Source organism: Saccostrea echinata, unplaced genomic scaffold (genome assembly GCF_033153115.1).
Source record: "Saccostrea echinata isolate AGI-Se365-2 ecotype Australia unplaced genomic scaffold, CSIRO_AGI_Sech_v1 ptg000015l, whole genome shotgun sequence".
Lineage (NCBI taxonomy): Eukaryota > Metazoa > Mollusca > Bivalvia > Ostreida > Ostreidae > Saccostrea > Saccostrea echinata.
In genome coordinates, this window is record NW_026889764.1 from 3,181,915 (window position 1) to 3,326,093 (window position 144,179).

General features: G+C 33.0%; 8 protein-coding genes, 2 long non-coding RNA genes and 1 pseudogene across 11 annotated transcripts; 7 read left to right on the forward strand and 4 right to left on the reverse strand.

Annotated features, from left to right (window-relative positions):
• Nucleotides 1-7,203: 7,203 nt before the first annotated feature.
• Nucleotides 7,204-9,775, reverse strand: LOC133187991 (uncharacterized). Its single transcript, XM_061323382.1, has 5 exons — nucleotides 9,524-9,775; nucleotides 9,272-9,448; nucleotides 8,290-8,495; nucleotides 7,963-8,194; nucleotides 7,204-7,640 (listed from the first exon to the last, which is right to left on the reverse strand). The coding sequence occupies exons 1-5, from the start codon at nucleotides 9,552-9,554 to the stop codon at nucleotides 7,204-7,206; spliced, it is 1,083 nt and encodes a 360-aa protein (XP_061179366.1). The 5' UTR covers nucleotides 9,555-9,775.
• A 9,262-nt stretch (nucleotides 9,776-19,037) lies between these two features.
• LOC133187992 (complement C1q-like protein 4) lies at nucleotides 19,038-32,676 on the reverse strand (annotated as a pseudogene).
• A 664-nt stretch (nucleotides 32,677-33,340) lies between these two features.
• Nucleotides 33,341-37,048, reverse strand: LOC133187400 (complement C1q tumor necrosis factor-related protein 4-like). The gene is made up of 5 exons (XM_061322757.1): nucleotides 36,796-37,048; nucleotides 36,288-36,464; nucleotides 35,273-35,478; nucleotides 33,982-34,210; nucleotides 33,341-33,783 (listed from the first exon to the last, which is right to left on the reverse strand). The coding sequence occupies exons 1-5, from the start codon at nucleotides 36,974-36,976 to the stop codon at nucleotides 33,341-33,343; spliced, it is 1,236 nt and encodes a 411-aa protein (XP_061178741.1). The 5' UTR covers nucleotides 36,977-37,048.
• Nucleotides 37,049-44,216: 7,168 nt separating this feature from the next.
• LOC133187402 (uncharacterized) lies at nucleotides 44,217-47,095 on the reverse strand. The gene is made up of 5 exons (XM_061322758.1): nucleotides 46,851-47,095; nucleotides 46,486-46,662; nucleotides 46,061-46,266; nucleotides 44,942-45,170; nucleotides 44,217-44,689 (listed from the first exon to the last, which is right to left on the reverse strand). The coding sequence occupies exons 1-5, from the start codon at nucleotides 46,879-46,881 to the stop codon at nucleotides 44,253-44,255; spliced, it is 1,080 nt and encodes a 359-aa protein (XP_061178742.1). The 5' UTR covers nucleotides 46,882-47,095; the 3' UTR covers nucleotides 44,217-44,252.
• Nucleotides 47,096-52,272: 5,177 nt separating this feature from the next.
• On the forward strand, nucleotides 52,273-60,247 carry LOC133187994 (uncharacterized). The gene is made up of 4 exons (XM_061323383.1): nucleotides 52,273-52,312; nucleotides 53,064-53,293; nucleotides 53,447-53,630; nucleotides 60,129-60,247. The coding sequence occupies exons 1-4, from the start codon at nucleotides 52,276-52,278 to the stop codon at nucleotides 60,245-60,247; spliced, it is 570 nt and encodes a 189-aa protein (XP_061179367.1). The 5' UTR covers nucleotides 52,273-52,275.
• Nucleotides 60,248-71,693: 11,446 nt separating this feature from the next.
• On the forward strand, nucleotides 71,694-75,668 carry LOC133187995 (uncharacterized). The gene is made up of 6 exons (XM_061323384.1): nucleotides 71,694-71,762; nucleotides 72,162-72,223; nucleotides 72,444-72,564; nucleotides 72,657-72,661; nucleotides 75,235-75,372; nucleotides 75,533-75,668. Exons 1-6 carry the CDS (start codon nucleotides 71,694-71,696, stop codon nucleotides 75,666-75,668), a joined length of 531 nt encoding a protein of 176 aa, XP_061179368.1.
• Nucleotides 75,669-91,202: 15,534 nt separating this feature from the next.
• LOC133187727 (uncharacterized) lies at nucleotides 91,203-117,456 on the forward strand. The gene is made up of 5 exons (XM_061323126.1): nucleotides 91,203-91,272; nucleotides 91,379-91,608; nucleotides 114,895-115,051; nucleotides 116,469-116,621; nucleotides 117,063-117,456. The coding sequence occupies exons 1-5, from the start codon at nucleotides 91,203-91,205 to the stop codon at nucleotides 117,164-117,166; spliced, it is 714 nt and encodes a 237-aa protein (XP_061179110.1). The 3' UTR covers nucleotides 117,167-117,456.
• On the forward strand, nucleotides 92,792-93,775 carry LOC133187724 (uncharacterized). Its single transcript, XR_009721234.1, has 2 exons — nucleotides 92,792-92,938; nucleotides 93,382-93,775. It is a non-coding gene; the product is annotated as an uncharacterized LOC133187724 (long non-coding RNA).
• On the forward strand, nucleotides 99,152-103,042 carry LOC133187725 (uncharacterized). 2 transcript variants are annotated; one of them, XR_009721236.1, is made up of 5 exons: nucleotides 99,152-99,192; nucleotides 100,396-100,498; nucleotides 100,625-100,766; nucleotides 101,003-101,109; nucleotides 102,957-103,042. It is a non-coding gene; the product is annotated as an uncharacterized LOC133187725 (long non-coding RNA). The 2 variants fall into 2 exon arrangements; XR_009721235.1 differs by having other exon boundaries at nucleotides 100,625-100,705.
• Nucleotides 104,678-110,147, forward strand: LOC133187726 (uncharacterized). The gene is made up of 5 exons (XM_061323125.1): nucleotides 104,678-105,362; nucleotides 105,469-105,680; nucleotides 105,825-105,978; nucleotides 106,494-106,649; nucleotides 106,889-110,147. The coding sequence occupies exons 1-5, from the start codon at nucleotides 105,317-105,319 to the stop codon at nucleotides 106,990-106,992; spliced, it is 672 nt and encodes a 223-aa protein (XP_061179109.1). The 5' UTR covers nucleotides 104,678-105,316; the 3' UTR covers nucleotides 106,993-110,147.
• Nucleotides 117,457-125,985: 8,529 nt separating the features above from the next.
• LOC133187942 (uncharacterized) lies at nucleotides 125,986-131,069 on the forward strand. Its single transcript, XM_061323338.1, has 6 exons — nucleotides 125,986-125,991; nucleotides 127,536-127,605; nucleotides 127,862-128,088; nucleotides 129,039-129,186; nucleotides 130,254-130,409; nucleotides 130,700-131,069. Exons 1-6 carry the CDS (start codon nucleotides 125,986-125,988, stop codon nucleotides 130,930-130,932), a joined length of 840 nt encoding a protein of 279 aa, XP_061179322.1. The 3' UTR covers nucleotides 130,933-131,069.
• The last annotated feature ends 13,110 nt before the right edge of the window (nucleotides 131,070-144,179 follow it).

A 144,179-nucleotide genomic window follows, 5' to 3' on the forward strand; every position in this document is an offset into this window, starting at 1 on the left:
AAAATTTTCACCCCCGAAAAACCATTGTCAACCTCGGCTGCGCCTCAATTGACAATGGTTTTCTTGGGGTGAAAATTTTGCACTCTACATTCAGTATTAATAAAATAACGAGTTTGTTATCTCGTTAAAACAAAATAGTGTTTTTGTTAGTAACATTTGTATGAGAAACTATGGAATGAGAATTACAAAATCGATTTTGAATTAATTATTATCATTCAAACTAATGATAAATGGTTGAAATTAAATTTTGCGCTGGGTTTAATTATGAAAAAGAATTATCTGTCTAGTTGTCAATAATCATATTTGTTAAGTAGAGCACATTAAAGCATTAGCTGCATAAGATTATCACTGTGGGAAAAAAATTATGAAGAAGAAATTTTTCTTGGACTTAAAAAAAACACTAATCAAATGTACAAAACAACGACCTCGCATGCTTCTATTTCTTAACCTCTTGATTATTGACACTACACACACATTTTATCAACTCGACTCCGTTTATTTCCAATTCTGGTATTCTTTACTAAGATGCCAGATGAAAAGAATAAGATTTTAATGCTAAAAATGATTGGACAGATGCTGAGAAAAAATGAGATTTAAAATTTTCATTTTTCATTCTTCGTTTGTTTCAATATATCTGGTCAAAATTTTAAAGAAGGGACACTTGACGATTGAAAAGTTAAAGTCATCACGTTAATCATTAAGCTTTGTTGTTAGATTACCATGGACATCTTTTTCTAAATATCCAAATATGAAACAGATGTGTCAGACTCTGTGGTATCTTTTATTTCAAGCTCACTGGGATATATCGACATAAGAATGGAAATAACTATTATTAATTGATAATACGTCGTCGATATATCTAAATGTTGAGTTGAAGGCCACAGCAAGAGATTTCTTTTTCTCATGTATAAGATTTTGGACAAGTTCTGCTTCATATGAATGCAAAAAAGGTCTGCTAGTAACGGGGTGCAATTGGTACCCATGGGAATTCCAACAGATTGTTGGAAGACCTGACCTCCAAAAACCACATAGATATTGTCAATCAGAAACTCAAGCATCTTTTAATATCAACTTAAGAGTGTTTGTGTGTACAATCAGAATGTTTTTTAACAAAATAATTTTGCAGATGACTAATGACAAGGTAAGTAAATCTACGAGTTCCATGTTTATTGAAAAAGCAGCTGTCAATGATGTCAAAAGCTTGGACTTTTCTTTATCGTTGGGAATCGTTGTATACAGAGCTGAAAAGTCGTAAGTTTTTATGCTATTGATTTTGGTAAAATTTTGTGACTTCAAATTTTCCAAAAGTTCCTTAGAATTTTTAAGTATCCACATCTGATTTACACCACTTCTCGAATATATTGTTGCACAGTACTTAAGTATCTCCTTCTCTACTGTTAATATTTTAGTGAGAAATAATGAAAGAGGCTTTGTAGAATATTTACTGGAACTGGCTATGTATCCTTGTTTATAAGGATTTTTACGAAGTTTCGGAATCCAATATAAATATGGTAATTCAAATTCATTTTGGTTGTTGGGAATATTAAAAATATTCAAAACTGACATATGATTTTGAAGAATTTCCTCCTTAGAAAGGAAGTTATGGGTATAAGTTGGATTGCCACTTGTAGAATTAAATCTCATCTCTTCTAAAATACAATTAAAATAAAGATAAATACACTGTAATTACAGACAAAGACAATGTTGTTACCTGCTTTGTCAGCTGGGACCAGTACATATTGATCGTGTAGTCAATCGAATTCTTTTTTTCACATCTGAATTATTAAACACGGGAGAATATATGGTTTTCATATTGTCCCTAAATCGCTTAATGCCAGATTTTAACATACATCTGATACATTTAATCCATTCTGACAAAGTGTCAATGTCTTCTTTTTCATGTCTGGCCCATCGCCTAGGTAATCTTCCACAGAATTCATAATATTATGAAATTATGATTCGAGCTGAAAGATCGCGGTTCCCTAAATTTTGGCCCTATTACAATAAGTGATTTAAGGTCCGCATTGTTAACTCATTAAAATATTGTAGCATATTTGCATAAAATTTGAGTGAAGAAATCACTGAAAACTGTTTTTCTCCCTTATCTTAAGATCAATAATTTTTTTTTTTTTTGTTTCAATTTAAAGCAGTTGATAAAGTCTTCAAACTGTATGAAAATTAAAAAAAATTAAATATACGAAGCATAGAAAAATAATGAATATTCCTTAATAAATTACAAAAATTAGGGGAAATTCGGGCTAACAAGTATATATTTTACTAAAATTATTCATCTCAGTTTGAAAGTGTTAACTGATAGAGTTTATGTGGTTTTATCTTTTAATGCCAAAAGATGAATAGATAATACTTTTAAATATTAATGGGCATAACATGATGGGCAACAGACATTTTTAATCATTAAATTCGAGGAACAACATGATGACCTGGGCATGACCTTTCCACTCGAGTAAGACGGTCGAATTATATTGTTTATATTTTTTATTTATGTAAGTTTAGATGAATGCAATTGTTCTGGATCCGGTTGCACGAATGTTAGTTAAATTTAACTGGCCGTTAACTTTGCGTTAACCCGACGTTAAATTTAACCGGTTGCACAAAAGTTACATTTGTAACTACAAGTTAAAGCTTAATTAATTTTCTGATTTAATTAACAGATTTAACTGAGGTTACCTAGGTACATTTAATATTTAATAAAGCATTAAAATCAAAATCGCGGACTTGTTATCATTTCAAAACTTGTTAAAGTGGAAGGAAGAACTTATACAAAGATAATAGAAATGTCTGATTTGAGCAACGTGCAAATTTTATCCCGATTTCGATTTAGGCAAGACTGTATTATACATGTATATATTGCGAATATATGTTGCGATATTATCTGCAAAAAACAACAAGACGAAATCATTCCATATGAGTGGATATATTTATACTTTTTTTGTATCCGATTATGCATACAATATATGCCATTATATTTTATCGAAATGATCGTCATTTTAAAAATATTTTAACGTCAGACAATTAACCGAAAAGTAGGTTAATCGTTCAATTCAAACTTAAGGCACGTAAAACAGGGCGGGGGGGGGGGGGGTGTTCCTCTCCCACTTTTGAGAGATTTATTTTTTATTATTTTCAATTTCCCCTCCCAAAAACCAATGCCTCGTGTTAGAGCTTTTAATACAGAATACTTACTTTGTAATTGCATTGTTTATACTTTCAATGTAAAAATTCATATTTCAAGTAACTATCTTTAATAATACATTTAATATATTTTACTAATGTAAAATTAATATTTATAGTAAATAACCTTAGCAAATTTAAAACATTTATGAATTGACGTAATTTTGATTATGACGTCAGAAATTTTCCACCATAGGTAAGGCAAATGCGCGTGTAGACCGATTTTAACAGAGAGTTAACTATAAGACATCAATTAAATGTGAGTTAGCTAATTTATTTTTAATAGACTTTCGATCAACACTTTTTTAACTGACAGTTATGTAACTCGTCGTTAAAATTTTAACAGCTAGTTACAACACTAACTGGAAGTTAATTTAACTTACGTTCGTGCAACCGGATCCTGAACGAGACACGTCTTGGAAAGCGATTGTCCTGAATTTGTCCATGCATTGTTTTTAAAACAGTTCAAAGTTGAAAACTACCACTGCAACAAAGTGCAATTTTTTAGGTTTGGGGAAAAAAATGCTCATTATTTCTGAAATAGCACCCAGGTTTTTTCAATCCTTGGAAAGTGATGAAGGAAAACTTTTGCGTTCGGATCTTTTAATTAAAAAAATTTAAATGCATCTTATATTTTCCATATATATATATATATATATATATATATATATATATATATATATATATATATATATATATATATATATATATATATATATATATATATATATATATATATTTGTTTATTTCTCTTTCCTAACATATTAAGATACATTCTAATTGTAGACTTTCATGAAATCATTTGAGTATCATATGTGGCGAATCATATGTGGATCACATGAAAACGCATATGTAAAGCATATGGAGCAATATACATATGATACACAAATGAAAGGTTTGCATATGAGAATCATATGCATACTTTGAGGATGATCATATGAGAATCATATGAAACAGATCTGTTTATTTATTTGTCCTTGTTATAAACAGGTAAAATTCATTTCATTTTAATTCAATGAGATAAAAAAATATTTTATTCAATGTTAATCAGTTAACACTTGAATAATTTTATATCATATATAATTCTTGTCAATTTGTTTTTATATTCACTTTATATTAGTTAACTCCAACTTATTATATTAACAGTGTTGTCAACGAGTGCCCGGTTAACCGGTTAATCATCGAACGATGCGAGTATCGGTTAGTAACTACTACTCGGCTACTCGGATAGACATTTATATAGTAAATCAGTTGGAAAAAAAATGTAATTTTGTTTATAAATGTCCCCAATTTTATTTACCACTAGATCTATTTAAAGTAAGACCTAGCGTTTTGCCAATACGATTCATTTGTTTTGAATAGTTTTTCACAGTTTATATAACTGATGGATTTGATTGCCAAGGTGTATGTATACAAGTTTTTGAAGACGGGGGTAATTATAATTACCTCAAATAAACCTGTGTGAGCTAGTCTGCAATACAACATTTAAGACGATACCGCCACATTGAAATATTTTAAAAGAATCCGTGAGGTGTTATTTACGTAAAATGGAATTAACATATAGGTGGAACAACAAATATGCTAAACCACTGCAGACTGAAATTTAACTCTGAATCCAGCGATATATGAAGGACGTCCGCAAAACAGAAAAATATTATGGGGTGTTTGAGAACAAATTAGTGTGTGCTTGTAATTATAAATAAAATTCACATGCAGTGCATTTCTGTTTTACAAATGATAAGATAAATATAGAAATTGTAATGACTATGATGACGTTACATATTTTATATTTTATGTAATCATTCACGCCACATATTATGTAATCAATGTTTACTTATCAATCATATTCATAATTCGGCTTCATTTTGTTGTGATTTTTTGAGACAGATAATAGTAGCAAATTAATAATTTTATGGATTTCTTTACCAATTATTACGTAATTAATTACAATTATTTTCAATAATTAAAGTCACATTAGTGGCAAAGTGCAACATACCTAAGTGTTTTGTCGTTTATTAAAATGGAGAGTGAAGGCGGGTTCTTGAAATGCTGCGATATAACAATAACTGTGAGTTGGGTCCGTGACAGTAAACAGAAATGTTAGAGAATTAGAAGTTTCATAAATGAGCTATTTTATTAAAAGGAATTCGCATTGGCAATTGTACATAAAATGTACAGTTACAAATATGTGTATATATATCAAGGATATTTAGAGGTCTAAAGAAAAACATCCGAGTAATCGGTTACTCGATCGGAAAAGTAAGCGAGTAACCGATTACTAAAAATCGTCCGATTTGAGAACACTTAATATTAAGCTTTTGAAAAAAAAATTATACATTATAAATTATATATTATATTTTTGTATTTCTCATTAAAATAATAAAAAAAATTAAGATTATAGCTTAACATACTGAACGGGGGGATATTTCAAATCCTCCTAATTTGGGTAAATAAATATGTAGAAGTTTCGTTTGGTATCACATACCATCTTAATTTTCTCCAATGCACCATTACCTTTATTTTGATATGGAAAAAACTTAAGTAGGCCTTATTTACTGAAGACACTTTTTAGGACATATACTAAGATTTTTTTTAAATTCAACCCATACCGCTGGTCCGTTTTTTTTAAAATCTCTAGCTTTATTTACATTTCAGTTGCATCTTTGGGATATCAATCTCAGTCATGTGACAACATCAGTTAATGACTTTTTGAATCTTTTGAAGATATTTCTCTAATTTTTGGTATTTTCACATCCAATTGTTGCAGATATGGATAATGTCTTAGGTACAAGTGTTATCAAGCAATACAAAATGAAACTATTTTTATTACCTAAGTAGCAAAAAATACAGGATGTTTACATATGTCTGAGGTCACAGTAGCCGTACTAACCTCTATAGGACTGATACAAATCCTGCAGAGAAGATATGGATCTGCAGGGCTGATACAGATATGAGTATGTAACACATCCCTTGCGGAGAGTTTATGTCTCCCAATTGATTCGATATGCAAGAGCATGTTCTACGTATGAACAATTTCTAAAAGCAGGCAAGCTATTGACGAAGAAGTTGATAATACAGGAATATCAGCAGTCTCGTTTAAAGTCAACATCTCACAAATTCTATAATCGATGCAATGACCTTGTTAGCAAAGACAATCTATCGTTAAGTCGAATGTTGACTGACGTTTTCATTCCAATAGATAGGTCACAATTCTCAAACTGAATTGTCTACATTTTTTTCCGTTTACCTGATCATGACAAGGAGCACACGGGGTGTTAGCCGATCGAGAGGAGTTGCTTACTTATTCTTGGCTCCTGATATCACCTCTGATATTTTGAAAGGTCCATGTCAATGGAACTTTTTCAGTTTGATTTTGTCAATACATTCATATTTCATTCAACATTAAAAAACAGTGTTTGTAAAAGCAACCCTCTGTTTGCACATATTCTCTGTAAAATTTGCTGTATTTTATTTAAAACTACTTTTATTTGCTATAATAAGCTAACTGAAGATCATTTTATTGCACTTGCAGAATTAGATGTAGCCTTTTTCTTATCACTCAGTATGTAATAAACATGATAATACACATCCTTTTCCATATCACACCATTTATATATAGCCATTGACCAGCATCAACCCTCCGGCCTGCTGATATTGGTGTCTCGGACTGATAAAGTGTGTGATATGGAAAAAGGGTATTATTATTCTTTCTGCATCTATGCACAGTCAGCATTTTTTCATCAGTATATATAATGATTTATATTGTTTTGTCACATACCTACACAATCATCTTTCTTGCTGACATCATTTAATTGAATCATCTAAGGTCTTGTCCAAAAAAACATTTTGTTATGAATCATAATACCAGTCATTTATTATAATACAGCACAAAATCAGACACTGAACAAATAACACATGGCGTACTGCATTCTTAATAAGTGTTTATTTTGAGTGTCGATTTAATCGCAAGGATACAAAAGAGAACTAGCAAAATAATTCAGAAAAACGCCTTTATCCTACAACAGGGTTGTGTCTTGCAATTGGTGATAAAAGGTAACCAGAAAAGGTACAATAAATATTATCACTGCCTCCATAAAGAAAGGACCCACGGTGTTGAATATCCAGATACACAGTATCTCCCACATCCAACTCGAGGGCAGCAGAGTTACTTCCAGAGCCATAACCTCCGGAAGTATGGGCATACAGAGAGTTGACGTAAATGTAGTTATGGTACAGCTCCACCCACTCTGCTTTGTCATTCTGCGTTAGGGCGTGGTAATGAAAGACATAGATACCGGCAACAGGGGCCGTGAACACCCCAGTGTTTGCGTTGAAGCTTAGTCCGTGATTGAGGAAAACCCTATCAAATATCATTTTCGAGGAATCTGAAGAAGCCTCATTATGGGTAAGACCGGCGGAGAAAGCTATTTCCTGCTGTGTTGCCTGACCTAATTGAAGGATGAGAAGCATTTTTGCATATATAATCTAGATCATAACTTTTCAAAATACTTTTAAAAAACACGTCAGTAGCACAAATCTGCCCTGTTTATTTCATTGTTTTTGTATATCTAATGTAGTTTTAACTTAAAGCACTGAATAGATTACTGTTTTAAATTTTTTTAAAGTTCTTGAAATTTTGTTGAAATAGGATGTAGATGAAAATCTTCCTAAATTTGAAAATACTTTGCAATATATAGATTGATTGAAAAAGAAACATTATATGGTGTAAAGACATTCTCAATTCCAATTCATGAAAGCAAAGAAAATTACCACTGTTTTTGTAAATAGTTGGTGACAAAAGCGCTCCGCAGAATGTCGTGTAAAATTCATCAGAGGCTCCATAAAGTCTGGTGTTCGTACCAGGCCTAGATTTGGTTTTTACCATGTCTCCTTTTTTAAGGTGGAGAATAGCCGTGTTGCCTGCGTCAGCGTAACATCCATCGGTATATCCGTAAGATGAGATTACGTTATGTTCATTGTGGAAAAGCTCCAGCCAGAATTTCTGTCCAAGAAAAAGATTAAGTGTTTTTTTTTAAATCGTTGGTGGTCATTCCAAATGCAATACTCTTTTAATAAAAGAATTTATAAAATGCTAACATTGTCCTCAAGAGCCAGTGCGTGGAAGTGAAACAAGTACGTTCCCTCAAAAGGGGCGGTAAATGTTCCGGTTGTTGTGTTGTAGGCACTGCCGATATTTGTAATGGCTTTGTCGTAAATCACCGTTGATCCATCATTGATATAAGCGTGTTTGGTCATGATAGCTGAGAATCCCACAGGACCATTGAAGTTCTCAACATCTAGTTCTAGAGCATTATGAGTGAAAGTCATATTCCATATTTAGAACGATCAAATAATATACAGAGGATATTCAATGTTTTGTAGTATATATAAGGAATTTATTTCACGATGGGACAGGATTGTTTTTGACATTTATCACAAAATCCTGGTTCATGAGTGAAATAAATTCCATATTCAACTACAAAAGATTGAATTTTGTGCTTATTACATTTTCTTTCATTTTCTACTTAACTCTGTCTTTTCGTACCAGTGCCATAGACTGTGGCGTCATAGTTTAGCGGTTGGAGAAGCTTTGGCAGTTTTAGTCTTTGTCAGAATGATTTATTTTCTCTATCTTATAATGGTCAGGAAATATTTTTTGCAATTTTGTTTTCGTGAAGGGAAGAAAATTCGAGAGTTTTGCCTCATTTCTGATATTTTCTCACACTGTGATAGAAAATCATTTTGATATCTTTTCACGCTGTAACAAGATATCATATTTATTCAATAAATGAATTACAGTATTTCACTGTTGAAAATATAATAATACGATTTATTTTAACTACATTTAAAATTTATAGTTGATGAATAAACAAGTGTAATCAATACAAAGTAATGTGTGCAAATGGAAATATCAAATATATAAAATGAATTGTTTCACAAACATTATCTTTAAAAATGGCAGTAAACACTAGTATCCAAATAGAAAGCTATATCATAGTTTAATTTCTACATGATTGTACATGTAATATAAAGTCCCAGATTTTAAATAAATTTTAATATTTTAAAAATTGGCACTAACCCAAATTGTCTGCAAACAAGAGTTCCCCAGTTAATGTGGTGTAAATCTGATCTATTTTTCCAAACAGTGCATGATTATAATTATCGTGGGCTTTCACGTACACCTTGTCACCGGTATTTAAATGTACTATTGCAGCATTTCCAGCGTCAGCATAATCATTTATAGTATGACCAAAGACTGCAAAAGAGAAATTTTGACGTATAGTTCTTTTCGATAAAAATTATTATTGTGTGCAGATTTGATGTAACTTACTTGATGCAATTAACTGATCATTCTTCATCATTTCAAGCCAAAGTTTAGAATCCTCTGTAGTGAGGCCATAGAATGTGAAAGCATAAAGACCGGGGGTCTGGCAGACAAAGGATCCCTCTGAATCAAAGCTTGCTCCGATCTCTGTTATCCTTTTATTATAGGGAATTTTTTCACCTTTCGACACATGGACATCTATTGTTTGTCCTTTTGTAAAGGCTATTGGAGCCTGGTTGTTTCCGACAGGACTTTGTGTTTGGATCACTGAAAGATGATATCTATTGTTATCAGAAGTAGCAAGTAAACAAAGGAATAAAGTATACGACAAAAATCTTGTATTGATGTATGTATTTTATATTTGAGATCCAATTTTAAATTCATGATATAAATTTTAACCTATTGCTAAAACAGATAATATACAAATCCACGTTGCAAACATCTTGCTTCCTGCAAAGTAAAACAGAATTAAAGTAATGTTGAAGACATTGTTTTATTTTAAAAAAGTGTGATAGCGAAAAGATCTTTGACATTTAAGAAATATATGTATGAAAGTTTTCATATTTTGTGAACATAAGAGGAATGCTCATTTTAATGATGTGAAGCTGATATTAAGGAACTTCGAAATCTGAGTATGAAGAGACTTTAAAATTGCCATAAGAAAAATTGACTCTCTTGCTTTGACTAAAAAAAATTAATGTAATGTGATTGTTAAATAGTATCACTTGGATATCAATAAAATGATCTCATATGTCATTTTATGATTGAAGTGATCTCTTCCAATATTCTTGTTTCTCAGCATTGATCATATGTTAAAATAAAAAATATGTCTGAATATTAAGGCCTTGAATATAGAAATTGCACTTACAACAGATAAAAAACAAACTGCTGCATCAAAATTGAAAAATAAAATAGTAGGATTTCACAATCCACATAATAATTTAATGAATTAGAGTCAATACTTACTGTTCAATTTGTCTTATGAGGAGTGACTCTTGATACTTGATAAGACCTGAGGTTATTTGTGTCATTTAAACAGATGTTTTGTATAGCTCTCCAAGGTGTGCATGGTAAATGTAATGAATTATCATTTCTACAAGTTTTACTTTATTTATTGTAATACACATAAAATTAGGTTAGACCAAAGCAAAACAAACGAATGCAATTATCTAATTTTGAATAGCCAAAATAAAAGCTTTATTTCTTCTCCTTAAAATATATGTTATATTTTTCTCCCTTGAGAGCCCCGGTTCTTTACCTATACCTCCTGTTGGATGCCTTTTAACGTTCTACTATAGATTATAGAGATATTATCCATTACTTTGAGCTTTTGTTATACATGGAATCAAACAAACGATTCGAACGAACACTTAAGCCTTTATGAATTTTATATAGTTTATATGGTAAACAAGGATATCTACAATTTCGTTTGGAGTCAACATTTCGTAAATTCTACGGTCGAAAATATGACCTTGTTTGCAAATACAATCTGTTAGGTCGAATGTTGACTGATCAATCTCTTTCAAAAAATTAGTAGGTCATGATTTTCTTACTGTATTGTCTTCGTAATTCTCCGTTTACCCAATCATGACAAAAAGCACAGGATAAGTGTGACCGGCCAACAGGAGATGCTCACTACTCCATGGCACCTAATCCTACCTCTGATGTTTTTAGAGATTTATATTGTTTCAATGGACTTTTGCTTGTTGTTCGTTATCTTCATATTTCAAGAAAAGCTTCTGGAGCTGTTGGAATGACAAACATTGCCGTCTGATATAATAGAAAGCTTTATGTTTATTGGCTATAGTTTCATAGATAATGTTACGTGTCTCACACACTTCGAGAATTTTGTAGAACATTGCTGCCATGAAGTTTAGAATAGATATGGATAGGTTAAATTGTCCATGTTTATCTCGATTCCAAACAAGGTGCATTCATACATTGTGCTCCAGCCATAAAAGTTAATGTAGTTCATAATCCCAGAGCTAGACTAGCCATAGTCTCATTGAGTGACAGTTACCTTCAAACTAAGCTTAAGAAATGTTGCAAACCATGCATCAATATAATACTGACCCGTAATATTAGTTGATATGGATCTGTATATTACTATTGTCAATGGATTCGAAAGACAATTCATTGGTCAATTATACTGTTGTTTCTTTTAATGGTTATACTTTATTTTTGACTTTTGCATTTCAATTGTTTTGTACCATTTATTCTTAATTTCATATTTGTGATGTTTTACTTATATAATAATTTGATTAACGTATTTATTTTTTGCAAATACCTCATTTTATCATCATGTTATCAATGTTTCATATTTAATCAAAGTAATATTGCAAATCTAAAAAGATGTATATATATGCATATTCAACTGATTAGTGTACTTTCGAAGACTTTAGATAACTAAAGTAAGAATTTAAGGTTATCTTTAATAAATTAACGGATGCAAACTTTTTTTAAAATGACGTTTTCACAACCAAATACTTTACATTTCAAATGACTGCCATAAGAAAAACTAATGAGTCGGAAGGATATTGGAAACGATCCTGGTAAATTATAATATTTACATTTGCTGTTTTTTTTTTAACTAAACCAACTATTAAATTGACTTGAATGCCATTTTCTTGATTACTCACGCCCGATACACGAATAACCCTTCACGCTTCTATAAGTTTAACATGAGCGATCACGATCGATAACACAAGTGCATGATTGTTCACGCAAAATGGTAAAAGATATTTAGGAATGTACATTTTCGAAACGAAATGAAAATTATTAATTGAGATTGCTAGGGCGCTTCATGAAATATGCCTAGATGACAAATCTGACAAGTCCTAAAGACCATGATATAACCTAACTTAAATCAAACATCTTACGGAGGCTGCACTAATTCTATTTTCTGAAAGAATGTTTCAAAAATGAAATCCTTATAATCTGTATTAATTTACTTTTTAAAAAATTGATCCCATATTTTGGCTCCATCTTACCCTGAGGGGCATAATTTGAACAAATTGAATCAACACTAACTGTTTGCATACATTTATCACTAGTCAAGGCCCTGTTCATGACAACAAATTTTAAAGCATTTGATATTTTGGATACTTGAAGTAAACATCTAAAAACTCAAAATGTAAAAAGTATTTTGGATATTTAAAATTTGAATGTTTGAATCAAAATTCTTAATTTCAAAAACTCTAAAACGTTTGAAAGTTGAAATTAAGAAGTTTGATAAATGGTACTGAATTTTATATTGTTAAGCGTAAGCTTTCTGAACAAACGGTAGATTAAAAACTCAAAAGTTAAAAAATACAAAAATCGATTTTGGAAATTTGAATTTTGAATATTTAAGGTAACAATCTAAAAAATAAAATAAAAATTTAAAACCTGTTTGGAAATTCGAAAATTAAGATTTTTGAACTAAAATATTAAATTTCAATATACGAAATCAGTTTGCGTTTTTGAAATTTAGAAATTTGAACTAATATATTTAAATTCTAAAACTTTTAATAATTTTAGAAATTTGAATTGTTAAGTGTTACACGGGCCGTCCCAGAATCAACATTCTACAAGCCGATGAGAAAATTTCCAAAGTGGAGGAAAAAATCGTCGACTTTAAAAAAAACAATCCTATCCCTTCGAAGGATTGTGACCGTTCACGGCAGCTCGGTTGGTAGAGCGCTCGCTCCGTAATCGGGAGGTCGTGAGTTCGAGTCTCGGCCGCGACTGACCTAAGTCGATAAAAAATGGTAGCAACTATTCCTTCGCCATGCGCTCGGCACTTTGAAGTAAAAGTTACGGGTCCTTCGGATGAGACCTTAAAACACCGAGGCCCCGTGTAACGGCAGGCGTTGGCACGATAAAGATCCCTTACTGCTCAATAGCCCTGAGTGCCGAGTAAAGGTCAAAATTTGAAGCCCTTCACAGGTATATGGTGATGTCTCTATATAAGTGAAAAATTCTCCAATGGGACGTAATACAACATACAATCAATCAATCGAAGGATTGTGCAAATGTCATTTTCCAACAATGAAAACTATGATTGATTGATTGATTGTATTTTGTTTAACGTCCCTCTCGAGAATTTTTCACTCATATGGAGACGCCACCATTTGCCGGTGGAGAGCTGCAAATTTTGTCCTATACTCGGCACTTACGGCCATTGAGCGGTGAGGGATCTTTTTCATGCCAGCACCTACTGCGACAAGGGACCTCGGTTTATACGATCTCATCCGAAGGACCGGTCTCCACGTCCCACAGTGGGATTCAAACCCGCGACGTATGGATCAACTCCTTACTTCGCGACTCTAGAGCAGACGCTCTAACCACTCCGCCACGCGAGCGACTGAAAACTATGGAGATAACAAACAGTATTCAAGCTCAAAAGTCCATTAAACAATACAAATTTGGAGCAGAGCAAACACGGATCTCTAAAACATCAGAAGTGGAATCAGGTGCCAAAAGCTTCCGCTGCCGACCAGTCACACCCGCCGTGTGCTCCTTGTCATGATCGGGAAATAAGGAAAAAAATCCGACGACAATTCAGTGTGTAAATAATGGCCTAACAAACGTCAGTCAGCATTTGACTTAATGATAAATCGTATTTGCTGACAAGGTCATTGTATGGACTATTGAACTTACGGAATGACGACTTTAAACGAGACTGCTGATATTCTGTTTCATCAACTTGTTTGTCAATTACTTACCTCGTTTAAAAATTGTTCATACGTAAAGCATGCTCTTGCGTATCGAATCCACTGAGAGATATAAACCCCGTATGAAGGTGATGAAGGTATATTGTTGCATAAGTAAGGGAAGCTGACGGATGAAAAGTTGAAGTCATCACGTTAATCATAAAGCTTTGTTCTTAGGTTACCATTAACGTCTTTTTCTAGTAAAATATCCAAATATGAAACAGATGTGTCAGACTCTGAGGTATCTTTTATTTTCAAGCTCACCAGGATATATCGTATCGACATAAGAATGGAAATAATCATTGTTAATTGACAATACGTCTTCGATATTTCTAAATGTCGATTTGAAGGCCACAGCAAGTGTTTTCGTCTTTTCATGTATAAGATTTTGAACCTATTCTGCTTCATATGAATACAAAAATAGGTCTGCTAATAACAGGGCGCAATTGGTACCCATGGAAATTTCATGATTGTATGAAGACCTGGTCTTCAAAAACCTACATAGATATTGTCAATCAGAAACTCGAACATCTTTTTAATATCAACTTCAGAGTATGTGTACAATCAATGTTTTTTAACAAAATAATTTTTCAAATGACCAATGACAAGGTAAGTAAATTTACAAGTTCCATTTTTATTGAAAAAAAAAACAGCTGTCAATGATATCAAAAGGCCTGGACTTTAATTTATCGTGGGGAATGGTTGTATATAAAGTTGAAAAGTTTTACGTCTTAAAGTTTTTATGTTGTTAATTTTGGTAAATTTTGTGTTTTCAAATTTTCCAAAAGTACCTTGGAATTTTTAAGCATCTCATTTACACCACTTCTCGAATATATTGTTGCGCAGTCCTCCTGAAGTTTCTCCGTCACTACTGTTAATATCTTAGTGAGGAGTAAAGAAAGAGGCTTGGTAGAACATTTACTGGAAACCGCTATGTATGTTTGTTTGTAAGGATACTTATATTAATTCATATACGGTCAATGAATGCACTCATACCTGTTGTGGAACAAGTCAAAATTTCAAAGATTCAAATTAAATCAAAGTATGAAGGTAAATTAAAATAATGTAGATATATAAAAGTAAATCCAAGTAGCTTAAGATAAGAACAAGGTACAGTTTTATTACAAATATGTACTGTATAATTCTGAAATATGAAAGTGATGAAAGAAATTAAAACTATATACCTGCTTTCTAAATCGATATAGTTGAAATTCTTTGTACTAAGTTCAAAGAAATCGTTTTTCTCATACGACTTCCTTAATGCTAATTGTGACGTTATGAACTGGTGCATTTTCCAGTATTTTCTAAAAATGTTGCAGAAGACATTAACTCAGGGAACTTTTCTTTCAGATAATTTAGACCACACGCATCGCCCACAAATATTTTGGGAAGTGTGATTCTTCAAAGAATTTTACACAACAAGTGCTGATAAGAGAACTTAATTCAAATTTTTCATCTACGTCAACACTCCCCCATTTTCAAAGAAAAAAAAACAACCAACAACCTCTAGAACAATCCCTGAACTGTAAGTAATTCGTTCGAAAACATTCGTTATAGATTGCTAGAATATATCCGTTTGCGACAACCAGTGAACCTCACTTCTAAAGGGACATTCTGTAACTAGACTAGCCTAGTTAAGGCAACATCTGCCCCTGAAAATAGAAAAAATAGCCCACATCCTATTCATCAACAAATTGCATTTCCATCTTAACATCAGCAATCACCATTCAAGGGTGTTCAGCAGAGAGTTTGAAGAAAGCATTAGAGACATATTTGTCTTTGATGGAAGCATAGCGAAACAACTTGCGATGGCATTAACTTAATTTAGATGAAATAAAGAAATAACGAACATTATTCGAGCTCATAGTCCATTTAAACAATACAAATCGGAATCAGAGCAAAGACGGATCTCCAAAAGCATTAGAGGCGAGAGTAGCATCCCCTGTATACCGGTCGCATCCGTCCTGTGTTTCTTGTCATGATCGGGTAAACGGGAAAATCCGTAGAAATTTCAGTGTGAAAATAATGACCTAACAATTAGTATGAAAAACGTCAGTCTGCATTTGACCTAATGATAGATTGTATTTGCAGCTAATGTCATTGTATCGACCATAGAACTTGCAAAATGATGACTTAAAACGAGACTGTTGAAATCCTTGTTTTATTAACTTGTTGGTTAATAGCTTACCTCTTTTTAAAACTTGATCATAAGTAGAGCATGCTCTTGCGTATCTTATCAACTCTGGGAGTCATAAATTCCACATGCAGGTACTAAGGGTATATTGCTACATAAGAAAGGGAACTTGACGATAGAAAAGTTGAATTCATCACGTTTTTCATAAAGTTTTGTTGTCTGGTTACCATTAACGCCTTTTTCTACTAAAATAACCAATATGAAACAGATGTGTCAGTCTCTGTGGTATCTTTTATTTCAAGCTCACTCTGATGCATTGAGTTGACGTACGAATGGAAGAAAATATTGTTAATTGATAATACGTTGTTGATATATCTAAATGTCGATTTAAAGGCCACAACAAGTGTTTTCCTCTTCTCATGTAAAAGGTAAAGATAACGAACAGTGATCGATCTAAAAAAAAAAAAATCCTCAAACAAGACAAATATGTAAAGAGGGCATAAAACACGAACCCCTAGAAATTCCTGAGGTGTTAATGTTATTGGTTTTGGTAAAATTTGTGGTTTCAAATTTTCTAAAAATTCCTTGGAATTTTTAAGTATCCACATCTGATTTACACCAATTCTCGAGTATAGTTGTTCAATACTCCTAAAGTTTCTCCTTCATTTCTGTTTTAATATTTTAGTGAGGAGTAAAGAAAGAGGCTTTGTAGAACATTTACTAGGACCTGCTTTGTATCTCTGTTTGTAAGGATTTTTATGAAGCTTGTCATTATCTTTATAAATTTACATGTGCCGGTACAATTTTCTTCGAGCAAAATTGAGCATAATTAACATGACTCTTCTCTTATGCATCCTGCTATCTTTTAGTAACCAGGGATCTATGTACTAAAACCACTGATGTAACCTATTTTCTATTCATAATATTACATTTACTATGTTGCATAAATGTTAATAAGTAAAAATTTAGGTTAGTTTACTATCTTTTAACACATCATTTTCATGCCCCCGTAATCGAAGATTTGGGGGGATATAGTTTTTGCCCTGTCCGTCCGTCTGTCTGTCTCTCTGTCTGTCTGTCTGTTTGTCCGCAAAAACTTTAACCTTGCCCATAACTTTTGATTGGTTGGAGCTATGGCTTTCATATTTCACATGTGTATTCCATGTGACAAGATCTCTCTTTGGGTACCAAAAATTTGACCTTTTGACCTTGACCTTGGAGTTTGACCCACTTTTGCAATTTTTTTTTCAGACTTTTAACTAGGCCAAAACTTTTGAATAGTTGATGCTAAGGCTTTCAAACTTCACATGAGTACACCTTGTGACAAGACCTTTCTTTGGATACCAACAACTTTGACCCTTTGACCTTGACCTAGGAGTTTGACCTACCTTCAAAAAACTTTAACCTTGGCCAAAACTTTTGAACAATAGGTGCTAGGGCTTTCATACTTCACATGTGTAATTCTTTTGACAAGAACTTCCTTTCAATACAAAGAAACTTTGACACTTTAACCCTGACTTTGGAGTTTGACCTACTTTGAAAAAAACTTTAACATTGGCCATAACTTTTGAACGGTTGGTGTTAGGCTTTCATACTTCACATTTGTAATCCTTGTGACAAGACCTTACTTTGGATACCAACAAATTTGACCATTTGACCTTGTCCTTTGAGTTTGACCTACTTTTGCAAAACTTAAACCTTGGCCATAACTTTTGAATAGTTGGTGCTAGGGATTTCATACTTCACATATGTAATTGTTGTGATAACACCTTCCTTTTTGCACGAACAACTTTGACCCTTTGACCTTGACCTTGGAGTTTGACCTACTTTTAGAAAACTCTAACCTTGGCCAAAACTTTTGAACGGTTGTTGCTAGGGCTTTCATACTTCACATATGTAACCCTTGTGACAAGACCTTACTTTGGATACCAACAACTTTGTCCCTTTGACTTTGGAATTTTACCTACTTTTGAAAGACTTTAACTTTGGATATAACTTTTGAACGGTTGCTGCTAGGGCTTTCATATTTCACATGTGTATTTCTTGTGAGAAGGCCTTTCCTTGGGCACCATTAATTTTGATCATTTGAATTTGACCTTGATGTTTGACTTACTTTTGAAAAACTTTAACCTTTTCCATATCTAGTCAGTGGTTGCTGCTAGGGTTTTCATATTTCACAGGTATATTCCTTGACACAAGACCTTACTTTCGGTACCAACATATTTGATTTGCATTTGAGAAAGATTTACCTTTGTTATGAGTTGCCATACGGGGGCATCAGTGTTTCACAAACACATCTTGTGTTCAAGTTGCATATCTATTCATTATAATATATTATACTGACTGACTTATGGGTTGATTCTCTAAGTTACATTGTATCCAGTCATCATATCATTATCTTAATATACAGACTGAACAATGAGCTTATAAGTTACTTAATCTGTTTTATATGTATTTATGTGCAATCATAATTGTTATATGTCATGCCCCATGAGGCCTTAATTTGGAAATGACCTCTATTCTATTCTTATAAAGCAATATAAAAAAAAAACATGTGCACATACGGAATATGTATAGTCATCGACAAGAAACACTCTTTCAAAATGCATTTCAACTTTAAGTTTTATTTGGAATTCAGTTATGACCTTAAGGGCTAAAGAAGAAAAAATGAAGGCAAACAAAATATCATCATTTATCCTATAACAGGGTTTTGACTTAAAATTGGTGACAATAAATAACCAGAAAAGGTACTGTAAACGTTATTTCTGCCTCCATTTAGAAATGAACTATGGTGTTGAATATCAAGGTACACAGTATCCCCGGCATCCAAAATAATAACAGCGGAGTTACTTCCGGTGCCATAACCTCCTGAAGTATGAGCAAATAAAGAATTGACGTAAATGTAGTTATGGTAGAGCTCAACCCACTCTCTTTTTCCTTTTTGGGTCAGGGCATGGTAATGAAATGCATAGATTCCGGCTACAGGGGCTGTAAAAACTCCGGTGTTTGTGTTATAGCTTTGTCCATGATTGAGAAAAACCCTATCAAAAATTATCTTGGAGGAATCAGTTGTAGCCTCGTTATGGGTTAAACCGACGGAGAAAGCTATTTCCTGTTGTGTGCCATAACCTAGGTTAAAGGATGATAAAAATGTCATTATAACCCAGATCAGAACAATAATAAATAAATAAAAAATAAATAATAGATAAAAAAAGATATCAGTGTATATATTTTTTCTAAAAAGAATTAGCAACTCTGATTTCTTTTATTGTAAAAATAATTCTATGTCCTGCAAACATCAATCTAAAAGAATATCAAAGAGAGATATAACAGCTACACTTTACACTGTCATGTTTTTAGTTGTGTCTTAAAGGTGCTTAGACACAGATTTGAAGTTAATATTTACTCAAATTTTCTGTATAATTTCATGACTTATATGTTGCGATAGCATTTCATACAAAAATTTGATAAAAATCTTATTTTATCTGGAAGTTATTGAAACTTCGAATTTCTGGAGGCGTTTGATAGACACATCCTTGCACTTTCATAAATTTTATCTTTATCCTTATTACTCTAGAAAAGTAGCAATTTTGTTGTTTATTAATGAAAAATATTAAAACTATAATGCAGAAATTTCAGAGTAGAAATGTAGGAAGCAAAATCCTCTCACCAGTATTGTCAGTCCATGCTCAATCGTGTGTTCAGAGTTTAACAATTGAACACACCCGGTGAAACGTATACATTAACAACAACAGAGCTCGTGCCCTATTTACAAAAACAGTTTACGTTTCAAGGGTGTATTCAATTTGTTAAACTCTGTTCACAACTACACAACACTGAGCACGGGCTGACAATACTTAAGTGAGTGGGTTTTGCTTTCGCACATTTACTCTGAATTTTCTGGATTATAGATGTAATATTATTCATTAGTACACAACAAAATTGCTACTTTTCTTAAGTTAAAGATAAAGTTAAAAATTGTGAAAGTGCAAGGATGTGTTAATCAAACGCCTCCCGAAATTCGTAGTTTCAATCATTTCCAGATTAAATAAGTTTTTAATTTTATTTTCGTGTGAAATGCTATAGCAACATATAAGTTGTAATATTATACAGAAAATTTGAGAAAATATAAATTCAAATCTGCAGTGTCTAAGCACCTTTAACTTCAAATGTAGTTGTTTCAATTTTAAAAAGAACTGTTTACTTTTCTGTTATAACTTTTCTTGAAATTGGATGAGTATTAAAATTATCATTAAAATAGATCTTATAGTTGCTCGGAATTGATAGATTGAACAGAAAATAATGTGCATAGACATGTTCAATCCCGAAGCCGTCAGATTAAACATTTTGCACAGGAAATTACAACCTTCATGGACAGTTGGTGACAAAAGTGCTCCGCAGAAAGTTGTGTAATATTGAGTAGAAGTTCCAAACAGTGTTGCATTTGTTCCAGGCCTAGATTTGATTTTGACAAGGTCTCCTTTTCTTAGGTGGAGAATTGCTGTGTTGCCTGCATCTTTTGGTGAAGGAACAGTTGCCACCTTTTTTCATCGACTTAGGTAAGTCGCGGCCGTGATTCGAACACACTACCTTCCGATCACAGAGTGAACGCTCTACCGACTGAGCAATCTTGAAGGTCTCTTAAATTCGATAACAGTGATATAAAATTTAGAAATAGTAAATAGAAAGAAAAAGTCTTCGATTTTCTATAGTAAAAGCTGTGATACTAAAATGAACTAAAGTTAACTAAAGGAAAATGAAATATAGTAATAGTTAACTATAGTAAACAATATTTAACTATAATACTATTGTATCTTTTTTCTTTTTGCTAGAGATGCAACAGACTCTCAAGTCCTTAATGTTATAAATTGATCTTGTGATTTTTAGGCAGTATCACTCTGATAATAATAAATGGGCCAGGACCAATATGCCATTTGATAAACAAATCTATTCCAATGTTCGTGGTATTTTGTCCGCCTAAATAATCGATAAAATGTAAAATAAAATATTCATGAATATCACAGCTTGAATATTAAACCTTCTCTGTAAAAAGAAGCGAAGCAATATGTTTTTTTTTTCAAATTAGAAAAAAAAGAATACACAGATATATAGACTACGTCACTAGGTCTGCAGTCAGCACTTACCGTTGACTTTCTCTGCGGAGGATTGACTGTTTACATATGATCAGACACGATATTATTATGACACTTAAGAACAGAAATGGATGACTGGATTGGTATATATTTTTGAACCTATTTCGTTTATAAATGATACATAATAATAACTATTAGGAAATTGTTAACTTTCTATGATGTTCAAAATTCTACCTTTTTGCAACCATCCTTATTAATTTATACAACATTTTGTCATTTTAAATCTCAGAATGGTGAAGCTTCGAATGAAAAATTAAAAACTATGCGCTTAAACTTATTCATTTTACTTGTATAACATGATTTAAGTTGTTATTTTCAAGATTTTTATAAAAGTTAGTTTGTGTAATCTGTTCCTTAAACATCGTTTTTTTTAATTCCCCCATTTCAGGCATTCGATTTTAAAGAAATCGCAAGATACTGGTTTTCCTCTCATTGAAAGCTGTATATATACTGAAAGGGAAAAGAAACGCAGGGTAAACTTTTTAGTAAAATGAGGTTATATTTTAGACGTATTTTTCAGTATTCCTATCTAACATTAAATTTCATCTCTAATAAGCATGTAACCAAAATCTCATTTGATTTTCTCCAATAATTCATGAGTTATTGGAACTCATATGACGGTACCCCCCAAAAGTGAAAATTGAAAATTCTCATTATCTCACACATCTCCCTCGCGCATCTGCCACAGCCTTGATTCTCCCATGCAAGGAGTTCATCAGTGTGTTTATCTTTCTATAGTCTGTCCAACAACCGGAACGTCACCACTTTTTGCAAGATATCTCATAATAATTTTAGGCATTCGATTTTAAAGAAATCGCAAGATACTGGTTTTTTCCTCATTGAAAACTGTATATATACTGAAAGGAAAAAGAAACGCAGGGTAAACTTTTTAGTGAAATAAGGTTATATTTTTCAGACGTATTTTTCAGTATTCCTATCTAACATTAATTTTCATCTCTAGTAAGCATGTAACCAAAATCTCATTTGATTTTCCCCAATAATTCATGAGTTATTGAAACTCATATGACGGTACCCCCCAAAAGTGAAAGTTCTCATTATCTCACACGTCTCCCTCTCGCATCTACCACAGCCTTGATTCTCCCATGCAAGGAGTTAATCAGTGTGTTTATCCTTCTATAGATAGTTTTCAGTAGGCCCAAATTAGCAAAAGTTATTTCCCGTTGGCCGCCATATTGGAGGTCAACATGCTCATATTCCCTCTTTATTCAACCAACTTTAACTTTTTATACTGGCCATTGTGGAGTAGGAAGCATTGTTTTTCTGAAAAATATACATTTGTTAAAGCCTCCTTTATTTCATCATTTTTATTCTATAAAGATCCCCAAATATTTCTGCTACACCCTCTTAGATTTGGTAAGACAAAGAGGAATAATTACCAGACTGACCACCAAGATGGCGGCCAAGGGAAATAACTCGGAGAGAAAATACGTCATATGAAAACTATCTATAGTCTGTCCAACAACCGGAACGTCACCACTTTTTGCAAGATATCTCAAAATAAATAAATAAATATCTTGGCCTTCAACCTAGGTCTGATCGGTAGATTGATTTTTTTTTCCAAACTTTCTGCTTTTATTCGAACCCTCGAGGTAAACCAGTGTATAAACACGGCGGAAAATCCAAAGTCTTCGGGGATTTAACATTGCCAAAATGGCTGCCACTTCGGAAGGGTATCCGTCATTAATTTTTATTCTTCGGAATTTTCCGTAGCCTTCCGTCAGTGACGTCATTGACGTTTCAACGCTGCGCACGTTGGCTCTATTTACGCATGCGTTACAAAAATAACGTGGTTTTGCCGTTCACATAGGCCTTGACCATTTAATTTTTAAAGAAAATAACCAACTATCACAGCAGAATTTGCAAAATGCCACGGCAGAAAAAGAACAGACAAGTTGTAAAATCAGGTATAAGCATGAAAACAGAGGTATTTGTTGACAACTTTGAGCTATGCAGCTATGTTTGCAACCATGGACCTACGGTGCTATATTCTGGAAGTCCATATAAATTCCTAGAACAAGTATTTGTGTAGAAAAAAATTGACTTTACCTTGTGTGTGTTACATTATCTTGCTAATTTTGTTATAAGGTTTATCCCCCTTAGATATTGATTTTTTACATATACTTGGTTTGAGAATGCGCAAGGCGCCAGTTGTAATTTCCGTTCTGAAATACAGAGCCCTATACAAAAACGTGCTCCTCGACTTACTATCATTTATCAGTGTATTGGATCTCTGCATATATATAGAAAACATAACATGGTGTCAGAAGTCTCGTAAAAATGGATCTTACAGGCATCCCAACGCCATGCTTAGACTGGACATCGACAAATTTAGTCGATAGCTGGAAAAAGTTTCAACAGCACGTGCAACTCATCTTCGACGGTCCCTTGAAGGAGAAAGACGAGACGTCAGGATAAGTTATTTACTTATTTGGGTAGGCGACAAGGCTCGCGATGTGTATAATACTTGGAATTTGACGAACGACGAACAGAGGAAGCTAGATACGAACTACAAAAGTTTTAAGGCATACGTTCAGCCTAAGCTTAACCCAGTGTTTAGCAGATTTAAGTTTAATAATGAAGTTCAAGGTCAACAATCTATTGAACAATTCGTCACCAGACTTCGTCTGTTAGCTAAAGACTGTCAGTATAACGATACAGACAGAAATGATCCGCGATAGGATTGTGTTTGGGACAAATTCTGCCAAGATTAGTGAGAAACTTATTAATGAAGGGAAAAAGTTGTCTCTGGATAAAGCCATCCAAATTGCCCAAAACTATGAATACTCGCAGGAGCAGCTTAAGTCAATGGGTACCACATCAGAGGAAGTTCACGCTGTTACATCTAGGCCAGGAAATCGCGATTCCCACAGGACGTCCAAGACCGAACATAGCACCAGCCAATCTGTATGAAGACCATATAGTGACACAAGCACAAGCCATGCGTCAAGTAAACCCGTACATGTATGTCCGAACTGTGGATACAAGCATAACAAAAAGGAAAGGTGCCCTGCGTATGGGAAAACCTGCAAGCTTTGCAATAAACGAAACCATTTCGCCAAAGTTTGCCGTAGCAAGAAAGTTCATGAAGTTCGTGAGCCAACTGGAGCAGAATATCCTTTACACAGCTCTAATGACAATTTTACTTATGTGTTTGTTGATAGTATCAGTGTAGTTTATGCTCTTAACAAATCTGATGTTTTGTATGAACAAAACCAAGCATTTACACATGTCACATTAGGTCCAAATAATGTACCAGTCAAATGTAAGCTTGACACTGGCTCACAAGTTGATGTGATACCAATTTCTACTTATAAACAACTGGATATTGATGATCAATTGAGTCCATCATCTGATTTGTCGGGTTATGCAGGGTTCCCCGTTAGAATACTAGGTTCTTGTAAAGTAGCTCTTAAGGTTGGGGACAAGATATTTCACACTCAATTTCATGTTGTTGACCCTGACGGTAAGCAAGCCCCACCTATCCTTGGACTTTCTTCATGTATGAACATGGGACTTGTTAGATTTGTTAATTCGGTGACAGTAAACTCGACTAAAACAGACTCCACTGCAGACAGTGTACTAGACAGGGAGACTGTTTTGACACAGTTTAAGGATATCTTTGAAGGTTAGAGTTATTTCCAGGGGAATGTACTATCCATATAGATTCTGATGCTATACCTGCTGTCCACTCTCCTCGTAGAATACCACAAGCTTTGGGTGACAGGGTAAAAATTGAGTTAGACCGGATGGAGAAGTTACAGGTCATCACTAAGGTCGATACCCCCACATGTTGGATAAACTCCATGGTTGTTGTGGAGAAGCCATCTGGAGCTCTACGAATCTGTCTTGACCCTAGAGATTTGAATAAGGTCATTCATCGACCCCATTACCCCCTTAAAACTCTGTGATATTTTACCTGAGCTATCTGGTGCACGTTATTTCACCAAACTTGACGCACGATCAGGTTATTGGACAATTAAGTTTGACGACGATTCTAGCTACCTTACCACTCTCAATAGCCCCTACGGTAGGTTTCGCTTCCTCAGGTAACCCTTTGGCCTTAAATCTGCGCAGGATGAATTTCAGCGCAAGATTGACTACTGTTATGCAGACCTCAAAGGTGTTGTTGCTATAGTCGACGACATTCTTGTGTACGGTAAGACCCGTGCTGAACATGATAGAAACTTGAAAGCTGCTCTACAGCGTACAAGAGAAATGGGTATCAACCTCAATGATGAGAAGCTCGACGTAGGTCAGTCGCAGGTCGAATACTTTGGTCACTTGCTTTCTGCAGATGGAATCAAGTCATATCCAAAAAAGGTCTCTGCGGTTAAAGACATGAAACCACCTGAAAATCGTAACGAACTTGAAACAGTGCTGGGTATGGTAAACTACCTATCCAAATTTGCACCAAACTTGGCTGATATTCTAGCCCCATGCGACAATTGTTATTAAAAAGGTCTGAATTTGTTTGGGGCCCAGCCCAAGAAGAGTCTTTTACTAGGGTCAAGGACATAATAACAAGGTCACCAAGACCAGTATTGGCTTATTTTGATCCTAGCAAAGATACTGTATTGCAAGTCGACGCCTCCAAAATTGGTCTTGGAGCTACTCTCTTACAAGAAGGCAAGCCTGTTTCTTATGCCTCTAAATCACTTACCCCATCAGGTATTAACTATGCACAAATAGAAAAGGAAATGTTAGTCATTCTGTTAGGGTGTAAGCATTTTCATCATTACATATATGGGCGTGAAGTGTGCGTTCAAACAGACCACAAGCCATTAGTATCTATTATGCAGAAGTCTATACTTACTGCCCCTGTCCGCTTACAGCGCATGATTCTGCAATTGCAGAGATACAACCTTAAGCTTGTTCATGTTCCACGCCTAGGGAAACAGATCCCTGTAACAGATACACTTTCTAGGAAGTACTTACCTTATACAATGCCAGAGCTCTCCAAGGGCATTGAGGCTCAAGTACATTTGGTTCATGAAAACATACAGGTCAGTGATCGTCGTCTAGAACAGATTAGGTTGTCTGCAGAATCAGACCCCCAGTTTCAAACCTTAACCAAATATATTTTGGAAGGATGGCCAGATTCGCGCAGGGATGGCCCGAACCCCATTAACGAATACTGGGACTTCCGCGATGAATTGTAGTAGAGAATGTGCTCATTATGAAAGGTTTTAGAATTGTCATTCCCCGTGACCTCAGGACTGAGCTCTTAAAAATATTACATGTGGGACATACTGGTGTTAAAAAAAACCTGAGAAGGGCTCGTGACATAGTTTTCTGGCCAGGACTTACGAAAGACATTACAGACCTAATATTGAAGTGTAATGTTTGTTTAGAATTTAGGAATTCCAACTCTAAGGAACCTTTGCAGTCTCATGAAATTCCTTCATACCCCTGACAAACAATTGCCTCAGATCTCTTTCTTTGGGATGACAAGGACTATGTTCTATTTGTTTACTATTACAGTAGGTATTTTGAAGTCAGACTAACCAATACTCATAGTTCCACCATCATCTCGAAATGCAAAGAAGTCTCTGCAAGACATGGTATACCTGAAAAATTTATTTCAGACAATCGTCCACAATATTCAAGTTATGAATTTGCTGATTTTTCTAAGGAGTGGAATTTTCAGCATGTCACTTCAAGCCCAAGATACCCTAGATCTAACGGTCTCGCTGAAAGGACAGTACAAACCATAAAGGGCATTCTTACCAAGTGTAAGACTGACCGACAAGACATTAATTTGGCCCTTCTGACATACAGGACTACTCCTTTGGACTTAGGGCTTTCCCCATCACAACTATTAATGTCCAGAAGACTTAGGTCTAACACCCCTATTGTTCAGGAAAGTCTCAAACCCTTTCATCATGACACAGATAAGATAAGGGTAAAGCTACAAGTCAGTCATGACAAATCAAAGTTCTACCATAACAGATCAGCTCACCCTCTTAGACCTCTCAATGCTGGTGATTCAGTTCGGGTTCAGCTGAATGATAAAAAATGGTCCCCAACCTTTATAATGCAACCACATAGGAACAGATCTTATTTGGTCAAAACACCTGCTGGTTCTATGTATAGGCGCAACAGTAGAATTCTCCTTAAAACAAATGAGGCTCCCCAGCCAGAAGAGCTTGCTCTTCCCCAGTATGATGACATGAGCCTTTGCCAGACAATACCCAAATTTTGAATTCTGGTAATGATGTGCATCCTGGAGAAAATCCTGATACAGGTAACTCGTCTAAGCCTCCAGAGCAATCCAAACCATATGTAACTAGGTCTGGTAGAGTTGTAAAACAAAAAATTATTTCCTCTATGTAATCAAATTATCAATCAATTGTTATCTTAATGATCAAATCAGTCAACACTAATTGCATATGTATGTTAAAAAAAACAAACAAACAAAAACAAACAAAAAAAACAACAAAAAAAAACCCATTGTTGATATGTTCATTGTGAATCAGAACATTGTTTACAGCCTTGGACACTTATGATTTCAAATTGAATCTGTTTAATGCAGTATGATGATTTATACATGTATTAAGTGAATTTGATTTCTTTGTTAAAAGGGGAGATGTTACATTATTTTGCTAATTTTGTTAATATGTTGATGGTGTGACCGTTAGGGCGAGCGCAGATACTTTTATAAACTGTATTGAGACCCATCTCTTCAAACCGCAAATGATATTGTACGTCTAGACTCTGACGTCACAGGTCGCGTCGTTTGTAAGTTGCATTACCAAACCAAAGCCTGAACGTTTTATATACTATTTATCGGCAATATATCAATTAAATCAAGACCAGTTTATTTTTTGTTGAACTTTTGTTGTCATTCTCGCGAGAACGTAGCTTAAACAAGCAATGCATTGTGGGTCCAAAGTTACTGCGGAAAAAATTCTATTGAATGAATGTGCAGTAGTCCGAATTTTCTCTTCGCCCAGGCGTTGTCATTAGAGCTCGCAGTGACGAGCGGCGATCGCTATAAGGGTTATCCCCTTAGATATTGATTTTTTACATATACTTGGTTTGAGAATGCGCAAGGCGCCAGTTGTAATTTCCGTTCTGAAATACAGAGACCTATACAAAAACGTGCTCCTCGACTTGTTATCATTTATCAGTGTATTGGATCTTTGCATATATATAGAAAGCATAACATTGTGAGCATACCTCGGTAGTTAATCCAACACAGAGGACAGGACATTAAGCCTGTATACTTCGAATCTCGGTATCACCAAACAGTCGCACACACATAGGCCTATAACGTTCACCCTTGTTATATCCACTATATTTCACCTCAGCCATAACTTAAACACTGTAATTTAATTGCATTCCATATTCAGAGCACTCTACACACACAAAAAACTCCATAGTTGGTAAAATATAACAGGCAACAGTTTTGAAAGTTCTAGCTGTTGTGTTGACTGTCGTCTGCTCAAAAATGACGTCAAGAAACGACCTTGCCCTTTAACCAATTATTTTCTAACATAAAAAGAAAGTCAGCATTGTGTTTTTAATTTTATCGTTTTTTTCCTGAGTAGTTCTATAATGTCAAATCAGTTCATTAAACAATGTTAATCTGTTAACATATTAAAACTGGACTATATATGTTGTCTATAATGTAGGTCACTGGTATTTTGTCGTCTACAGGGACTTGCGTGAACCATGCGTTTTGGCATATTATCATAATACTTGAAACACTTCTTCATTGAACATTTGTAAAGCAGTAAACAACAAAACAACATTAAAAAAACTTACCTGTCTGAACAAGGGATGATGTAAATTTTTGCATCTACATCCGGCCTAATGTGAATGATGAGTGAGTGCGTCCATAAGCTGTTCTGTACTATATTCGGACTATTGACTCATTTTTCACGATAAAACTCGCTAAAATATTTTTGAATATTATGTGTTTCTCATATTTTTACTAAAAACACGTTGAACTAATTTCTTTCATTTTAAATACATTTTTTTTAATTTTTTCATTTGGAAAGAACGACTACTCCCTTGATAAACTGGTTCCCCGCCCCGTAATCTAGACGATGATGGACGAGTATACCATGTTAAATCCCCGTAGACTTTGAATTTGCCGCCGTGTGTATACACTGGTTGACCCTGAGGGTTCGTATAAAAGCAGAAAGTTTGAAAAAAAATCAATCTACCGATCAGACCTAGGTTGAAGGCCAAGATAATTATTTATTTTGAGATATCTTGCAAAAAGTGGTGACGTTCCGGTTGTGGTACAGATTATAATAGGGACATTATTCAAAACTTCCGACAAGGCAGCCCTAAGTTGATTGAGACCAGCTTGGGCATTTTGAACCCTATCGTCCACGTAGTCCCAAAGATGTTAGATGTGGAAAAGATGGACTTTACGGAAACCAGTCAAGTGAATGAATGTGATAGTTTTCGAAAAAGTCGATAAACCCTGGCAGCATTGAAAAGGGGGTTAACAAGCCGAAAAAAAAGGCAAACGACGCAATCGTGCGCGAGTGAGAGGAACACCAACGTAAAGTTGACGAGCTCACAAACCAAAATCGCGCCATCAATTTCCTTCAGTTTTGGGGTGAATGTAACGACTATCATAGCCTACTGTAATAATAGCAGTTTTAGGGTAATGTGATGGTGATTATACAGGTGGTAGGATGAAAAGCCCGCTCTTGGCATGGCGCTGTTATGCGTCAACGTCATCGTTACGGTTGGTTGGAAACCTTTCTAGGCCCTCTTTGACGACGGATAAGACGTTCTATAGTGGAAATATTCACAACAAACTGCACAGAAACCCGGTGTTGCCTTTGTCCTTACGTAGAGAATGTAATAACCAGACCCCATTGAACTTCCGTCAACCGTACCATGATTGCAAGAATTGCACATCGTCTGTAAATACCGAAAAAAGATGTGTATAACTCAAGTGCAGCAAGTGGTACTAAGAGATGTGTTGAAAAACATGTTCTCATCAATAAGCACGTGTTTTTGGCTTTTTACCACTTTCCCTACGAGATGTCATACATTTCACGGTTGAGTAATTCTGAACACTGATTTTAATGCACAGTAACCAAGATATCCCTTTGACCAGTTTTCATAATTTTCGGTTAAGCAGTACAAAAAAATTTCCATATTATGTTACCCTGCGTTTCTTTTTTCTTTCAGTATATATACCCGAAAGTACAAAGTAAAGGCAAAGCACAGCAAAACGATTACAATATCTCATGCTTTTGGCACAATCAGCAAAGTGTTTTATCTCTTCATTTCTTTGTTTTCTTCAACATTTGAAAGCCTTTCTTGAAATACAATAATTTTATCAAGATATATTTTGTTACTTTGAGAATAAATATCCTTTACCAATCTATTGCAATCTGAACGCAGATCTCGAGGCATCTGATAAATTAATTAAATTAAAGAAATCATGTCGTCATGGTCAACCAATGTTTTGTGTGGAAGGAAAACAAAGGTGACTTAGGGAACCCCAGTTTCCTCAAAACGGTGCCCCCTGTGTATATTCCAGCTCCTTCCAATTTGATTTTAATAAAAGGTTACAGACATACACACTGTATTTGTGATGAAATGCAGTTATATACATAAGAACACCAGAAATATTAAAAATCAAAATGACATCTTGATATTATGTTTATCTGGTACATTCTATAAATCTTGTTTGTTGATTTTTAGAAGTTGAAGTTTCGGGCAGTTGGACACACCCTACCAAAAAATACTATAGTAAACTATAGTTAACTATAGTTTACTATAGTTAACTATAGTTTCAAAGTAAAAACTTTGGAACTTTGATTTACTATAGTAAAAATTTTGGAACTTTGATTTACTATAGTAAAAACTTTGAAACTTTGATTTACTATAGTGAAAACTATGAAACCTTGATTAACTATGGTGAAAACGTAAGAACTTTGATTTACTATAGTAAAAACTTTGAAACTTTGATTAAGTATGGTGAAAACTTTGGAATTTTGATTTACTATAGTAAAAACTTTGGAACTTTGATTTACTATAGTGAAAACTTAAGAACTTTGATTTATTATTGTAAAAACTTTGGAACTTTGATTAACTATAGTGAAAACTTAAGAACTTTGATTTATTATTGTAAAAACTTTGGAACTTTGATTAACTATGGTGAAAACTTTGGAACTTTGATTTACTATGGTAAAAACTTTGGAACTTTGATTTACTATAGTGAAAACTTTGGAACTTTGATTAGCTATGGTGAAAACTTTGGAACTTTGATTAACTATAGTGAAAACTTTGGAACTTTGATTTACTATAATTAACTATAGTAAACTATAGTTTACTATAGTATTTTTTTTGTTAGGGTTAATTGCATCGGCTAATTGACAGATGACTTGTTTGTATCGTACCCTGCTAGTCTTTTCTATTCTACCTGCTTTGGATGCGTCTTATTATACAGTGACCTCCAATGTTTCTTTCTGTATCACTTATTAAGCTTTTATACATTGTTATATGATTTATAAGGTGTTTAATTGATCGTTTTACATCCCGTTAGAGAATTTCTCTCTCATGTAAAGACATTACCAGCTTAGGGCGAAGTACCACATCTCTTGATTAATGCGTGGCGCTTTGGGGAGGCATTTTATCCTGCAAACGTTTTAAATGACCAAAAATATTTGTTTCTCTGGAAGATCCTTTGTACTTCAAATTCCGGCTGCTTATCCAAAGAACTATATAAACGTCTTAAATTGATGTGGCGCCAGAAAAGCGAATAAAACCAAATCTCCTGATTAGATCCTGAACGCATAAATTCCTATAGAAACACTGTATTTCCAACATTCAGATCAAGAACGGCAGAGTTACAGTGTTACAGAGCCATAAGCGCCTGGGCATAAAGGGAATTGACGTAAATGTAGTTATGTTAGAGCTCCACCCATTCTGCTTTGTCTTGTTAGGTCAGGCCGTGGTAATGAAAGGCAAATATACCTGCTACAGTGGCCGTGAAATCTCCATAGTTCGTGTTATGATTTAGTCTATGATCGAGAAAGACTCTATCAAAGCTCCAACAAAGATGATCTTGGATCGAGGATCTTGCTTGGAGGAATCAGATGAAACCTAGTTATTAGATAGTCCGACGGAGAAAGCTATTTCCTACTGTGTGTCAAAGCCTAGGTTGAAGGATGAAAACATTTCGATACATTAATTTTAGATCAAAATATTTTCACAAATTGTTTGATATTCAAATCATATTGATCACCTGAAGGGTACATAATCGTTTTCCTATATAGTTCAGCTTTGAATAAACAAATCAAAGAAGACTGCATTAAAATTTAACTTGGGAAAAATAATAATATTCGGCAAACAAAATAAAAGTCCAAATTGATTACCTATTTACTTTGTTCACATCTAAAAAAAAAAAATATTTGACTTCGGAAAACTCTATGACCTGGCAAAATTGATTCAGAAAAGACATCTCTTTTATAAAATTTAACTTTCAGCCGTAGGGTATGTTGGTTCATTAAACTCGAAAAATAAGCGACTTATTCTAGGTTTGTCACTGCGCTATACTTATGAAGGAACACCAATGCAACTTCATTTTGTTTAGTATGAAACTATTTCTGGGCTTAGGCATCATGGTTTCATGGCTAAAAATCAGACAGCTGTTAGTTTTTAGTTAACCTTGATCGTTGTGAAAACTGTTGTTGACCAGTAATTTGTAATTAAACATGTAAACACAATTTGTAGCAAAGGTTAAGTTCACTGTATGACTTTAAAGCCCTAAATAAACATTAAAAAGACACGTTGCTTGTGAATACAAAGTAAACACAATTAAGAAACAAAGTTTAATTTATGTTTATCCAACAACAGGGTGAGTACTAGAAATTGGCGATAGGAGATAACCAGAAAATGTACTGTAGACTTCATCTCCACCTCCGTAAAGGTAGGTATCATGATGCTTAATATCAAGGTACACTGTATCCCCGGCAACCAATTCCAGAACGGCCGAGTTACTTCCGGGTCCATAACTTCCTGAGGTATGGGAATACAGAGAGTTGACGTAGATGTAGTTATGATAAAGCTCCATCCACACTTCCTGTCCTTTCTGGCCCAGTGCGTGGTAGTGGAAGGCATAGATACCGCCGACTGAGGCAGTGAAGGTACCTGTATTGATGTTGAAATTCTGACCAAGGTTGATGAAAACTCGGTCAAAAACTACCCTGGGACCATTGGTTGAGTCTTCGTTATGGGTAAGACCAACGGAGAAAGCAATTTCCTGTTGATTGCCGTGGCCTGCACCTGAAAACACCAGACATGTTAAAAAAAATGCTTAGACGCTTCATATATTTCATTCGTAGTAAAATTACAGTTCGTTATCAATTCATTTGCATAACAATGTCCCTTGATATGTCTTGGAAAAAAGATATAACAATTACAATGACAAAAGTACTAATTTTGTAGATATTATATTCGATTTTCACACATCATTTAACGTACCACTCCCATGAACAGTTGGCGACAAAAGTGCTCCGCAGAATGTGGTATAGTATTCATCAGAGTCTCCATAGAGCTTTACATCGGTCCCCGGCCTGGCCTTGACATTGATAGTGTCTCCTTTCTTGAGGTGAAGGACGACCGAGTTTCCAGCGTCGGCATACGATCCTACTGTGTATCCATAAGAGGCTACAACGTATTGACCGTTGTGGAACAACTCAAGCCAGGCTTCCTGCAAAACAAAATAGTTATTTTTTTTTTCTTATAGAATATCTATTTTATGAGGGTCTTCGGCTCAGGTGAGCTAAGAACTACTAAAAGTCTAGAGAATATAAGCGTTCAATATTTTGGTGTTTTATTGAACACTGGGTTCGAATACGAATACGAGTGTGTCCCAAAACGTTCAATATTGAACACCCTGACGTAAACAAAACATATCGTCTGGTCAATCGTTTAAATGCAATATTTATGATAGGCAGTGGCAGCTAGGTTAGATGTGTCTATTTTCACACAAAATTGAAATTAATGATTAATAATTTAGTACTCATAAAACTCAATACAAAAAACCTAAATAAGCAAATCATAATGCTTCGTAGAGTCATTGTAATGATGTGATGTTGAACACTCACAAGACAGACGTTGATATTGCACAGTTTTTATTTAAATACCGATACTGAAAAAAATCTCACACTATTTTTGATTTAAATAATTAGTATAAATTAATGCAAAATTGTTTTAGCTATATAATGAAGGAGTATTGTATTTATATCTGTGAATACAGGCAATCGTTGGCTGTACAAATGCACTCGCAAGCTCGTGCATTTGTATAGCCACCTCGTGCCAATATTCATCAGTATAAATTTAATAACCCTATAGCATTCAAGATACACACGTTACGTTAAATCCATTATTAAATTTCAATTGCAAAAAGGAGTTGAATGATCTGTTTTTAGAAATATCAAGTCAAATCAACGTTTGTGATGTCATCACTTTGGTTATTTTACAGATTATTGTTTCCATTTTAAGAAAAATCAAGTCAATATGATTTTTTCAGAATCTTTAAATAGAGGAACATGTCGATATTCTATTATATATTTGAACATTTGATCAAGTTAAAAACTGTTAGAGAGCTGGCAACAATAAAGAAAGATAATATTGCTGAATAAATCACGAATCCTTTTCAACGCACTATATGTGTGTAACCTCAAAACAAAGAATTTTCCTTCCTGGGCTTTGTTTTAAAATATTAGTAAAGAATGTTACTCTTGAAGGAAAAATAATTTGGAGTAATGACCTCATCAGAGTGAGAGAGTGAGTGGAAATGGAACAGGTACGCTCCTTCAACAGGTGCTGTGAAGGTCCCAGTGGCAGGGTCATAGGCGTTACCCATGTTAGTTATGGCTTTGTCGTAAATGACTGCAGATCCGTCACTGATAGAGGCGTTCATTGTCATGACTCCAGAGAATCCAATGGCACCGTAGGAGTTAACAGCGTCCAGTTCTAGAATATAAACCCACTGCAGTATTCATACCCAATGTATGATCTCGTAGAACAACCCAATGTACGAATTAAACTATCAGACATATTAAATATGTACATAGTATCTATGTATATACTATATATGTATACATATGAATATTAAGAGAATATTTCATGTTTTGTACTGGGACAGGACTTTATTTCATTAGTGGTTTTCTTTTAAATGTATGTTCAAGAGTGTCGAGTAAAAATTATCAAACTCTATCTCTATCACGAATGAAATGAATTGCATATTCAGCTACAAACATTAAAATTTCTGTTTATTTTATTTTATTTTTTTTTTTGGTTTCTGTTTGCCCTGTCTGTTCCTAAAGCAGTGTCGTACATTGTGAACAGCTATTAGACATCATAGCTAAGCCATTGTGAGGTTGAAAAATTGTCAAAATTGTAAAAAAAAAAAAAAAAAAAAAAAAAAAAAAAAAAGACAATGAACGGGATATAAACGAGAAAACAAATTCTTGTTTGCATCGCATTTAAGACGCATTAAAGACTATGCATTATTTTTTCGTCAAATTCCTGAAATGGCAATGAACTACTTAACACTTCTTTTTTTCGTCAAATTTCTGAAATGGCAATGAACTTCTAAACACTTCTTTTTTGATATGCCGTCTTTACAAATGCTTTTTTGGTAAAATAATGTTAATCGTGTTATATAAGCAAATGAGTTTGATTGTCCCGTGAACAAGAGAGTTCCTATACTAATTGATCACCTATCGTGCAATTAATAAGATCCAGATATTACTTGTTTTGCTTTTAAAAATGGGACATACCAACATTATCTGCATACAGGAGTTCTCCAGTGAATGTTGTGTAAATCTGATCTCCTTGACCATATAGTGTTTGATCATAGTCATCATGAGCCTTTAAGTAAACTTTGTCGCCAACGTTTAAATGTAAGATGGCGGCATTTCCTGCATCGGCATAATCAGCATATGTATAACCATAAACTGCAAATGAAAGACATTCATAACATCTCTGAATAACAGTAAAAACAATTTTATTGTTCCTAACTTCAGTTAAAATTAAAAACTATAAACTGAGGAAAACATAGCCCGTTTGAGTAAAGTGAAATAGATGAAAATAATAAACAGTGATCGTGATCAATATCAAAACAAACAAACAAACGAAAGAAAACAAAATATAACCCTACAAACAATATTAATCTATAAACAGGGCCTAAAGAATGGATCTCTGGAAATTCCAGAAGTGGGATTTAATATGATATTGCTTCTGCACACAGTTTCAGCATTTATTCTTTTTTTTTTTTTTATATCTTACTCGATGCAATCAATTCATCATTTTTCATCATTTCAAGCCAGAGCTCCCAGTTCTGTTCAGTGAGACCATAAAATGTGAAAGCATACAGCCCGGGTGTTTGGCAAATAAACGATCCGTTGACACCAAAATTGGCTCCGATTTCTGTGATTCTCTTGTTGAAGGGGATGATTTCACCTTTCATTAAGTGGAGATTTGTTGTTTGACCCTTTGTAAAGGCTGTAGGAGTCTGGAAGGTACCGGGATCCTGGCTCTGTACCACTGTAACATCCAAGTTAGCAAACAATACCAATCAAAAGCATATGATAGAGGACTATCAACAGATGTAAAGCAGATTATTTTCTTTATCGACTTTTGTGTTATTAAGACTCTGAGAGAGAATAAAACTTATAGATAACTGTTTCTTTAAGAGATAGTTACCGGTTGGTACCATAATAAGTAATAAGTTAATCCACCTCGCAATCATCCTGTTTCCTAGAAAGAACAAAACAAGTGAAAAGCGAGTTAAACGTCAGTGATGAACGTACAATTTGTACATTTGTACGGCAAGATATACGCTGATAAGAGTAAGTATATTTACTTGAGCATTGAGAGCAAATTTTGAAAAGAAGTTCAAGAACTACGCGGACTTGTTGCATAGAAAAATATTTGACGACATAAACAAGAAAAATGTCATACATAATATAAAGGAATCTTTACTTTTATGGTCCTCAAAATTCTATATCAATATGTTGTCAATTGAGATCAATTTTGGGCGATTTAACAGGACATATCACGAAGTCACGGTGCAGTAAAATCTTCGACGTCACGGGCATAACAATAATGTGAGATTTCATTTTCTCGCATAATCACCGGTGTAAGATTGACTTGTCCGGTGTGAGACAGCAGTGTGAGATTTTTCTGTCTTACACTGTGTATTACTACGCCGCGAACGATAACGTAAACATTCCGTCTTTATATAAAGAAATTGTAACAATGTTAAAAAATATTACATATACTTAAAATGTTGTCATTTAACTTATTAAGATAAACTTATTTTCATTCAAAATATTGTCGTATTTTCACTTTTTAAATGGCACTATTTTTAGATCGCGGAAGGATTCTTCTTGAATGAATGTGTACGCTATCGGATGGATAAGTTTTTTATTCCCAGTTTTTATCTATCTAATTAATTTACATGGACTGAAATTCATTTTATCAGTTTACACTATGTGTAAACCATTTTCAGGTACGCTCTCTCTGATGGTGTATTTAGAATTTTAATTAGATGGAAAATTAAAAGAATATATTTTTAGCCCTATCATGGCGATGTCATTGACAGGCCGTTATTTTGGATAAAATAATGCGAGAAAAATAATCATTCATTACTCACTCGTGTGGGAATAGTGAAATTCCACCTCGGGGCCAAGATTCACGATCTAGGACTCGGCAAAGCCTCGTCCTAGACCGTGAATCTTGTCCCCTTGGTGGAATTTCACTATCCCACACTCGTAGTAATGAATGATTCTATTATTCTCAACATTTTCCTTCAGTTTGGTAGTGTGTAGTTTGGGGTACCTTATCCACTCAGCATAAACATCCATATACCATTTCTGGTCAAGCTTAAAATGTATAGATATAGTATAGTATATTCTTTCTTGTTTTAAACCCCAAAACTGCCGAGATTTCTGAAATGTTGTGTGACGTTGGTCACTCTCAATCACGTTATTAACAGTTCAAATAAAGTTTTCTTCGCTGATCTTCCTCCCGTCCCCTCTCGGATTACCTTTTACTGAGGTCTAACCGTTTAAAATTCCACTTTACCATATGTCGGGAATACCCCTGTTTACAACATGTTTCATCAAACATACTTTGGTTCTATGTTGGCGTTATCTCGAACATTACATATTGAAATATTATTGTCAAATAATATGTTTTATGTCATCATTGTATCAAACAATTTATTTTTAATCTAGTATCTATTTTTGGAACTCGGTTTTTATAGTTATTTTTAGCCTAAGGGTCCATTATGTAGCTATTTATAAATTATTGGTTCTCGTACCCAATTGATATCCAATGAAATTTCAGCATAATGATCACGTGGGATGTCACTTTTGTTTTACCCTGTATTGAGAAGGATGTTTTTATGTACACAAGCAGATTAATTGTTTGTAAAGTTAAAGTCTGGCCGTGAACTTAAGATACATTGAGAAGTAATGTAAGCGGGAGGATTTGTTCTTGACAAAATTGCGGTATCACAAAAAAGTAAGTGTACGGATTAACGCACATTAGATATTTTACTTATGGGATAATATTTTTGCGGTTGTTTTCATAGGAATCTCATCGGAGAAAAATCACTATATTTCGTTTTTACTTCAAATACATGTATTACTTCAAAAAATCTAAATACATAAAGACAGAACAATAAAAAGATACCTTTGAGAATATTATGGAATAATATAGCAAATTAGAAAATAAATGAGTTAAATTTTGGTTCCGCACGTTTTTTTTCAAAATTTTAATCGTGCTGCGTACACCTCCATCAGCGATTTCAAAACAGCAATAATTTTAGAAAAAATTAATTAAAATCCAAAATTTTTACCAAATTTATTTGAATCTTTAAGAAATATGTTTCTTTGAATTTTTTTTTTTTGACGTCTGCAAGAGTAAATAATAGTAGAGTCAGTGTAATTTTTGAACGGTCCTCGTATGTTATGTAGTATTATCTATAAACCAAATATAGAGGATTAGTTAACCACAAAGATAACTTTTTTTTATCTGTTTTATGTACGCATGAAAAAAACGAAATTTTATTTTTTTTTTAAATATATCAATGTAGATAATAACAGATGAATAATTTGACTTAATTCCATCTTCTCCTTTTTATATTCATCAATCCCCAACTTTTATATACATTTATATTCATATTTTTGCGACGCGTAATTCCTACCACTCTGTAATTCTTACACTGCAGACCCATGTAATGTCAAGTTGATGAACTGTAATCATGACGTTAAGTTCAATTTAGCAATACAAATTGAGGGCAAAGAAAACTGAAAACTGTTTGGATCATGTTCCATGGAGGAATAAGTATACCCTTTTGTACGGTCACATCCTCTTTGATTCCCTTGTCATGATCGCATAAACGAATTAATCTATAGACAACTCAATGTAAAAAATATACATTTCCCAAAAATTTGTATTTAAAACGTCAGTAATTATTCTATTTAATGACAGATTGTTTTTGCAAGCAAGATCAATGTATGGATCAAAGTATTTTGTCTGCTGAAACTTGTATCATCAACTTATTTGTCAGTAGCCGGCATCGTTTCAGAAATCGTTCTACGTCGAATATCCTCATGTGTTTGAAATCAACTCGGATATATAAACACCAAAGTGATGTGATAAATGGATATTGCTACATAAATAAGGGAAGTTGATGACAGAAAAATTGAAGTCATTACGTTAATAAGTATAGTAAAGAGCATGTCTTCTTAATCTTTATATTTCTTAATGGTCATAAAACATTAAATTAATTATATCATCTTCATATAAACCTTCAGATATAAATTTTGGTACGTTTGCATTTATTCCCTATATACAATATTTTCAATTTTCTTGACAACTATAAGACTAGTGCATTCAAAAAGTGTGTCAGTCTTATCAGCGTTCGAAATTGAATTCCCTTGTTATATCTTAATGTGAATAGACGTGTCGTATGATTGAACATCAAATCTTTAAAATAGTGATCTCAAATTGACAGATTTTTTATTATACTTTAAAAAAAAAATAAATATATGGTTTCCATGCTTTTTTGCGAGTTTTTCTTCAATACAAGCTAGTAGTATGTTTTCTTTCTATAAATATTTGACAATATTTTTTTTTTAATGTTTCGTTCAATGAATGTCTACAGATCCATAGATATATATTTATGTCATAAACAAGATAAAATAGAAATAAAATAACTTCACTTTGATTATTTTTGCTAGATAACTGGTGTTTTATCCTGACCCTTTAACTCAGTGAAAAAAGAATATATTCCTAAAATTTGTACATTGATATAGACGATGTGGCGTTACTTACCCAAAGTACGTCTTCTCGTGAGTGTCTACTGAATTGATAAGACGTTATATAATTAAAACTGTGTCACCTTGCCTGTATCTATATAATTCTCTTACAGCATAAAAACTGTAAAGAGAAGGGGTGTGTAAACTTTGCTTTCATTTTTATTCAAAATGCTATGGGGAAAAATAAACACAATTACACATATTTCATATCTAGCAAAATATATTTTTTTTAAAGTAAAAATAATAAAGATCAATACCAGCACTTCCCTTTGAATTTGTATAGTGCTAGAATTTGATCCCTGAGATAGAATTTTCTTGTATTATTAGGTCAGACTAAATCGCTGTTATAGTCAATCACGGAGAGATAAAATGAAATGAATATATGTCATTATTAAGTATAATGGATAAAAACGGAATTTGTGTTTAATAATTTAGAATAAACATTTGCTCTCTAAACAATTAAACACTATCGAGTTATTTATTTTACTTAAAAAATCCCCCACTTTGAACCCCAAAGAAACAATGACCCATTCATTTATCAAACTTTGCAGTAATACAATAGCACCAATATATCCAATAGTGACCTAATACAATAGCCAAACCGAACAACCCTTTTATTCAAGAACTAGTGAGCATGAAGCTGGTGCTCATGTAATTTGAAGCCTTTTCATTCTACTGATCAGTCATGGAATTAGATTATTTTTTTACCCGAAGAAAAATGAAAAAGCTTCAAGAAGGAAGTATCAGAATTTTGACATATAGAGATTAGAATTTAGCATTACATATCAGATGATGATTTGTTGAGGAAACGTGATAGAAATTTTACTGACTTCCGGTCGAAAAATATTTCTAATACTGTCTAACAGAACAAACTATATATTGAACCTGAAAGCATTTCCAAATCAAAGATCAAAGATCAAAGATTTGCAAGAAAATTCGAGTCAAAATGTAGATGGACTGTCATTTTATTGAATTGATTAGGGAATTAGACTGAAACAGTGAGGGAATAGGGCTAACATTCGAATTATTTGAGAGAAATGTTGACAATGGAGACTGAAATACAGGATCGAGCAAGGAGAGATGTACTCTGAATTTGAATAAATTAATGTGAAAAATTTATAAGTGATATGCGTGATTCTAAATCTATCGAAATTCAAAACGAGAAACATTTCAGTTGAAATACTATTGGATACGTTTTAGATTTTCATATTGCGCAAAATCCAGAGAAATTATTATTTTTCGTAAACATTGGAAATGCATTTTTAACATGAATCAAATGGTGTAAAATATTTGGAGAAAGTATTGAGTATGTGTGTGTGTCTCTCTCTCTCACTCTGTGTGTGTGTGGGGGGGGGGGTGCATAGGAAATACATGCTTTAACAACTTGCCACTTTTTTTCATAACATATTGTAAGTTTCATGCACAGTTGGAAAGGATAGTATACAATTATGGACTCTTTCGATGGTGAATATGGTTTGTTATTCACCAGAAAAATATCAATCTTGACCGAGGCGAAGCCGAGGTCAATATTGATATTTTTCTGGTGAATAACAAACCATATTCACCATCGAAAGAGTCCATAATTGTTTTATTATATAGTCAGGGTTTAATAAATAAGACATTGAAGGCCGCCTAACGATTCCATTTTCATTAACGAACTTCTGTCGTAAAAACATAACAAATGTCCAGATCACAACCTATTACTTCCGTATTTTCTTTTCGTCGTGTGTAAGACATCGAAATGTTAAGAAAATAATCCTGTGATAGACTTGCGAGATAATTTTTCCTGCTCATATATGCAGCTAGCTCCGGCCGTTGCAACCATTGTTTACAACGTTGTTGAGGTATTGATTGTGACGTCACAATGACACTGCACGCGCACTGACCCTCCGGTGAATCCGACTTCAAATCCGGTGAATATGTAGTGTTATGAACTGTTTGCGTTTGTATAGATTGTATTGGGGATATTTATAGACTATATAATAATAATATTTATTACATTATCATTAGTGAAATACTGTGATTTATTTATTGAATAAAAGTGATATTCTGTCATAGTTTGAAAGGATATCAAAATGATATAAAAGGATATCAAAGTAAGTAAAAAATAATTTCTGGCCTGTCATAAGATAGAGATTGTAACTAAACTATCTTGATGGAGACTAAAACTGCCAATTTCTTCCCAATTATGTTGCTAAAATCCATGTTACAATGTTTTCAATCTCAAAATTGCTAAGCTATGACGTCTGAACTGCTCAACTATGACATCACAACCTATGACACTGTGCTAAGAAAAGACAGAGACAAAGGGAAACCATTGAAAATGTAATAAAGAGAAAATTCAGTGTTTTGTAGTTGGATATGGAATTTATTTCACTCGTAAAGCAGGATTTGTTGATATTTTCACTCGTGTTTTGCACTCGTGAAGATATCAAAAAATCCTGTTCCACTCGGGAAATAAATTTCATATCCAACTACAGTTATTGAATATCCTCTAAATATCCATCAGGTGGGCAGTTGGATTTTTATACCATATAAACAGAAATTTTAGCGAGGAATCAATTTTGGTATTTTAGCGTGGGTTTGAGATTGCTTAAATTAAATATCACTAACAATTTATTCCGCATCAGAGGTTACCGTTATCTTTGTATGCACCAAAAATGGCTAAAATTATTTCTCTCTAAAATAAAATACTATTTTTTAGGACAAATCGCTAAATTTGCATCTCTCTAAAAATTCCATTTATACGATATATCCATGAAACTAGTGATGATTAAATAGTAAACAATGCAAATTGTGAGCAAATCAAACACGGACATCTGAAAACAGAGGTTGGATCAGGTGCCATGGAGGAGTGAGCATCCCCTGTCGACCTGTCACACCTCCATGTGCCCATGATCATGATCGAGTAAACGAGGAATCCAAGACAATGCGTCTTAAAAATGATGGCCTATTTTTTTTTTTTTTTTTTTTTTTTTTTTTTTTTTGAAGACATTTCTCAACATTCGACCTAACGATTGATTGTATTTGCAATTATGGACATTGTATCGACCATAAATTTTACAATATGTTGACTTTAAAGGGTATCGTTGGTATCCTTGTATCATCAGCTCATCTGTTATTAGTTTTAAATTGTTCGTACGTAGAGCATGCTGTTGCGTATAGAATCAACTGGAAAGAAAGTAACACAGTTTTGTTAAACCTTGATTTCTTTAACATTTTTTGTATTTAAAAGTAGCGTAACAAACCTGTCAATAATAAAAAGTTTATCCATAGTTTGAGTTGCTATGTATAAACAAGTTAACATCGTTAATATAAATATTCATTCGGGAATTAGGTATATATATCACAATAATATAAAATAAAACACACTACATTTCATTTTTATTCGTAGTTGTATAACAAATGGGACGTCTATCCAACAACAGGGTGATGACTGGCAGTAGGCGACAAGAGGTAACCAGAAAAGGTACTGTAGACTTCATCTCCACCTCCATAAAGAAAAGAGTCATGATGCTGAATATCCAGGAAAACCGTGTCCCCGGCAACCAGTTCAAGAGTTGCAGAGTTACCTCCCGGTCCATAACTTCCGGAAGTGTGTCCATAGAGTGAGTTGATGTACTTATAGTTATGGTAAAGCTCTACCCAAGCTTCCTTTCCTTGTTGGGCCAATACGTGATAATGGAAGGCATAAATACCACTTATTGGAGCAGTAAAGACACCGGTGTTGACGTTGAAGCCTTGTCCAAAGTTGACGAAAACTCTGTCAAAAACCACTTTAGGACCATTTGTTGAAGCCTCGTTATGTGTCAGACCAACAGAGAAGGCTATTTCTTGTTGTCTGTTATGGCCTAATTGTTAAGACAATATTGTGTGACAAATAAAACAGAAAAAAGGATCTGTCACATTTACAGTGCAAAAACAGCGTTATTTGTATTTTCAAATAGTTATCTGTTCAGGCGTCAAATAAATATAGAAAATATCTTTTAAAAAGTGTATAAAAAGGCATAAAATGATAATTTTATCACATATTTCTGCTGATAATTTAAGGATGTATATAATGCCTTTGTGCCTAATAAAGACCAACATAATTTCAAACCCACCGCTTCCGTGAAGAGTTGGTGACAAAAGCGCTCCGCTGAATGTGGTGTAATATTCATCAGAGTCTCCATACAGTTTGACATCAGTTCCAGGCCTGGCCTTCACCTTGACAGTATCTCCTTTTTTAAGATGAAGTAAGACAGAATTACCAGCATCGGCGTAAGAACCTACAGTATATCCATAAGACGCTACTACGTATTGGTTGTTGTGGAAAAGTTCAAGCCACGCTTCCTGTTGAGCAATGCAGGAGTAAGTTACTATATTTCAAGTCATTAGTAACTCCCATACATAAAACAACACAAAAACTTTGTTATATCACACAAAAATACACCAACAGCAGCATTAGCATTAGAGCGTCTTTATTTCAGAGGTGAATGGACAATATTTATTTTTAATTACGGCCTTTATTTTTGGCAAGCTCTATTTTTGCATACTCTATGCCTTTGTGGCTATGCATTTATAATTTAAATAAATAGCAAGCGTATGATATGTGTAAATAATTTAAAATAGCAAATGTAGAGGCAGACGGTTAACAAAAGTGGTCATCTGAGGTCGGAGAGAACATACTGCCACTAAATTTCCCCTATTCTACAATGTAGTTTTCTTTGTTGGAGGGTTGGAGGATACAACATCGGTGTATGTTAACCTAGAACATTTCAAAATCTATTGATCCTCCCCTAATCAATAGCATAACGTTTACTAAAATGCCCGATCATTCACAAACATTGCAAACAACCAAATGCCGGTCTTGGAAGCCTAGTGATAATGCGCTCGCTTCTTGATCGGGGGCCTGGGTTTGATTCTCGTCCCAGCAACAGTCAAACTTATGACATATAACATAGGGAATGACTGTTTCTTTACAAAACGCCCGGCTTAAGCATTAAAGATCACAGTTCTTTTGGATATGACCTTAACAACGATGGTCTGGTGTCTGGTTGGCACAATAAAGAATCCTTGCTGTTCAAATGCTGTTGGAACACAGTAAAGGTCTAAGCACTTTACCGGTATTTGAACTCGTCTCATATGAGTGAAAGATTTTTGCAAGGGACGTAAAACAATAATCAATCAATCAATTTAAGTATCTCTTTGTAAGGAAATACACTGTATCACACAGTGCTTACCTCGTCGGAATGGGACAATGCGTGAAAGTGGAAGACATAAGTTCCCTCAATAGGAGCAGTAAATGTTCCAGTGGTGGCGTCATACGCATTACCAACATTGGTTATGACTTTGTCATAAATTACAGCAGACCCATCACTGATAGAGGCGTTCACCGTCATAACTCCAGAAAACCCAACAGCAGCGTAGGCGTTAACAGCGTCCAGTTCTTCGAAAACACAAACAGTAGTATGAATAAAGCCTTATTCTATATATACAAGAACAAAAATATTGACAATGAATTGTGTTTAAGGGAGAAAATTAATGCGGTGAAGACAGTTGTAATATTATGGAAGAAATCAAGGCTATTTAATTAATAAAAACAAGTTTGTTTAACGGATAAAAGTTTGTACGTACTCTAATTACTTGATGAAGTAGATTTACCTACCAACATTATCTGCGTACAGAAGTTCTCCAGTAAATGTTGTGTAAATTTCGTCTCCCTGTCCATATAATGTTTGGTCGTAGTCGTCATGGGCCTTTAAGTAAACTTTGTCACCTGCATCTAAATGAACAATAGCGGCATTTCCCGCATCTGCATAATCAGCATATGTATAGCCATAAACTGAAAATAAAAATATTCAATCTCTTGAATTACAGGTACATTTATTTTTATATGCCCCTTAATCTAAGAAAATATTCTTACTTAGAGGAATATCAAATATAGAAATCATATTTGTAAGATAAAAAGTGCCAAATGGTGATGAGAAATGTTTATATGAAAAAGGTAAATACATGTACAGAAAATCTTACTGGATGCAATCAATTGGTCGTTTTTATACATTTCCACCCAGAGTTCCCAATCCTGTTCAGTGAGACCATAGTATGTGAAAGCATAGAGCCCAGGAGTTTGGCAAATAAAGGTTCCATTGATGCCAAAGTTGGCTCCAATCTCTGTGATTCTTTTGTCGAAAGGAAGGATTTCACCCTTCGTTAAGTGGAGATTTGTTGTCTGACCTTTTGTAAAGGCTGTAGGAGTTTGGACACTTCCGGGATCCTGACCCTGAACCACTAAAATAACAATGTCTTGTGAATTTGCATAGCCGTTTTGTAAACAAATATTCGTCATTCACTGTAATTTTTGTCGCTCTGCATTCATATATTAATTTGTAAAAAGACACTGTAGATTCCCCTTATACAGAAAATCTAAAATCGAGTAATTTCGCTAGAAGCACCACTCGTTTTTATGTTTATATTGCAGAAATTACATATTTAAACTTTTGATCAAAAATCAACTCGCAAGTTTATATTCTTGCGATTTGACGTCAGCGAATTATCTGTGATAATAAGTACTGTACTCATATAAAACAATAAATCTAAGGTATCAAAACGGATTATCAGTGAGAAAGATACTAGGAAAAGTAATTACATGTATCAGATGGATATCGTATTGTTAATATGAGGTACTTACCGACCGTCCCTACCACAAGTAAGAGGCCTATCCACGCTGAGAACATCTTGTTAACTGTAGAGAACACAATTTGCTTCCCAAAGATGTGGAATATTAGTATAAGAGGAATAACATGATTCAAATCATATCCAAATGTTTATCCAAATGTGGATATTATTAGACTTATGATAAATATTTTTACAAGGTTAAAAGAACTTCTACGAAAATATCAATTTTATTAAATGAATAAATGATAATATTTCATTGTTGAGATTATAGAAATTAATCTAAGCTAGCTTCTATAAAACAAACACCAACTTAGCTTCTTAGCTTAGCTTGAATGGCAGTCATTTCAATACATGTATTAAGAACCATTATCAGTTTCTTCTCAAATTTATCCGCAATAATTTTTATTTTATCATAATCATGTCATTTTATGAATTTTTTTATTTTGAAATTTAAATATCATGGAATCTTGACATTGTTCTACAAAAATGCTTGCATTTACACATTATTTTAATGTCCAACACAACGAAGACTTTAAACATTACCTTCACGACCTTCTCTAAATTGACTGCCCCTCTGACGGAGTATAAAACAAGATATGCAGTATCCTTGAACTCCGTATAGATAAGACCTCATGGAACTAAGTCATAATGACTGCACTTTTACTACCATTCCCTAAAATCAAAGGTATAAAAGCTCTGAAAGTAGGACAAAAGATATACAGATAAAAGTGTCTTCTCAAGTTATAATACCTGGTAACTCGCTATTAATAGACATTCAAAGTTCTAATTCTTATTACAAAGAAAAATATCTTGTAATCACGGGAATTCTTTTTTTCTTTCTAAAGGCACTGATTTAATGTTTTACTCTTTGTTCATTGTCATTGAAATTTAAAAAGAATGGTCCGAAGTATGAAATTTGTTGACCAACTGATTAAGGTCAAGATCTAGTAAATGAGTTTAGACTTTCTTCTTGGTGCTAGATTCATTATGACGTCATAATTGATTTATACTTAATTTTTCCCGTACTTTACGGCTTCAATAGAATTATGTAGAAACTAAAGCACTTACATGGAATTCAATTTGAAATCATGTCATATGTAACCCCGATACCCTTATTCAGTTTAATATCATTTTAAAGTAGAGATCAAGAAGATATGAAAAACCGTTTTCTGAGAGACTGTAGGCAAAATTGATACATTTCCTTTGTCTGAGATGGAAAAAACCTCCCATATTTATACCAGACTTTCTTCATTTTTCATTGAAAATGGGCAGTTTATAATATGTTTTTCCGATGAGTTTACCCCAAAATTATGTCTGGGTACACCTTATTTTACCAAGCTATATTCGTAAAGGATCATTCAAAGAATGTGTATCTCAAATTTGAGAAATCTGTGGGCACCTGTCATTCACTAGATCTTGACCTTAAGATGTATTTCTTATTAGGATAAATCATAAGAAATCAGGAAGTATGTACGGCTTTTAATAGCCTTCATTTGGACCTTTGTAAGGCGAGGTGATGGGGTACACGGACGGCGGCTCTTCTTGAGTCAGAAATGAATCTTTTGTCGTTCAAAAAGGTGACCAATCTCATTTATCCCATAAACCGTGAAAAGTGAGAGCAGGGCCACAATCACGGAGCCCTGGAAAAACCAGAGGTTATTTAAGAATTATCAAATGTTCTATGTATATATTATAGGGGTGCATGGAAAAATTATTTTACATTTTTTATTTCTGGAGACTAACAAAGTTACAATTAGTCAAATAAGTTAAAAGCATTCTATGAAGTGCAGTTTTAATTTTGTACAAATCATGTAACATGAAGCTACGTTGAGGCCCCAGCACTGGTTCAAAATATTACAGAACTATATTATTTTTATTTAAGAAAAGTTAAAGAATTCCTCTAGAGCATAAAGATTTAAATGAAATATATGGAGATAACGAACAGTATTCAAGCTCAAAAGTCCATTAAACAATACAAAATAGGAGCAGAGTAAACACGGACCTCCAAAACATCAGAGGTGGGATCAGGTGCCATGAAGGAGTAAGCATCCCCTGCCGACCGGTCACACCCGCCGTGTGCTCCTTGTCATGATCGGGAAATAACGGAAAAATCCATCGACAATTCAGAGTGTAAATAATGGCCTAACAATTAGTATGTCAGTCAGCATTTGACTCAACGATAAATTATATTTGCTGACAAGGTCATTGTATCGACCATAGAACTTACGAAATGATGACTTTAAACGAGACTGCTGATATTCTTGTTTCAACAACTAGTTTGTCAATAATTTACCTCGTTTTAGAAATTGTACATACGTAGAGCATGCTCTTGCGTATCGAATTAACTGAGAGATAAAAAAAAAAGTATGCAGGTGATGAAGGTATATTGCTGCATAAGTAAGGGAAGTTGACAATTGAAAAGTCAAAGTCATAAAGTTTATGATAAAGTTTTGTTGTTACGTTGCCATTAACGTCTTTTTCTAGTAAAATATCCAAATATGAAACAGATGTGTCAGACTCTGTGGTATCTTTTATCTCAAGCTCACCGGGATATATCATATCGACAAAAGAATGGAAATAACCATTGTTAATTGTCAATACGTCGTCGATATATCTAAATGTCGAGTTGAAGGCCACAGCAAGTGTTTTCTTCTTTCCATGTATAAGATTTTGGACAAATTCTGCTTCATATGAATACAAATAAAGGTCTGCTAATAACGGGGCGCAATTGGTACCCATGGGAATTAAATGTTAAATAATTTTCAAACACTCCCATATACGAGGGTTGTCCCAAAATTCCGTAAACTGAGTTCATATCTATTGCAGAAATCAACATATCTCAGTATAATTTTGTAGGTGTATAAAGTGTGTTTTAAGCTTATAAATTTCGAAGTTTTAACATCATTACTACCTTGTCCTACCATCCGGCGCAATCTTCGACGTCAAAAATACGTAAACGTCACCGGTACGAATTTTTGGAGGAAATACAATAATTATCAGAATCACATTTTCTACTTTAACGTAAAAATTTATGAAATAAATATGAAATATTATAATTGTTATGATGTACTTAACATTAAAATATACGCCAAAAAAGTTTAAATTGCATGCATCTATTGATAATTCATGAACATTTCCTGTATCTTCGAGGGATTTTTCTTTCGTCTTTCCTAATGGAGTTGCACTCTGTAGCTTTGACGACGATTTCTTTGTCGATTTCTTTCGGCTGGTCTCTTTCCTTGCTTCGTTTTCAACATATACCTTGGAAAACTGTTTATGTCATTCAAATAACATAAACTTCAATATATCAATGTGATTCAAACATTTGTGTCTTCTAATGCACCTCAACTGGGTGCTAAATTAAAGTTCCGAACTACATTTTATCATAATTCCATTGCGCCGCCTGTGTCAACGCGGCGTCACTTTTTTTAAACAGTCAAGTGTCTAACCAGTGCAAATAAACGTTATAAAATTCTTATTAATGAAGGCATATGCGTTGAAATTGGAATAAAGATACTTATTCATGTCATTTGAGAAACTATCATTTTTATCCCAGGAAATTTTGACAAGAAATTTCTTTTTTGCGAGATTTTACATTTTATATACCGATTTTTATAGCAAATTTTGAGATTGCGCCTCTTTACATCAGACATTGAATTATTTCATTTAAATAGCATAAATCTGTGTAATTACGCAATTTTTTACATTAAAAATATTAGTTGTTAGTAGTTTTAGTTATTTTGAAAGTTTCATTAATGTATGACACTGGGTTACCACAAAACGATGCTTGTCTACGGAATTTTGGGACAATCCTCGTAGGTAAGATTGAGGTTTGTTTGCGTAGTTATGCCTAAGGCTAGGATGAGATCAAAAGAACCTGTATCATGAATTTTTACATTACAAGGCAAAGGAATAGTACATCGAGTCATATTTGTGGCCATCGGCTCATTGATTAATTAATTTCATTTGGCATTCAATCTTACCATATACTCTTATTTTTTACTTTAAAAATTCCACATAAGTTCCAATCTTCTATTCTTTTTTGAAGAAATATCTATATAATTAAATGAAGTTTTCATTTATCAAAACACTCTTCTGACATGGCTATAATTATCTATGCATCATAAACATACGGAATTTCATACGAAATACGGAATTTCCCAATATGAGAACTAACGTAAAATCAGTGATGCGAAAGTTTTCTTTTCATTACAACTTAAAGGTCACTGCAATTTACGCATTATAAAGATTTGTTATGCTAACTTTAGGATTGTGAGTATACTTTCAGGGTTTGCCTTTGATAATTCATCCCACAATGAAGGGTATACGAGATTAATTCTAAATAAACATTGTTGTTACTTTTTTATGAATTAAGGTGAATTAACGACTAGGGATTGTTATCTTATAAAGATTAGACATAATTATACGCAAATTTATACGAGGTTCATCAGAAAAACGATTGTCTTTTATGTTCAGTGTTTTTGTTTTTTGTTCTGTCCTTAAGTAAAACATATGATGTGGAAATCCATTGAATTGATAGATACACGTTAGAATTATACCAGATGATGTCTGTAAAAAACGAAAAGATATAAGGGAAAGTGAAGCATTAGACTTTAAGATTTTTTTTGCAGGCACTGGTGAGTTTTTCAATTATTTGCATGATGAAGTATTTATGAAACCAGTCAAGTATTGAAATTGGAATGATGATGTACAATGTATATGGTTGCTGAATTGTAGAATGTACATGACGTCAACGTTTCGGATTACAAGTATTGTGCTTATGTCTGCGCTGGTGGAAAGTCAATACAATAAAACAAGTAACTATAGTAAACTAATATGCATTCGATTTCATAATTGCATTTTCTGAATACCATGATCTAACTGTTCTGAAATTCCATATTCTCTCTCTCTCTCTCTCTCTCTGATTTGCTGGGGTCTGTTTTACAAAAGAACCTAAGAGTAAGACTAAAAACCTAAGTAAATTGTAAAATTTTGCAAAATAAATTTTCTGTTTAAAATTGCTGGGGTAAAATTATCTTTCTATATTCCTTTAAAAAAGATAAAAATCGTTTTAAATTTAATGTAAATGAAATATGGAGATAACGAACAGTATTCAAGCTCAAAGTCCATTAAAACAATACAAATCGTGAGTAAAGCAAACACGGATCTCCAAAAACAGAGATGGGATCAGATGCCATGGGGAGTGAGCATCCCCTGCCGACCGGTCAGACCCGCCGTGTGCTCCTTGTAATGATCGGTAAATAACGGAAAAATCTGTCGAAAATTCAGTATGTAAATAGTGGTCTAACAATAAGTATGAAAAACGTCAGCATTAGACTTAATGATAGATTGTTTTTGCTGAGAAGGTCATTGTATCGACCATAGAACTTACGAAATCAGGACTAACGAGATTGCTGATATTCTTGTTTCATCAACTAATCATCAACTCATCATCAATAAGAAAGTTATCAGCAGAATTAAATTTTAGTCTTAGTCGTAAGTTCTTTTGTAAAACGGGCCCTGTATACTATTTCAATTCGTTCAAATTTTCTTCATGTTATTTTTCAGTATTTGTTTCGAAATTGACATGTGAATCAAATTCATTATACCACTCCGTTGACATAGGCTATAACTACTATCTTATCTGGAATGGAACATACTTGCCAGCTGTCAATAGAGGATGCAAGATGATGTTTGAACCAGAATTAGATAGTAAAATCTGTGTTGAAGTTATTGAGTTTAACATAGAGGAATGTGGCATGTGCGTTAACTACTATGATGAATGGTTCTTAGATAATGTGAGATATCAATTTACGATATAATAACCTATAAATAACATTAATTTTTCAGACGGAGTTTTCCCCAGCAATAATCCATATTAAATTTGTATTATGTTCTTTTATGAAATCAATTAATCTTTATATTATTGATATAAATTCGTTTTATTTAAGAGTTATGGATGTAAGGACACTCCCTCGAAGTATTGTCATAGTTTTGGAGAAATATATGTGGAACTATTAAATGGTAAAGTTGCTGACAAGACTCCGAAAAAAGGAACATCAAATGTTTTTCGTTTGAAAATATACGCTCAGAAAGACACTTTCTACAAGGACAAAGATAATCATATCAGTTCTAGTAAGTATAGATTCATTTTTCTATTGCTGTACATTTGTATTTGAACGTAAAACGCAAGCGCGGGGAATCGAATTTTTTCCACTTCTGACAGAACAATTTCAATAATATATATTATTATATTTTCAACATGGAAATACTGTGATTTATTCATTGAATAAAAGTGATATTCTCTCTTAGTGTGAAAGGATACCAAAGTGATATTCTGTCACAGTTTGAAAGGATAAGTAAGTAAATATAATTTCTGGGTTGTAATAAGATTGAGATAGTAATTAAACCATCTTGATAGGGACTAAAACTGCAAATTTCTTCCCAAATATGTTGCTAAAATCCATGTTACCATGTTTTCAATCTCACAACTGTTAAGCTATGACGTCTCAACTACTCAACTATGACCTATGTCACAACTGCTCAACTATAACCTATGTCACTGTGTTAAGAAAAGACAGAGGCAAAGGGAAAGTCAAAGAAAATGCAATAAAAAGAAAATTCAATGTTCATATGTTGGATATGGAATTTATTTCACTCGTGAGACAGAGGATTTTTCGATATTTTAACTCGGGCTTTGCACTCGTGAAAATATAGAAAAAAAATCCGGGCCCACTCGTGAAATAAATTCCATATCCAGCTACAAAACATAGAATATCTTCTATTTTTAGTTTCTACTGACAGTTAATTACAGGCTTCTAGCAGGAAGAAATACTATGCTCAAAATTCTGCAGTTAACTTTAGAGCATAAGTAGATATACACCTTTCCCCAATCCCCATTTTTGTAAAAAAAAAACTGAAAAATGATACCTGTTATACTATTTTATTATAGATATGGTACTTCGCGAGCTTTTATTCCATTTCCAATAAAGATAAAAGAAGCAAATATGAACATTTTACTGAAAAAAATTTCAGCACAGTTTATGTTAAATTAACTTTTAACACCTTATTTATAGGCCTAGTATTTAATACAAGACTGTATTTAGGGAAAAAAAACCTAATGACATGTATTGATTAAAGCACAAATTGTTAACAACTTTTGTTATATTTGAACAATACCATATTCATTAATTGACATGTAAGCAAGTTTATTATGAAATACAAATTTTACTTTGGGTTCGTTGCCATGATGCTCTCAGTGGCGAATATGCACATTTTACTGATAAATTTATTAGCACAACCTACTAATAGTCTTTCGATATATAAATATATTTTCAACTTACAGTTTTATAAATTGCTTTATCATTATTTCCATGCTCATTCACACCAAAGTTTTTTTTTTATTCATGAAGTGATAATCGCCTCGTTTTTCTTTTTAACATCGGGCTTGATGCCATATGATGTTCTAGAAATTTCCGTCAGGATTAAGATCGGTGAATTACGAAAACGATTTGCAGATTTTCCTTTTTAATCGGTTATAAAAACTTCTTTTTTATATCACTTAAATGAAGTTTTGATTGAATAATTCAGTGATGACGTTTTAAATAATAAATAATTGATTGCTTGTTGTCAGTTTCATTAAAATTGCAAGTAACGTAGATCAACCAACCGTTACCACCGCCGTACTCTCTTATTTGCTATTTCAGGGCTGTTTATCAAAAATGAAAGTAGACTTTTCATTTAATTTACGATAATTACTATGCGAGTGAAGTTAAATGTAGTTTACGGACAATACCCCATACCTAAGTGTAAGTATGAACTCAGGTGCAGGCGTTTCCGAGTTAATTTGCAACATAGATTAATTTATAAGTATAGCTGTTGCAATTAAAATTTAAGGAATTACTGTCTAGTTTGTTGACACGTATTGGATAATTTATCACACGTCTCCATCTGACTTTAATGCTCACTTGAATAATGAGGGCCCTGTTCTTCATCAGAGTTTTTCCTTAAAAATTCCTCTTTGAAAATTTGACATTGTGGCCCCATCCAATCCTGAGGGTCAGGATTTGAACAATCTTGAAACTACACTACCTGAGGATGCTTTCATATGAATATGACTTTTCATGCTTTGTGGCCAGAACCTACGTCTGGGGGTCATGATTTACACAAATTTAATAATTTAATAAAGCTTTTGCATAAGTGTAAACTTTTCTCCCTGTGGTTCTTAGTTAAGAATTTTTGATAGGTACCATTAAATTTTTGCTAAATAAATTCTTAATTATCTTTTCTTGAAAAAGGATTTGGCCCTTCATTTGAACAAAATTGAATTCCCTTTACCCAAGGATTTTTGTGAACATTTTTATTTAAAATTGTTCCAGTGGTTCTTGAGAAGTTGCGGACGGACGAACAGACAGGCGGGTTCCAGACAAATGAGTTTTCAGCTCAGTTGAGCTAAAAAGAACGTTTACAGTATTTTGAACCGAGCAGTGAGGATTGTGATTCGTATATCAGAATTAAAGGATAAATTTCTGACGACAAATGAACATTTTATTTTTGTGAAAACACAAAAGACCTCATTTTACGTAAAATTAGTAAGTCATAAAACTCTCAACTCGAATAAGATAAACAACAGAAAATGATAATGAAAAATTAGATAAGACCTTGAAAACAAAGTTGGTCTTTACAGGGTTATTGTAAGGTATATGTAGATCAGCAAATTTTGAATTGTTTCAAAAGGGATTTCGATTAATATATTTTGTTAAAGAGTATAATATCAGACAAAGGCTTTCTTTGACAATATGTTAATTTGATAATTGTTTGATAATTGAATCTACACAACATAGGGAAGCTTGCATATGAATACGAGCAGATGTGCCCCCTTCCCCTTGCTGATCTTGAGAAAATTTTAATTTTTTAAAAATATTTTGCATATATAAACTCATATATATCTTTGATCTCAAGGTTTGCCTCGTCCTAGCCATGAAGACTTAACTATCTTAACAAAACATGGGATGGCTACCTTAAAAAAATTCAATCGTTTGCTTCTTTCTCATCAAGGATATCTTTAAAACATTTTTTATATATTTTTGTGATAAAACATCTACCCTACATATTGCGATTTTGAATTTACACTATATTCAATATAACTGCAATTTTCGTACTGTGGCTCTGCTGTTACTTGAGAAAGAAATTCCGTATGTCCTAAAAAATATCCCCTTTTTAAGGCTTGTCCTAGCCAAGGAAGCCTTGTTTATAACAAAGTCTTAGGGATACATAAGTTAACTAATTTTAGGATTGCCATTCCTAAAAAGAAGATTATATATCTCTAGAATAACCACATTTCCTTGGAAAGTTCTATAAATGTTAAAAGTTAATTCCATTAATTAAAGTCATACAAGACAAAAACATAGAATTGAGATTATTTCATATCTAGTTATATTTTGTTTTATTATAAATACGCATAGGGCTCAACTGGAACGATATCATAAATGTGAAAAAGGAAAAAGGGTAAAATTTCAAGTTTTGTACCAAGATTTAGACTACTTATACTGTAAAAAAAACAATGTCAGGCAATGATATTGGTAACTACGAGGGTTGTCCCAGAAAAACGCGAACATTTTCAATATTTTTGTTTCACTAATATTATAAAGCTAAAAATTGGCATGCATTAAAATCAACTTTTTTTAAAAAAAATAAATCACAGAAATTTCGGTAAAATATCTCTACAAATAACATTTTTCTCTTTAGTAAACGAATCATTCAAAATAGCTGTCACATCAACACGCAACACCGACGCTCGCGGAGTTTTTGAATTTGTTCAGGAATTGCGCGTATTTACAAATTCGTTCGAAGCATACATTCGATACTGCATTTAACTTTTTTTAGTTACCGAGTTATCCATTTCACGCGCACTACAGTTTAGAATACATCAAGGAATAATTTTTTTTTAATAGACAATTTCCCAACCCCAATCATAAACCTAACTGCTCAAACACTTAGCGGTGGTTTCCACGTTTGACGTCCAACTCTATAACCTTTTCAGATTGTCGTCATTTTTGTTGGTCTACCAAACACGTCTTCCATCGGATAACTAATCCATTCATCTTTGAACCTCTTTTACTATGTATAAACCTGTAATCGATACATGTATCCATGTCGTTTCTTCGTTCCCAACTCTTTTTCCATATTAACAGTCAAGCCCCGCCCCACACAGTGCTGGGTGATAATTTGGTACTCCGCATTATCGCTCGTCGTCGCCGTTTTTGGCAATATCTTATTAATAGTGCTTGTGCATAGAACGTTATATTTTTATTATATATGATGTTAGAGCATTGATTTTTAACAAAGAGGTACTCCAGATCTTAACGTTTCTAAAGATATGATTTTTGGCACATTATATTTCCGTATAACCTGGTAATAAAGAAAACATTACTATCAATGTTATTTTTAAAAGTCAAGAGATTGCCATGCGCCGACCACCGATATATAACAACCTTTAAATGTTTTTTTATAAATGCAAATGGCATTGGAACCTTACTTTATTTAGCCAAAATGACAAAAATATCATTTCCCAGTCTTATGCCAAAAATAAATAATTTTGGTCTGGAAGTTCTTGAAATATTAAAAAAACTTCGCTTTTTTCTGGGACAACCCTAGTATAAGCCCAGGAAATATTTTTTCTCGACACTTGTACTGTGTTACTCATGTTTGTTTTGGTAACACTGTACGTTGTTAACAATTGTATCTTTGTAAATTGGGTCTTACTAAAACATGTTTATCTCCATTGTTCTAAGATATATCTTCCATTTAAGCTCTTACCTTTTTTTTATTTGATTTATTTTGCTTTGTTTTTTTTTGTTTTGTTTTGTTTTGTTTTTGTTTTTTTTTTTGTTGTTTTTTTTTTTTTTGTTTTTTTGTTTTTTGTTTTTTTGTTTCTTGCACGCCGAGTAAAAAGAAAATGATTCTTTATGAAATATAATTCCTTCATGATCGAGGGGCTTATTGAATTTGATGAATTTGTTTTATTTTCGAAGTTTTATTCTACTAGTTTTGTAATAAGAAATTTTCAAAAGTGTGGGGGAGGGGGGGTGGGGTGTTTAACTGAAAAACAAATCATCATTTAGAAACACATAAATATATTTCTCTTACACCATGCAAAGGGGTTTTAATCATAAAATATCCAAAGCAGGATTAATTGGATAAACAGCAAATCAATTGATTGGAGAAGCAGCAAATTATAAGAGAGAATTTAATTCCAGATTTCCTGATCATTTGCCTTGTTGCCGTAGTTGTTGTAATCATTGTGATTCACGTTGCATGCTTCTTCATTTGCCGAGGTAAAAGGTCCCAAGGGTTCGTGTTTCAAAATTCTGAGATTCCACATACACGCTTGGACGAAACATCTACTAATTTAGGTACATGAAATGCTTTCATTAATAAAGATTAAAAATTAAAATATATATATATATATATATATATATATATACGAGGGTTTTCCCAGAAAAACGCGAACATTTTCAATATTTTTTGTTTCACTAATAATATAAAGTTTAAAATTGGCATATACCATAATTAACATTTTTGAACACTGACGACGTCAAAACGTAGCTCGTGGCGTTTGTGAATTTATTATGGAATCGTGCTTCTGATTTAATTCGACTCTGTACTTAATTTTCTTTGAGTTACGAGATTATCCATATTAGATATTAGCGTTAAAAAAAGATCGTGCAATTAATACCCGTATTAGAAAATTTTCCAACCCCGTTCATAAACCTAACTGCTAGTATAGTTGAAAGGCTGTCGCCAAGTATGACGCTCAGCTCCTGACTTTTCAACTTGTCTTTATTTCTGTTGTTCTACTAAACACTTCTTCCATTAAATAACCAGTCAAACCTCGAACCTCTACAACTAGGTATAAATCTATGTTCGAGACGTATGTGTCGTTCCATCGTTAACATCTCTTTTCCCGTATGAACAAGAGCCATATCCCGCTCAGTAAAGTACTGCTTGATAGATAATTTGGTACTCCACATTATCGCCTGACATCACAATTTTTGACAATATCTAACTAAAAGTGTTTTGGCATTTAACGCCATATTTTTGTCATTTGTGATGCCAAATTAAAGAATTTTTACACCTGAATACTCCAGAAAATAGAGTTTCTACGAAGGTAATTTTTTAATATTATATTTCCGTATTGCTTGGTAATAAAGAAAACTTCATTGACAATTTCTAAAACTTAAAACATTGCCGTGCGCCTACCACCGATATTTGACACACTTTTAATTCTGTTGTTACATGAATATGACATTACAATATAAAAATATTTTGTCAAAATAACGAAAATATTACTTCCCAACAGAGTGCAAAAAATTATTAATTTTTGTTGAATAGTTTTTGAAATATTTAAAAAGTTCGCGTTTTGTGAGACAACCCTCGTATATATAGAATACAATTTACTTATTGTAAACTGAAGCAGATTAATTGCCCTTTTTGAATGACTAGATGGATTTTATAAAGTAGCGAGTTGTTGTTTATTTGTCGACTCAATCATAACAAATGGAAATTTAGGTAGATTTTCACTGAACATTTCATTTCGTTACATATGATATACTGTTTATTGTTTGATTTTAGATCCTCCACAAACAATTCTTAACCAGCCGCCTTGCAACACAAACAACGAGGAAATGACAACAGAAAACCAAGATACCGTTCCTATTGTATTACATGAATATGAAGTCTGCAATGCTTGAACTATTCCAAGTGCTAGTAAATGAGCCAGGTCACGATATGCGTAAAATGATTTTTTGTATAGATTCATTGTTTTATTTGAACATATTGTGTAAAATATACAATTGTATTAGGCAGCGGACATTGCCTGTATAAACCTTCTCAACAGACCATTGACCCATCTATGAATTGTTCAGATTTGTTTTGTGTACGTATGTTGCCACCACTATTGAAATAACGACCACTATTGAAATAATTATTTCAATAGTGGTCGTTATTTCAATAGTGGTTGCAACATACGTATCTTTTTTTCCATATTTTTAACTACTCTTCTAGTTATCAGCTATACGGTAGTTAGTATGTTAAGACACCTTCATTTGTAATGCTTCACTTAATCGGTATGACTTATTTGATATGTACTAGGAGACTACTTGTTCATGCATTCAATCCTGAGACGTTAATAAAGTGTTAAAAGTTTTTTTTTTCTTAATTTTATCCACGCTTTGCTTTTCCTTATTACAGTGCATTCACATCTTATTTGTACATGGTGGCTGTAACCCGATGAATAATATACAAGGTCCCCCGCATAACCCAGCAAGCATTTAATAAATCCTTAAAAGTTTTTTTGCCTAAAAAGGTTGACACGACAAAAATAGTCAAATTGCAAAGTCTTATTTGACAAAGTAATATATTTCAGAAAGAACACTATTACTGTTTTAGCACTGTTTGTTATAATATTAATATTGGATCGATAAGTGTCTATGATTTGCATACAATATGATTTCAACATAAAGAAGTGAAAGTTAACAAAATTGAAATAAGATTTTAAGTTGATTTTAGTACTATTATTATTATTATTACTGTATTTGTATACCTTTACTCCAAAGAGAGTCTTAATTTGATGAAGATATATGGCATTACTTTTATAGCTCTATGGCTGGGGTCTGCATTTCCCGCTCCAGTATAAGTGTGGATCCGGAGTGTCAATATAACTAATCTAACACTGTTCAAAGTTTTATTAGGAGAACCGTCAGGGTAGCTCAGTCATCGGTATATGGTGACGTCTCTATATGAGTGAAAAATTCTCGAATCGGACATAAAACAACAAACAATCAATCAATCTTATTAGGATAGGAAGACCCGATACCTAAGTTTTAAGCTCACCTGAGCCGAAGGTTCAAGTGAGCTTTTCTGATCACATTTTGTCCGACGTCCGTCTGTCTATCTGTAAACTTGTCACATTTTGACTTCTTCTCAAGAATCACTGAACCAATTTCAAAAACCAATCTTGTCACAAAGTATCCTTGAGTAAAAGGAATTTAAGTTATTTTTCGAATTAAAGGCCACGCCATCTTTCAAGGGGAGATATTTACGAATTAGTTAAAAAATAATGGGTTCTTTTAAAAATCTTCTACTCAAACCCCTGGGCCAGGAAATATTAAACTTATGTGAAAGCATCCACGGATAATGTAGATTCAAGTTTTTACAAATCATGACTCCCAGGGGTAGGGTGAGACTACAGTCGGCGATCAAATTTTTACATAGGAATACATAGGGAAAATCTTGATAACCTTCTTTTCAAGAACAGCAAGGCCTCGATTAGTCATATTTAAATGGAAGAATCATCAGGTATTGTTGAATCAAGTTTATTCAAATTATGAACCCCGGGGGTAGGGTGGGGCGACAATGGACGATCAAAGTTTTATATAGGAATACTTTTGAAAAAATCTTCAAAAATCTTCTCAAGATCTACAAAGCTAATATTGGACTTTTGCGAGAAGCACTGACTTTTACAATCGACGGCTTACTTGGACATTCAAACCTGCCTAATGTACGGAGGTACTGAATTGATAATAGACATAAAAACCTGAGTAGTGGTTATAGGTATGTTGTTAGGATCGCTTACATGATTAACTTGTATGCAATAAACGCAAGAGATAATGGGAGGCAGAATAACATAACTTAAAATACCTTATTTGTGAAGAGAGGGGATTGAGGGTAGCGTGGTTGCCGTTCCCTTTCCAGACAACGTAATATGTGCTTTGAAATGGCCCATTATTATAGTTTAATTAACTGTTAAGCTTAATATTTATATCGCAAAAGAGCTTCCGTATGTTGTCATAGTGTAAAAGTAAGCCGTCGATTGTAAAAGTCAGCTCTTCTCGCAAAAGTCCATTGGTAATATTTGTATGGAATCATCATCAGATAGTGTAGAAACAAGTTGTTCAAATCATTACCCCCGGGGTGGGATAGCGTCATAATGGACGATTTAAGTTTTACATAGGAATACACTGATTTTTTTTTCAAAACTCTTCTCAAGAACAACAAAGCTATGATTATATTTCATATATATAATATATATATAATATATCGTATTTATACAGAAGCACCCTCAGGTAGCATAGATTCAGGTTTGTTCAAATCATGACCCTCAGGAGTAGAGAGGGGCTAAAACAGGAGATTAAGGTTATAAGAAGAATATAAAAGATATGTCAAAAAAAAAATTGTTATCAAGAACAGCAAAGCCATTATTAGCCATGATATTAATTCAGAAGCATCCTAAGGTAGTGTAAATTCAATGTGTTCAAATCATGCCCCCTGGGGTAGGTGAAGACCACAATAGAAGATCAAACGTATAGGAAAAACTCTTTAAAAATCTAGTAAAGCCATGGTTAGTCAAAGAAATATGCAAGCATCCTCAGGTAGTGTAAAACTCAAGTCTGTTTATATCCCCAAGGACCACTTTTATAATAAAACTGTTTAATTCTGAACTGATTTTTGCTTTTTCCTAGCCAAAGTGCTCAGATGAGCGATATGTGGCCCATGGGCCTCTTGTTGTTAGGATGTGTGAGCAATCCCCTTGTCAATAAAATATATTTTAAACAATAGCTCTGTCTCCATATTCCTCTGTATTTGTAATCAGAAAAGAAGGGATAACTCCAGCCTTTACATCGGCTTGAACGTGATGGAATTACTCTTCTCAAAACAGGATTTTGCCAGGAACTTTAGTCAGCCAACATGGAAACAGGGAACCAAGATTCACCCTGGCACTAACTATAAAGGGTTTGTCAAAATTGGGGGGGGGGGGGTGATAATGACCTTGTAATTAGACAAAATGAAAGAATGTTCGTGTATATTGCTTTTTTATGGGTCATTGTGATAGTCATTATCACCCCCCATATTGCCAGGAACTTTAGTCGGCCAACATGGAAACAGGGAACCAAGATTCACCCTGGCACTAACTATAAAGGGTTTGTCAAAATTGGGGGGGGGGGTGATAATGACCTTGTAATTAGACAAAATGAAAGAATGTTCGTGTATATTGCTTTTTTATGGGTCATTGTGAAAGACCGACTGTAAATTCCAATTTATAGATTTGCTGGTCTATGGAGTGGAGCTATTGACTGTAAATCTAAATTCAGCGGAACAGAAAATGTTATTTTTTTGTTACGAAGATCTTTTCATTATTTTTCAGCAATTTGCAAACTTATTCATCTCCTTTTGAATTTGAATACGAATTCCAAGAAAGCGCCGTTTTATTAAATTTGATCTCCTCTAAGATGTAACCCCCTTTTTCAACAAACAAAATATTTCCAAATTGCGATTATCTATGAAAATAGCCGTTTCCTCGGAAAGTTGTATTTGCTTAATAAACAAATATACGTGCTACTGCCTTTAAATCAATGAAGTTTTAAATAAGCCAGTTGAACAGGCTTTGTTCCGAGTTCAGTTGTAATTTTGTGAATAACAAAATTTTACTTGCATAATTAAGGTTGTATAAATCTAATATAAAATCTATGTAGTTTGAATTTAGAACATAAATTTCATTTTTCTTTGTGATGGTGGTGGATGGGGAGGGGAAGGGGTGGTTGTTGTTTGCTTCTTTGTTCGCTTAACTTCTACTAATTTGATTAGAAGATAACCTTAAAACAAAAAGTGCATCCGTTTTAAAATGTTTCATTTTCAGAAAAAAGTAATGTAAAAAGAAAAAAAAGGTTTACATTTTCATCAAAAGTTAGGCATTTCATTTTTGATTTATTTTAATGATATGAGGATGTGTTTAATTACTGAAAATAGTATATAAATCTTTCTATGCACGGAATTATTAATATGAGTACACCATGTACATGAATATGCTTGTTGATGCATTAATGCAATTTACATTCTATTTAGACTCAAGAAAGTTAAGCAAGAAGTTTTAAAAAGTAAAACTTTAAAACCGTCAACTACAAAACATGTCTTACCTAAGCTGAGGTACATTTTTTTTTTATTTAAAGACCCATTTAAATGTCGGTAGAGTCTATAACATAACCCAGTCACGGTTTCCGGGAAAATTATTTCCGGTATGGTTTTCAAACGTACAATTTGCTTTAACACCGAACCCGATTGTATTTTTCGTGACATTGAGGCGGGAAATCCAAGTAAGGAAAAGTTCGAGGTATTGAATGCCGTTATCCTTTCATCTCAGCAACTGTATGAAATGGGTAAAGAAACAAGGTAAGAATGTTGTATGAAGATAATTATGATATAGTGAATATGCGGTATTCAAGAAATTCTCAACACCTGGATAAAGTTTTGTAAAGATATAATCACTGATAATACCCGGATTCAATGAGAGAGGATGCCAAATTTAGTCGAGTGTTAACAGTTGGTTTTTTTTTTTATTATTATTATTTTTTTCTTATCCATAGTGACAGTTGGAAAGATCTGTTCGATGGAAAATCAACATCACTATCTGGGTATGTGACATTTTCCACAAAATTGGACAAGTTGTTACAGGAGTATGATTATGCAACTTCCTCTAGGTTCCCTGTTTAAAAAGTTCCAAACAATTTGGAAAGGATGTTGGTAAGGTCTTGATGCGATATTTTATTTTTAAATGCAACTTTAGCAAAATAATTTCTTGAATCTTCTCATTATTGTAACCATTTTAAGCTCACCTGAACCATAGACTCATGGTGTCGGGTGGTTACATTTTGATTCCGTGTTTGACCTGCATGGTTACGACCTATTAAGTGGTTTTGACCTGCTCACAGGTAAGTACATGAGTAGCTGTATATTGATAACATAATAGCTTTTAAATTAATAATTAAAATATGCATTGTCGATAAAAAAAATCCTATGTAGACAAAAACAAAATGTGAAACTGTTGCAAGTGTTAATTAATTGCTTCAGAACAAAACCACTTGTGTTGAACATGGATTTATGTCGAAACCACGCGGGTCGAACAAGTAATAGGAAGGTAACCATCCCCATTCTAGGCTCACATGAGCTTTTGTGATTGAAATTTGTCCATTGTCTGTGTTGTTGGTGTGTTGGGTGTTGTAAACATTTAAAAACTTCTCAACTTATTCTCCAGAAAAGTTGAGAAGTTGAACTTAGAAACTTTTTTATGTATTTGTTCAAAGTAACCCCCCCCCCCTTTATCAGATTCACATTTGTTAATACCAATTTACACTGAAAATTCTTTTGCAATTACTGTAGACGTAGGAGAGATTGATAAATCCCATATCAGATTTGTGGACACACAGGAAAATGCTGAACCCCATATAGAATATGATGCTATCCCTTTCATTATTATGGGCAAAAAAATCTTGGAATGTCACCAGGGATATGACAGAGACAAACGAAACAACCAAAAGAAACAAAGCAAAGCAAGAGAAGATGTAAGTATGCATTATTTATTCTACTTCTAATAAACTAATAATGAGGCAAAGATGAGGACTGAGAAGGATAACCCACTGTCTAGGGTTTCACATTACATTTTATGAGAACTAGACCAGTTGGGCTACGGTATATCCATTCTCTGGGGAACAACATAACCCAGTCACTGTTTAACATAACCAAGTCACTGAGGAACATAACCCAGTCACTATACAACATAACCCAGTCACTGTTTAACATAACCCAGTCAATGTTCAACATAACCTAGTCACTGAACATCATAACCATGTAACTGAACAGCATAACCCAGTCACTGTTTAACATAACCCAGTCACTGAACAACGTAACCCAGTCACTGTTTAACATAACCCAGTCACTGTTTAACATAACCCAGTCACTGTTCAACATAACCCAGTCACTGAACAACATAACCCAGTCACTGTTTAACATAACCCAGTCACTGAACAACATAACCCAGTCACTGTTTAACATAACCCAGTCACTGTTTAACATAACCCAGTCACTGAGGAACATAACCCAGTCACTGTTTAACATAACCCAGTCACTGAACAACATAACCCAGTCACTGTTTAACATAACCCAGTCACTGTTCAACATAACCCAGTCACTGAACAACATAACCCAGTCACTGTTTAACATAACCCAGTCACTGTTTAACATAACCCAGTCACTGTTCAACATAACCCAGTCACTGTTTAACATAACCCAGTCACTGAACAACATAACCCAGTCACTGTTTAAAATAACCCAGTCACTGAGGAACATAACACAGTCACTGTTCAACATACTCCAGTCACTGTTCAACATACCCCAGTCACTGTTCAACATAACCCAGTCACTGTTTAACATAACCCAGTCACTGAACAACATAACCCAGTCACTGTTTAACATAACCCAGTCACTGTTCAACATAACCCAGTCACTGTTCAACATAACTAAGTCAGTCACTGAACAACATAACCCAGTCACTGAACAACATAACCCAGTCACTGAGGATCATAACCCAGTCACTGAACAACATAACCCAGTCACTGAACAACATAACCCAGTCACTGTTTAACATAACCCAGTCAATGAGGATCATAACCCAGTTACTGTTTAACATAACCCAGTCACTGAACCTTTATCTCAGATTAGCTCTTTTTTTTTTGTAGTCTGACCACACATATAGAAGAAAGCGTAGATTGATGCAGAACAGCAAAAAGAAAGCTTGTCCTGTTCGAATAAAGATTCGTCATGTTGTGAAGTTTTCAAGCTATTTAGTATGTATTAATTTGTATTATAGACTCACTAAAAATTGTATCAATAAATGTAATATGTAAATATATGTAAATGTGTTCAGTGTTTATGTGTTGATGTACGTTTTGCTGTATAATATTTTAAATGAATACAAGACACAATTTACTTTTATATAATTTAAAGCTTTCAAGTAAAGAAAACACACCTCATCATCAAAGGAAACTGGTTAAGAATCTTAAAGAAGACCTGAAAAATTCACAAGTAGAGAAAATTGAATATCATTTTTATGTACAGTTTCCTGATGTAAAAGATCATAGAAACCATCTGAAAGGAGAGGTAAATAAAGAAAATTATTAATGGTATTACTATTATTTATACTACACTGTCTTATGTCAAGACCTTAACTGATGCCTTACAATTAAACTACTTTTTATGGAATTAAAGATTATGGGGCATATTTTTAGCTCTACTGGTCAGGGACCAGAAGAGCTTATGCGATAGTAAGGTGTCCGTCGTCCGTCCGTCTGTCTGTAAACAATTTTTCAAATTGATACTCCTCCTACAGTTTTGGTCTGATTTCAGTATAACTTGGCACACAAGTAGACTTCACTAAAATACAAAATTTAGTGCATCGGTTTTTAATTTCGATGAACGATGTTGCAATGGTTACTAAAAATAGAAATTTCTGTGACATTCATTCAAAACGCTACTCCTCCTACAGCTTTGGTCTGATTACAATATAACTTGGCACACAAGTAGACTACACTATGATACATAATTTAGAGCATCGGTTTTTGATTTCAATGAACGGTGTTGCCATGGTTACTAAAAATAGAAATTTCTGTGAAATTCCTTTAAAATGCTACTCCTCCTACAGTTTGGGTCTGATTTTAATATAACTTTGCACACAAGTAGACTTCACTTTGATAAATAATTTAGTACATCGTTTTTTGATTTCGATGAACAGTGTTGCCATGGTTACTAAAAATAGAAATTTCTGTGAAATAACTTTTAATTAAAACACTACTCCTGCTACAGTTTTAGTCTGCTTTTAATATAATTTGGCGTACAAGAAGACTATACTGAGATACATAATTTAATGCATCGGTTTTTGATTTCGATGAACAGTGTTGCCATGGTTACTAAAAAAAGAAATTTCTGTGAAATCCCTTTAAAATGTTACTCCTCCTTTTGGTCTGATTTCAATCTAATTTGGCAAACAATTGGAATACACTACGATACATTATATGCATTTCGGTTTTTGATGTGGTTAATAAAAATAGAAATTTCTGTGAAATACTTTCAAAATGCTACTCCTCCTACAGTTTTCGTTTGATTTCAATATAACTTGGCACAGAAGTAGACTACATTAAGATAAATAATTCTATTTATTAATGCATGTTGCAAATCCAAGTGCTACTTTGTTATACGTACAGACCAGTAGAGCTACAGTCTCATCAGAGACTTCTGGTTATTTTAAATTTTATCCTTGCCAATAACTTTTCAACAATAATTGCTAGGGCTTTCATATTTCACATGTGTATTTCTTGGAGCAAGTCCTTTCTTGGGGTTCAAACAAATTAGACATCTTGGGATTTGACATGCTTTCTGAAAAATATTTACCCATCTTTAATCATGTTCATAACTTTCGCACAGTGGATTAGGTCCTAGGACTTTCATATTTTACATATGTATTCCATGTGACCAGACCTTTCTTTTGGTACCAAAGTTTTTTACATTCTCACCTTGACCTTGGAATTTTAGTCTACTTGTGAAAAACTTTAACCTTGACCATAACATATGAATTATTGGTGCTAGATCTTTCATATAGCATTTATCTTTTCCTTGCAGCAAAACATTTTTTCTGATACCAATATATTTTATCTGATGATCTTTACCTTGGAATTTTGACCTACTTTTGAAAAACTTTAACCTTGGCCAAAATTTTTGAATGGTTGCTGTTAAGACTTTCTTATTTCACATGTGCATTCCTTGTGACAAGGTATTCCTTGTGACAAGACCTTTCTTTGCATACAAACATTTTTGACCTTTCAACCTTCATCATTGTTTCACAATGCACATCTTGTTTGGTTTTATGTTCTACTGGTCAGAGACCAGAAGAGCTTATGCGTTAGTAAGGTGTCCGTCATCCATCCATCTGTCTTTCTAGTTGTCTGTCTGTCCCTCTGTCTGTAAACAATTTTCGAAAAGCTACTTCTCCTACAGGTTTGGTCTGATTTCAACATAACTTGGCACACAACTAGACTACATGAAGATACTTAACTCAGTGCATTAGACTCAGGTTTGATGAATGTTTTTGCTATAGTTACTAAAAATAGAAATTCCTGTGAAATTCCTTTAAAATGCTACTCTGGGGATAGTTTCGATCTGATATCAATATTACTTGGCTCACAAGTAGAATTCACTAGGATACATAATTCTGTTTGTCTTTTTTTTGTTTTATTTTGGTGAAGTGTAGCCATGGTTACTAAAAATAAAATTTCTGTGAAATACATTCAAAATGCTACTCCTCCTATATTTTTGCTATAATTTAAATGTAACTTAGCATGCAAATAGACTACTTTGAGATACACAATTGTCTTTATCAGTTTTTTTTTTTTGGCTTTTGATGATTGATGTTGCCATGGTTACTGACATCAAAATTTTGTATAAATCTTTTAAAAGGTCACTCTTCCTACAGTTTTAGTCTGATTGCAATAAATCTTGCCACAAAAATAGACTAAATCAAGGATCATTACTCTATTGCTGTTGCAAAGTTTCAAGTCCAAGTGCTACTTTTCTCTTTCTTTAAAAAAATTGTTATAAGTACAAACCAGTAGAGCTACAGTATCATCAGAAACTTATGTTGTTGTTTTTTTTAATTATTTGTGAATATTTTAAGAATAGCCTTTATACTTTTTTTTATAATTATACATATGTTAAACAGGCATCCAGTATCCTGATACGGAGACTAAAATACCGGTATTTGGGTACATAGCTATAAATTCCAGAAAATTATCTTTTATTTGTTCAATCTTTCAAATTATAATTATTAAAATTTTAAATTATAATTACAGGAAGTGTACAAAATGTTGAAAAGGGTAAAAGAAAGGCATTCTAGCATCCAAAATTGCTTGATATTATGTCAATAAAAAAATGAAAAAAGTGAAGTTATGTTTTTCAAGCATATTTTTCGGAAAAATTATGAATATTCATTTAAAATCATTGTAAAAATTGCTTGTAAAAATATCATGATATTATCGTGATATCTTGGGGGGAAATCGTGATATTTTGCGATACGAAATTTTTGGCGATACCCATCCCTACACCTGACCCATTAAATATTCCAATGAGCATTTCTGATGAAACAAATTCTTCTGGTGTCCATCATACTATCTTTAAACTATTTACATTATAAAAATAAAACATGTTATGATGTTTTAGGGTAACACATTAAATTGATATCCTGTGAACTGATGCAAAGCTGAGGTCATCAATGGTTTTCAAGGGATAACAATTTCACATGTTACCCTAGAAACTTATTATTAGCTCACCTGAGCTCAAGTGAGCTCTTCTGATCACCCGTTGTCCGTCTGTTAATTTTTCACATTTTCATCTTCTTCTCAAGAACCACTGGGCCTATTTTAACCAAAGTTGGTACAAAGCATCCTTTGGTGAAGGGGAAATTAAATTGTTAAAATAAGGGGCAAACCCCCTTACAATGGGAGATAATCAAGAAAAGGCAAAAATAGGGTGGGGTCATTAAAAAATCTTCTTCTTAAGAACCACTGGGCCAGAAAAGCTTAAACTCATGTGGAATCATGCTGGAGTAGTGTAGATTCTAAATTATTAAAATCATGAACCCCCTAGGATAGAGTGGGGCCACAATAGGAATCTAATTTTTACATTGAAATATATATGAAAAAATCCTTGGAGATCTCCTTTTCAAGAACCATTGGGCCAGATATGCTGAAATTTATGTGGAAGCATCCTGGAGTAGTGAAGATTACAAATTGTTAAAATCATACTCCTGGGGGTAGGGTGAGCCACAATAGGTATAACATTGGGGAAAGTCTGGTGAAGAACAGCAGGGCCAAAGTTACTCATGTGAGTGTTGTGGCCCATGGGCCTCTAGTTTTTTATAATGTAAATAGTTTAAAGATAGCATGATGGACACCAGGCAGTAATGATTTTCAAGGGATAACCTTAAAAATGTAAATATTTTCCTTTGTTATACCAAATCTATTTAGAATAAAGCATTTTAAAAAAAGAACCCACAGTAAACCGAATGGGCATACATTCTGCCCAATTTTGCACTGTTACCCTTCGTCATGCAATGTCATCATTGCTATGTAATGTTACGTGGAGGGCATACTTTACACATGCGGTAGGGTAACAGTACTTTTTAACAAATGTTTTTAAAACAATCAAATTTGACTTAATATAAAAGTATAACAATAAGGTTTGTCTATATTGTTCATGAAAAATTAACATTTTTTGTTTATAGACTGAACAGTCCATGAAACTGGTTAACATTTTGTGCGAATGGCCAGGATGGATCTTCCCATAAACAAGGGAACAGGAAACATACAAGGCTACAATATAGCAACTCTGGTAATTTTTAGTATCTGTTGCATGCATGGTTATCTAACAGCCCTGGGTTAAGAAATCAATTTAATTCTGTCTTATTTATCACTCAGTTTTACTGTTTATTTCACACAATCATATGGTGTAATCTGACTTTCTGATCAGTTTTCTGAATCCATATCAACACTTTCTGAAACTGACTCAATCTTCAGGTCAAGTTAGAGAAATTTATTAAGAATTGATGTTTAGATATATAAACAGCATGATATGTATATAAAAGCTCAACAATGAAGATAAGAGTTAAAAAGGGGATAGTATAGCCTGCTCTAAGTGATTAGTAATAGTTCTATAACACTACCAGTCCTGTTTATGGCAGAGAGATTTTCAGGAGAAAAAATTCCTATAATTATTTAAAAATTTTAACAGTTTGCAAAAGACATCAAAACAAAGCTGAAGGAAATATTGGAATTAGAAGAGGGTGATAAGAGGTAAATAATAAACATTGAAAGCAGCCTATTTACTTTTAAATTGTCTGCATTAAATTTATGGGCAATAAAATGAGATTCCATTCATTGGAAATTAAAGAAATTTTATGGTATGTCTTTCATAGTTTAACACTGTTTCATGCACTTTGCTTTACAAGATGTACTGTAACAAGTGGTTAAAATTAAATTAACTTGATCGAGTGTTATAATATTCCTTTTACAGGTGTTATGAACCACACTGGAGACATCTGCGATGGATTGACAGGAATGACTTGACTGACCATAATGTGATGAATAACTCTGTGAAAGGAATGGAAGAAAGAAATAAACTTTTTCATAAAGAGGTAACATCCATATGTACTCTCTCTAGATTTTAATGTATAACCATACAATGTATTTTACAAGGCTAGTCCTGCATATTCTTGCTCATGTGCAGGTGTTGTTATGGATACTGATTTATAACATGATTGTTTTCTTTTTTATTGAACATAGTCTTTCTCATGATATATATATATATATATATATATATATATATATATATATATATATATATATATATATATATATATATATATATATATATATATATATATATATATATATATATATATATATATATAAAGCACTAAAAATGACCAACGACACGAACAATAATAATTGTCAAATTTCCGGGACAACCTGTCCCTTCCTCAGGACAAAGAAAAAAGTTAAGAAGTCATAAAAACAAAGGAAATAGAGAAGCAAAAACAACTAGCACTACTACTAAACTACCAAACACTAAATGTTTACAATGTTACATGTTTAATTTTGAGTTTATAGACAGTTGTGAACAAAGAAATCCGGAGCGCTATGAATTGCGTCCGGTCTATCGGGTGTACTCTGGTGAAGTGTGATTTACATAATTGAACGAATTAATTATCGCTAATTAATTACGGCCAACAGTAAATCGTACATTGTCTTATTCTCTCAACATAGCGTAACTCTACATGATAAAAAGAAATTAAAGAAAGATAATATGGAAGGACAATTTTGAAATATGAATTTGGATATATTCTAAATTTGGAAATCGGAAAAAAGAAATAAACAAAAATGTGAGCTGTAAATATTTGGGTAGGTTGTTCCAGGATTACTAATACGAATTAACGGTAAAGTTTACACTATATAGAGAGAATGAACTTGTTTGTTACAATTCGGGATTGGGTCTAGTTCACGTTCATCCTGGTGAAGTCATTAAGTTTGTTAATACCATTAGGGCGGAATGACTTCAGCCTGTGCATCCAGAACTTTTCCTTGCCTTTTCTCTGCGCGTCTGTCCATCTTGGATTATGGTCAATAACCACTACTGTCATGTCCTCCCATTTGTGACCTTCAAGGTTGAAATGTTCCCCAACGGGTTCATTGAGTTTTTTGGTCCTAATGGTAGAACGGTGATTATTGACTCTCCTGCGGAGATCTCCTGTTTCACCAACATACTGTTTGGAGCAAACTTTGCAGCTGATGAGATAAATGCAGTTGTCTGTTTGACAGGACAAATTCCCTAGTATTTTGTAGCTGCGGCCTGTAACGGGGCTGTTAAAACTGTCTGTGTCAGAGCTGTACTTACAGAGAAGACATCTTCTGTCAGAGCAAGTTTTAAAGCCCCCGTTAGGTAATGGATTGTCCAATCTGGTTCTTACTACCATGTCCTTCAGGTTCCTCGGGCGCCTGTATGCAGCCAATGGGGGCTCCTTAAAGACCCCTGCCATTCGTTTATTTGAGTGGAGAATTGGTAGATTCTTTTGAAGGATACCGCTGAGGTTCTTAAGGACGGGATGGTATGTGGTTACCAGAGGGACCCTGCCGCTATTGTCTTTTTCCTTGTAGCGTAATAGGTTTTGCCTGTCATGTCCCGCCATCTCATCAATAGCAGTTTGTACGGTGCGGGCATTGTAGCCTCTCTTGCATAAGTGGGACTTAAGGAGACCGCTTTGTTCTTGATATAAGGCAGGGGATGAACAGATGCGCCGAATTCTGGTGGCTAGACCCTTAGGCACACCCTTAAATGTGTGTGGGGGATGACAGCTAGTTGGCATAAGATACAGATGGGAATCTGTGGGTTTCGTGTGGAGACTGAACTCGGTTTCACCATCAGTCAGGGTAGATGTAGTATCTAGGAATATGTTTTTCGAATTAGATACGTCTACTGTAAATTTGATAGACTGATGAAAGGTGTTGGCGAACGAAATGAATGCCTCGAGGCTCTCGCGACATTCCACCCACTTCATCTCTATATCGTCAATGAAACGCAACCAGCTAAGGGGCCTAAATGGTGCTTGAAGTAGCAAGTTGCGTTCCAGTCTGCCCATGAAAATATTGGCATAAGATGGTGCCATTTTCGTACCCATAGCAGTGCCATTAACCTGCAGGTAATGTTCTCCATTAAACATGAAGTTGTTATACTTGAGAACATGTTCAAGGAGCTTGGCAAGGGACTCGGTAGAAGGAATTTGTATGGATCTACTATCCCAGACTTCTCTACAGGCTTCGATACCCTCATCGTATGCCAGGTCGCCCTATAGTTAGCGCTATTGGACACCCCACGGAGAAAATTTCTGAATACATCGATTTACATCTCCGTCCACACGTAGAGAATTTGCCATCCTATCTCAAGGACACCACGGACTACATTAACAAGACGCCCTCTACTGGCCTTCCAGATCATACCCTTCTCGTGACTATGGACGTCACATCTTTGTACACCAATATTCCGCACGATGAGGGTATCGAAGCCTGTAGAGAAGTCTGGGATAATATTTCATTCACACATAATATTCCTCTTATAAAGATTATATAGGGCAGATACCAAAAGTTGTGAAAATTTTGTTTTGCTTGTAAATATCAAATAAAAGAAGCACACATTTTGCACCAAGTTAATTCCACTCCCCCTTTTCAACAAATTAAAGACAACTAAGTCATGTTCAGCATTCTTCATTGTACTTTTTTCTTTTTTAATAAAAAAAATTTGTCGATTTTAGTGGTCTCTTCAGTCCTCCAGGACATTACCTTAGTTTGAAAAACTGCAATAATGGAAAGCTTATGGCAACACTGGAAGATGAGTATGATATTTTTTTATTCATCCTTGTTGAAGAAAATGGAGAGGCATATTGTGTAATGTCAGTCAGGAGTTATTTTTGTAACTAAATTATTAACTTTTAAAGTAAACCATATGTCTCTTCATATCCATAATTTAATCATAATTCACATCTGATTTTTTCTTGATTTGATTGATCTCCATAGACAACTTTATTTTTAATTATTTTCATTCTCTTTTAGGACAGGACAGAGATTGAATGAAGGAATTAGATACTTTAAGGATGTATTGCTTGTAGAAGCAAGAATCATTATCGCTTCTGTTGTCAAGAACATAACATATAGAGAAGCTGAAGAACTTCTCTATCCATTGAAATAACAAATTTATGTTCTGGTTGATTGAGTTTGCAAATTTGTTATATTGGAATATTTCGATTGTGATAGCATTGCAAAAGATGTTCTACATCAATTGCTATATGACATGTTGAACAATATTTGTTTGCAGATTCTTTACAGTTATTATATATCACCATCTGATGAAATATTGTTATAATGTAAAATGGACTCTGTCAGGGCTGATCAATTGTACTTGGTTACTCTAGATGAACTCATAAACTCTGATAATTGTGATTTCATTCAAATCAAATCCACACCAGACCCAGACTGTTTTATCATTAATTCCTACTAGAAACATTAGTTTAAATGTAGGAAGAATTTGATAAAATTTGATGTATTTGACTTTGAAAATATATATTAAAGTTTTGTTTTTCTGACAAGTGAAATGAATTTCACATGCAGAATTCATACCATTGGATTTGGGTGTAATTTAAAAGGAACACTTGTGCAGCTATTCATTATTTCTTAAATAGTACCTGTAATACATTTGTATGGTCTTAATATTGTGTGGCCATTTTTTTTCCCTAGGATTAATTGATCTACGTTATTTTTATCTTTAAGTTCCTCAGTGACTAAACCCAATTTGTATAAAAATTGGGAGCAGAGCTCTAGAAAAAGGCTTAACATTAGTTTATGTTCCAAATAATGATTGTGTCAAAAAAATTATTTTCCTTACCACTTTTGTATATATGCCTTATATATTTGGAGACCAAATTATGCACATTAATTCATATTGAATGCTTGGGTTATGTTTCTCAGTGACTGGGTTATGTTCCTCAGTGACTGGGTTATGTTAAACAGAGACTAGGTAATGTTGTTCAGTGACTGGGTTATGTTAAACAGTGACATGGTTATGTTGTTCAGTGACTGGGTTATGTTAAACAGTGGCTGGGTTACGTTGTTCATTGACTGACTGGGTTATGTTGAACAGTGACTGGGTTATGTTGAACAGTGACTGGGTTATGTTAAACAGTGACTGGGTTATATTCATCAGTGACTGGGTTATGTTCCTCAGTGACTGGGTTATGTTGAACAGTGACTAGGTTATGTAGAACAGTGACTGGGTTATGTTAAACAGTGACTGGGTTATGTTGTTCAGTGACTGGGTTATGTTAAACAGTGACTGGGTTGATGTTCAGTGACTGGGTTATGTTAAACAGTGACTGGGTTACGTTGCTCAGTGACTGGGTTATGTTGTATGTGACCGGGTATGTGGAACAGTGACTGGGTTATGTTAAACAGTGACTGGCTTATGTTAAACAGTGACTGGGTTATGTAGAACAGTGACTGGGTTATATTAAACAGTGACTAGGTTATGTTAAACAGTGACTGGGTTATGTTGTAAAGTGACTGGGTTATGTTAAACAGTGACTGGGTTATGTTGTTCAGTGACTGGGTTATGTTAAACAGTGACTGGGTTATGTTAAACAGTGACTGGATTATGTTGTTTAGTGACTGGGTTATGTTAAAGAGTGATTGGGTTATGTTAAACAGTGACTGGGTTATGATAAACAGTGACTGGGTTATGTTGTTCAGTGACTTGGTTATGTTATTCAATGAGTGGGTTATGATGTACAGTGACTGGGTATGTTAAATAGTGAATGGGTTATGTTAAACAGTGACTGGGTTATGTTGTTCATTGACTGACTGGGTTATGTTGAACAGTGACTGGGTTATGTTGAACAGTGACTGGGTTATGTTAAACAGTGACTGGGTTATGTTGTTCAGTGACTGGGTTATGTTAAACAGTGACTGGGTTATGTTGTTCAGTGACTGGGTTATGTTAAACAGTGGCTGGGTTACGTTGCTCAGTGACTGGGTTATGTTGTATGTGACCGGGTATGTGGAACAGTGACTGGGTTATGTTAAACAGTGACTGGCTTATGTTAAACAGTGACTGGGTTATGTTGTTCAGTGACTGGGTTATATTAAACAGTGACTAGGTTATGTTAAACAGTGACTGGGTTATGTTGTAAAGTGACTGGGTTATGTTAAACAGTGACTGGGTTATGTTGTTCAGTGACTGGGTTATGTTAAACAGTGACTGGGTTATGTTAAACAGTGACTGGGTTATTTTGTTCATTGACTGACTGGGTTATGTTGAACAGTGACTGGGTTATGTTGAAGAGTGACTGGGTTATGTTAAACAGAGACTGGGTTATGTTAAACAGTGACTGGGTTATGTTGTTCATTGACTGACTGGGTTATGTTGAACAGTGACTGGGTTATGTTGAAGAGTGACTGGGTTATGTTAAACAGTGACTGGGTTATATTCATCAGTGACTGGGTTATGTTCCTCAGTGACTGGGTTATGTTGTTCAGTGACTGGGTTATGTTGAACAGTGACTGGGTTATGTTAAACAGTGACTGGGTTATGTTAAACAGTGACTGGGTTATGTTAAACAGTGACTGGGTTATGATAAACAGTGACTGGGTTATGTTGTTCAGTGACTTGGCTATGTTATTCAATGAGTGGGTTATGATGTACAGTGACTGGGTATGTTAAATAGTGAATGGGTTATGTTAAACAGTGACTGGGTTATGTTCCTCAGTGACTGGGTTATGTTGTTTAGTGACTGGGTTATGTTAAAGTGACTGGCTTATGTTGTTCAGTGAATGGGGTATGTTCCTCAGTGACTGGTATGTTCTTCAGTGGCTGGGTTATGTTAAACAGTGACTGGGTTATGTTGTTCAGTGACTGGGTTATGTTAAACAGTGACTGGGTTATGTTAAACAGTGACTGGGTTATGTTGTTTAGTGACTGGGTTATGTTAAACAGTGACTGGGTTATGTTGTTCAGTGACTGGGTTATGTTCCTCAGTGACTGGGTTATGTTAAACAGTGACTGGGTTATGTTCTTCAGTGACTGGGTTATGTTGTTGAGAGACTGGGTTATGTTGTTCTGTGACTGGGTTATGTTGAACAGTGACTGGGTTATGTTAAACAGTGACTGGGTTATGTTGTTTAGTGACTGGGTTATGTTAAACAGTGACTGGGTTATGTTGTTCAGTGACTGGGTTATGTTCCTCAGTGACTGGGTTATGTTAAACAGTGACTGGGTTATGTTCCTCAGTGACTGGGTTATGTTGTTCAGTGACTGGGTTATGCTGTTGAGAGACTGGGTTATGTTGTTCTGTGACTGGGTTATGTTGAACAGTGACTGGGTTATGTTAAACAGAGACTGGGTTATGTTGTTCTGTGACTGGGTTATGTTCCTCAGTGACTGGGTTATGTTGTTCAGTGACTGGGTTATGCTGTTGAGAGACTGGGTTATGTTGTTCTGTGACTGGGTTATGTTGAACAGTGACTGGGTTATGTTAAACAGAGACTGGGTTATGTTGTTCTGTGACTGGGTTATGTTGAACAGTGACTGGGTTATGTTCCTCAGTGACAGGGTTATGTTGTATAGTGACTGGTTTAAACAGTGACTGTGTTATGTTGCTCAGTGACTGGGTAATCTTCTTAAAAAACTAAGTTATGTTTCTCAGTGACAGAGTTATGTTGTACAGTGACTGGGTTATGTTTCTCTCTGGGTTATGTTGTTGAGAGACTGGGTTATGTTGCTCGGTGACTGGGTAATGATTTTCAATGACTGGGTTATGTTATTCAGGGACTGGGATTTGGTTCTCAGTAACTGGGTTATATTTTTCAGTGACTGGGTTATGCTGTTGAGAGACTGGGTTATTTTGAACTGTGACTGGGTTAGGTTTCCCATTGACTGGGTTTTGTTGTACAGTGACTGGGTTATGTTGTTCAGTGACTGGGTTATGTTGTTTCATTTATTAATAAGCTCGCAATTGAGAAAGAAAAAGAGAAAGAAAAGCTAGAACAGTGCAGTTTTGAGGGATTCACTTGTAACATATTGAAGTGATTGCCAAAAAAAAATTAAAATATAACAACCCATTTTTGCCAGAAAGTTTTATAGTCAGTAAGTTTTTAATCATCTTTTACAGTGTATTTCAAAGCTGTAAAATAGGATTTAAATAAATTTAGAAAACCATGAATATCTACTAAATTATGTGTGTTCATTATCTCACAGTTGAACAGTGAATTGGTTATGATTGATTGGGTATAGTATGTTGAACAGTGACTAGGTTAGGTTTTCCAGTGACTGAGTAAAGTTTCACAGTGACTAGCTTATGTTGTTCAAAGACTAGATTATATTGGTTTGTAACTGGGAAATTTTTTTCTGTGACCTAATGGCTATAAACCAGGGTCATATTAAAGAATCATCACTTCTTGTAAAACTGCAAGTCAACAAGTTAGGGATTTTTGTTTTTTCACTGTACGTGATTGTCTTTATGGGCGGGATTCCTTTTACCCTCGGAAGATTAGCGTAAGAAATAATTAGTAAGAAATTCAAGTCTTTTCTGCTGTGCATACACACATGCTAACTAGGTCACTAGTTCTACCAGTGGCTAACAGGCCATGAAAACGCAATCTATTAATTTATCATGTTATAACTATTAAATACCCTAACCTTCGTGAAAGTCATTCATTCGCCTGAATGTCCTAATATTAAGACTCCGATTATGGCTATTGATCGTATTATTTGCCACACACCATAGTGTTTACAAAACTATATTGCATCGGGATCGAGTATGCGTTATATTACAAAAAACCATACCGGAAATAATTTTCCCGAAAACCGTGACTGGGTTATGTTATAGACTCTACCTTAAATGTCATTCCAAGCAAGAAATGAAAGATTTTCTGATAGGAAATCGGAAGTAACTAAAAATCATATTCAATCTGCATAATTTTTGTACCTTAAATCGGTCATGCGTAACTTTGTTTACGATGCATCTCAGTGATCGCAGCCATTTTCTTTAAAGTACGAAGTAATGTCTGGACTTTGTCATGATATTATTTCACTACAATTATTCTTATAAGGTGGGTAATCTTTCGCAGCACAGTTAAGGCTGCAATAAGGAGGCGGGGCCTAATTTTTACGGGAAATGCTTACTATGACATCACACAAAAATATATATTCTTCAAATTACCACAGAATGAAATGATTTGCTATTTTAAACTGTTGGATAGCTTTAAACTACATCAATACTTACTATTGCATGTATTTTTGTTGTTGGTTAAATCCCACACAGCAATATATAAAGAATTCACTGATCGCAATGCACTTGTCAATGTGACGTCATATCGCAAACTTTGACGCAGATCGTATGCAGTGAGAAGCGGATCAAGTTATATTTTATACAATGAAAAATGTATTTTTTAATTAAATAAAGTATATTTGCAGATATATAAGAGGCCATTAACTTGGATGCGATGTCTATTTTATGATTTTATTCATATACTTCCATTGCATTTACTAGATAAGCGATACTGCCGTATATTTGTATGCAGATTCATTGAAGGGTAATAGAAGGGTCATAATAAATCGATATATTGCAAGGGCATACCCTCAATGAATTTTGACAAGCTTTTACGCATAAATTCAAGAGGTACCAAGATATTTGAAAAGTGCTGCGAACCTGATGAAATCTTGCAAACGAATTAATTATATCTATATTTTATGTACTTGACCAGCAAAATATTCAACATAAGGTCTAACAAACGTAATATTAGCAATTATATAGTAGAATCTACATAGGTTTGCAGCACTTTTCACAAACTACAAAGAGTGCTGAAAATAATTATTAATTAAACTTAGATTTTTAACGTGGTTATGCCCTTGCAATATTGGAATTTATAGATGACCTCAATACTGCAGGTAAATTTGCTATAAAATATTGATATAAATATATATAATTATCTCAAATCAGGAAGTTTGTTTATTTTCTTTTATTTAATTGTAATTAAAGATTTCCATGAAAAGGCATCTTTAAAACATGAACACTACACAATATCTCTCGAAAGTTTATGCTATCCATTTAGCTCTTTATAAAGATGGGAGAATTTTTAAGGATATATACTTAATTATATCTCCACGATACATTAAAAAAATGCATGAAACCACCTCTCTGAAAGGTCAATAAGTCTATAGAAACAAAATTTGGAAAACATAAACACTTTTCCTCAGTATCATGACTTCACAAATACTCTTGTATAATCAGCAAAAATACCTTAATTTAATTATTATTAGCATATTACGTGTATTGGTGTTCAGTGTATAGGATTGATACCACATAACTTTGCTTATTTATTAAAGTTTTTTTGTAGTGTATGTATGCGCGAATGCTTGGGATTTTTAGCTTTGTGTTAATGTTGCCTGTACTTGTGGATAGTAAGAACGATAAAACATGTAAGTTTTGAAATACTTTTTAAAACAAGTTATAGATAAATAAAGTCTAACCTATGTATTGCCTTCTTGCAATGTTTACCCTTTGTATACTTTATTTTCAGTGTACTTCTCGGATTCCTTATGTGAATCCTTATATTCCACTTATTATTCACTGGAAAAGAGTGACGAATATTACCTTATGTGGAACGGAACATTACTCCCTGTGTCCAAAGGGTGCAAGATAACTTTTCATCCAAAGGATTCACTACGTGTCTGCGTGGAAGTTGATGTATTCCACTTAGAAGACTGTAGTGTTCAAGTTAATTTTTATGGAAAATTAAAGAAGGCAACCAACATTTTGTTACATTATTGTTATATTATGTCTAAAAAAAATATTATTCGAAAAAGAAAGGACAATTATTCTTTGTGATCGATTTTTAAAATGTATTCCTGACCTAGTTCATTGATTTATTTTATCTGGTAGAGACTTATTTCTTTTTAGGAATATAAGTGCAGTAGAAAGCCTGAAAATTTTTGTGCATCTCATAATGAAGACATAGACATAGAACTATTAAGTAGAAGCACGAATCCTCTCTATGGATCCAATAATTTCCTGTTCAAAATCCATGCGCAGGAAGTTCCAATTTCTGTTCCAGATTGTAAGTACAAGATAAAACTAAATTTCTTTGTCATCTACTTTTTTCATCTAATATTTCTGTGAAATGCAAGTCCTTGATAGTGAAACCACTTGCAGGTGTGTTTTTTTTTCAGGACAAACTTGCATAATAGAAAAAATAAGATCATTCATTCGTGGAAATAATTATTATTATTATAATAATATAATGAATACTATTATTATAATAATATATTATAATAATTATTATTATTATAAGTTTTCTGACATAAAGTAAAATATGGTTATTTTAAGAAGAATTGCTGATGGTGATGTCGTAATTGTAGCCGTTAATGAATACTTTATTGTCTGTATAAACCAAAGATAAAATGAAGCAATTTCAAAATGTCCTTGGTATTTGCTATAATTATATTTTATTATCCTACTCTGAGCTGCATCAGACTGATTTAATTTTTTTTTTTACAATTGTAATATACAACGCCAGAGTTTGACACTTTGAAATGATAATTCAAATTTGCATCTCATTCTAAGAATTCGCATGAATTGTTGTAGCTCTGTAAAATTTAGTTTTTTTCTCAGAGCTCATAAAGCGTATTGAGAATCTGTTTTTTTTTCCTTTTAGATGTGTGGATTAATGTCGGCCTGATATTTCTAGTAGTCGTCAGTGTGGGCATATGTCTGACTTGTGTGGGTATGAGTCAGCGAGTAAGACAAGCAGGGATAGTTTCTCGGGGTTCTGAAATTCCACATACTCGTATGGTCGATTCAGACACTTCAGGTACTTTTCGGAGAATGAAGAATATATGAATTTACTGATCCATTTTAGTTGCTTATAGTAAAGGCTAATAAGATCGATATGGATAGAATTAAAATTCAAATGATTCTATGACCTTAGTTTGCTTGCTTTAGAATGATTGAGGGATCAATTCTAAAATTTTTGCTTTTTTGTTAGATCAACAGATAAACTCTGAACCAGTACCTTGGAGTCCTACAAACGAGGTAATAACAACAGAATTCACGATTCCGGATCCTTTTGTAGTGAATACAGAATAGAAGACGTCAAACGAACCTTATGAACACATTTTTACAAAACAGCTTGTGCTATATCTAAGATACACTTTAAGATATTTTTTATATCAAACAAAATAAGTTGATATTACAGGGATTTCAACGACCTCGTTTAAAAACAGCTTCGCAGCACAGTTAAGGCTACAAAAAGGGGGCGGAGCCTAATTTGTACGGGAAATGTTAACTATGACATCATACAAAACCAACAATTCTTAAAAATACTACAAAATGAAACAATTTGTTATTTTAAACTATAGGAAACCATCAAACTACATCTAAACTTACTATAACATGCTGTTTTTTCTTTAGTTAAATTCCACATAGCAAGGTATAAACAAGTCACTGATCGCGATGCACTTGTCGATGTGACGTCATTTCGTAAAACCTGACGCAGTTTGTATGCCCTGGGAGGCGGATCAAGAAATATTTTCACAACGAAAAATGTATTCTATAATTAAATAAAATATTATTTTAAGATATTTAAGAGGCCATTAACTTGGATGCAATGTTTTCTTCATGATTTTATTCATATTTATTCCGTATATTTCCTATTTAATTGATACTGCCGTATATCTGTATGCAAGTTCATCATAGGGTTATGTAAGGGTCTTAATAGATTGATCAAATGCAAGGGCATACACTCAATGGATAACAGTAAGCTTTTACATATAAACTCTAGAAGTATTAAGGTATCTGAAAATTGCTGCGATCCTGGTGACATCTTGAAAATGAATTAATTATATCTATATTTAATGCCATTGACCAGCAAAAAACACAGTAATGCGGTCATATAAATTTGATTTTAACAATGAAATAGTATAATCTATAGAGGATCGCAGCACTTTTCAGAGACTACAATGCGTGTTGAAAATATTTATACTATAAATTTAGAATTTTAACATGATTATGCCCTTGCACTAGTGAAATTTATAGGTGACCTCAATACTGCAAGTATATGTGCTATATCACGTGTCTGCCGCATCACGTGACAAGTCTAAATATAAAATCTTATCGTCCTCAATATGTAGTTATTAACCATAATTACATTTGTCGGATATCTAGAAAGTACTGAAAAGAATCGCCATCCTGATTAAGAATATATTTTCAATCACAAATATTGCCGATATTTCCATTGCGCACCTTAACTGTACTGCGTTTTCGCAAATTCTTCTGTCGTTATAATAACCTTGTTTGCAGATACAATTAACCTATCGTTGGGTCGGGGTTTTTTTTGTCTGGCATTTTTCATAAATTTGTTAGGTCATTTTCCTACGGAGCACTCCGTCTATCTAATCAATACATAGGGTGTGACCGGTCGACAGAGGATTCTTACTCCGTCTAGGCACCTGATCGCACCTCTGGAGTTTCCAGGGGTCCGTGGTTTTGCCCTGTTCATGATTCGCTTTATTTACTGGATTTATGAGATTGATCTATGTTAACCTTTAACACATTGAGCTATTTGTATTATATTTATATTTTAATTTCAACCTTCGAGTAGATTATTTGTTCATTATATAATGTCACTGAGTAATGTTTATATAATACCTTGATTAATGTTTGTATTGTATGAGGGCTGTACGAAAAGTTTACGGACAATGGCAATCTTTTTTTCGTAATCAAGCATTTCAAGATCAGTACTTTATCATATGTAAAAATGTTTTATTGTTGATGTGCAAAATTTTATTCCTTATTATTAAATGGAACTCATGTAACTTAGCTCTTAAAATCATATTTTGTCACCACGGAGCACTAGCTTTTAATAGCATTGTTACGTCAAAAACATAACGAGTTTATCAAAATTACTCTCCCTATACATTTCACACACAGTCTGACGCCATACCCACTTAATATAATTGTTTATGCGACTTGGCATGTAGTTTGCTAACAATTGTTTCAGTTTCATAAGTTTGTTTTTAGTGTTTTCATTTTTTTACTGAGTAACTATTTTCATTAGCTTTATGATAAACGTGATGACTTCAATTTTTCAATCGTCAGCTTCCCTCACTTATGTAGCAATATACCCTTATTACCTGTATATGAGCTTTTGTCTCCCAGTTGATTCGATACGCAAGAGCATGCTTGTGTGTAAACAATTTCTAAAACGAGGCAAGCTATTGACAAACAAGACGCTGAAACAAGAATATCAACAGCCTCGTCTGAAGTCATCATTTCGCAAGTTTTATGGTCAATACAATGACTTTGTCAGCAAATACAGCCTATCATTAAGTCAAATGCTGACTGACATTTTTCATGCTACCTCTTAGGCCATTATTTACACACTGAATTGTCTGCGGATTTGGTTGGTTTATTCCAATCATGACAAGGAGCACACGGCGGGTGTGACCGGTCAGCAGGGGATGCTCATTCCTCCATAGCACCTGATCCCACCTCTGATGTTTTTGGAGGTCCTTGTTTGCTCTGCTCCCAATTTGTATTTTTTGGGTGGACTTTGAGCTTGAATACTGTTCGTTATCTCACTATTTGATTTTTACCACCGAACATGTATCTCTGCTGGTGGACAGTCTGTCTTCGAGGATACTTGTCATTCGGTACTTATTCAATCATGAAAAGTACAAAGCATAATGAAAAGATATTGGCAGACGCTTCGTCCAGTATAAAAAACCGTCACTCTTTTGAGTCTAAAAGGGACACAGATTCTAAGAATTCAATCGGTGTCCCTCGGATTATCCTCAAGGATATTAAACATATATCATATGTGCAATCCTTGGATTCACAGTTTTGGTATAGAACCAACAGTTCATACTAAAATTGAAGGAAAGTAAAGTTTGTACTAAAGATATATTTGAACGATTTCTTTTCCGATCCCATGTGCTCTATTTACAAAATGTTCTGTCAAAAGCTGTAAAACCTGTGATGTTTTGATTACAAGCTCTTACTAGTAATCTTACTGGACAGAGCTTCTATAACAAAAGTGGGAAAATCTGAATTGCAAATCTTCTTATGTTGTCTTCGGAATAGAATGTAACCTTTGTGGGCTTAATTATTTTGGTGAAACCAAGGGTTCACTTAATAAAAGAAGATCGAGGAATAGATTTCAAATTAACAACGGGGGCCAGCAGCTTCTATATAAGTATTTTAATTTACCTGGCCCCAGGATCATGAAGCATCTTAAGCTTAAGACAAAATTTTTATGTTGTGCTAAAATATTGTAGAAGTCAAGCAGACCAAACTTAAACTAATTTTCAGTACTGCTTTACAAAAGTGTTTTTTATCTGCAAATTTAGAGATTAATTCAATAATTATTAAACATTTTAAAGGCAATAGGAAATTTGACTTAAGCCTAAGCCTATTTCATGATCCGGGGCCTAATCATTCTATCTTGTCAATGAAAGTTAGAATTCTAGAAAAGATTTTACCATCATGCTAATAGTCCATCACTGAGTACACCTTTCCGTAAACAACGAGAAGAATCTTGGATTAGAAAACTAGGCACGGCCTTTCCACATGGTAGCAATGACAATGTCGATAGTGTTGGGAATCTTTCAAGCCCACAGTGTAGCAATGTGAATGTGATGGGACTTTCTAACAGTACACAGAGACGTCAACGCAGTCATGGACATGGACCGGTCTTACAATAAACTTACCATACACGACGTCTCCTTTTATTCACTACCACCTTTTGTAAGTAAAAAGTTTGACCTTCATTACATTTGCACCGAACCTTACTTTGTCTCTTTGATAGTTTTATATAATTCATATCTTCATATTTCACGTAAACGTCAAGGAAAGTCCATATTTGGATTCTTGACACAAGAATACAGGTTCGGATCTCTGATAATACATATTGCAAATCATAGGCTCTTTAAACTGCCAAGTTTCGCGGAAGAAAATACCGCTCAAACACCCGTTCAATATACCAACAGAGGAATAAATTATTTCATGGCAACCCTAGCAAAAATTTGATCGCTAATAAACTATACTAAGCTACAGATTACTATTGTACAGATACTTTAATACTTTGATACCTTGATTTACTATAATACTATAATACTTTGATTTACTCTCTCTCTCTCTCTCTCTCTCTCTCTCTCTCTCTCTCTCTCTCTATATATATATATATATATATATATATATATATATATATATATATATATATTGAACCAATGATTATTACATGCTCAGTCCTTTATACAGTGAATATAGCTCATAGGATATCGTTTTCACATCCATGGTTGTGACGTCACAATAGTTTTTGCGTGAATTTGATCAAGTACTTTTATAAACATCTACTTTAGTTAGTTTTATGGCTAAATTATTTATAAGCATATTGAATAATAGATTGTTGCATTAGAACAAAGAATATAACATAATTACAGATGTACAATTTGGATTCAAGCCATGTGTAAGTACCAATGATGCAATATTTGTTCTACAGATGCTAGTAAACAAATATTTAAGGAATAAAAGAAAACTTTATTGTTGTTTCGTGGATTATCAAAAAGTCTTCGATTATATCAATAAACTTAACTTTTGGCTTAAAATTAGTTCACTGGGTATTCCAGGGAAATTATTTTATATTATCAAGTCTTTATATGATAATATCAAGGCATGTGTAAAATATAATGGTTTACTTACAAAGTATTTAAAATTACGTCTGGCGTGTTACAAGAAGAAATTTTATTACATTGTTATTTTCTATGCATTTGAATGACTTTGAACATCACTTCACTTTATCACACATAATTGTCCATCAATCGAGCTTCAGATAATAAATATATTTTTGGTGATGAATGCAGATGATACTATTTTGATATCTGATTCTGCTTATGGTTTACAAAGAATGTTGAATGCATTATAAACATACACCATGGAGTGGATTTTAACTATAAATCATAAAAAAAAATATTTATTTTTCGCAATAGTCGTAAAATCCTTGAAAATTAACGTTGGATTTACAACGGCTGCATTGTAGAAGTTGTTAATCAATTTAATTATCTTGGAATGTTGTTCAATTATAATGGTAAATTTGAAGAAACACAGAAACATTTTTTATGTCAGGGTAAAAATGCTATGTATGGTGTAATTAGTAAAACCGGGGATTTGCATTTTAACGTAGAAACACAATTAGCAGTATTCAATACCAATACTAAAAGTGTAATGAGTTATGGAGCTGACGTATGGGGATTTCACAAGGGTCAAGACATAGAAAATGTTAACTTAAAGTTATTGTAAAAGAGTTTAAAAGGTCAGACAAAGCTACAGTAATGATACAGTATATTGTGAATTGGGTAGATTCCCATTTATACTTGAAAGGAAAAAGAAAATTTTGAAATACTGGGAAAATTAAAAAAACAGTGTTAATTGTATTTTGCAATTCATGTTATCAAGATATGGTTGAAAATAATGATGATTGGATTGTAAACATTAAGAAGGAGTTTCAAAGACTTGGTTAAACTGACATGCATAATAGCAATTGTATTAATAATAATTCTTTGAACATTGTTTTTCAAAGTATGTATGACGGTTATAAACAAGATATTATGTCAAGAATTTGTAATTCACCTAAATATTTTTATACCAACACTTAGTACTACAGAAGTATTTAAGAGAACCATTACTTTTAAAGTACAGAATACCTTTTAGTCGTTTAAGACTATCAGCGCATGATTTAAAAATAGAGAGGGGGAGGTATAGTAACATAGAAAGAAAAGAGAGAAAATGTGAAATATGTATATCAGATGAGATAGAGGACGAATTTCACTTTGTATTAAAATGTCCTCAATGTCAAGAACTAAGAATTAAATATATCGCGAGTTATTATTTTAAAAAAAAAAATGAGTGTTTAAATTAGTACAGTTACTGAGTTCCACAAAAGCTAAAAAAAAACTATTTAACCTAGGTAAATTTCTGTATTTTTCTTATCAATTAAGAAATGAAGTTTTAAATAATGTACAATATGAAATGATAAAACAGTAAGTGCTATTGTTTATGTAATTGCTAATGTATATTGTATAGCATATACTATACTTATCCTGATCAAATCTTATTTGTAAATATTTATGTACATATTTGTATAATTATGAGATGTAATGTCTCTGGTTCAAATAAAACATAAAACAAAAAAAAAATCTATTTTTATTTTTTAAAAAAAGTTATGACTAAAAAAGTTTTAATGGCTTTCTTAACTTAATCTGAATTTTCATTTACCGTGTAAGAAAATCTTACCATGCATATAGAGTCTGCTATATGTAGTTTCTCTAATCATTGAAATAATGTTTAAAACTTAAAAAATGAAAACTTTATAAATATTTATATCTATAATTATTAGATTTTGAAAGGATACTTTCAGAATAAAATAAAGTAGAAGAATTCATATATATACTATAAAGCTAAAGGTTCATATATCAACTATAAAGCTAAGGGTTCATATATATATCTACTATAAAGCTAAGGGTTGGAAGAAATAAAACCAATAAAACAATAAATATTTGCTTATATCCCTGATATTAAAACTTATAAGATTAAGACCAAATACAATGACATATAGTTTTATTTTGGACCCCCTATTCATAATACTGGTAACAAAAATTAATGCACAAAAATACTGGAGAAAGTTTTTTTTATCTTTTCCATCGTTTTAATCACTTAGATAGGCTTTCACATCTGCTTCAAAGAAGCTGGATATTTCTGTCACATTTCTCCTAGGAATACCAGGGATTAATTATTTCAGCAGTTTCTTAGTAGAATGGAAATGATTTTATGTAATTTCATTGAACGAAACATTTCAGAATATGTGTAGATATATAATAAAACAATAAAAACAAAGGGCAATAATTCAGTTATCTTCTAATTTTGAAAGGGGCAAAAATTCTACCATGGTGAAAATTATTCTGTTCAAGATGACTTAATATTGATTATTCTTGTCTAATAAAACGACACATTTCTTCATTCTGTTTAAGTGTCTTTGTATTTTATGTGTTAACATTTTAACAACCAGCCTATTTGTATTCACAAGGTTTGTATTTATTTCACATTTTACCAATGGCGGAAAAAATCATTCACGCGAAGCTTTGTTTACATTGCAATTGAGAGGTAGCAGCCATTTTTTTTTCTACAAATGAAAATTTAATTAATATCCCGTGGACGAATTCACACTGCGAAGAGATTTTCTGTAGTTGAGTGCTCTGTAGACTAAATCCTGATAATTTGTCCAAATAAAATCGGTTTTTATAGTAGACGCCATTATTAAATCACACTGTGTGTAAACCAGGACGTTTTTGTTTTTCAGTTGAAATCATAGTTTATAAATAGTTTTCGTCAGTGTTTATAGAACGTAAATTCATTACACGGCCCTTTATGAATTACATGCTCATTTCCTTTTCTTGAAATTTATGAAAGCTCAAAAGAAATCGAAAAGGAAGGTCAACGTACCAAAAAAATTTACACATTCATCGGACACTTCAGACTTCAGAAAGTCAACGAATGAAAATTTTAAATTATAGTGGTATGATGTGTACGCATTCTTATCATAATTCAATGATGTAGATTATTATTGTCAAAATATAATTTCGATGCCTATGAATGACCTTTTGCATAGTTTTTAGACAGTGATGATGGTTTGGATTTGGGTTTCAAGCATTATTGTATGGATTGTGCATGTGGAAAGCCTAACGGGTACCTCTGGTAAGTATATGTTACATCTATATATGTAATCGTTCTGAGAATAGAGTGAAATATCATAGTGATCTAATTTTTTTCTAGATTCATCATTTTTTTTATTGTATTTCAGTTTCCTTCTCGGATTTAACATGCGCTTTGGGTTCTACATTTTATACCGTTTACTCCAATGATGATTATCACCTCTCCTGGGACGGTTCCTTCCTATCAAAAACTGGAGGATGCAAGATAACGTTCGACCCAATGGAGGCGTTAAGTAAAGTGTGTGTGGAAGTGGAAACTTTTGACGTACGAGACTGCAGTGTGAATGTTTATTACATCGATGAAGGCGATTTGAAGAGGGTAACATAAAAGCTATATATCATCTCACTGAAAACCTCCAGAATAGTACAGCTATAAAAAAGTCTGTATAAATTGTTTTTAAAGGTTTCGTTCTTTAAATTACTTCATAATTTACTTTTTTAAAAAATACTTGCTCTTATTCCTTTGGACATATGGATGAAGTCGAACACCAAAGAAGTTTTGTGGATCTCAAAATGCGGATGTCGATGTAGAACTATCCATTCCTAGGACCCTTAGTAGTTCATCAAACTCATTTCGGCTGATATGCATATAAACAATATGAACCTAAACATTAAGACTGTAAGTGGCTTAATTTTTATAATTTTCCTTTTCACTGATAGTCTATGTATATAATTAATACAAGCTTTAAAAAATCGGCAACTGTACTTGTAAGTGTCATATTTAAATATGCCGACTCTTATTTAATAAGAGAACTATAAAAATGTTCTCTGAAATTGATTTCCATGACAAAAGAAAACTTCATATCTCTAAGGAGGACAGTAATTAATGATTTCAAAATATTAACATTCGTTGAAAAGTCTAAGACACAGTCTTTGACTAATAAACCGTAAAGGTAAGAAATAAACATAATTCATAATCATACTGAATATCTTCTTTATCGTGATTTGTCACCATGGACATTTAAAATCAATTAAATTATTCTTTACTGAGAAATGAAAAAAATGCATTTAATGTACAACAGTATTTTGCTAATTTTTTGAACATAAATGAATCAATAAATCAGTCCCATGTCTTATCAGTACCCAAATCTAGGTTGAGATATATACATCAATTAAAAATCCAGCCCCATATAACACTCTAAATTATTATTTATACAAAGGCTTTGTCTGTAAATACAGTCTATTAAGAGGTCGAATATTGACTGGCGTGTTAGGCCATTTTTTTTCAAACTGTGTTGTCTACAGATTTTCCACTAAATCAATTATGACAGGGGCATACGGCGGGTTTGACAAATAAATATGGGAGGCTCAATACTCCATGGCTCCTGATTCCACATCTGTTTTCAGAAGCCCGTGTTTGCTCTGCTCAAAAGTGTATTGTTAAATTGGAATTTTTAGCATGAAAAGTATTACTTATTTTCACATTTTGGTATATGAATTGTAAACTTAAACAAAAATGAATGCAAAGTAATACAAAATTATGTAATTTCTTTCAGATATGTGGATTATAGGTCTAATTTCTGTAGTATCGGTCACTGCCTTAATAGCCGTGACAGTTGTTTTGATTTGTCGAAGAAGAAGAACTCCAGGATTAGTGTTTCAGAGGTCAGAAATCCCGCACACACGACTGGTCAACACAACTTCTTCCGGTATTGTAAAATTATCCTTATTTTACTATGAATTTGACTTAAAATAATCAATTTGCTGTAAGTTAACGTCAAAGCTCTCAAATTAAATCTACAATGAGATCAAAAATTAAAAATAATCTGGCTGCTCCAATATTTCAGAAAACAAAGTATTAAAGTTACAATTATTGACAAAATAAATGAAATGAATTTACCAAGTTTCATTTATAACATACAGTTAGCAGTAAAGTTTCACCTGGCCACTTTGAACTTATATGTATATAGTCAAAAGCTTTTCAGAGATTTTCGATGTGTTAGTCCAAATTTTGATGAATATAATTTAATATATCTACAATCGTTCTGACTAATGTAATTGCTGTAGTAAAGAAATCTTTTTAAATAAATAGAAGGAAAATAAATATATTAAATACAACATTTTGTAGATTTAAGAAATGATTTCTTTTCAGAGCCTTCTCCAATGAGCTTTGACCCTCCGCCTCCCTATCCTACAAACGAAACAATGGCCACAGAATACCAATTTATCGTTCCTGTCATTGTGAATACACGATAGAATATTTTGAAAAATATGTGAAGATTATAATTTTAAAGAGCAACCATTATTGTTATATTTGCTTTATCTACTGTTTTATTTAAAATATCATACAACATTGAGGTCGTGCATAAGAAATACCATCATAAGCATGAAACTCTTTAAATATTCATGTATATGTTGCTGAAAATATTTTAACATTAGCAACATTGAGTTACGCAAAGTAATGTTTGTCGCATGTCATGGCCATATTAAATAATATTGTTCCTCGTATAATTTAATGCATTTCAATAATAAATTTTGTTATTGTTTTTGCTGTTATTTTATTTGCTTAATTCCTTTCGAAAATATTTCATTCAAATTAGGAAGCAATCTATTGCCATAGTATGCTTAAGATTCAGATTTTTACTCGGTACTTACTCATGGCCATTAAGCAGTTAGGAATCTTTTTTAGCCAACAACTACTGTAACTTGGAATCTCAGTTCATACGGTCTCATCGTTAGGATTCGAATCAGCAACATAAGGATTTACTCTGCAACTCTAGAACAGTGAGACCTTGCATGAAACTACAGTGTAGTATTATTAGTACATTTAAGTCAATGATGTATTTTCTAAACACTTAAAAATGGACAAATTATCTACCATTGTTGTAGTTTTGTTATTCAAGTCGAAAATGAATGATAATGCTATTTGAAATTGTGAACGATAATTTGATACTATATATATTTATTCATAAAGATTAAACAGTATTTAAATAACATCTATACATACCTGCATATCATTTCTAAATTCTATCATACGCAATCGAATTTCATAAGAAAAAATACATTAAAATTGAAACTCGTAATGACATCCTATGATTTTCTCATTTAATTCCTCGAGAATTGATAGAAACACTTGAAATATAAATGTGTCCTTTCATACCTTATATTCTTGTATAAAACATTATATCAAAAAACAACAGGGTTATCATATATGATTCGGCCATTTTGCGAACAGTTTTATGCTGTATATAATTTATTTCCGGGTATGATACTTTATATTGGATATTCTTAGAAGCAGATATCTATATAGATGGTATAGGAAACAAAGGCATTCCCAATGCAGAAAAGGAGACTTTCTAAGTTTATAGTTCAAAGTCTCACAGCTAGGATGGGATTTATAAAGAGTGTGTAAGCTTTCTCAAAGAATATGATAAATATTTAAACCTCCAAGCCTGAGTTAGGAATGTAATTCTGAGTGAAGATTCAAGTTTAAACTCATGTCCTCTGTATTTTTGTAAAAGTACGATTAATAGTGTGCGCTAGTAGACACATTCTACCTTTTGAGGCATTTAATTAATATCTTTTATTAGACTGAAATGTAAAATATATAATGAAAATATTCTATCCGTACAATGAATCCTTTGAATACTAGTATGTAAAATAAGTAGGGATGTCAATTTCTTTAATAATTCCTATTTGAATATTCAATGGAAGTATTCGAATATATTCGAATATTCGATAAAATAAATAAAATCTCGTTTATTTTACATGTACATCATCATACTCTCATGGCAGGTTTTGGGACAATATTTGGAAGTAAAATTGGATGTAGACTTTTGTAGGTGTACAATAAGGAATTCTACGTTTGATATTTGTCTATGTTTGAAATAAATAAATAAATAATTGACTTAAGTGTATACAGCCGAAATATTATTGTAACAAACGAAATCTATACAAGTTCAAACTGACGAACCAGCCGTCTATCCAGGGACATGATTGTCGTTTACTCTTTAGATTTAAATACATGGAATTAATTTCAATTTTCTGCTAATGAGAGATATAATCTTTGATACACTGTTTTGAAAATATAAATAAAACTTCCATAGACAATTTTGTTAGGTTATTAATTTCCCGATAATGATAAAGTATATGTTTGTTGAATTGTAGAATGTGCATGACCTCGACGTTTCGGATTATAAGCATCGTGCTTATGTCTGCACTACAATAAAACAAATAACTATTGTAAACAGCTTCAAATCTGATATTGATATCTTCTTTAGCTTGTTTAATCTCTCTCTCTCTCTCTCTCTCTCTCTCTCTCTCTCTCTCTCTCTCAGTATATTATCTCAGTTCAATTTTCTTTATTTTATATTTCAGTATTTGTTTCGAATTTGACATGTGAACCAAATTCATTATACCACTCCGTTGACAAAGGCTATAACTACTATCTTATCTGGAATGGAACATACTTGCCAGCTGTCAATAAAGGATGCAAGATGATGTTTGAACCAGAATTAGATAGTAAAATCTGTGTAGACGTTATTGAGTTTAACATAGAGGAATGTGGCATATGCGTTAACTACTATGATGAATGGTTCTTAGACAGAGTGAGATATCAGAGATATACGATAAAAATAATCTACAAATAACAGGAAATTTTCAGACGAGGTTTTCTTTTGCGATAAATTGAAGGAAAGTATCCATAGATCTGTTTTATGTACTTTTAAAAAATCATTTAATCTTTATTAAAATGTTTTATGCGTTCGTGTTATTTAAGAGTTATGGATGTAAGGTCACTCCCTCAAAGTATTGAAAAAGTTTTGGAGAAATATATGTAGAACTATTAAATGGTAAAGTTGCTGACAAGACTCCGAAAAAGGAACATTAAGTACTTTTCGGTTGAAAATATACGCTCAGAAAGACACTGTTTACAAGGACAAAGATAATCATAACAGTTCTAGTAAGTATACATGTAGATTCATTTTTCTATTGCTCTAATTTTTATTTAAATGTTTTTTAGGCAGCGTGCTGTTGCAATGAATATATAAGGAATTATTGTCCAGTTTGTTGAAACGTTTTGGATAAATTGTCCAGCGTTTCCATCTGTCGTTAATGTCCCTGGCATACCCATCAAATTCGACAGTGATTCCTTATTTACATTTATATGTGAATTGAAAATGTGAATATAAATTACTAGACTAATTGTTCACAGAACAATTAGAGGTCTTTCACCTCCTAAAAATTAAACTAATTCTTAACATTTCACTCTCTATAGCTAAATTTCATGAAAAAAAAATCAGAAATTGCTGAAAAAAATGATAATTTAAAAATTAAGTGACGTTTACGTATGACTGTGAACAAATCTTCAAGATCAAAGGTCAAGGATCGCATTGCAATTTGTCCCATGTTACTATGACTCTTAGTTTTTAAGTTATAGGGTTAAATAGTAAGTGCAAAGATCTAAAAGGGCAATAACTCATATAAGGGGTCATCAGGTCCTTTCGCACCGAATAGACTGAAGTTGTGTCTTAACTTAAGGTACTTAACCTTTCACTAGTTTTACTTTGTTCTAGTAGCCAAAATGGTTTCAAAATGAATGCTTGAAATACGTCCCTTTCCCTTGGCACCACTTGGTGGTACCACTACAGCCCCATTCTGATAGCGGGAAATGATAGTCCTTGGGGTCTTCTACCTTGCCCCAGTAATGATTTGAAGCACACTTCAAAGATAAGGGGCATAATAGCTGACCTTTAACCCGTCTATCATAGAAAAAGTGAAAAACAACAAAGTTCAGGTTAGCTAACTGGCCCTTTCTCTTCCCCGGGACTCTTCAAAAAGCTGGCAAGGGATTCTCCCTTAGGTCTTAAACCTTTAACTTGTGTAAGTTTGTTCTAGTAGCTAAAGATGGTTTCAAAATGAATTTTTGAAATACGTCCCCCACCCTTGGCACCACTTGGTGGTACCACTACAGCCCCATTTGATAGCGGGAGATGATAGTCCTAGGGACTCTCTACCTTACGCCAGTAATGATTTGAAGCACACTTCAAAGATAAGGGTATAACAGCTGACCTTTAACCCGTATATCAATAGACAATGTGAAAAACAACAAAGTTCAAGTTAGCTTACTGACCTTTTCCTGTCATTTGAACCTGTCAAAAAGTTGACTAGGGATACTACCTAAAACCCTTAACTTTTTTCCAGTGTAAGTTTGTTCTAGTGGTCAATGATGGCTGAAAAATGAATGCTTGAAATATGTTCACCACCCTTGGCAACATTTGGTGGTACAACTTCAGCCTCATTCCGATTTCGGGAAATGATAGTCCTAGAAATCTTCCATCTTGCCACAGTAATAATTTAAAGCACACTTCTAAAATAAGAGGTATAATAGCTTCTTGAAATATGTAACCTGTCCTTGGCACCACTTGGTGGTACCACTTCAGCCTAATGTTATGGCCGTATATAACCCTATGGACCCTTTACCTTGTACCAGTTCGAAGCACACTTCAAGGATAATAACTTAAAATGGATTAAATTACCTTCAAACCCTTATCAATGTACAATATTAGGAGTAAGCAAATTTCAGGTTAGCCTATTGGCACCGTCATGTTCCTAAAACCCGTCAAAGAGCTTAAAAGGGATTCTCCCGGAAGTACGTAACTTATTTCCAAGGTAGGTTTGTTCTTAAGCGGTCAAAGATTTTTTTTTTTTTTTTTTTTTTTTTTGAAACTGCATAATTTTCCTTATGCAAGTGAGCTTAACTGCCTCCATGTGTTTGAATTATTAAATAATTAAGTGTTGCATTAATTATCTAATTATTAATTATAAATTGTCGAAAATGAAGTATTAAACAGTATTGCGTCAGAGTACTCTCAGTCCTTTGATGTATTTCCTTATTTGCTGCTAGCTTCTACGGGCTTAGTGGCTGCTGTTATTAGCTGCTAGCTTCAGTCTATTGTTTATTTTTGGTGCTTCTAAACATGTAAAATGTAGATATAAGGAATGGAGTTTTTAAAGGGTCCTCCACACCCCGTGACTTGTGACGTATATCGAGAAAAAATACTATTACTTCCGGTTTTATATAGTTTATGCACTGACGATTTGCCTGGCACCGCCAGTAAGAGAGTCTTTGAAACGTTTTAGAGATAAAGGTTTGTCAAGGGAAAAGTATGTAGTAAACTGAAAGCGACACCCTAATCATAAACAATGAACACATAGCATAGCCATTCCAGCGAACGCCATTTTATCTAAATATAGTAACCAACCGGAAGGCAGCAGGCATCCATGTTATCACGTTTGTGAAAGATGACCGTAGCTGAGGGTAGAGGTAAGTAAGTTATTGGCTGTAGGTATAATACATATCTGTGACATCGCATTTAGTTTTATTTCACATTTGTTATGATGATTTATTCTTGAAATGGCGATCGTAGTGTTTAAGTTTTAGAAAATGCAACACGACTGCTTGCAAACAGTTTGACATATTTTGTATTTTTGGTGTTTGTGTCTATAAAGCTTACATTAAGGAAGATTAAGTAGTGTAGAGTGATTGTCCATTACCTATTCTTTATTATTGATGTAATTAAAAAATTATTTCACGTCTCACTTTTTGTCACACTTTATAAAACTCGGATCAACTGTTTGACAATCGAAGATACTGTAAGTAAATTACCTGCCCTTGTTATAGTTTACTTCACAAAACTGAAGTGTCAATTTGCATACATATACATGATGCAAATATACATATTTCATTTAATTTATTAATTATATTTTGTCTTCAAACCTACCTTTCGATGTAGGCCCAATGGCTTAAACAATTAAACAGAATTTTATTGTGAATTTTGCATAAATATGTCAAATATCAGATTTACAGTAAAAATGCTATTATTAATATTTATATTTACAGGTCTGAAATTAAAATTAACAGTTACAAGAGTGAAATATCAACAAAAAGATTATCCATATTGAGGTAAATATACTTTAAACTTAATTGTTATGTGTGCTTCTGTTTTGTTTATGTGTTGTAAAATGTAAACATGGTATAAATGTATCTGTTTCTGTGAAATAGTTATATATACATGTAGCACATATACATTTCCCCTTTTTTATTTCATCTATCATTTATTTTACCTATTTATATTTTATTTCATCTGTCATTTATTTTCAATTTCTTTCAATTTTTTTCTGTTTCTGTCATTTTATTTTTTGTTATATTTATTTCATTTCTTCTTTTATTTCAATTTTATTTTCATTTCATTTCTACACAGCATATATGGTAATCATTAACATTAGTTAGCTCACTATTTTTCACTCTATACCTGTTAATTTATGATCATGGAGGTTCTTTCCATTAACATTAAAGAAATATACGACAAACATAAGGGCAGTCCTGATTATATACAGAAAATTCACAAAAACATTTGCACTGCGCTTCGTGTTCCTTCTTCTGAAATAAGTAAATTTGCCCTACTTTGGAAAGTTAAAAAAATAGTCAAAGAAATAGAGCGTTTGAATAAATACACCAACAAGGAGAAATATGCTGCATATTGCAAGAAGAAATTTCAATTACCAAATTCAACAAAACAAAAGAAGACCAAAGAAGACACCATTAAGAAACCCAAAGAAGACAGTATTACTTATCCAGAATAACAGGCCAAAATAAATGAACAAGAAATAACAATTTTACATTTAAAGAGGGAGAATTCCGCATTGAAAGACCGTTTAAGGGGAATAAACATTAGCAACATTAATAGAAATTTGAAAAGGAAAAAAGAGAGAATTGAAATTTAAAAAAAAAAAAGAAGTGGAAGTTTAACAGCAGAATGAAAAAATAAAAAATAAAAAAATACAAAAGAAAATGGTGTACAGTGTAACACTTTTAAAACATATATAAAAACATTTAAAAAAAAAAATGGATGTTTTGTTGTCAGAAAAAGAGAATGTTGAAGACAATTCCAATGATGTTGTACAAATAGAAAAAAAATTAGATTTTCAAGAGATGTCAAAAGGAAAGCCTTTTAATTTTAAATTAAGGAATTTGTATTATATTTTTAGAAGCCACAATGTTGGCATTGTACATATATTTTCTATTTTTATATGGCAAAGAATTCATTATAATTTCTCTTTTAACCAGGATAAGAACAGGCACTAATTTTGATATTTTGCGTTACAGGTGCTGTACTGGAGGGATAAGGAAAGAAAAGAAAGTGATGTTTATGATTTGACTGAAAGGGAGATTAACACAGACATAAAAGAGGGCTTTCTATTTATCAATGGTAATGCAATTGCACAATTTGTAAAAATATTATTGTTATACTTCTCATACTGTTACATTAGATTACTTTAATGTAAGTATAAAGAATTTTTATTTTTTAAATACATGTGTATATATTTGTTTTCAGACACAACCAAATTTGACCACTGTTACGCAGCTTCTTGACCACATTTTCAGTCAGTGTGGATTGCAATGCTATACTCAACAGGTCAGACAACAATTAAAATACAACTTACAGATACCACAATTTGAGAAAAAGACTATAGGAGGTATGAAGTAAGAGTTATCTTTCATTTATGAGAGTTACCTTTTATTAATCCTTCAATAATGAGATGAGTTACTGCCCTTTGCAGCCAACTTCCAATTCAGCAAGAGGTCATCAGTATTAATTTGAATAACAATGAGAAGGATAACCAATAAAATTTCTTTTATTTATAACTAAGTTCTGCAGTTAAGGACCTATTGCATTTTATTATACTACCCTTATTTTATATTTAAATTTTAGGTGGAATAGCTACATGGCATGATCACGGATTGACCGATAGAAAAAGATTTCCATTGTTTTTAAATAGAAGGACAACAGCCCTTTGGGTGTATGTTGCATTATAACAGGTACCGGTATAACGAAAAAAGTTAAAGGTTATTTATACTTTTAGGCTAATAAACCCTTTGCCATATCATCAACAAAGTTTGTGTTGAAAGTTGATAGGTATGCGTTTCAGTAACACATATCTCATTGTGTGTTTATAAATTTTGATAAATAGTGTGCATTTCTAGTTTTGCTCATTTTTATCTGTCCAGTTCAGTAGTTAATAATGAGTAGCTTGAGTATCATGACGTATGCGGAGACTTACCAAAGTTTTTGAGTCCCGGGCAACAGGAAAGATAACTCTAAAAAGGAACTTTGATACCAAAGATTTTGAAAATAATTTTTCTACATCAGTGAATTTGATTTTAATTCAATTTGTTGTTGTAATTTAATTCATTAATGTTTCTTCTTTACTATCAGGAGTCTTCTTTAATTTTTTCTAGATGCATTTTGGAGAAAATGAGTTTTATTTATTTTTTATAACTTAAATTAATTTCTTAAAAAATATGTATACCGATAGAATTAAGTTTTTGTGGTTATTTGTGAGCTGAATAATATACGATAGGAAAAATCGAGATTTGTTGTGCTACGTGTGAAAACTTCATGGTTAAAATGTCTTGAACCTTATGAAATTAATTTTTTTTTTTTAAAAAAATCAGTATAAATTATGTTACTATTCCTGGCCAGTTTTTAAAGGCTGATATGCTTGTTAAAAGTAATGCTCGATAATATGAAAACAAAAGCTGGGGGTGTGTGGAGGACCCTTAAGTTTAGTGTGAATTATTGGTGTGTAAATCACACAAACTTGTCGCGTAGGCATATTTTTCTTGAAGCGCTTTAGCACCTGGCATGACAAATTATCATACCACGCTAAAGCGCAGTATTCAATTTGTCGGCAAGGTGTGATATAGGACCGACGACATCCTAAAATAAGAATTCAAATTCAATGCTTAGATGAAGTAGGCAAAAGAAGACACTTATTGTGTCTTGTAAAATTTTGAAAACAAAGGTAAAAAATCTTAAGCAAGATTCATGTAATTCATTTTCAATGTCGTAGTTTTATAGAATGAATATCAAGGGATTTAAATTGTTTACAGACATGTCACGATAGATCTATCAATTTGCATAGTTATAGTACATTAAATCTATCATGCGTAGCTTTGTTTACAGTGCATCCGAGAGATCGCAGCCATTTTCGTTAAAGTACGAAGTAAAGTATGGGCATTGTCGTGCTATTATTTTACTATAATTTACTATAATTATTATTTCTGTAAGGTGAGTAATCTTTTTGAATTTGATATCATAATGTATCCAAAATATCCAATAGGTAGGCTATGGTTGATATATGTTATTTATATATTTATTTGACCAATCTCTTATTATTTATAAAATTATCACAAATCAGGAATTATGTTTTTAAGGATTTCAATGAATTAATTTTACACGATACATTAAAAGAATACATAAAAGCAACCTCTTGGAAAGGTTGATAGATCTATAAAAATAATATTTGGAATGCTAATGACGTAATCAAAATCTTGCCTTCACAAACAATCTTCTTTAACCAACCCAATTTAATTAATTTTTGCATAGTACTAATAAAGTGTATAAGTGTTCAGTGCATGGCATTGATACCATTTAACTGTGTTTATTTATCAAAGAGTTTTTTTTTGGTAGTGCATGTTTGCGTGAACGACGATGCTTGGAATTTTAAATCTTGTGTTAATGTTGTCTTCTCTTGCGGATAGTACGAACAATCAAACATGTAAGTGTTAAATTTTTGAAAGTTTGCTGTAGATAAATAAAGTCTATTATATTTATAGCTTTCTCGCAATATTTAGTCCATTTGCAAATTTTTTTGTTATTTCAGTGTTTTTTTCGGATTCCTTATGTTCCACATATTATTTAGTCAACAATGATGTCAAATATTACCTTACATGGAACGGAACATTACCTCATGCTTCTAACGGATGCAAGATAACTTTTCATCCACAGGAATTACTAAGTGTCTGTGTCGTCATGAATTTTTTCCAACTAGAAGACTGCAGTGTTCAAGTTAATTTTTATGGAAAAACAGAGAAGGCAGCTAATATTTTTTTTTTATGTTCAGAAAATTGATTATTCCAAAAAGAAATGCTAATTATTTTTGTGATAAAATTGTTTTGGTTTTTTACGGTATTCATGATAAGGTTCATTGTTAGCTCAGCTGAGCCGAAGGCTCAAGCGAGCTTTTCTGATCTCACTTTGTCCGTCGTCCTTCTGTCCGTCTATCTGTACGTATATCTGTCTGTCCGTCTGTATGTCTGTCTGCAAACTTTTCACATTTTCGAGTTCTTCTTAAGAACCACTAGCCCAGTTTCAATCAAACTTGCCACAAAGCATCCTTAGGTGAAGGGAATTTAGGTTTGTTGACTAGAAGTGCCACGCTCTCTCTCAAGAAGAGAAAATTTAGAATTCGTGAAAATTTGGTGCATCTTTTAAAAATCGTCATCTCAAGAACTATTTGACTAGAAACGATGACACTTTATTACATACTGTAGTCTTATTTGTACATATCATGACCCCCGGGGGTAGGGCGGGCCACAAAAGGGTTCAATGTTTTACATAGGGAAATATAGAAAATATCTTCAAAAATCGTCTTTTCAAGAACAGCAATGTCATTAATAGTCATATTAATATAGAAGCATCCTCAGGTAAGGTAGATTTAATTTGTTGAAATCATGATCCTTGGGGATAGGGTAAGGCCACATCAGGGGGTCGAATTTTAACATAGGAATATATAGGAAACATCTTTAGAAGTCTTCTTCTCGAGAACATCTAGGCCATTATTAGTCTTATTAATATAGATGCATTCTCAGGCAGGGTAGATTCAAGTTTGTTAAATGGTGTATCCTGATTTATTTGGACGAAGGGGCGGAGACTCATGCTTCGCACTCGTCACCGCCCTTAATAATAAATAATGTATAATAAATATACAATAACTATTACTTGTAAAGGGCTTAATTTCAGATAAATGTGTAAATTACTTGATTATCTCGGGTTGTACATAATCCTGTATTTTATATTCATTATCGGGAAATTAGTTATTTACCTAGAAAAATTGTCTATGGAAATATTTGTTTACATTGTATCAAAGATTATAATCATACATGTATCATTCTCTTATTAGGCAGATAATTGTAATTTATTACACGTATTGAAATCTGAACAGTATAACCGTTAAGACTATCTTGCTTTTCGTAAGACGACTGGTTCCTCAGTTGGAGCTACTATAAATACACATGTTTCATTTGTTAAAATTATACTTTTCTACGTTTAAATCAATTATCTATTTCAGACATTGGCAAATGTCAAATGGAATTTCTTATTGTACACCTACAAAAGTCTTCGTACCATTTTTCTTCCATTATAAGTATACCTACGCTAAACCTTTCATGTGAGTAGGATGATGCATTTTTAAAATAAAACAGATTTTATTTATTTTATCGAATATTCGAATATATTCGAATACTTTCATTGAATATTCGAATATGAATTATTGACAAAATTGACATCCCTAATAGAAATATAAAGGAAATGTCTTTAAAAATCTTATTTTCAAGAACAGATAAGCAATTATTAGTCATATTTATACATAAACAACCTTAGGTATTGTAGACTCAAGTTTGTTCAAATCATAACTCCCCGGGATATGCTGCGGCCACAACAGAGGATCGAAGTTTTGCATAAGAATATATAGCAAACATCTTGAAAAACTTTTTCTCAAGAGCACTTAAGCAATTATAAGTCATATAGATAAAGAAGCATCCTCAGGTAGTGTAGATTCAAGTTTCTTACAAACATGACTCAGGGGTAGAGTGGGGCTAAAATTGGCAATCAAATTTAACATAGGAAGGTTCTAGAACAGCAAAGCCATGATAATATATACATGAATTGATATGAAACATCCTCCTGAAGTGTAAATTCAAGTTCCCCCACACCCCTACCATCGTAAACGTTTCAATACTGAACAGATATCTGCATGTGCTTAGATGAGCGATGTGGCCCATGGGTCTCTTGTTTTATATATCATGGAAACGCGTTTCGTTTTAGAAGCTTAAATGCAATAGCAAGCCTATACATTTTTGTGGATCTCAGTATCAAGAGATAGCTGTAGAATTGATCAGCAGAAGCACGAATCCCCTCTATGGATCCAATTTTTTTCGGTTTAAAATTTTAAGTATTTTGTTAATGTTGACTGAAGTTGTGGATAGTGAAAACGAGAACGATAAAACATGTAAGTGTTAAAATTTATTTTAATTAATTATGCTGTTAATTAATAAAGTCTGTCATATCCATTGCTTTCTCGTATTGTTTATTCAATTTGTATACCCTTATTTCAGTGTTCTTTTCCAATTCCTTATGTTCCACATATCATTCAGTCTATGAGGGTGAAGAATATTATCTAACATGGAACGGAACATTACTTCCTATGTCTAAAGGGTGCAAGATAACTTTTTTCCCAAAGGATCCACTAAGCGTCTGTGTAGAAGTGGAATTTTTTCACCTAGAAGACTGTAGCGTTCACGTCAATTTTCATGGAAAAATAGAGAAGGCAACCAATATTTGTTTCATTTTTGTTCAGAAAAATGATTATTAAAAATAGAAATGATATTATTTTTGTGATCAATTTGTTTTAACGTTATTTCTGACTTGGTTCATTGTGTTATATTCCTCGTGGGAATTCGTTTCTTTTTAGACGTATAAATGCAGTGGAAAGCCTGACAATTTTTGTGGATCTCAGAATGAAGCTATAGATATAGAACTATTCAGTAGAAGCACGAATCCTCTCTATGGATCCAATTCTTTTCGGTTTAAAATCCATACACAAGTTCCAATTTCTGTTCTGGATTGTAAGTACACCAATTAATTGTTCTTTTCATCTACTTTTCTTCACCTATTCATAAAATGCAACTCCTTGCATTGGTGCTGAAACTATTTGTAGGTTTTTAAGAATAAACTCCATGATAAGAAAAGAATATCATTCAATTACATTTATGGTAATCATTAGTTTCTAACATAAAGTAAAACATGCTTTTTTCAGGAAGATCTGCTTATGATGATGTAGTACATGAAGCCAGTAATGAATATTTTACTGTCTTAATGAAACAAAGATAAATGAAGCAATTTCAACAAGTGTATTGATGTTTGCAATAATAATTGTAATATTATTCTCCATTGAACTGCAACAGACTGATTTGATTTTTACAATTGCAACACATTAAGCCAGAGTTTTACAATTTGAGCTGACAGTTTTATTTCCTTCTCATTCAAAGAGTGCGCATGGTTTGTTGCAGTCCTGTTTAGTATTTTTTTAGGAGAGACAAAGAGCTTACAAAGTGCCTTGAGAATCTGTTTTTCCTTATAGACGTGTGGATTAATGTCGGCCTTATATCTCTAATAGTCGTCATTGTGGGGATAAGTCTGGCTTACTTCGGCTTGAGTCGGCGAGCTAGAAAATCAGGAATAGTTTTTCGGAGGTCTGAAATTCCACATACTCGTATGGTCGATTCAGAAACTTTGGGTATTCTACATTTTTTATTTTATGGAAAGTATATTTATTTCATAATCTATTTGAGTCGTCTATGTTAAAGATTTTTTCGACTGTAGATTTAATAAATCAATAAGAATCTCTCACAATGACCCACAGCAATTCTCTGTTCTTGCTAAAACAGAAAGGAGTAAAATTCAATGATTCTGTGGCCTTGAATATGCTTGCTTTAGAATGAAGGAGGGATCAATTCTAGAATTCTTTTTTGCTAGATCAACCACAGATAAACTCTGACCCAGTACCTTGGAATCCTACAAATGAAGTACTGACCACAGATTTCACGATTCCGGATCCTCGTGCAGTGAATACAGAATAGAAGACGATAAATGATCCTTCTGAAGACGATTTTATTATAATAAAATACCTGAAATTATGTCTATGTTACATGTTAAGATATTTTAATATGATACCAATTAAGTTGATGTTACAGCTGCAGGGATTTCAACAATCCCGTTTAAAGTCAACTTTTTGCAAGTTCTCCTGTAGTTATAATGAACTTTTTGCAATACAATTACAGGGTTCTCCATCATTTCAAATTTAACTGTGGCGCAAGACAAACGCAAAGTGCTAATTTTCGCGGTCATTTCGCGATTGAATTCGCGAAGGAACCACGAAATGAGTTAAAAACACAAACAGTGATTCAGTAGTTTTAAACAAAAAGGACATTTATTATTTGGCAAATAATAATTTCAATAATAACTGTAAAATAAATAAATTAATCGATATCGATTAAACATAGTGCAAAACAAAAATTAGGATTGTCCAAAAAACATTTAGATATGTTTACTGTGAAAAAGACCCTCTCCACCCAACACATAAGTACTAATGAAGAAACAAATATTTGCTTATAGAATCTAAAATTAACAGTACCAGTAGTATCTTGTTTTAAGCATAAATGAAACATGTGGAGATAACGAAGCATTTAACTCTACAGTGTTTATTAAAGGACAGAGGAAATTCTGGTAGGTCACACACTCAGGCTTACATCAGATCTATGCATTTGTAATTATTGGTCTGAAGACTAAAGCATCTTTAAATTTGTAGTTTAAAAACACTTCTTAACAAGCAGTTTAGAGAAATAAGATAATATTTTCGTGGATGTATTGCTAATTTTTCAACATTACAAAAATACATACGACGATACACGTACGATGTTTTGACTCGCTTTGCCGATGGAATTTTGGAGACGCGGATATCTTTAGCATGTTTAGAACTACTGCATTAAAGCATGAATTAATTGATATTGAAAAAAAAAATCTTTTGTGATTATCGTGAAGTGTGAAAAAAATGGCTTGTCTCTTTTCATTCATGTGTCCAGTGAGGTATAGAAGATGATTGTGCAAACCAAACAATGGGCCCTAATTAGAGTAAATTAACAGTTTTACCATAAGAAACGAAACTGCATAACTTAGAGGTTCTTTTGATTTAAAAATTTATATATTTTTATCGTACTGACGACGAAAATCTTACTGTGGCGCTAATATTTGACAGTGGCGGAACTGTGGCGCTGGCTTTTTAACTGTGGCGCTACAGAATTTAACTGTGGCCGGGCCGCCACGTTAAACGGCCCATGGAGAACTCTGCAATTAGCCTACCGTTGGGTCCCGTTTTATACTATTTGTTAGATCATTTTTCCATGCAGTACTCTGTCTACCTGATTAATACATAGGGTTCATGGCAAATGTGACCGGTCGTCAGGGGATTCTTTCTCCTCCTAGGCACCTGATTCCATCTCTTCTTTTCTAAGGGGCCCGTTTTTCCTTTGTTCATGGTTTTATTTACTGGAAATATGAGGTACCTTTTACACATTGAGCTATGTTTATTATCCCCTTTGCAACGGAGTTGGAGGGAATATAGTAACGCGCTTGTATGTGTGTGTTTGTGTGTCTGTGTGTTAGTTTGTCCTTGTGCGAAGCGGAGGTGACGTAATTTGCATAGGGATCGATGTCTTGGTTTATACATGTAGATATGCTCTTTGCGAGGGGATGCTCCGCTCTGCGGTGCCCTAGCTTGTTATATATTTATATTACAATTTCAGCTTTCGAGTACACTACTCATTCATTATAAAATTTCACTGTGTTACTTTTTAATAATACATCGAGCTATGTATGTTTTGTACAAGGGCTGTACGAAAAATTCACGGACGGTGTCAATCTATTTCATAATCAAGCAAGATAAATATATTAACATATGTGAATATTTTTAATGTTGATGTTGATGTGCAGAGTTTTTTTTCCACATGATTAAATGGAACACAACCGTAAAACACCAATTTTTCTTTCCATTAAGTTAATTTGTTAACTACAGTGTATTACACCCCCTGCTCCATTTCCACAAATGAACAGCTCACGTTTAACGCATTTCTTTTTTTTTCCCAAGTGCAACAAAAAATTGATAGATGGCACTCCTTCATGGCACCTTATCCCACCTCGAATGCTTTTTAGAAGTTCGTATTTGCTCTGCTCCAAATGTATATATTGTTTCAATGGACGTCTTAGCTTGATGACTGTTCGTTAACTTCATATTTCATTGCTAGTCTCTGCTCCATGGATTCTATGACGTCATTCTACTTTTTTTTAATGCGGACTATCTGTTTTCTGAAATTGATTTTATTTCATCAAATCAAAATATTTAATCAAAATTTGGCATATAAAATAGTGTAACATTTCCTACTTTGAATATGTAGTTTTTTCGTTTTGTTCAATTTTTTAGAGAAATAACTACAAAAATCAAGTGCAGCGTTTGTAAAGTAATAAATTTTGACCTGCTCAATGATCCGAATTTCGCAGTTTAAAACTTTGATTAAGTTTGAAATATATCATGATATATTTAAAAATTTATTATTAAAACGTTACCAAAGTTGGATACAATATAATGTGAGTAAAAGATTTAGGATTAAAGTCCGCGAATTCTCCAAATAGCCCTCGTACATTGATCGTTGTTTATACTATACATTGAGCTATGTTTGTACGTATATTAGAATGTATATATGCTTATATTACACAATAAGGTGTTTTTGGTGAACATTGAATCTATATGTTGATATTATACATTAAGGTGTATTTATAATATACATTTTGCTGAGCTTATATTTTACACATTAAGATATATTATACACAGAGTTATAGCGCTATTGTCTCCAATAGCATAGTTATGTTTCTTCTGTTTCATAAACTGCCATTTAAATGTCCAGGCTTTACATCAGGTAGAAAAATGATTTCTTACTAAGATTTCCTAAAACAACACATCCTATTCTTTTATGAAAGGTTTTCGTGTACAGGGCTAAAATAATTACAACAATTAAAAGCCTCATTTTTAAAGATGTCCTGTTAACAAAACATTTTCCTATCATGATATTTTCTAATGAACAGTATCTTAAGATTATCTACATAAACATGCATACTTTATAATTATTTGGAGGTTTTGACACAACATTAAATTAAGTAATATAGGCATGTCCTCAACTTTGTATTTGTACTCTTGAAATATATTTTTAATAAATATTTTTTTTTATAAAAATGTTTTAAAGGGGCAAAAGGAAAGTGTTCGTGTTTGTTTTATTCAGAAGTTATGAACAATTTCTAAAACGAGGTAAATTATTGACAAACAAATTGATGAAACAAGAATATCAGCAGTCTCGTTTAAAGCCATCAGTTCGTAAGTTCTATGGTCGATATAATGACCTTGTCAGCAAATACAATCTTTCATTAAGTCAAATGCTGACTGACTTTTTTTCAAACTAATTGTTAGGCTATTATTTACACACTGAATTGTCGACAGATTTTCCCCTTATTTTCCCGATCATGACAAGGAACACAAGGCGGGTATGACCGGTCTCCATGGGATGCTCACTCCTCCATGGCACCTGATCCCACCTCTGATGTCTTAGAGGTCCGTCATTACTGGTGACATAAATATAGTGAGTAATGAGGGCTTATTTTAAAAGGGCCTAAAATAAGGGAACCCAATCCTTGAATTGGCGTAATAATTTGATAAATTTTATGAATTCTGTGGAAGAATACGCCAGGCGATGGGCCAAACATGAAAAAGAAGACCTTGACAGTTTGTCAGAATGGATTAAATGTATCAGAAAGATGTTAAAATGAAATATATATGGAGATAACGAACAGTATTCAAGCTCAAAAGTCCATAAAACAATACAAAATAGGAGCAGAGCAAACACGGACCTCCAAAACATCAGAGGTGGGATCAGGTGCCATGGAGGAGTAAGCATCCCGTGAAGACCAGTCACACCCACCGTGTGTTCCTTGTCTTGATCGGGAAATAACGGAAAAATCCGTCGACAATTCAGTGTGTAAATAATGGCCTAACAATTAGTATGAAAAACGTCAGTAAGCATTTGACTCAATGATAAATTGTATTTCCTGACAAGTTCATTGTATCGACCATAGAACTTACGAAATGATGACTTGAAACGAGACTACTGAAATTCTTGTTTCATCAACTTGTTTGTCAATAATTTACCTCATTTTAGAAATTGTACATACGTAGAGCATGCTGTTGCGTATCGAATCAACTGAGAGATATAAACCCCGTATGCAGGTGATGAAGGTATATTGCTGCATAAGTAAGGAAAGTTGACGATTGAAACGTTAAAGTCATCACGTTTATCATAAAGTTTGGTTGTTAGATTACCATTAACGTCTTTTTCAATTCAAATATCAAAATATAAAACAGATGTGTCAGACTGAAAAAACTCTCATTAAGTGCTTGAGAGGCAATAGGAAAACGATCTATCCTTCTGTCTTCAATAGATAAGAGGTGAAAAAAGAATTAGATAAACTATACCATCAATATCTACTGGTCCCAGCTGACAAAAAAGGTAACAGCATTCGCTTTGTTTCTAAGGCTCATTATTTGTACTGTATTTTAGAAGAGCTGAGGTTTAATTCTGCAAGAGTTTATCCATTGCTCTAGCTCCCTTTCTAAGGAGGAAATTCTACAAACTCATATGTCAGTTTTAAATATTTTTAATATTCCCAACAAACAAATTGATTTTGAATTACCATCCTATACTGGATTCCTAAGCTACATAAAATCCTTACAAAAAAAGACACAGAGCGGGTTCCACTAAATGTTCTACCAAGCCTTTCTTTACCCCTCACTAAAATATTGACAGCAGGGAAGAAGAAACTTCAGGAGTATTGTATAATATATTCAAAGGTGGTGTAAATCAGATGTGGATACTTAAAAATTCCAAGGAACTTTTGGAAAATTTGAAATTACAAAATCTTAACAAAATTGATAATATCAAAATGAACGATTTTTCAACACTTTATACAACTACTCCCTACAATAAATAAAAATCCAGGTTTTTTTATATCAACTCCGAAGTTGATATGAAAAAAGATTTTCAGTTTCTGATTGATAATATCTGTGTAGTTTTGGCCTTAAATTCAACACATAGATATATCGACCATGTTTTATCAAATAACAATACTTATTTCATCCCTACTTTGATTCGATATACATGTTTCCCTCGGGACTTGAAAAAAATGATACCAAAGATCTGACAAGTTTGTTTCATATTTGGATATTTTACTAGACAAAAAAAATAAAATTAAAAAAATAAAAAGATAAAAAAGATTATTAACGGCAATTTTTTGTATAACGTGATGACTTCAACTCTACTATCGTGAACGTTCCGTATTTATGTAGCAAAATTATTATTTTTGTCACATGTATATGGACATTATATCTTCCAGTTGATTTGTTACGCAAAAGCTTGCTCTACGTACGAACAATTTCCAAAACGAAGCAAGCTATTGACAAATAAGTTATTGATAGAGGGATATCAAGAGTTTCGTTTAAAGTCAACATTTCGTAAAATCTGAGGTCGACATAATGACCTTTTTACCAAATACAATCATTAAGTCGAATGCTGAATGACGTTTTTTCATACAAATTGCAAAGCCGTTATTTACACACTGAATTTTCTACAGATTTTTCCGTTTGCTCTACGGATCTGACAGGTCGAAAGGGATGAATGCTCTTCCATGGTACCAGATTCCAACTCTTATGTTTTTAGAGGTCCGTGTTTGCCCTGCTCCAAATTCATATTGTTTCAATAGAATTTAGAGCTTGATTACTGTTCTTTACCTCCATATTTCATGAATTCGTAGTACATATTGTCATCGTTGCACCTAATTAAGTTTCTTATTTATGAAATGCTACTTTTTTTTATTTTAAAAAGCAATGACTTGAAATAAATTTTCAATTGCTTGCTTGTTTTAATTCAAATAGTCAATCACCCTGTTCAAAGTTAATTACGTGTTTAAAATTTTGGTATCAATTTGGGGTCTGCTTTATGTAGTTTATCAAATAATTGTTATAATGTTTAAAAGTTTAAAATGAAACTTCAAAAAGAATTTATGTCTACAATTATTAGATTCTGAAAAGGATATTGTTAGAATGAAAAAAGTAAAAGAATTTATTAACCTACAATAAAGCTTTGGATTAAAATAAATATAATCCATTAAAACAATACTTTATTGCTTTTATCACAGATATTAAAACTTGTAAGATTAAGACTAAATACCCTGATATATATTGGATTTTGGAATCCTTTTTCATAAAATTAGTAACAAATATTAATGCACAAAATAAAGGAGAAAGTTAATTTGTCTTTCCCATCTTTTTGATTACTTAGATAACCTTTCTTGTTTGCTTCAAAGAAGAAAGACATTTCTGTTCTGTACCTCCTAAGAATACCAGCTGGGACTAATTATGTCAACAGTTACTTTAAAGAGAGGAAATGAATTCATTAAATTATATTGTGTTAAATATTTCAGATTATGTGTAGATATAATTTTAAAAAAGATAGAGGCAACAATACAGTTATCGTCTTATTTTAAAAACGACAGAAATTCTAAAATTATGATGTTCATGATTACTATATTTTCTTGTCTAATTAAGCGATACTTATCTTCTTTGTATTTCAGTGTCTTTGTACTTTAAGTGATTACATAAAAAAGCATTCAGCACACATTGTGTTATTCAACAGGTTTGTATTTTATGTATCGAGGAATTTCGCATTATACCACACTAGCGGAAAAATCAGTCACGCGAAGCTTTGTTTACATTGCAATTGAGAGGTCGTAGCCATTTTTCTTTACAAACGAAAATTTAATTAATATCCCGTGGACGACTTTATAAACTGTGGAGAGAATTTCTATAGGTGAGTACTGTCTAGGCTAAATACTGTTTTTGTAGAAATAAAGTCGGTTTTCATTACAGACACCATTACTGTTAATATCTCACACTGTGTGTATACCAGGAAGTTTTTGTTTTTCATTTGAAATCATAGTTTATAAATAGTTTTTGTCATTGTTTATAGAACAAAAAATGTTACACTTGAAATCTCAACACGGACCTTTATAAATTACATGCTCAATATCCGTTGTTCATAATTATGAAAGCGAAATAATTCAAAACAAATCGGAAAGGAAAATCAGGGTACAAGTCATTTTTAATATACAGTTCATCGGACCCTTCAGATGTAAATAACAGTCAAATGAATGAAAATTAAAATTTTAGTGGTATGTTGTGTACACAATCATATCATAATTCAATAATGCAATTGTTATTGTCAAACAAATAATTTAAATACCTAATGAATTTTATTTTGCATAGGAATTAGATAATGATGATGGTTTGGATTTGGGTTTCATGTATTGTTTTATGGTTTGTCCATGCTGAAAGCTTTACGGGTACTTCTAGTAAGTACATGCTACATGTATATATATGTAATCGTTCTGAGAATAGAGTGAAATATCATAATGACCTCATTCTTTCTAGATTCATTATATATTTTTTATTGTATTTCAGTTTCCTTCTCGGATTTAACATGCGATTTGGGTTCTACATTTTATACCGTTTACTCCAATGATGATTATCACCTCTCCTGGGACGGTTCCTTCCTATCAAAAACTGGAGGATGCAAGATAACTTTCGATCCAATGGAGGCGTTAAGTAAAGTGTGTGTGGAAGTGGAAACTTTTGACGTACGAGACTGCAGTGTGAATGTTTTTTACATCGATGAAGGCGATTTGAAGAGGGTAACATAAAAGCTATATCATCTCACTGAAAAACTCCAGAATAGTAGAGCTATAAAAATCTGTAATTGTTTTTTAAAGGTCTTGTTCTTTAAATTACTTCATTATTTATTTTTAAAAATATTTGCTCTTATTTTCTTCAGACATATGGATGTGGTCAAACTCCAAAGAAATTTTGTGGATCGCAAAATGCGGATGTCGATGTAGAACTATCCGTTCCTCGGACCCTCAGTAGTTCAACAAACTCATTTCGGCTGAGAATCTATGCATATAAACAATATGAACCTAAACAACAAGACTGTAAGTGGCTTAATTTCTATAATTTTCATTTTGATTGATAGTCTATGTATACAAGATACAAGATTTATTAGTCCAATTTGGGCCCCCGGAGGAGCAAAAAAGATTTACAAACATGAAACAAAGAAGGAGGAAGATCCAAATGATAGAACAAATATGATCTGTATATAATTAATAAAAACTTAAAGAACTCGGCAACTATACTTGTAAGTATCGTATTTAAATATGCCGACTCCCATTTAATTAGAGAATTATAAAAATGTTCTCTGAAATTGATTTCCATGACAAAAGAAAACTTCATATCTCTAAGGACGGTAATTAATGATTTTCATAATAATATGTTGACGGTGCGACCGTTAGGGCGTGCGCAGATACCTATATTCAGTTTTATTTTGATCGCGCTCTTCAAATCGCACTTGACATTTAGTACGTCTAGAATCTGACGTCATATGACGTCGCTTGCAAGTTGCATTACCAAAACGAAGTCTGAACAGTGCTAATTTTAATAAAGAAGGTTTTATCTACTATTTATCTGCTATACATCCATCAAATCAAGGTGAGTTAATTTTTTTTCTTCAAACTTCTCGTTACTGCGAAAACGTTGTTTGCGGCGAGATGCAATTCGCAAAGCATTATGGGACCACAGGTAACTGCGGAAAAAAATTCGTTTGGATCAATGTGCAAAGTCCGAATTTTCTCTTCGCCCAGGCGGTACTTTAAGAGCTCGCAGTGACGAGCGGCGCTTCGCGCCGCTCGCTGCGCACGCTATTATCATTTGTTGAAAGGTCTAAGACACAGTCTTTGACAGTAATAAAGCGTAAAGTTAAAAAATAATCATAATGCATAATCATAATGAATATATTCTTTATCATATTTTGCCACCATGGATATTTATATCAATTAAACCCTTCCTTACTGAGAATGATAAAATGCATTTAATGTACGAAAGGGTTTTGCTAATTTTTTTTTTAAATAAATGAATCAATAAATCAGTCCAATATCTTATCAGTACCCAAATCTAGGATGAGATATAAACATCGACTAAAAATCAAGCCCATATAACACTCTAAATTATGAATTTTATAAAGGCCTTGTCTGCAGATACAATCTATAAAGAGGTCGAATATTGACTGGCGTATTTGAAACAAAGTATTAGGCCATTTTGTGATGTCTACAGATTTTTCCACTAATGACAGGGCATACGGCAGGTTTGACAAATAAATAAGGGAGGCTCAATCCTCCATGGCTCCTGATTCCACATCTGTTTTCAGAGGTCCGTGTTTGCTCTGCTCAAAAGTGTATTGTTAAATTGGAATTTTTAGCATGAAAAGTATAACTTATTATCACATTTTAGTATATGAATTGTAAATTTAAACAAAAATGAATGCAAAGTAATACAAAATTACATTATTTCTTTCAGACACGTGGATTATAGGTCTAATTTCTGTAGTATCGGTCACTGCCTTAATAGCCGGGACAGCTGTTTTGATTTGTCGAAGAAGAAGAACTCCAGGATTAGTGTTTCAGAGGTCAGAAATCCCGCACACACGACTGGTCAACACAGCTTCTTCCGGTATTGTAAAATTATCCTTATTTTGCTATGAATTTGACTTAAAATAATTAATTTGCTGTATGTTAACGTTAAAGCTCTAAAATTAAATCTACAATGAGATCAAAAATCAAAAATAATCTCGCTGTTCCAATATTTCAGAAAACAAAGTATTAAAGTTACAATTATTGACAAAATAAATGAAATGAATTAACCACGTTTCATTTACAACATACAGTTAGCAGTAAAATTTCACCTGGCCACTTTGAACTTATATGTATATAGTCAAAAACTTTTCAAAGAGATTTTCGATGTGTTAGCCCAAACTTTGATCAATATAATATATCTACAATCGTTCTGACTGATGTAATAGCTATAATAAAGAAATCTCTTTAAAATAATTAGAAGGAAAATAAAAAGATTAAATACAACATTTTGTAGATTTAAGAAATGATTTCTTTTCAGAGCCTTCTCCAATGAGCTTTGACCCTCCGCCTCCCTATCCTACAAACGAAACAACGGCCACAGAATATACAGTTACCGTTCCTGTTATTGTGAATACACGATAGAATATTTTGAAAAACATGTGAAGATTATAATTTTAAAGAGAAACTGTCATTGTTATGTTTGCTTTATCTACTGTTTCATTTAAAATCTCATACAACATTGACGTCGTGCATAAGAAATACCTTCATAAGCATGAAACTCTTTAAATATCCATTTATATGTTGCTGAGAATGTTTTAACATAAACAACATCGAGTTGTGCAAAGTAATGTTTGCCGCAGGTCATGGTCATATTAAATAATATTGTTCCTCGTATAATTTAATGCATTTCAATAATAAATTTTGTTGTTGTTTTTGCTGTTTTTTCTTATTTGCTTAATTCCCCTCGAAAATATTTCAATCAAATTAGGAAGCCATTTATTGTCATAGTATGCTTAAGATTCAGATTTTTACTCGGTACTTATTAATGGCCATTAAGCATTTAGGAATCTTTTTTAGCCAACACCTACTGTAACCCGGAATCCCAGTTAAAATTCATACGATCTCATCTTGAGGATTCGAATCAGAACATAAAGATTTACTCTGCAACTCTAGGACAGTGAGACCTTGCATGAAATTAATATTATTAGTATATTTAAGTAAATGATGTATTTTCTAAAAACTTGAAAACGGACAAAATATCTACCAATGTTGTAGTTTTGTTATTCAAGTCCAAAATGATTGATAATGCTATTCTAAATTGTGAACGATAATTTGATACTATTATATTTATTTATAAAGATTAAACAGTATTTAAATAACATCTATACATACCTGCATATCATTTCTAAATTCGATCGTACTCAATCGATTTTCAGAAGAAACAAGAGGACCATGGGCCACATCGCTCACCTGAGTAACTTTGGCTATGCCATTCTTTACCAGATTTCCCCCTTGTAATACCTACTGTGGCCCCGCCCTACCCCCGGGGGTCATGATTTGAACAATTTAGAATCTACACTACCCCAGGATGCTTCCACATAAGTTTCAGCTTTTTTGGTCCAGTGGTTCTTGAGAAGAAGATTTTTAAAGATTTTTCCTATATATTTCAATGTAAAACTTGGATTCCCTATTGTGGCCCCGCCCTACCCCCGGGGGTCATGATTTGAACAATTTAGGATCTACACTACCCCAGGATGATTCCATGTAAGATTCAGCTATTCTGGCATAGTGGTTCTTGAGAAGAAGATTTTTAAAGATTTTTCCTATATATTTCAATGTAAAACTTGGATTCCTTATTGTGGCCCCGCCCTACCCCCGGGGGTCATGATTTGAACAATTTAGGATCTACATTACCCCAGGATGATTCCACGTAATTTCAGCTATTCTGGCATAGTGGTTCTTGAGAAGAAGATTTTTAAAGATTTTCCCTATATATTTCATTGTAAAACTTGGATTCCCTATTGTGGCCCCGCCCTACCCCCGGGGGTCATGATTTGAACAATTTAGAATCTACACTACCCCAGGATGCTTCCACATAAGTTTCAGCTTTTCTGGTCCAGTGGTTCTTGAGTAGAAGATTTTTAAAGATTTTTCCTATATATTTCAATGTAAAACTTGGATTCCTTATTGTGGCCCCGCCCTACCCCCGGGGGTCATGATTTGAACAATTTAGGATCTACACTACCCCAGGTAAGTTTCAGCTATTCTGGCATAGTGGTTCTTGAGAAGATTTTTAAAGATTTTCCCTATATATTTCAATGTAAAACTTGGATTCCTTATTGTGGCCCCGCCCTACCCCCGGGTGTCATGTTTTGAACAATTTAGAATCTACACTACCCCAGGATGCTTCCACATAAGTTTCAGCTTTTCTGGTCCAGTGGTTCTTGAGAAGAAGATTTTTAAAGATTTTTCCTATATATTTCAATGTAAAACTTGGATTCCCTATTGTGGCCCCGCCCTACCCCCGGGGGTCATGATTTGAACAATTTAGAATCTACACTACCCCAGAATGATTCCGCATAAGTTTCAGCTATTCTGGTCCAGTGGTTCTTGAGAAGAAGATTTTTAAAGATTTTCCCTATATATTACAATGTAAAACTTGGATTCCCTATTGTGGCCCCGCCCTACCCCCGGGGGTCATGATTTTTACAATTTAGAATTTACACTATCCCAGAATGCTTCCACATAAGTTTCAGTTTTTGGCCCAGTGATTCCTGAGAAGAAGATTTTTTAATGACCCCACCCTATTTTTGTCTTTTCTTGGTTATCTCCCCTTGTAAGGGGACTTGGCCGTTTATTTTTAACAATTTAAACCCCCCTTTGCTCAAGGATACTTTGTACCAAGTTTGGTTAAAATTGGCCCAGTGGTTCTTGAGAAGAAGTTGAAAATGTGAAAAGTTTACAGACGGACGGACAGACGGACGATGGACAACGGGTGATTAGAAATGCTCACTTGAGCTTTCAGCTCAGGTGAGCTAAAAATGCATTAAAATTGAAATTCGTAATGACATTCTGTGATTTTCTCATTTAATTCCTCGAGAATTGATAGAAACACTTGAAATATAAATGTGTCCTTTCATACCTTATATTCTTGTATAAAACATTATCAAAAACAACAGGGTTATCATATAATAAGTCGGCCACTTTGCGAACAGTTTTATGCTGTATAGAATTTATTGTCCGGATATGATATTTTATATCATATTCTTAAGAGCAGAGATCTATATAGATGGTATAGGAAACATAAAAGCATTCCCAATGCAGAAAAGGAGACTTTCTAAGTTTAGAGTTCAAAGTCCCACAGCTAGGAGGGGATTTATAAAGAGAGTGTAAGCTTTTTCAAAGAATATGATAAATATTAAAACCTCCAAGCCTGAGTTAGGAATGTAATTCAGAGTGTAGATTCAAGTTTAAACTCATGTCATCTGTATTTTTGTAAAAGTACGATTAATGGTGCGCTAGTAGACACATTCTACCTTTTGAGACATATAATTAATATCTTTTATTAGACTGAAATGTAAAATACATAATGAAAATATTCTATCCGTACAATGAATCCTTTGAATACTAGTATGTAAAATAAGAGACCTTTCATTATTCATTGTTCTAAATGTTCCCATTGCTACATTTACACATCAACAGTTTGGCATATTTACTTAATGATAAACTATCTTAATAACTCTATAAAGTAATATCCAGGTTAACAACAGATTGTTAACTCAAAAGTTTATAGAATCATTGATCGATGGTATGCTATTCTTTCCTATACAGTTCTGTATTTGACAAGGAAGTTACAATAATGGCATATAAAATAATTAATATAACTCTGTGTTTCTTCCTCCTGCATATTGTTAATTAACTAAACATGTGTCCTTGATTACAGTGTCATAGAAATGTTTTACATCATTAAGCAACATAACCACATAGATGTATGTAGTCCCAAAGTGGTGAGCTTTGGGTACCACATGGTTTTCTGAATGACCAATTTTTAGAACAATACACTAGAAATATCTATACTGTTAATATTTTTCTTCTTGTATTGCTAACAGATTTTTTTTCAAATTGTGTGAATATTGCCTCTGAGCAGCAACCATTTTAATAATTGAAGATATATCATGTTGTGTGGAAATAATATCATTAAAAAGTAGAAACACGTGGTCATATTTTTTTAACAATAGATGTAGATTACAGGAATATACGACAATTCTTTATCAAATAAGGTCATGTACCTAGCCCTATTAGGGTAGTGCAATGGTTAAAGCTGCACTTGATGATACCAAAAATCAGTAGGTTTTTTCCTTTCAGTTGATTTTGCAATAAAACAGCTATTTTACACTTACGCGTATATATTTAATGGTGTAGATAAAACTCTCATGTTAGATTTAATGATCCATTATGCACGTTTTAATGCGCCCCCCCCCCCCCCACCTTTTGAATTAAAAAACACACCTTTCCTGTCCCCGAATTATTTTATAATCAGTGTGATATTACATCCGAAATGTATATTTTATGATACACACAGACTTACACAATATTTATTTATATCTTTATATATCTGATATTTACAAAATTATAAATTTTCACGAGTTGGTAATCACGTCGTCGTTATCACACGTTTGTTATCATTGATATAACTTTAAGTATTGAGTGTAATCTACCTCGGGATGTACATTGCAAAGGTAAGACAGAGTCAAATAAAGGGCACTTTTAATTCTTTTATTGTTCATAATATACGAAGTGGGAAGGTATAATTGTTTGACATTTCCAAATAAACTGAACGAGATTTGTTTCATTCATACTGAGGAAACAGCCTTTGAAATGTACATGAGCTTTCACATAAATATTTTTGGAAAAAAAAAGTATGATAATGAAACATGTACATAGGCAATGGTTCCTGTAATTCTGTAATTAATTTTTAACCCATAGTGTAATAATAACACAAGGTATCTAACTTAGATGGAGTACCCCCTCCCTAGAATAGTAAGTCATTTACACTTCCAGAGAAAATGCACTGGTAAAATGTTTCTTACCATTCCCTTCTACAATAACTGGAGGAAGCGCAGGGAAATGATTTTTTCACTGCTTTATAACAATTTCGACAGTTAATCACACGCTTATAGCAGGAGGAAATAGTTTGTTCAATGTATCGTAGTTAGTTTAGGAGCGGAAGTAGATATAAACCCCCCTTTTTGTAAAAAAGTTTTTAAAAAATACCAATTTCATCAATCGACGTCTTCTTTTTACATGTTGACAACTTTATTTTGGACCTTTGTACATATTGTGCTTGGGGTGCTACGTTTCCATTTCCAAGAGGAATAAAATAAGCGAATGTGCAAATTTTACTAATAATTAAAGTTATCACAGCATTATTCTTAAAATAGCTTTTCACACTTTATGTATGAACCTAACATTTCATACAAAATGTTGTATTCAGAAAAAACCCACTAAAATATATTGATGATTTAAACCATGAAATATGTGGAGATAACGAACAGTATTCGAGCTCAAAAGTCCATTAAACATTACAAAATAAGAGCAGAGCAAACACAGACGTCTAAGACATCAGAGGTGGGATCAGGTGCCATGGAGGAGTGAGTATCCCCTGCCGACCGGTCACACCCGCCGTGTGCTCCTTGTCATGATCGGGAAATAGCAGAAAAACCCGCAGAAAATTCAATGTGTAAATAATGGCCTAACAATAAGTATGAAAAAAGTCAATCAGCATTTGACTTCATGGTAGATAAATTGTAATCAGGTTTAGTAAAATGTGAAATCTTGGAAAGTACCACTTTCACATCATATATTTGAACAATACCATATTCATTGACCTTTTCCCACTACATGTAACCAGGTTTATTATTGCTGCATACAGTACCCGCATCGTTATTCTTTACAATTCTATCGTGTCCTATCGTGCGTTTATCCTATCGTATCGTGCGTGTATCCTGTCGTATCGTGCGTGTATCCTATCGTATCCTATCGTATCGTGTTTTCCGTTTATCAGGTTTTGCATTTTCTATCGTGTTTTCCGTTTATCGGGTTTTGCGTTTATCGTGAAGATCGTTTATCAGGTTCTATCGTGTATCGTGTTTTGCGTTTATCGTGTGCATTCGGAAACCCCCGCTTTTTATCTTTACCTTGAAAAGAAACACCCGAGAGATCTCGAGTTCATCTTTCGTTTTGTTAATTTATTTAGGATTAATCTAACTGTTGAACAAAAAGAGAAAATAATACTCTAACTCTGGTATATTTTTAAAAGAAAATAAATAAATAAATAAACGTCAAGTACCTGCACCAAGCAGAGAGCACAAATCGAAAGTCAAATTCTATTTTTGTACATGAAATAATCGATCTACTATTTTAGTCATTCGTTATTTTTTTTTTTAATTTGTCGATATGTAAGAAATATTTTTGTCAAAGATAGAAATATTATAATCCCTTTACACAGTCAGAGTCACAAAAGCGAGACCTTTATTAACTTTGTTTTGATAATTATAGAATCATAAAACATTAGGTATGTGTGCAAAAAATAAATTATGAATAAAAAATATCAGTATCTTTATTAAGGCTATCCTTTTTATCAATAACGGAAACATAAATTTTGTCTATGCGCACAAGTTTTGTTGTTCCTTTGTATTATTATTTTTCTCTGATAAGTATATATTATAATATAGATGTTTGCCATTCATATTTAACTACTGCATTTAGAAGATGTAAAAAATAAATAAATAAATAAACAAAACCACACAAATTTTTATTATACATCTTACCTACTTCGGCGAGGAGATGAAGTAATAATATATACCGTAACTTAGTGACAGGTGGAAGCGCTACCATGACAAGAGAACTGACCTACCTGCCTAATCAGTACACTGTCTTCTTGTCAAGTCAAGACCCCCCCCCCTTTCCCCTACATGACCGGCCCGTGTGTATTCAACGTAGACATACCTGAACTCTAGCTCTCACCTGGTGTCAAGTATTTACCTTGAACCATACTGGGTTTCAATGAAATGCATCTACTTATTTTCTGGATATTGTTCATAATTTTTATGAACAACACTTAATTAACAATTAAAGATTTTATACTAAGAAAACTGGTAAATGTACACTTCCGTTACAGATTAAAAATTGAATAATTGAATCAAATAAAATATAGGCGAAGTTTGTCCTCCAAACTCCGTTGATTTAGTTCATTTGTATATTTTTATGTAATTTTTATAGGTTTACAGTCATAAACATGATTGGTGTGATCAAATAAAAAAAAATGCGCTTGCGGTACTTCTGGATCTTGGGGTTTTCTGTGTTGTCTGTCGTTGTTACATGTAAAGGCGTCTCAAAGATACATGAAAAAAAAATCGCCCGGTTCTGCTGTGATACACAAGACTGGTACATGTATATACCTTGTATTTAATTTTATTCGTGTTTATCGATTGCATATAATACGTGACTATATTGAAGAAGTCAAAATATATTTTTATTTTATTTTATTTTATTTTTTTTTTTTTTTTTTTATTTTTTTTTTTTTTTGGCTTTTTGAATCGGATTTTTTTTGGAGGGGGGTATGGACCCCCCCCCCCCTTCCCCGCTGACTGTGCCTCAAATGGGTTTATTAATAAGACTTTCATAATTTACAAAGTTCTGTCAAATTTTGCCGATGTCGTCCTATATAAGATAAGTTTTGTAACAATTATTACAAAGTCTTATAGCAATAATTGACAATTATTCAATCCGAAAATCCACTTGTCAAATTGTGGAAATTGATTTATTATTTATTTTTTGTGTGTGTTCTAATATGTTGTAAACAAGTGTACGTAACCATTCAATGTTATTTAATACAAAGTTTAAGTACCCAATAAATATATTCATATACATTGTAAGCTTAGTTTACACGTATCTATAGTAGATACAAATTCTGTTATTGTAAATGCTTATAACACAAGCACGCTATGAAAGCAATATCATTTCTTTGGGGGTGGCCGGGGGGAGGGGGGTGGGGTCTAAAAAGAAATGTTTTGAAAAGCAAACAAAAATGGCTAAAGACATTATTATTGTCGATGGGCAATATTATATAACCATTATATTACTACTGTATACTACACATGCTGGTACACTGTAAAATTTTTTTTATTTGTACGACTGCATGCTCCTTTCTAGCTTAATCTTACAAGCCTATAAAAATACCCAAATAAATACAAAAGAATGGAAATGCGATATTTTTTCGGATAATAGATGATGACAGATCTAGTGACGTTTATTAATTTTATTTAATTCGATTTTTTTCGCAGGTCTCCTTCCTCATATATGCATATACAATGTATGTACTTGGAATATATATGTAAATAATTTCTATTTGCACGGAATATGTGTGACATATATATTTATGTATAGGAGAGATTAATTATTCACAGTCCAGTGCACGGTCTGTCTCAATGCAACTAGCAATTTCAGCAATTTTAAAACGTGAAAAAAATTAATTAATTTATATAAAATATAAATCAAATTCGTAAAAATTTGGAGGAGAAAGCATTAACCTTAAAATAATTATAACAATAATTTTTCAATCTCTCCCCCCCCCAAAAAAAAAATTATGACTAGTAATTTTTTTTTTTTTTTTTTTTTTTTTTTTTTTTTTGTAAGATTTGAATTATTAAATACAAACTATTAAAGGCGATTTTGGATATTTCGCAGACTTCTAGCAAAAGATATTGAATCCAAATATTTCATTTTTTACGTGTTTTTCCGTAAAAATAATCAACGTTTTTTATGAATTTCGTAAGGTTTTATTTGTTAAAATAATGAATATATCTATAGTGTTTTGTGAATTTATTGCACTTGGGTGTAAAACTTGGCTTGTCTACGGACTCAAAATTCAAATTCAACGATTCGAAGGAATTTCGACATTTGTATAATTACACAAAAAAATCGCCTAATTTCCATCATGGAGTGGAATTATTCTTAAAATAATTACAGTTTGAATTTGATGACGATCAATTTTATTGACAAAAACACCATATCCTTTACAAAGCATAATTACTTCAAATGTTTTATCATGATAAATTTAAAATGTTAATATATCATTTCGATTTGCTGCTTTGTAAGTAATTAAAATTATCATACTATAGTATATCAAAAAGAAAACTTTTCGTCTTGTCAAAAAACATTTCGCATTTTGAAACAATCCTATCAGGTTTTGCATTTATCCTATCGTGAAGATCGTTTATCAGGTCTATCGTGTTTTGCATTTATCGTATTTTGCGTTTATCGTGTTTTGCGTTTATCGTGTTTTGCGTTTATCCTATCGTGCGAGTATCCTGTTCTATCGTGCGTGTATCCTATCGTATCGTGCGTTTATCCTATCGTGCGTGTATCCTATCGTATCGTGTATCCTGTAAAGAATAACGATGCGGGTACTGTACAAATTGTGCTTCGGGTTCTTTGCCATGATGCTCTCTTTGGTGAATATTGCACATTTTACCGATAAATTTATTAGCACAACTTACTTATAGTCTTTCGATATACATGTATAGATATATTCAAAACATACAGTCATATCAATTGCTTTACCATTATTTCCATGCCAATTCACATTAAAGTGTTTTCCCTTACATTTGGTTCGATACCATGTGACGTTCTAGAAACTTCCATCAAGACTAAGATCGATTTGCACATTTTATTTTGTAATCAGTCACCACAGCTTATTTCTTTTATACCATTAAAAAAGTTTGATTGTAAAATTTGCTAATGACGTTTTGTCAAATAATTAAACGATTGCTTGTTGTCAGTTTCATTCAAAGTTGCTCAGTAACTTAGATCCGCCAACCTTCACCACCACCGTGATATCTTTTTTTTCTGTTTCACAACTGTTTATCGAAAACGAAAGTAGGTTTTTAATTAAATTCACGATAATCATTATGAAATCTAGATATTAGTTACGGACATCATCTCATATCTAGTGTAATATAAGATGAATAATTATGAACTCTTGAACAGGAGTTTCGGAGTTTATTTACAAAATTTATTAATTTATAATTATAGATTTATCTTTATTACATTTTCAACAGTGAGATACTGTAATTTGTTTACTGAATAAAAGTGATATTCTGACACAATGTGAAAGGGTATCAAAATGGTATTCTCACAGTGTGAGAATACCAAAAGTGCGGCAAAACTTACGATTTTCCTTCCCTTCACGAAGAGTGTTTTTTAAAAAAAAAAAAAAATACCTCGCCTGTTATAAGATAAAGTTAATGAGTCATTCTGACAGAGAATAGTTATACTGCCAAAGTTTTTCCAAATATATCGTTAAAAATTCATGTTTACAACATTTTTCTTATAGCTATGACGTCTCAACCGCTCAATTATGACGTCATAACTTATGACACTGTGTGACGAAAAGACAGGGGCAAAGGAAAAATCTAAGAAAATGTAATAAACAGAAAATTCAATGTTTTGTAGATGAATATGGAATTTATTTCACTCGTGAGACAGGATTTTTTGATATTTTCACTCGTGCTTCGCACTCGTGAAAATATCAAAAAATCCTGTCCCACTCGTGAAATAAATTCATATTCATCTACAAAACATTAAATATCCTCTATATACACGACTATATATTACATGACTGTCTTTATAGTAATTCTTTTATTTCCGTAGACAGCGTTAATGACTGCGATTCTTTGGAGGGGGTTTTCTATGTAATTCGGAGTAGATACCCTGTGATATTATTATACTTTGTGTTTAAAAATGTATTACAGAAACAAGTGCCTGTGTAATAAAATTAGGCTTTTTTGCTCATTTTATATTCAAGCACATATTCATGATAGATTTTTTTGATGTTTTTTAGAAACGACACATTTTTCTTTAAATGGCAGCATGCCTCTAGTGAGAGACACTTCTTGATTAAGAATGATACTTTAAAAACAAAAATATATATGTCATACATTTTTTTCAGATGAATTTCCGCTTCGAGATTCTTTTGGTGTTTGTTACGATACCTTCCATCAGAGGATACACTTCAACTTGTGAGAAAATTAGAAATACAGTTGAACTTCGGTATCTCGAACACAGATATCTGGAATACCATGGATATGTCAAAGTTCTTTGGAAGTCCCAACCCCTTATTCTTTAAGTATTTTACCCTGGATATCTCGAATCACCGGATATCTCTTTTTTTCCTCGGTCCCATTGAGTTCGAGATAACGAGGTTTGACTATAGTATTATTTTAGATGTTTTTAAATATCAATGATTCTAATGCTTGCATCTTTTTATATTTGTAGTATACTTTGATAGCACGTGTTCTGGATACAACACAAACACTATTTTTGAAGACGATACTTATTACGTCACATGGAGCGGAAGCAAATTATCGTCATATTGTTCCTACCAGTTCACTCCATTCGACACAGATTACAAAGTGTGCGTTGAGGCTCAAAGCTTTTATATCGAAGATTGTTCTGTTAAGCTTCAGTATTACGGAGGGCTTATAGCAACAGAACTTGACGAAGTAAGTGTTTCATTTTAAGAGAAAAAAAATTCTTATTCAAAGGTCATTATTCAATCAAATGTCTTACAACTCTCAAAATTAAAAATATTCTGTGTCTAATTAAGATCCACCAAATTTTAGAAGTACATGTACTAGTAATAAATTATTGCAATTTGAAACTTTCAGTAAACATTTCCGAAAAAAAAAATTATGGAAGAAAAATTTCTTTTCAATTGTTTTGAATATGTTATCAAATTACTGTATGTATGTATATCCTCATAATCAGCAGGTTTTAACTTGCATATTCTTGTAAAACATGTTTTTATCATTTATTTGCATTCATAAACAATACATTTCTCTTTTAAGAAATCTCTAAACTTTCAAACTAGAGTCAAGGTCTATTTATAGTGTACTGTTATGCAGTTTGAGAGATCTCCCCTTAGATGTAATAAAAATAAATGGCGATCTACTGTTAATTACATAACTTGTAATAGAGTTGTTAAGTAATCTTAACATTAATTAAATACATTAATTTACATGTATTTTCCCAATGTTAATAGACACAGTAATTTTTGTTCATTGATACTTCTTTGAACATTTTTTTCCTGGGGAAATATGGTAGGTAGCACATGCTGAAAAATTGCTAGATACACTTACTGGTAATATGTATATCTTTTTATGATATAATATTCTCAAAGTCCAAAAAATGTATATCTTTTTAATGATATAATATTCTCAAAGTCCATAAACATTTTTCATTACTGATTAGAGCTTTGTTTAATTTTTTTTAATCCTAATTTTTTGTGTTTATGACAAACTTAAAATTCACAATGTGGAAAATGCATGTAAAATTGAAATAAAAATTGCAGACAGTTAATGGTCAAACTACACTCGTATGTTATTTCATTTTTAAAAGAAACGACATATACAGCAATCAGAATACATGAATTCACATCTTTATTTGATTATAGACATACAGCTGCTATGATTCCAAACCTCAAAAATTCTGTGGCGATACGTATGGTGACGTCAAGATCAAATTAACAGCACCATCAAAAACAAGCGGCATTTATTCTGGATATTTTACACTTAAAGTGACGACTCAGAACCCATATGAAGGTGAGAGAGATAGTCTAACATCTAAGAAATAATTCGAAACAAGCATGATTGATTGAAATTATTTCCTAATTAAGATTAATTAAAACATGATAGGAATGTAAATCAGGTTATGACATACACATCACAACTCTAATGTTCCTTTTCCATTTATAGAAAAATTATCTTGATCTTAAAAGTATGATTTTGTGTGATAAATATTATCTTCTTACACTTTCATCAACACTATGTATAAATATCTTACAAAGTCACAAACAATTTGCTCCCAGTTCAAGGACGGGGCAGACATGGTGGCCAGTGTGTCAGAATGTTCTACAAACCCTTTTCAATACTATACTACAAGCAGACAAAAAATTTAGCCAATAATCGATTCATTAAGTTTTCTGAAGGTAGAACAATATTGGACAACATCATTTGTCAACTACACCTAATTAAAATTTGATAGACAATTCATTCTATCAAAGTGATCATTGAGGTATAGGATCTTCCATGGTTTGTGGTTTGATATGATTTTTATCCAAAGAGTTGTGTGTTTTCTATCCCCGAGCCTTGGCAAGGGGATGGAAAACAAACCTCCAGATGGGTAAAAATCTTTCGCAACCGCAAACCAGTGGGAGTTTCTTTTTTATCACATGTTTAACACATAGCTCATACGTATTTAACACTTCATTTGGCTTCAATTTTACGCAAAAACATTGTGACGTCACATCTGTTGATATGAAAACGATATCATATGAGATATATTTACTGTATAAAGGAGTAACCATGTGATAAAATGTTTTATTGGATATTTTCAATGTTTAACTGGTATATATAATGGAATACGATAACAGCAAATCACAAGAATCAACTGAAATTGCTTCTTCCCTTTATTGCGCTGTTCTGCACATATATTTCCTCTATGAATATCTGTGTTTCCTCTGTTTAATCAAGAATTTTCTATAATCTTGTTTATAATAAATATGTTGTACTGTATCTTATCTTTTATTCCACAATTGGTATCGTGGTGGGCTCTGTGGTCGGTAGTATTGTGTTACACAGTATACTGTATCTTAATTTTTATTCCACAGTTGGTATCGTGGTGGGCTCAGTGGTCGGTAGTATTGTATTTGCTATTGTTGTCATCACCGTGATAATCATCATTTGTCGACGTCGTCGTTATCACCCACATGGAGTTATTATTGGAACTGGAGGTCATCAACAGGTTGTGACGGCAACAGCGACAGGTGAAATGAAATATTTTAATTTCAATTTGAATAATTAAGAAACCTCAGGCACTTGAAAAGTTAAATAAATTGTGAAAAACACGGAAAGCAAAATTATTGCTCTCCCTTTTTTTTTTTTTTTTTTTTTTTTTTTTTTTTTTTTTTTTTTTTTTTGTCAATAGATTCCCTTTAATGAATTTATGTTCTTATTATTCAACATAATTATGTGTTTTATGATGCTCATTTCATTCAAAGCATATCTCTGAACGTATAAAAAAAATATATCATTACTTTCGCCATCATTCTTTCAGGGTACGCCAATCCAAATTATCAAGCCCCTCCACCCTATACTGGATACGGAAATCCAGCCACTGGAAACATAATGAATTCCTATCCACCTCAGAGTGGATATGGCACGACACCGTACCCTGGTACCGGAACTGGTCAGAGCAATCCATATCAAGCTGGAACAGGATACAATGGAACAGGATATCCGGTTGAACAGACAACCTCTGAGAAAGCCCCGCCATATCCAGGGAATTAAACCATGACGATTGTATACTGTTCAGTTGTGAAATAAGAACATACTTGTACATTGATTTGTGCTATTTTATCATAATAATTAATTTGAATATTTTGTTTCGTTTTATTCATTTCATTGCAAATTTATGCCTATCTTGTTATCCCCACTTCCAATTAAAATATCATTTGTTCATTTTTTTGCATGAAAATATAATACTACATAAGGTCTTTCAAGTAGCAAAATTGTAAAATTGAGATAAAAAATTTCCCTGAATAAATATTGGCTAACTCGAATTTCCTCCAATTTTCTTTGGAATTGAAGGAACATTCGTTATGTTTTATGCTTCTTAAATTTAATTTTTTCTTATTTTCACATATGTTAAAGACCTCACATACTGATACAAAATGAAACCAAAACAAAATAAAAAATATAGTAAAATAAGAGAGAAAACCCGTTTTATTGATTTCATTTTACTCCAAACTGCTTATAGACTGAAAGCTTATAAAGACTAACAAGATCGTGGTTTGTTTAAAAAAGTCTTATTTACCTAATATACTCTAAAACTCCAGTTCCTAATTATAAATTTCATTCACTTTAGAACCCCCTTCAAGACTTTTATTGTTTAAAATTGTGAACTAGAGTCATTATTTTGTAGTTGTGTGTACAATCAGAATGTTTTTTAACAAAATAATTTTGCAAATGACCAATGACAAGGTGAGTAAATTTACGAGTTCCATTTTTATTGAAAAAGCAGCTGTTAATGATATAAAAAAGCCTGGACTTTGATTTATCGTGGGGAATGGTTGTGTATAAAGTTGAAAAGTCGTAAGTTTTTAAGCTATTGATTTTTGTAAAATCTTGTGCTTTCAAATTTTCCAAAAATTCCTTGGAATTTTTAAGTATCCACATCTGATTTACATAACTTCTCGAATATATTGTTGCACAGAACTTTTGAAGTTTCTCCTTCACAGTGAAGGAGAAACTTCAAAAGTTCTGTGCAACAATATATTCGAGAAGTTATGTAAATCAGATGTGGATACTTAAAAATTCCAAGGAATTTTTGGAAAATTTGGCTTCACTACTGTTAATATCTCAGTGAGAAGTAAAGAAAGAGGCTTGGATGAACTGGAACCCGCTATGTATCTTTGTTTATAAGGATTTTTATGAAGTTTCGGAATCCAATATAGATATGGTAATTCAAATTCATTTTGGTTGTTTGGAATATTAAAATATTCAAAACTGACAAATGATTTTGAAGAATTTCTTCCTAAGAAAGGGAACTATGAGTATAAGTTGGATTACCACTTGTAGAATTAAATTCAAGTTCCTCTAAAATACATTTAATATAATGAGCCTTACAAACAAAGACAATGATGTTACCTGCTTTGTCAGCAGGGACTAGTACATACTGATTGTGTAATCTATCTAATTCTTTTTTCACTTCTGGATTATTGAATACTGAAGGATAGGTGGTTCTCATATTGCCCCTCGATCTTTTAATGCGCGATTTTAACATACATCTGATACATTTAATCCATTCTGACAAAGTGTCAAGTTCTTCTTTTTCATGTCTGGCCCATCGTCTGGCGTAATTCTCTACAGAATCCATAATATTTATGAAATTCCGACGCCAGTTGAAGGAGCGGGGTTCCCTATATTTAGGGCCTTTTAAAATTAGTAATCTAAGGTCCTCATTATTAACTATATTTACGTCACCAGTAATAACGTGTCCAGCAGGACTATAGTTATAGGGTGAAGAAAGAACATGAACACGATGGAGGATTATGTTTCAGATATTCGATATCCAGGCCCTGTAAAGTTTTCCTGTATTTAAAAAGTTTGGAAGCAATAGTCGATGTATATTTGTAGTAAATACAAGGTGTAGTCTTTAACTTGAAATATGGTGGAATACAAGACTGGATATATTGGGAAGATTGAGGCGATTGATGACACAGTTTATACGTGGACAGCGTACACAGAACGTTTAGATCGGTACTTTGAAGTTAATGATATCACACGCGGCAAACGTGTACCGGCACTGAGGGAAAGACATACGCGTTACTGAGGTTTTATGTAATTTTAATCAATCTGCATGGAAAATACCTACATTGAAATAATCATCTACTTGAATTAGTTTCAAAAATTAAAAAAAAAAGGTTTGTGATATTTTGTCAAATGCTATTTTTTTTACCTTACTTATTTATAAGAATTGAAATTATTAGAAACGAAAAGACACATGATTACCAAAAGTGTGCTGCTTTTTGGTTACCTCAATAGTTATTAGTTTTTATCCTTAAAACAATTTTTGATAAATTTTCAGCTGTAATTGCATAATTGCTTTTTGTATTTATATTCTCTATTGAAAATATTGTCAGTGAAAATTAAAAAAAAATGAAGATGGTATTCTTATTGTCTGATATGTTAGCAGCTGTCGTCTGCTATTCAGATTATACTTTAAACATCCATTTGGAGTTACTTTAAGAATAGACACGGGATTTTTAATATCGAATATGTTTCCTTTCCTTTAAGCACAGAACCATTATGTTAAGAAAGTTGAATTCAGGAAATAATCCTTAAAATGAAAGCATAGATAAATAAGGAACCAAAACAAAGCATCTCTTTAGATTTTGTGCGTTTCTGATTCATTTACAAAACATATTTAATCTTCCAGTACCTCCCTAACAAAACATGCTATAGTAAACTATAGATAACTATAGTTTACTATAGTTAACTATAGTAAATCAAAGTTCCAAAGTTTTTACTTTAGTAAATCAAAGTTCCAAAGTTTTTACTTTAGTAAATCAGAGTTCCAAAGTTTTTACTAAGTAAATCAAAGTTTCAAAGTTTTTACTATAGTAAATCAAAGTTCCAAAGTTTTTACTTTGGTACTATAGTTAACTATATAATAGTAAACTATAGTTAACTATAGTTAGTATAGTATTTTTTTGTTAGGGAGCTTTTACCCTTCATTATTTACAAAAGTAGTAGTCTAATTCCGAAACATTACTATAGATAAAAATGAATAGTTCGTATTGTCATTAGCAGTTTGAGTGAATAGAGTAAAAAATCTTACACAGGAAGATTACATTTTCTAGATTTGTCTTGTTTGTCCTCTAGCTAATCTTTCATTTTCGCTTACTTTAAACTTCCTGGGTTTTTTTCTTTTATTCTTATGAGTAGCAATTTAATTTGAAATTTCATATTTATGCTGTCATAAGTTCATAATACGGAGATATTTCGTCGTGATCATCTCTGAACAAGGAATACATTTTTTCCGCGTTTATCTGAAATATGGATGTGGCGGTCGACTGTCCTTTTCGCTTTTGTTGTGTGGCACGTAGGCCATGGGTACACCCGATATTGTAAGTAAACAAAAATCCCAGTTTAATACAAGGATATAGAAAATAAGAACGTATACAAGGGGTGATCAAAAAGTTCTCGAACTATCTCTATATTTACAAAACCATAATTCACTTCAGAATTAAATTCATACAAACGTTCTATAAATAGCAGGTGTTATGTAACGTTTTGCTACATGTTTGTGACGTCACAATGAGAAAATGATCAATATGGAGATGACATGTGACGAAAAATGGTTGACTCAGTCGTACTCGAGCAACGAACGGCTGTAAAGTTTAACGTATATCTTGGAAATTCCTTTGCAGTAGAATATATCAATTCGTACAATTTTTATGAAAATAAAAAAAGACTTGCCAGGAGTTCAAATCATTAATTGGATTGATTGTTTTAGTGAAAGAAGCTTCGGAGATGGTTAAAAATCATGTTTGTTATGTTGTCCAGTGAAAGCAAGCTAAGGAAGAGATGTGTCCTTAGTTGAGCAATTTGTTATGAAAGATCGCCAAGTTATAGTTAGAAAAATAGTTGAATATTTTAACAATAATATAATCATCAAATCCCTGAAATATCGTTTACATTAGACTTTAAACGTATCAGATAAGAAAAAAGAAAGTGCCCATATTTTATCCACATTGGATAATCGACGCTCCCAAGACAGAGGACTCGGGTTGTGATGGTCACCATGCTCATTCTGGGAAAGAATATCCTTATCCACCCATCCTATTGCCGAGGTTTGGCCATTTCTGACAAATGGGCTGTTTTTGTTGTAACAAATAATTTGCATGTTAAGATATATATGACTCAGAAAAATCTTTTAGCTACTATGAGCAGAACGCTACCGAGCATGTCACTTGACCGCCTGGATCACGTGATTAGCGCATGGGCACAACGGTGACAGATTTGCATTAAAATCAGAGAAGACTATCTTAAAAAATAATGAACGCTGAACCCTAATTTTTTTTCTTTTATGGAAGTAATTCAATTAGTTCGCGAACTTCCTGATCACCCCTCGTATCATAAAAACAAAGTATTTCACAAGATAATAATCTTATCGAAATTTGCTTGAATAATCCACGGTGAACTGAATGTCTCACTGGATTTGTCGAAAAAACCAGGGCACCGATCCTAAATTCCATTTTTTCACTATTCATTACTCTTTATTTCACATTGTTTGATACAGAGAATTCTTGGTGATACAAAAGAAGATTCAGTTGCATGTGTTTTTGTTTCATGCATTCTTAAGCCGGTGTAAAGACGAATACTGACCACCGTAGAAAAAATGACCGGTGGTTATCGAAAAATGAAAAATTTACTCTTTTAAGAAAAAGAACCCTAAGGTCAGTTTTATAAATGTGCGACCTATAAGAAATTGACCTCCTTTGAAAAATGATCCCCATCCCATCAGTGGAATACAAAGTTCAAAAGAGATGATTGATGCCAAGGTTTGGGTCTCAACGGGTAATTCTCTTGCGTTTTTCTGATTAACAATTGACAAACAAGCAATTATTTTTTTAACAACTGTACATTGCATGTGTTTCTTTACATTAGATCTATTGTGTTCTCAGCTCAAAATGAAAATTGTACAATAGATACAGTGACCAAAGGTTAAAGCTGTTATTATGCCGTCCAGAAAGTAAGTCAGGACCATAAATTGTTATCGCTAAGCCTATTATTTTTTCCGAACAGTTTCTCGGACGTAACTTGGATAAAGTTAATGAAACGTTTAAGAAATGCCGATAAGCAACTCTAGATGTTAATTAGTTATTTTGCATTTTAAGACCACCGTTCTCATGGGAAGAAATTGTCAACGAATATTCTCACGGTTGGCTTTTAAAACCTTTGTGAAACTTCATAAATGCATTTCCATTTAAGATCTATTGCCGTGGAAACGACTGGACAAACTTTTTCTCACCACGAACGAGTGAACTTACGAGCACAGGTACAAAACTGCAGTGACTTGATCATTATATAAAGATCATCGTGCATATCTATTGTATGAGGCTCCGGATTGGTATTTATTGCCATTTAGTGATATCATCTTTTTGAATAGGTGGTATCATCTGTTTGAAAATGTGATATCACTCATCCAAATTGAAAAGGTAATATCACCTATTCGATTACGCGATATCACTTTATGGCAGTAAAAACCGAAAAGCATACATTCTAGTCTTGATCCCTTCTATCACTTGTTTCATATTTTACTGATTATAGACGATTATTGCCAATTAACAAACGGGATGACTTCAGAAGTCTCTTAAACAGTGATTCTTATTTAAATCGTAAGGCACTTTTGCTATATGTCAGAAAATTATGTATGTACACTGTTTAATTCATTGGTTTAAAAAGGAATTCGGACGAAACATAATTAACCGGTAGATAGATATTGCAAACAACTCTCTCTCTCTCTCTCTCTCTCTCTCTCTCTCTCTCTCTGGATAGTATAAGCGAAAATAAAAAGAATTTTTAAAAAAAAAAAAATAAGTCAAATCAGAATGAAAGCATTTCTTTATAATATACATTGATGTCGATTAAATTTGTAAATTCATCATAAAAGATTTAAAGATCAATGGAAAGATTTAATGAGAACAACAGATCATTGCTATATCTTCAATTTGCCTTAGGTAAGCATTTCGATCCAAGGGCCTCTCGATTTATCAATTCTTTTTATCCCCCCAAATATATCCCTAAAAAATCTACTAGGGGCATTATTCTACAGGGGTAATTTTTCTTCAAGTATGGGTATGCAGATTTTAAGGGTGGTGCCACTTTTCCTACAGAGACAAAAGGGTCATTTTTCGACATCGAAAAATGATTCCCAGTCATTATTCTACGGGGATCATTATTAGTCTTTACACCTGCTTTTTTACTTAGTTGAATATCCATTTTCTTCCTTCGTTAAACTATTCCGCTCAACAAATTTCAACTTATTCTATAATGTAAATCAGTATTTTTGTAATATGTGACCATTTGCCATTTCAGCCCTGCATTGTTTGAGCGAGTGTCTGTCATTGCTTTTAAGGGTTGGCTGGAGTAAAATCCTTCAAAGCCTGTGCACAATCGAGAAAACAGCCTTTAATTATTACATATATAATACAATGATTTAATTGTTTTTGTAGTATCTTTTGACGAAACATGTGATAATGTCCAAACAATAAGTATTGATGGTGGCGACACTTATTACCTTCAGTGGACTGGGTTTGAATTAAATCCATCTTGTTCATATACATTCAGTTCCGCTGCGAATAATAAAATATGTGTGGAGGCCCAAACATTTCTAGATAGTGATTGCACTGATAAACTATGGTATTATGGAGGGCTTTCAGGAAACGACCTTAAGAGGGTTAATATATTTATCAACTATTTTTCTTAGCAATAATTCATTTTTTTAAAAACAAACATTTTTTTTTTTTTAAAAATAACTGTAAATTCGCGAATATTCGTGGGGTTTTCTTTTCGTAGTTTTTGTAGTTTTGACGAACCAAAAAATCATATCCCCTAAGGAATGTTAACATTTTAAATTACAGTGTCATATGTTTTCACCAACAAAATGAAATCCTGATTGTTAACCATTACATGTATTTATTACATTTTCAACAGTGAAATACTGTGATTTATTTATTGAATAAAAGTGATATTCTCTCACAGTGTGAAAGGATACCAAAATGATATTCTCCCACAGTGTGAAAGGATATCAAAGTAAGTAAAAAATAATTTCTGGCCTCATAGATAGAGATAGTAACTAAGCATCTTGATTGAGCTAAAACTGCAAATTTTTTCCCACATATGTTGCTAAAATCCATGCTATGTAATGTTTTCAATCACACAACTGCTAAGCTATGACGTCTCAACCGCTCAATTATGACGTCAAGCCTATGACACTGTGTTAAGAAAAGACAAAAGCAAAGGGAAAATCAAAGAAAATGTAATAAACAGAAAATTCAATGTTTTGTAGATGAATATGGAATTTATTTCACTCGTGAGACAGGATTTTTTTATATTTTCACTCGTGCTTCGCACTCGAGAAAATATCAAAAAATCCTGTCCCACTCGTGAAAGAAATTCCATATTCATCTACAAAACATTGAATATCCTCTATGTATTCCTCAAAACACGAACATTAGACCTCACGAAAATAAACGATTTTTCGTACATTGTTAATCTTTTAAATTAAAGATTTCATTGATGAAATGATAATAATTCTATGTATAATATTTTTGAACATTAGACGTACAGTTGTCTTGATTCAAGTCCTGAAAAATTCTGTGGTGATGAATTCCATTATGTCAAAATCAAATTAACAACATTGTCAGAAAAGAATACAGGTGGATACTTTACACTGAAAATAACGACGAAAAAACCCATTCCAGGTACATTTTAAATGCAATTTAAGTGAATATATACGAACCATATATAGAAGTAATGATTAGTTACAGTGAGGTAAATGGGGATTTGTTCGTCTTTTTTGAAATTAGTTTTAAATTAATTTTCCCATAACACCATTCAAATATGAATTTAAATTTGCAAATTTTCATGAACGAAATATAGAGATAACGAAACAGATAATGAGCAGTAATCAAACTCAGAAGTTTATTGAAACAAAACAAATCGGGAGCAGAGCAAACACAGACCTCTAAAAGCAATAGAGGTGGGATCAGGTGCCATGGAAGAGTAAGTATCCCCTATCATTCGGACACACACGCCATGTGCTCCTTGTCATGACTGGGCAAGTTAAAAAATCCCTAGAAAATTCAGTGTGTAAATAATGGCCTAACAGTTAGTTTGAAAAACGCCAATCAGCATTAAAAGATATAACATATAAGAATTAAAGTATAAGAATTAATTTCAAATAACAATCGTCCGTAACCTTTATTTTAGAAAAAGAAATGATCCAAAATTTTCTAAAAATGTTTAGATTTCATTATTTTTGCTATTAGGCCACCTTTGAGATAAAGTTTGTTTGTCCTCTCCCGACTCAGAATTTAAAAAAATTGGGTCGAAAGGTAGGTGATAATTTTTTCCCAAGAAATTTTCAAAATCAATGCTGAGTTTTCTAACTTATTCTTTTCGGGAGAGGGCAACCAAACATTTTTTTTTTTTAAAGATGGGCTTTTCTTCCTCTGTTGACTTAATTTTTCATTTTATTTTTATTTTATTTTGGCCTCTTACTGACAATAGTTAATTGTATTAATTTTGGCATTATCTCGAACAGTGGGTATCATCATTGGTTCTGTCTTTGGTGGCTTCATATTTCTTGGCATAATACTTAGTGTGATTAGATTGATTTGTCGTCGGCATCAAATCGAAAGAGAACTGGATGGAGATGGCGAAAGGAATCCAATTGTGACATCTACAGGTACACTTTTACACTTTGACAATTAAATTTTTATTATAATAATTTGACAACAAATCAAAAATATAAACAAAACAAAAAACAACTGTAGTTAATAAAACACTGTATATTCCTTAATACAAATTAAGCTGTGTTTATTTGAATACATAGTAACTCATAATCCACCACCGCAGAATTACGGCACAACTTATCCGAAATTGGATCAGACCAATACAACACCATATCCCTATCCAAGCGCTGTACAGAACAACCCTTATGCTGTAGGATACAACAACCAAACATCATATCCGACTTACACTAGTTCGTAATATCAAGAATATCAAACAAACCAAACTCGTCCCTATACCAAATATTGATTTTGTATATTCAAATGTATCTAAGACATTTGTTTTCTGAAATACGTTGCTCAGTTTCCTAATTTTTATTTTTCATTCGTTTTTCTTTTCCTTACACAGGTCACATATATTATATACATCATTCTTAGGTTATAATTGGTACATTGTAAACTGCTTCTGTGTGACGGAAAATTAGATTGATTGAATAATTGTATGTTGTAAAACGTATCGTTCGAGAATTTTTAACTTATATAAAGACGTCAACATACACGTATACCGGTGAAGGACTTCAAATTTAGACCTTTAAGCACTGAGGGTTCTTTATCGTGCCAATGCTTACCGTGACACGGGACCTCTGTTTTTAAGGTCTCATCCGAAAGACCCACAACTTTCGCATCATAGTGCCGAGCGCTCAGCGAAGGAGCAGTTGCCTATTTTTCGTCGACTTGGGACAGTCGCGATCACAGATCGAACTGACTGAGCTACCATGAAGGACCAACAAAAGATAAATAGCTTCTAAATTAATACAAATGCTTATGAATAGTTATATCACCGATTTCTACGAAAAAATATTTCAAGAAATTTCAAATTAATACACTAGTTATGTTTATTTTAATCCCGCTTCTCTTACTGCTGCGTTCAGCTAGGACTTTCACAAATGTAAAAAATCAAAAAGATCGCAAGGCTTGCTTAAAAAGATATTTAAGGTCTTCCGTCTCCACGGAAGACCTTATAGTGATTCTATTGTTTCTTATTAAGGTCTTCCGTTTCGGACGGAAGACCTTATAGTGATTCTACTGTTTATTAAGGTCTTCCGTTTCAGTCGGAAGACCTTATAGTGATTCTACTGTTTATTATTATTATTATTTTTTTCCCATTTTTTGTCCAAGCGATTTCTTAGAGATGACTCAATGGATTTTCTTGAAACTTTCAGGGATTATGACAAATATAACAAACTAAAAACATTTTAAAGGATTTTGCAAAATTCACTTCCGGTCGTCAGATATGTCCGATTTCCGTTTTTTCAAAAGAGTTCATGTCCGGACGTTTTCTCAGAAACGGTAAAAGATTAAGTCACCAAACTTTCAGGGATTATAGATCATGACAAGTATGTTTGCAGAATATGTTTAAATTTGTCAGCCGTCACTTCCGGTCGTCACAGGAAGTGATCAAAGAAATCGAAAATTTCAACTTTTCTTTTATGGATTTAATCTTGCATGACATTATTGTTTCTGTTTCGCAGTTTCGAAATATGTTGGTCCCACCGGAAACAAAAACGTCAACTTCCGGTTATAAGCGAAAAACTACATAATTTGAGCATTTTACTTTCCCATAAATATCGCTTATAAATCAAGTGTTTGAAATGGTTTTTAGATATGTTATTTAGACTGCAAATATCTAGAGTTACGTCAAATATCTTGGTAAAATTCACTTCCGTTCGCGTGTTTTACTGTCCGCAAAATAAGAATTTGTGCAAGTGAGATCTCAAAAACAGTAAGAGATAAAGAGACCAAACTTATAGGAGTAATAGAACTTAAGGAGTAGGCAAAACCATTTGGGTTAATAGCGTCAGCCGTCACTTCCGGTCGTCACAGGAAGTGATCAAAGAAATCAAAAATTTCAACTTTTCTCTTTTGAAATAAAACTTGCATCATATAATTGAATCTCTTTCACAGTTTCTATATGTGTTGGTCTCACTGGAAACAAAAAACGACAATTTCCGGTTATAAGAGAAAACTATGTAATTGGGATTTTTAACTTTCCCAAAAGTATCGCATATAGATAAAGTTTTTTGAAATGATTTTTATATATGTTATTGAGATTTCAATTGTCTAGTGTGACGTTAATCATCTTAGGAAAATGCACTTCCGGTCGCGTGTTTTTCTGTCCTCAAATTGAGATTTTGTTCACCAAATTGCTCAGAAACAGTACATTTTTTAAGTCTAAAACTTTCAGAACTGATAGTCAGTCCTCAGTTCATCTACATCATGTAAAAATCGTACGTTGCCGTCACTTCCGGTCGTGACAGGAAGCGATGCAGAAAAGTGAATTGTTACATTTTGTTTTCTTTTTACAGAAATGTTTGGCTAATGCGGATGTTAGATAGACCATAACCATGCAATTTATTATCACCGAAAGTGCAAACCGAAAAACCGGAAGTTGTCTCAAACATGAGTAGTTTTTCATGGAAACTTTTAGGGAGGATCAGTTGTGAATAATTAAGGTGTAGAATGAACATTTTATTCGTTTGGAGCACTTTCGTTCATGACGAAGTACATAAAGAAAACAGGAAAGTAATTCCGTTTGTTTTTATTTGTATTTACATATCTTTGAAAGCCTTGAGATAATTTTTGTTAATAATTTAGAATAATCTTATTGGCAAGATTGTGTTTTTTTTTATCGAAGAAGTCAAGAAAACGGAAGACCTGTTATTGCCTAGGCAATAAGTATCTAGTTATTATTATTATTTTTTTCCCGTTTTTTGTCCAAGCGATTTCTCAGAGATGACTCGATGGATTTTCTTGAAACTTTCAGGGATTATGACAAATAAAATAAACTAAAAACATTTTTTAGGATTTTGCAAAATTCACTTCCGGTCGTCAGATATGTCCAATTTCCGTTTTTTTAAAAGAAATCATGTCCGGACGATATCTCAGAAACGGTAAAAGATTAAGACCTCAAACTTTCAGGGATTATAGATCATGACAAGTACGTTTGCAGAATATGTGTAATTCCGTCAGCCGTCACTTCCGGTCGTCACAGGAGGAGATCAAAGAAATCGAAAATTTCAACTTTTCTTATTTTATTTTAATCTTGCATCGCATTATTGCATCTGTTTTACAGTTTCGAAATATGTTAGTCCCACCGGAAACAGAAACGTCAACTTCCGGTTATAAGAGAAAAACTACATAATTTGAGTATTTTACTTTCCCATAAATGTCGCTTATAGATGAAGTATTTGAAATGATTTTTAGATATGTTATTTAGACTGCTAATGTCTAGAGTAACGACAAATATCTTGGTAAAATTCACTTCCGGTCGCATGTTTTACTGTCCGCAAAATAAGAACTTGTCAAAGTGAGATCTCAGAAACGGTAAGAGATTAAGACACCAAACTTAAATGAGTAATAGACCTTAATGAGTAGGCAAAACTCTTTGGGTTAATAGCGTCAGCCGTCACTTCCGGTCGTTACAGGAAGTGATCAAAGAAATCGAAAATTTAAACTTTTCACTTTTGAAATAAAACTTGCATCAAATAATTGAATCTCTTTCACAGTTTCTATATGTGTTGGTCTCACTGGAAACAGAAAAACGACAACTTCCGGTTATAAGAGAAAACTATGTAATTGGGATTTTTAACTTTCCCAAAAGTATCGCTTATAGATAAAGTTTTTTGAAATGATTTTTATATATGTTATTGAGATTGCAATTGTCTAGTGTGACGTTAACCATCTTAGGAAAATGCACTTCCGGTCGCGTGTTTTTCTGTCCTCAAATTGAGATTTTGTTCACCATATTGCTCAGAAACAGTACATTGCTGAAGTCTAAAACTTTCAGAACTGATAGTCAGTCCTCAGTTTATCTACATCATGTAAAAATCGTACGTTGCCGTCACTTCCGGTCGTGACAGGAAGCGATGCAAAAAAGTGAATTGTTACGTTTTTTTTTCTTTTTACAGAAATGTTTGGCTAATGCAGATGTTAGATACACCATAACCATGCAATTTATTATCACCGGAAGTGCAAACCGAAAAACCGGAAGTTGTCTCAAACATGAGTAGTTTTTCATGGAAACTTTTAGGGAGGATCAGTTGTGAATAATTAAGGTGTAGAATGAACATTTTATTCGTTTGGAGCACTTTCGTTCATGACGAAGTACATAAAGAAAACAGGAAAGTAATTCCGTTTGTTTTTTTTATTTGTATTTACATATCTTTGGAAGCCTTGAGATAACTTTTGTTAATTATTTAGAGTAATCTTATTGGCAAGATTGTGTTTTTTTTTTCGAAGAAGTCGAGAAAACGGAAGACCTGTTATTGCCTAGGCAATAAGTATCTAGTTATTATTATTATTCTTATTATTATTATTATTCTTTTTTTTTAGACAAAATTTTGTGCACGCGATTTCTCGAAAACTATTCAATGAATTTCCTTGAAATTTTCAGGGATAAAAGGTCTTTATATGAATTTTATATAAAATTCCGTTTTTTGTAAACTCGGTTCCAGT

Coding starts and splice junctions, on each gene's coding strand:
- LOC133187991 (XM_061323382.1), bottom strand. CDS start 9,554: ATGATGAAGAATGATCAGTTAATTGCATCAA. Junction 8,496..9,271: donor CTTGTTTGCAGACAATTTGG/GTTAGTGCCAAT, acceptor ATAATGCTCTAG/AACTAGATGTTGAGAACTTC. Junction 8,195..8,289: donor CACTGGCTCTTGAGGACAAT/GTTAGCATTTTA, acceptor TTTCTTGGACAG/AAATTCTGGCTGGAGCTTTT.
- LOC133187400 (XM_061322757.1), bottom strand. CDS start 36,976: ATGAAAGGTGAAATCATCCCCTTCAACAAGAGAATCACAGAAATCGGA. Junction 36,465..36,795: donor TGATGAATTGATTGCATCGA/GTAAGATATAAA, acceptor TTTCATTTGCAG/TTTATGGTTATACATATGCT. Junction 35,479..36,287: donor CCTGTATGCAGATAATGTTG/GTATGTCCCATT, acceptor TTTATATTCTAG/AACTGGACGCTGTTAACTCC.
- LOC133187402 (XM_061322758.1), bottom strand. CDS start 46,881: ATGTATAAAAACGACCAATTGATTGCATCCA. Junction 46,663..46,850: donor CGACCAATTGATTGCATCCA/GTAAGATTTTCT, acceptor TTTTATTTTCAG/TTTATGGCTATACATATGCT. Junction 44,690..44,941: donor ACCAACTCTTCACGGAAGCG/GTGGGTTTGAAA, acceptor CTTAACAATTAG/GCCATAACAGACAACAAGAA.
- LOC133187994 (XM_061323383.1), top strand. CDS start 52,276: ATGTCTGCGCTGGTGGAAAGTCAATACAATAAAACAA. Junction 52,313..53,063: donor AAGTCAATACAATAAAACAA/GTAACTATAGTA, acceptor GTTATTTTTCAG/TATTTGTTTCGAAATTGACA. Junction 53,631..60,128: donor AGATAATCATATCAGTTCTA/GTAAGTATAGAT, acceptor GTTTGATTTTAG/ATCCTCCACAAACAATTCTT.
- LOC133187995 (XM_061323384.1), top strand. CDS start 71,694: ATGGCCAGGATGGATCTTCCCATAAACAAGGGAACAGGAAACATACAA. Junction 72,224..72,443: donor TTAGAAGAGGGTGATAAGAG/GTAAATAATAAA, acceptor TTCCTTTTACAG/GTGTTATGAACCACACTGGA. Junction 75,373..75,532: donor GGAGAGGCATATTGTGTAAT/GTCAGTCAGGAG, acceptor ATTCTCTTTTAG/GACAGGACAGAGATTGAATG.
- LOC133187727 (XM_061323126.1), top strand. CDS start 91,203: ATGGTTTGGATTTGGGTTTCAAGCATTATTGTATGGATTGTGCATGTG. Junction 115,052..116,468: donor TGAACCTAAACAACAAGACT/GTAAGTGGCTTA, acceptor TATTTCTTTCAG/ACACGTGGATTATAGGTCTA. Junction 116,622..117,062: donor GGTCAACACAGCTTCTTCCG/GTATTGTAAAAT, acceptor ATTTCTTTTCAG/AGCCTTCTCCAATGAGCTTT.
- LOC133187726 (XM_061323125.1), top strand. CDS start 105,317: ATGTTGACTGAAGTTGTGGATAGTGAAAACGAGAACGATAAAACAT. Junction 105,363..105,468: donor AAACGAGAACGATAAAACAT/GTAAGTGTTAAA, acceptor CCCTTATTTCAG/TGTTCTTTTCCAATTCCTTA. Junction 105,979..106,493: donor TCCAATTTCTGTTCTGGATT/GTAAGTACACCA, acceptor TTTTCCTTATAG/ACGTGTGGATTAATGTCGGC.
- LOC133187942 (XM_061323338.1), top strand. Junction 127,606..127,861: donor CAGAGGATACACTTCAACTT/GTGAGAAAATTA, acceptor TTATATTTGTAG/TATACTTTGATAGCACGTGT. Junction 128,089..129,038: donor TAGCAACAGAACTTGACGAA/GTAAGTGTTTCA, acceptor ATTTGATTATAG/ACATACAGCTGCTATGATTC.